Source organism: Barbus barbus (assembly GCF_936440315.1).
Source record: "Barbus barbus genome assembly, chromosome: 42".
Classification (NCBI taxonomy): domain Eukaryota; kingdom Metazoa; phylum Chordata; class Actinopteri; order Cypriniformes; family Cyprinidae; genus Barbus; species Barbus barbus.
Window position 1 is genome coordinate 25,706,040 of NC_136720.1, and position 115,387 is coordinate 25,821,426.

At 36.5% G+C, this 115,387-nt stretch overlaps 4 protein-coding genes across 6 annotated transcripts; 1 reads left to right on the top strand and 3 right to left on the bottom strand.

Moving 5' to 3' along the window:
- Positions 1-393: 393 nt before the first annotated feature.
- On the bottom strand, positions 394-11,230 carry LOC306861536 (sodium-coupled neutral amino acid symporter 2-like). Its single transcript, XM_079403853.1, has 16 exons — positions 10,952-11,230; positions 8,858-8,980; positions 8,682-8,766; positions 8,491-8,606; positions 7,374-7,447; positions 7,200-7,292; positions 6,043-6,118; positions 5,555-5,637; positions 4,822-4,880; positions 4,554-4,691; positions 4,391-4,470; positions 4,179-4,279; positions 3,242-3,366; positions 3,010-3,154; positions 2,324-2,421; positions 394-2,241 (listed from the first exon to the last, which is right to left on the bottom strand). The coding sequence occupies exons 2-16, from the start codon at positions 8,977-8,979 to the stop codon at positions 2,128-2,130; spliced, it is 1,509 nt and encodes a 502-aa protein (XP_079259979.1). The 5' UTR covers position 8,980; positions 10,952-11,230; the 3' UTR covers positions 394-2,127.
- Positions 11,231-27,734: 16,504 nt separating this feature from the next.
- LOC306861561 (sodium-coupled neutral amino acid transporter 4-like) lies at positions 27,735-63,611 on the bottom strand. Of its 2 annotated transcripts, none has more exons than XM_079403910.1 (16): positions 63,482-63,611; positions 49,078-49,216; positions 48,810-48,897; positions 48,614-48,729; positions 45,492-45,565; positions 45,312-45,404; positions 45,153-45,234; positions 43,949-44,031; positions 41,801-41,859; positions 40,514-40,771; positions 40,333-40,412; positions 39,290-39,390; positions 39,080-39,204; positions 30,763-30,907; positions 30,567-30,664; positions 27,735-29,533 (listed from the first exon to the last, which is right to left on the bottom strand). In XM_079403910.1, the coding sequence occupies exons 2-16, from the start codon at positions 49,179-49,181 to the stop codon at positions 29,429-29,431; spliced, it is 1,611 nt and encodes a 536-aa protein (XP_079260036.1). In that variant the 5' UTR covers positions 49,182-49,216; positions 63,482-63,611; the 3' UTR covers positions 27,735-29,428. The 2 variants fall into 2 exon arrangements, with proteins under 2 accessions (XP_079260036.1, XP_079260035.1); XM_079403909.1 differs by lacking the exon at positions 63,482-63,611 and adding an exon at positions 53,969-54,023.
- Positions 63,612-81,901: 18,290 nt separating this feature from the next.
- Positions 81,902-105,519, top strand: LOC306861088 (tubby-related protein 3-like). 2 transcript variants are annotated; one of them, XM_079403165.1, is made up of 12 exons: positions 81,902-81,997; positions 88,020-88,061; positions 88,523-88,574; positions 94,180-94,342; positions 96,629-96,814; positions 98,087-98,220; positions 99,232-99,423; positions 99,507-99,619; positions 100,667-100,784; positions 100,867-100,965; positions 101,085-101,256; positions 104,307-105,519. In XM_079403165.1, exons 1-12 carry the CDS (start codon positions 81,981-81,983, stop codon positions 104,438-104,440), a joined length of 1,422 nt encoding a protein of 473 aa, XP_079259291.1. In that variant the 5' UTR covers positions 81,902-81,980; the 3' UTR covers positions 104,441-105,519. The 2 variants fall into 2 exon arrangements, with proteins under 2 accessions (XP_079259291.1, XP_079259292.1); XM_079403166.1 differs by lacking the exons at positions 81,902-81,997; positions 88,020-88,061; positions 88,523-88,574 and adding an exon at positions 92,675-92,841.
- A 1,017-nt stretch (positions 105,520-106,536) lies between these two features.
- Positions 106,537-108,698, bottom strand: LOC306861895 (zinc-binding protein A33-like; the record flags this gene model as incomplete). The annotated part of the gene is made up of 6 exons (XM_079404378.1): positions 106,537-107,060; positions 107,386-107,501; positions 107,587-107,609; positions 107,760-107,990; positions 108,127-108,222; positions 108,303-108,698. The coding sequence occupies 6 exons, from the start codon at positions 108,696-108,698 to the stop codon at positions 106,537-106,539; spliced, it is 1,386 nt and encodes a 461-aa protein (XP_079260504.1).
- Between the last annotated feature and the right edge of the window lie 6,689 nt (positions 108,699-115,387).

Below are 115,387 nucleotides of genomic sequence, written 5' to 3' on the forward strand. Positions count from 1 at the left end.
GGTTATCATGAACCTTTAATAGACATTAATTACATGATATACATAGTGTTTCATTGAAACAAGAGCGTATCATTCGCAGGAATGGCCTCTTGTACATGAGGAGCGCTTCACCCCTCTCGAGTTTGAGTACAGCATTTTAGTAGTAATGTAAAAGGTGTGTGTGTGTGTGTGTCGGGGCGATCACAAGACGATAGGAACCTTGTGCTTAGTTTGACATTCACAGCCAGATGAAGAGGGGCCGATCAGGGGCCCCGACACACAGAGGAACATCTAAAGCTATTTTCATATTTCAAACATGTTGAGCAAAATTGAGAAAAAAAAATAAGAATGACAGCATATATACACTTCATTTAGTGGTATGTACACATATATACAATATATACATAAATATAGTAAAATAGATTAAATTACACTGATGTTTCTCCATAAATAACGGCTGGAGAGTAACAGGTTGGATGACACATGAGGTTTAACTGTTGGAAGCACAGTGAGGTGTGTGTGTGTGTGTGTGAGACGGTGGTCATGTGACCTCTCCATTCACCACACTCATAACGGCTGATTAGTGGACGACACACACTCCTCTGTCTATCAGTCTCTCGTTCAGGGAATAACTTCAAGCTGCCGATGGAAAACACTGAATGGTAAGTCAAGTTGAACACTAACAGTCTCATTTCCCCTCGGTAACAACGATCCGCCATTCGATTCTGCGGTTTACAAAGCAAAACAAATGACAATCATACTGTGAAGCTTTAAAGTCGACATGAAACGACAACCAGCAACTCGTTTACTTTATTAATGTGACGTATTTTCCAGAGTGAAACAGAATCATTATTCACCATTATTATTGCATTTTTCTTAATGTTTTAGCAGGCTGAATAACCTACGATAGTCTAAAACAATGATTAAATAGTTATTTGACTATTGGTAAACATCTTGATGTGATGTCAGATGAATAGTTATTTCAGATATTGTGCAATTGCAAAATGTTTATAATTAGACCAAGAGTAGTTTTGATTATAATGTTCAAAACATCTATTTTTATAAACGTTTAAAAAGCTTTTTTTGTTGGTTATGCGAACGTCAAGGGAACATTCGAATTAGAATTTTTCAAACATTATAGGAAAGTTACTTTTGAATGTTCTCTGAACATTCTAAAACAAGTAGCAACATTTAAAAAATGTTACAGTAACGTCCAACTTTGAACGAACGTTCTATTAATGTTACTAGAAGAACGTTTGTTTAAAATTCAGAAAGAATGTTGCATTTTAGTGTTTAAAAAATGCTAGATAAATGTCCAACTGAAGTGTTTATGAACAATGTATAAATAATGTTTTTACGCTAATATTTTGAGAGACCAGAGAACCTTGAACAAATGTTCTGTTAACGTTACTGGAAGGTTCTTATAACGTTACTAGAATAAGTGTGCTTGAGAAAACATTGCCAGGATGTTCTGCACACATTTGCTTCATCTCATGTTGACTTTAAAGCACCTATCGCTGTCGTCCAGGTTTAAATAAGTTACAGTAAATTCACTCAGCCGTTCCTGTGTGAAATCAACAACTACAAATCAGTTTGTTCATTAGTAGATCTACACGACAGGTAAAGGTGACTCAAGTAGTACAGTATAAATGGCATCGAAAACGAATGCGTTTAAAGCACAGCCAAAATTACAGTTTTTTCACATTTGCTGAAAAAGAGTAAGTGCTTTTCTACATACAAACACCGATATTTTTGGCAAACGTACAAACGAATCGAACACGCATCTGCAGGCGACGCTCCGCTCAGTGTTGATCGTGAAATCAGTTTTGGTTGTGAGTACGAAACGCCTAACCTGAATACGGAGAATAATGCACGTGTTCCTGTGCGACGCACCACTGAAAACTCAGCTGTACCGGAAGAACAACATAAAAGAAAAGCAAATCAACAAAAAAGAAGCACAACAATACGAGTGGATCACCATCTGTGTGGCCTAACAGCATACTGTACAAAGTTCAGGACATTCTCTCAGAATGGGATGTTTGTCTTTGCTCTGCGCTGAAAATAGAGCAGCTTCTTCTAGTTCTCAGTTGCAGCGTAAGCGAATCGGCTCCGCCCATCTGCCTGTCAATCAGTTGTAAGACACGCCCACTAGTGGCCGTCGGCATGCTCGTCTGAAGATCCTGCGTTGTGGATCCAGTCCGCGATGATCAAAGCCATGCTGCTGATCATCACCATGATTCCCATGATGAGGAACAAAGTGGCCTGAGAAGAAGGAGAGTGTGATGAGACATACGGAGTCGATCGCAGGTCAAGAACACACATGTTCGGTCAGATCGTGTCTTACCCCGATCTTCTGGATTGACTTCATGGACTCCTTCTTCACCAGTTTAATATAGAAGGCCGAGGGAAGGATGAAGATCAGCATAGCAGCAGCGGACGCACCTGCACAGAGACGAAAAAACATTTGAATTAAAAAAAATGAACTGAAATAAATTTGAAAAAATATTGTTAAAAATGTTTTTATTAAAAACTTAAATATAAATATAAAAAAAAAAAATGTAAGCTTATTTTATTTCAGTTTGTGGACAAGGTAACATTTCTAATTTATTACTACTAAAATAACTAAAACTAAAATAATAATTAATAAAACTATAAATACATTATTAAATGAAATCAAATCAAATATTTAAAACTTGAATCTAAAATAATAATTTTATTTCACTTTGTTGACAAGGCAACATTTCTCATTTTTGTTTACTAAAAAGTATATGACAAAAACACAACAAAATTACTTAAACTCAACTGAAAATAAAATAAAATCAGAAGATATAAAAATATAAACATTCAAAATATTAATAAAATCTATAATAGTATATTAATGATGCTAAACGTGTATAATGCAGTTCAGAGGTTACATATTAATGTTTTAAATTAAAATTGAGAATATTGAAATATGAAATTACTACAAAAAAAAACTAAGTATGAAATTACAATAATACTGCCACACATCACTTCCTGTGTCACACCCACCGATGAATCCGAAAATGTCTCTGATGGTGGGAACGAAGATGACGAGGATGTTGACGCAGACGAGCAGAGCGACGGTGATGCAGATGTGACGCGGCCAGCTGAAGTCTTTAGAGGCGCCTAGCAGCTGGTTGACTGAGGTGCGGATCTGAAACGTTAAAAAACAAACGTTTGGTCAACACTCCTGCAACGTTTACGTACGTTTCCAGGCCTGTAAATGTGCTGGAATACTCACTGGGAAGAGAACCACGGGCACCGTCAGAGTCACGGCGGTCAGGACGGCAAAACGCACGATCAGAAGCACCACGTCAAAGCTGTAGACCTTGGAGTAAGTGTGCAGCAGCTCAGGTTCAACGGCCTCTGCGGAATAAAAAACACAGTCTTTAGACTTACTATAGAATTTAAGTGCTATTTCAGTCCATTGAGATAATATCCCAGCTAATAAAACATTCGTCCAAGTTATCTGGTCTTTATAATGTTCTCAATACATTGTGTACGGAACTTTTTTTTCTCGTTCGCCTGACATTTTTTAAATGTTAAATGTCGTTTTAGAATGTTCAGAGAACATTTAAAAGTAACATGATCAAAATGATCAAATGGAATGTTCCCTTAACTTGTGCATAATCAAGGATAAACGTTCAGAGAACATTCAGAAATAACATTTTCATAACTTATTAGTAAATTAGCAAAATGTTCTTTTTGTTTTTTCAAGTAACAAACATGTTTTTAAGGTTTAGTTTTAGTTGGTGAAAAACACATTTTATTGTCCACAGATTCGCTGTAACTTTGTCCTGCACATCAAACAAACCATCCCACAAAAATGTTTATTTTCCCTTCGCTGAGTCTGACAAATCCCTGCGTTGCATAATTTTTTCCTGTCGTAACATTATGTAACGTAAAAACATCAAACATGATGTTCTATTCCTGCTGCGGCAAACAGCTGAACACCTCTGACTCTTTCCCAAAACTTGTGAAACCGTCCGGAGCCATGAAGAGATTCAACGCTGGCTTTCTGCCGGCTCAATCCGGTGCGCTCTAACAAACACACCTCCGTTTAAAACAAACACTGCCTCGCTGTATATTTCAACCTGGCATTGGACTATAACATGTGTCGTAACGTGTTTGGAAGACTTTCAGGCTCTGATGTGGTTGTGCGTCTGCATTTTGCTCACCGTTGAAGGTCAGATATCCGAACAGAGCAGCCAACAGATACATGATAAACATTCCCAGGAACGAGACATTTGCAACGTTCTGCATCTTTCTTCTGGAACGACTGCAGATAGAAAGTCAGAGAAAGAGTTAGTTAGTATAGCAAGGTTGAACTCACAAAATGCAACTTCTAGCGATGAAGCATTTTATATTAAAGCATTAAAGTCGCACTCACTCTTTGAGCTCCTCGTACATGGGCAGAATAGCCGGGTGGCACACAAACGCAAAGGTCAGAATGGGCACGGCATACACAGTCTAAGATAAAACAATAAAGTTAGACCACCACACACTCCTTTCTCTCGAATGTAAATATCCTAATGCAAATAACCATCTCGCACCTGTGAGTTGAAGATGAAGTACTTGGGTTTGCAGCACTCTTCATCTGTAGTGTTGACCTGTGGCCGAGAGACGTTCACTGTGATGTTAATGAAGTTCTCCGGTAACGGACAGGGGATCTGGAACTTCTTGTAGATCACCTGAAGAACAACAGCAGGAGGAATCGTCTCATCAGAATAACAATAGCAGCTGGAATGACACTCTAGATTTCATTTGCATATTTATTTCTATGTTAAACGAGCAATTTAAGGCGAATATGTCAGTACTCACCACAATAACGAAGAACACCATGCACAACAAGGAGAACCCACTAGTGTACCCCAGATAACCTGAAACACAAATCTTGAGGATCAGCACAAAAGTCATTCTATATTTCATTTTTCAAAAAATTTTATTATATTTATTTATAGATTTTTTTTTTTTTTTACAGACGATTTCATAATAATAATGTATTAATAATGATTGTATTTATTATTTTACTCATAACTTCCACAAACTCATTGTTTCTTATTTTATATATTTAAAAAAATGAATACTTTAATAGCAATAATAGTAATAAATAATTATAATAATAATATTTGCATTGAATATTTTATTAATAATTGTATTTATTTTTTATTAACATGAACGCTGTCACATTTCTTTGCTTTCTTTAATTTTATTACAGTCATTTGTATAACAATTTAATTTATTTATAATTTTATAATATTAGAATAACAAAAATAATTAGAAAAATGTTAATTGTAATACTACTTTTATGTAATAATCTATTATTTATTATGATTGAGCCTCATATATTACATAAATAATTTTTCTAAAACTGTATTACTTCTATTTTTATCATTTTATTTATTAATCTAAAAAATATTATAAAGAATATGAAGCATATATTACTGTATTTTATGCTTTTACAGAGAATGGGCTCAATTGTCTGTGTGCAAAATATAGTTTATTATTTTGGGGTATACTTTTATTATTTTGCCCTTCATTTGGGAACACTTACCCAGGTTTTTAAGCAGCGAGAGCGGCAGTATGATAGTTAAAGTGACGATCAGCACCAGATAATCTCCGTTAGTGTACCACGCACTGGAAAAAACACCACAGACATCGATATTAGCATGCTGAGGAAATAACACGCAGCTGTTCTGCAACATCCTGTTTTACAAACACAAAACTCTAGAGCGTGTTTCAGTTTTGTCATGTAGCTTTGTGTGCAGGGGCTCCATGTAGGGGCCTGAATCTTTGATGTCAGTGTTTGTTGCATTAGGTCACTGTCACAAAGCTCTCAATCGACGTCTTTGAACAGACGTTCAGACCCCCACTGAACGGACAGCTGTACAATGAAGCGCTCACACTGTTCTACACAGAGCTGGAAAACATTCCAGTACAACACAACAACATCGGCCTGTGCTGTCAGTCCTCGCACAGCTCCAGACATCATCTAAGAGCCGGACCGATGCACATACGTGATGGCAATCAATGAAATCTTACTTGTCGTTAATGTCCAAGAAGGCTTTAATGACGATGGGCAGCTCGTACTTCACAATGTAGAGGTAGCTTGCCATAGCTGGGATTGAAAGAGAGTTTGAAAACACTTTAGCGCCTTAAAACAAACCAAAGTATCACACATTCACAAGTAACAAGTTTAGGTTATAAAAACGTTGTGGAACATGGTTTTGAAATGTTTCTAAAATGTTGAAATGCCTGATTATAACGTTATTTAAGGCTGACAAAGCGTTTCTTACAATGCTCTATTAACTCTATTTTCGCTGAAAATAAAATGTTATTTAAATGTTTATTTTTAAAGTTCTAAAACATTAGAAAATCCAGTTTTCTTGTCGTAAATATAAAGTCATTTAAAGGTTACAAAAACGTTTCTTGCACCATTCTACTAACTTTATTTTCACAGGAAAAATAACATTATTTGAACGTTTATTTTTCATATTCTAAGAATGTTTTAATGTCCAGTTTTTCTGATGCAATTATAATGTTATCTAAAGGTTCAACATTCTACTAACTTTATTTTCACCTGAAATATAACATGATCTCTTATTTTTAATATTCTAAACTGTTTTAATGTCCAGTTTTCTTGATGCAATTACAGTGTTATTTAAAGGTTACAGGTTTGTTTCTTGCAGCATTTTACCAACTTCATTTTTACCCAAAATATAACATTATTTCAATGTTTATTTTTAATATTCTAAAATGTCAAAACACTGAGTTTTCTTGTCATGATTATAACATTATTTAAAGTTTACAAAAACGTTTCTTGCAACATTCTACTATTTTTTTCACCCAAAATATATCATTATTTGAACATTTATGTTTAATGTTTGAAGACCGTTAAAATGCAAATGTTTTCTTGTTTTGATTATATTGTTATTTAAAGGTTCTAAAAATTCTTTATCTTTATCAATTACATTTTTTTTAAATGTTTCTATATTCTAAAACTTCTAAAAATGTCTAGTTTTCATGTTGTGATTAAAGGTTACAAAAACATTTCTCAGAATGTTCAGCAACTACAAAAGTACTCTCAGCATTACGAGATTATTAATAAAGTTACAAGAACGTTCCATAAACATTCCTTTAAGAACACTTTGTCCTCACATTGATGAAAAACGTTCCCTGATTCACATTACTAGTCGTACCTCCAAAGTTTTGCATGGTGATAGAGCAGGACGCTGCCAGTTTGCCGGGAATCCCGAAGGCCTTGTACCCCAGCTGTTCGTACACCAGAGAACCTGGACGGAGGGGGCAGAGCATTAAAACTTATACTTATCACGGTTAAAAATAGAAACATAGTCACACAGAGAGAATCTAACCTCCTTCGTTGGCCGTTTTGAGCAGCAAATGGACTGAGTAGAGGGAGAAAATGGCCACGGCGACCAGCAGGATCCTGCAGAAATGAACAATACACAGTCTGAATTATTAAAATCGCTTTCAAACTCTCTCATGGGTTGCAGTGCTCTCTTTAACCACCAAACGTTAAAGTCAACATGAAGCATTTACATATGAAAAACTGCGCTTTCATTGGAGATTACGATGGACAAACTGTGCACAGAAAGTCCAGGAATATGCATTAAGAAAAACAGAAAGCTCTTGTTGACTTTCAGTGTTAGACAAGATGACCTCAAGCATTTTCTCGCCTGACAACTGGACATAATTGACTATCTGTAATGAGTCACGGTACGAACACGCACACAAACACACACGTGTTCATAATAGAGGGAGGTGACTATGGATTAGACGTGATTATATTCTCACACACTCATTCATTCCACTGTCTGGAGCTGGCTTGATCCCGTTATAACCTGCCTGACCTTCAGTAGATTTCCACTTCACATGCCTGGAGTTTACGGTCACATCTTTGCTATTTAACCCATTCCTCGACCGCACAGTAAAGGTTTTCTGACTCAAAGCAATGCACTGACTCAAATTCTGGTTTCAAATCATTAGGATTTTACTGTGCACACTGGAAATCCCGTTTCAGTTGCGTAAGAAGTCATACTTTGATGGACTCCTGGAGATTTGGCATCCGGACAGACTTGATTTTAAAAATGCAGCACTGCTCCACCTGCAAAACCTTTACATAACCGGCAGAAACTCCTCTATCACCAGATTAACACGTACGACTTTGTTTGTTAACACTAAGAAGAAGCACGACTTGCATTTACTTCCTTCACCAGAGACTGACTGCAGCAGATTTACACCGAACAGAATCTGGGGCATATTGCTGTACTCATTAACTCATCCTAATCAGGTAATTAGCAGTCGTGTAAATCGGGGACGCTTGTGTACATTGTGTTCATAGATTACAAAAGCCCTAAATTCACTGCTAACTCTTTTAAAACTGGAAAAGTTGGGTGGTATCAGCTCATGCAAATGTGCATGTAAAGTTTTTGGCAGCACGGATATATAAAGAAGCACCTCGATACTCACACAAACATGGCGATGCCAGTGTTGGCCATGGCATAGGCAAGTCCCAGGATTCCACTTCCCATGATGGCATTGCCCAAGTTAAACACCGACATACCAAACGACGCCGAACCAGAGCTCTGAAAAACAGGAACAATGAGATTTATACGTGTAAAACGGCTGATGAAACCTCTCACACCAGATCAACCACTTACATATTCAGCTTCATATTTCTTCTTCCCCAGTTGGTGGTCAGTGAGGAAGTTCTGGCTTTCCGCATCCACGTCGGTATATTGCATTCTGTAACCACACCATCAGTGCATTAGATCAACATAAGAGAAGATTTACTAACTAATAGTGACTCGTCTAGGTCAAATGAAGCAGGTTTTACCCGTTGAGGGGGGCTTTGGAGTCCTGATAACTTGTGTACTCGTTGCTGTTGGAACTGCAGCTGTCTATGTCTGGAGCGATGTTCAAACGACTCATCTTTGTATTTGCTTGGGCTTTGCTCATTCTGTAATGTAAAACAAGTTTATTAGTTTAATATAACCTAAAGAAAGAGTTGCAAGCATTCTACCTCCTTTACTGAAACATCTTGATTGTAGTCTAATTATAATTTGGGTGTTCTTGTCTCAAAACCAGAAATACCCAAACTGGTTATTTGACAGTCGATCGCGTGTCCCCAGAAATCTTTGAAGGACTGTCAATGTGCACACCATCGTTTTAAAAAGTGCATGTTCACACATTGCTCAGCAGAGCCGTGCATCAGCTCCACAAACAGGCATCGGGTCATGTGACCCAAAATATGACGTTATTTTTAATAGTCTAATAATGTTAAAATGTCCTTAAGGATAGGTTTGTCAAACTATTTTACTCAACGTTCCTCAAGCGAGAAACACGTCGCACTTTAAGTTTATTAGTTAAATATTACGTAAACGAAGATTTGAAAGCATTTTACCTCAAATTAATTATTATTATTAAATATTCTAAATGTTAAAATGACTAAATGGTTATTCTAGCATTGTTATAGGCCTCCTGCATTCTGTAAACACACCAGTGCATTAGATCTAGATCTAGAAGGGATGATTTAGTCACTACTAGTGACTCGTCTAGATCAAATGAAAGTGTTATCCATTGAGGGAGACTCTGGTGAGATAGTCCTGAGAGCTTCTGAACTCATTTCTGTTGTGACTGCTGCTGTCCATGTCTGGAGCGTATTCAAAACGACTCATCTTTTTATTTGCAGGGGCTTTGTTTATTCTGTAATGTAAAACAATTAAATAGTCTCCTTATTATGCAAGGATTTAGGTTTTGCATAACCATTATAGTGAAAAATTGGGTATTTTGGGGGGGACATACACACCTATGAGGCTTTAATTTGGTGTTTTGTGAAAGAGATATGACTGATAGGCTACTGTTTACCAACATTCACTCTTTTCTATGTAGCTGATAAACTGGTGAGTCTCTAAAGACCAACAACAGCATTGCAGAAACATCTTTACATAAGAGGAAACAATGGCGTTCATTGGAAAATATTTGAATGAGTTACTGGAAGTTCCTCAAGATTGAAACACTTTTGCATGTTAAGATGATTAGTTAAATATAGCCTAAACAAAGATTTGCACGCATTTGACCTTAACTATGCTATGCAAACATTTTTTTTTTCATAAAGCAGAAAATGTAAAGCAATCTCCATAATGGTTATTTGACAATCGATAGCGTCTCCAGAAATCTGTGAAGGTTTGTCGATGCGCGCTCCTGCGGTTTAGCAAACGCGCGGAGCCGCGCCTCAGCAAATCGGGGATCAGGTCACGTGACCCAGAGAGGGCTGAGTGGAAAATTACAAACCGGCACCGACAACAGACCTGCATCCGCCGCATCGTCATCAAGTATTAATACAGGCATCTCTTCAGTCTATATTTATATATTCGGAACAAAACTGAGCTGAACATAACCAATTAAGGTATTTATTCCTGTTGGGTGACTCGTTTAATGTATTTAATCAGATTCTGATGACCATTTTAGACCGTGACAAGGAAACTTACGTATTAAATGTCCGTTTCAAACCACGTGAACAATTGTATAACCTAAAATAATAATAATAACACTGATAAAATAAAAACATATGCATATGCTCAGTGTGTGAAGGATACGCCCCCGCTTTTATCAACAAGCACCGGAAAAAAATCAAACAACGCCAATAAAACCCGTTAAATCACCTCATTTAATATATCCAGCCTTTTCTAAAATATCAGTATTTCAGATCATTAGATGAGTGTGTTTGATTAACGAATGTATCCTTTTGAACGGATTTATGGAAATATGATGAAACACGAATGAGTCACGCCGAGACAAACCGACTCTAAATGAATCAAATAAAGCAATGAAATAAACGCCAAGAACAGTGCAACCAGCTTAAAACCAGGTCAGGGAATCATAACTGTTCTGAAACATTAAATAACGTCAAACCGGGATGAAATCTTACCTCAAGAATAATAAAAAAAAGACAAATCCGTTTCTTCAGCTGTTAATGGAAAAAATGAGCAAAGGCTCCCAAAACCAATAACGATTGATCCTTCAAAAATATACCGTGGTAGACAATAAATAAATATCCTACAATTATTAAATTATGTTAAACATAAATAGAAACACTGTAATACTAAAACCCTATAATCTGTAAGATTAATATTAATGTTAGAGATGTCCTCTGGGCGCGTCCGGTATCACAGTCGTGCTCTGATGCTGCTGAGGTTGGTTTATATTCGCATTGCATCAGCCGCGGACACTCGTGGGCGGAGCCTCTGACGCGACTGTATACAAACAGACCTGCCTTGACCCAGACGAGAGAGACTCTCCCAGCCTCATGAAGGCGTCCACAGCCTGCTTCCTGCTCACAAGAAATACAGATGAAACCTTTAATATCACAGCTGTGTCTCCCAAACAGCACTGAGAGCAAATGGAGACTGTTTCCTGAGCTAAAGACCAGAGTAATCTCGCATTACAGGTACATTAATCTCCAATGTCTCATCAGAAGTTCTCAAAAATAAAGGTTCCAAAGAACATTTCAGCGATCAGTTCTTAAAGTTCTTTTTTTTGCATCAATGGTTCCATGAAGAACATGTTTTCCATGTCACAAAAGGTTCTTTTCTGTCCACTGAAAGGTTCTTTGAGAAACAAAAATGGTTCTTCTATGCATCACTGTGAAAATTTCTAATTTTTTCACTTTATTTTTAAGATTTTAGGGATGTTAAAGGCTCTTCCCCTTAAAATTAACCATGGTTTTACTACAAATAAAACAAAAAAAATATGGTTAAGTCATGGTTTTACTACACAAACCATGGTAATGGTTATCAATACCCCCAAAAAACAACTAAGTTTACTTAAGATCAGCATCTAAACAATAACATATTCCTCTGTGGTAAATCTCGGTTTTGTGTCGAACAATTTGACTTCAGAAGAACCACAGATATAGACCACAACCCACCCTGTGCCCTATTTTAAGCGAGGAAATATTATAGAAGTTGCCTTATATTGCTCAGGAGAGGTAACAAAGTTCTCGGGTATGAATTAGCAATCACTTTTGTCTCAGAAGTTCCTCCTAAATAATGTAGATTGTGAGATTATTTGGAGGAAAACACTTTATTTGTGTCTGCTGAGATGTCAAAGACAATGACTTCTCCATGACAGTGAATAAGATCATGGGACCACATGACTATGAGAGAAGCTGTGAGGAACAAAAGGATGAATTTTACAAAAAGAGGAATTTCTGAGATGACGTTAGACACAAGTGACAGATTAAACGAGTCGGGAATGAGTGCGGCCCCACACTGGGAGAGCATGCTTGGTTTTGAGTCACAGCAGACAAGGGCAGCGAATCGAGTTTGTTGTTTCTTTCGCTCCCAGCATAACTTAAACGAATCACTCGCCTGACCACCTTCGCACAGAAGTTATTCGTCACCCCCCGATCGGCCAAATCCCCCAGTGGAAGTGGAGCAGGGCCGTACGGGACTCTGGTCTACGGTGCTTTACCCTCGGATTAAAGGCCACTGCAGCCTCTGAGCTGGAGTTCACAAAAGAACACGGATGCTGGAATGTCTGACCTATTGAAACAGGCCGTGGGGCCCCAGGCGACGCCCCGATTCCATAGGTAAGACTGGATCAACAAAAGCATTTTTCTGTCTCCACACTGTGTGAAAAACGGATGGAAGAAATCCCAGCTCTGCCTTTGAAAGTAGTAGCATCCATGGAGAAATGACACTCTTTAAATGGGGGAAACCATCAGATGCATTATCTGAAGATACAGATTTTCAGTTCATTCATTCAAATAACACCATTGGAATATTTCTGAAGGAATGGTTTCTGATTCTATAATGATCTTCTGTGCCATATTTTAGTGAATAAATGCTTTCACCCGCCAATCCATTGGAAACATATGGATTTCTGAAGGAATTGTTTCTTAAATATGGTCTCAAAATGTTCTGCAGTGCCATATTTTAGTGAATAAATGCATTCACCTACCAATTCAATGGAAATATCGTAATCACTAAAATAATTGTTTCTGAAGATATGCTTTAAAATAGTTTTTCAGGCCATATTTTATTGAAAAAAGCTTTTACCTTCCAATCCATTGGAAATATCTTGATTTCTGAAGGAATGGTTTCTGAAAATGTGCTCTCAAAATGTTCTTTAGTGCCATACTTTATTGAACAAATGCTTTCACCTACAAATTCATTGGAATTAGCTTGATTTCTGAAGGAATGGTTTCTGAAATGTAGTTTCATAATGTTCTTCTGTACCATATTTTAGTGAATAAATGCTTTCAACTGTCAATCCATTGGAAATATATTGATTTCTGAAGGAATTGTTTCATAAATATGGTCTCAAAATCTTAATTGAACAAATGCTTTTACCTTCCTAGATCATTAATAATGCAGAACAAAAGTATGTGAACCTTCTTTGGAAAACAAAACCTTTTGAAAAAATAAGTGTCGATGACATGAATTTTAAGTTTAAGGGGAAAATACCAATGTAAGAGAAATTGAATGTTACCAAAATGTTCTTTTGGATCTCATCTGTCCAAAGAATATTTTTCCAGTACAGTTTCAGAACATCCTGGAAAGTCTCCTGCAAACTTGAGATGGGCAACAATGTTTTGTTTCTGGAAACCAGTGCTTTTTTTCTGTGATAGCCCCCCATGAACACAGATTTGTCAGTGTTTTTCTTACGCTAGACTGGTGTTATCATGTGTTTGGATATCTTAATCTTTCGCTGTCATCCTATGGTTCTATGTCACTTGTTTGAGGTTTTTACAGTTTACCCTCACATCGATCTTTGTAGGGCGTCTTGTCCCAGAGAGAGGTGTACTGGTGCTGAATTTCTTCCTTTAGTAAACTATCTGCCTGAAAGTGGACTAAAGGAGGCCCAATTATATCTGCAAACCCTTACAGCCTTCTGAACTGGTTCACCTCTTCTTCTAAATACTTGGATCACAGTGAATTTAGCTGAAAAAAGCAGGTAACCGAAATGTTTAGTGTGTGAAAGGGCAAACTAAACCCATGGCTTTCTTCTGAGCTGCAGCTGGTCTTGACAGTAAATTAAACGTTGCTCTGTAAATACTCAAGGGAGCTTCTGTTTACTCAATCGTTTACACAGGTTCGTGGCTGATTTCTTTAATTAGACCGGTCCAAATTAACCTTTTTACAATCTTTTCAAATCATCAGTTAAATTAAAGAGTTTATTTCATTCTGTAAACGCTACACTTAAAAATAAAGGTTCTTTACGGGCACTGATGGTTCCTAAAATAATTTTTAACATCTATGGAATCTTTTCATTCCACAAAAGGTTCTTTAGATTTTTTAAATGTTCTTTACAGTAAGAATTTTTTTTCTTTTGAGAAAAGGGGAACAAAAAAAAGAACAAAAAAAAACATTTTTGGAACCTTTATTATTATTATTATTATTAAAATGACATTTATAACTCTTATTTTTAGTTCTTTTGTTGTTTAGGAATAATAGCAACTACTTCACTTCACCACAACTGGGTGAACCAGACTTTGGTACACCTAATAGGTATCATTGATATGTAAATGTCAGTGGGCAGATGTAAATTTCATAGCCAGATGTTCTTGCAGATAGTTACAATACAATAGGCCTTTAAGACTTAAAGCTACAGTATATTTTAGTAGTTATATATATATATAGGTGCAAAAGCCTCTAAGTTGGTCTGACTTTTTTAGTTTTTTTTTGTTTAAATGACCATTTCTTTCTGGCTACTATGTATAGTAAGTACTGGTACTTCTGAATGGGTTGAGGCTGGGATTTAACGCATGTGTGGAGAGCATTCACTCAGTATCGTTATCTCATTTTTGACCAAGATGGCTTTTAGAGGCTTTTGCATTGGAACTCTTCATATATATATATATATATATATAATTTCAGAAGTACCTCAATGATCTAAAATCAAGCCACTGTAAACAATAATGTTGTTTCCACTTTAAAAGTAAACATTCATACTGCCTTAAAATTAATAAAAAATCTAAATTAAGTTTAGTCAACTTGAAATGTGAAGGTGTAACCACTTGGAAAATCCGGGAAAGTTATTGTAAACTATAAAAAAGTGTTAACCTGCAATTGTTACCTTAAAAATCTGTTGATTTAACCCATAAAAAATAGTTTTGTTACATAATTTTAATATAATAACATTTTTACTGTAAGAAAAACAAGTTTATTTAGAGTTATTGTTTTTAGTTTTTTTTTTTTTTCAGTGTAACACCAAATTTTAAGTTGTAAAAGCTAATTGCAACAATCATATGTTATGTTGTGCTGTACAAGCCTAATTCCATTTTCAACATCTTCTTTACTAGTCTGCATGGCAAATGACTTGGAATATCTCCCAGGTAAACTTCAGAACCTGACTACATAGTTGAAATGAAAGGAAAATTAAAATGTAAAGGAAAACAGACAAGAAGAATGTCAGAGGATTTCTTGATGTTCGGATCGCGGGGGTCCGTGAGAGAGAAGACATCTCGCCTGTCTCCCGCAGAGCGGGGCAGAGGTCGGCTCATCTTCCCCCGGCTCCTGGCTCATTCTTATATAATCATTTTATCCCCTCGCATTAAACAAACAGCCGCCCACTGTCCGCACTCATGGGAACCTGCCGAGAGAGTCTGACACGGAGATCACGCTATGCACTTCAACTTCATAATGCCCACCTGCCATTGCTCATAACAGGCCCTGCTGAGGCCATTTGGGTACTTTATGAAATAAAATAAAATGTATGATGTGTGACTATGCTAATTGATGCAATACTGACACATAAAATCCTTGAGAAATTAAATAAAAAGTAGGGCATGGGGGCATTGTACCAGGAAGATGATGGCACACATGTCCTCTTTCTCATGGATTATCATCACTTGTGTCTGTGTTATCATGCTTGCAATGTGTTCAGCTGTGGCAGGAAGCTTCGGTGTGTTTATAACAGAGTTATCAGACCGGAAAACAAACGCTCTTGACACAGACAGTAAGTGAAACGCACATATGCTCATCTGCGTATGAAACCGTGCAGAGGAGCTCAATGCATTTGACACTGATTGCTCTAGATGTGTCTGCATGTGTGTTTCTGAACAACTGCAAGCCAAGTTCTACAGAGCAAGATGAGACTGATATATTTAGGTCATTAGGTTATAAGAGGTTAGCAGAGATACAGTTTAGCATGTGCGATGCTCACAATCGCATCATCAGCATCTGTGACAGTATACATTTCAATGTGTGAAGGTTTGAATCCCTATCGGACAGCGTGCTGGTTCAGGCTGGCTGATGCTGGTTTAACTGGTGGACTCAAATATACAGCAGAGTCATAGCAGCAACACCAAGGTAATGGGGTCGAGTCCCAGGGAATGCACGGACTGTGTATCTTGAATGCAATACAAGTCACTTTGGATAAAAGCGTCTGCTGAATGAAATGGTTTAGGCTAAGACGCTTGTGAGAGAGAGTATTTGGTGAAGGGATCGTTCAGATTGTGTATACAGTGATTCTAGTCAGGATTATAATCATCAATTGAATAATTTTTGTTAACTGAAATAAAGCAGAATCGATATCAAATTTAAATATTGGATTAACAATATTAAACCTTAAAAGTAATATTTAAAAAGAACAAAAACTATTCAAAGTGACAATTAAGCATATTACAAAATCACTACAATTAAAAATAAGAGCTCATTAAAAAATATACATGAGTATATTTATTATATATTATTTGATGTATGTATATGTAAATATTGGATGAAAAACATAAACTACATGAAAACTGAACTAAATTTAAGTCGAAGCACTGGAGATAAATAAAATAAAAATAAATAAATAAATTAGACCTAAATTGTAATATTTAAAAACAACAAAAACTTATCAAAATGACAAAAGGAAGTTTTTTTTTAATTAAAATTAAAACAGTAAATATTAAAGTAAATGCAATATATACATATATATACTGTATAACACTGGTGCTATTGAAGTACATCACCATCACCACGGCCAGGTTGTAACCACTATGAACCATGACATAAATCAAGGGAATTTTCCAGATGAACAGCAGAAATTAGGCGGTGTGAGCGGGGAGGAATAAGGGCATCTTTTGATATGAAGCTTTGGGCCTGTAATCTGCTTACAGATGAAAAAGCTCTGAATTCCTGGACCTGCAGGAGAAGCTGAGATGACCCTCTAAACGGCATCAAAACTTTCCACTAATATTGTAAAAGACAACCCGGATCCGAAGCACATGAACCTGCTGACTTCTAGCGAGAGGTGGGGGACCGGGATTACAGCGGGTCTCCTGGATAAACTGTTCTCACCGGCCCTGCACACTGCACATGAGACCCATAAAACCACAGAGAGCAGAGATGTCCTCTGCATGGATGGACAGGGATGGAGCGTGATTTAATCTCCATGCCAAGCATATTCCCTTAATTCCCACAGGAAATACAGTCTGAATGTCCTTAGAAAACTACAGCTCCGCAGTGTCTCATATACTTCTGTAGGTACGCTTCACAAAGGCGAATAACTCAGATAACAATGCTCTTACCGTTTCCTGCTGAAACATCAGGAAGGAAGTGATGCCCACAGACAGGAAGAACAACACATGCCAGAGCTCTGTGTCACTCTGTTGACATTACATCATATTATTGAAAAAACGAGATGGTCATTAATGTTGTGCAGGCCATTCCATTCTCGCTCTGTTCATCGAAACTGTTGAGTTTGTACAGTAAAGTGGAGCGAGAAGTTCATTCTGAGGAGACTGAACTGTTTCTGACTTTTCATTTGGTTTAGTTCAGTAAAAATCACTAATTAGATCAATTGTTAAACAGTACTGAAGGAGAACAAAGCTATTTATTTTCATGTCAAGACTCATTTATAGAGAGTGAAAAAAATATTAAAGAGAATATTGTATGTTGTTTCCAGCATAAAATATATTAGTCATTATTCACTATTGTACTAATATTTTCTGACACGTTAGAAAATAAGAAATATTTTTTTGATTAAGATAGAAATTATACAAGAAAACAAAAACAGTAATATTAGTACAAAATTGTCATTCATTCCTGGAAACCAAATTCTTATATTTTTCAAATATCTTGTATTTTTAACAGCAACTGTCAATATAACATATAGGGAGGTAATCCCTTCTATATAATTTTAGAATATAAGAGACATTTTTTCTTTTTTTACAATGACCAAGATAAGAATGATAAAACAAAAATATTAATATTAATATGGTTACAAAATTGTTACAATATATGCCATTAATCCTGGAAATGAAATTCTTAAATCTTGTAAATCAAATGTTTTGTATTCTCCTCATTTTTGACAGTGACTATATACAAAATAAAAAATAAATTTAAACTTAAATGTATTTGTATGGAACATTTCATAATAAACAGTGTTCCAAAACAGCTTTAACAAGTTATTGAACAAGCTAAAGGTGTCATTGGCAAGATAAAACTGCCTAAAAAGATGTAAACAGTAACACAAACCTGTTTTACATTTGGAAATGAGATGAGATGAGCACGAAGGACTAGAATATTAAGACATGAGGGTGAAAAACCATCCAAAACATCCTTATGAATGCATAACATTGTCCTAAAATTTTGACTTTGCATTGAACTCAACTATTTTCTTCAAAATATTTTCACTTTCGCCTGAGAGAAACATCTGAGAACACACTGTGTGCAGTTCAGTGTGATTTCTCAAAGTATAGCAACCATGTATTTTCCAATAGCTACTTTTATCAGAGACTGTTTCTGAGCCGTGTCATTTATCTCTGTGTTTGCGAGAGAAATCAGGAAGGTCACAACAAGACGGGCGTCATCGGCTAATAAACGTGGCATCCTACTGACCCAGGTGCTGCACACACAGATAAAAAAGGGCTGTGTTTCATTTTCATCCGAATCACATGACAGCGCAGCTCAGCCCATCCCATCCTTCCCTGTGCATTTGGGAAATTTCCATTCCCTGCTTTGCTTTTCTCAAGGTTACGTTCACAGCCATCCACCAAGCGTCATTCTGCCTCTTTATGTTTTTAAAATTCAATGATCACCCACGGTCCAAAAGCAGACACGATGTTACTATCCCATTACCTACGCAAATGTAAGAAAAGCACCACACTGGGTCACACTTAAGCCTATTATACAGGACTGTGGATTAACTGTCTCTCTCTTCCTGTTAAATGAGGCTAAAGACATGAATGCCTTGATCAGATGCTTACTGTGACATTAAGTGACGGCTTGATCAGGCAGGATTCATCTCGCCTGTATCTCACAATCACATTCTGGGAATCTGAGCACAGGCTGCTGGTTTAAAGGAACAGTTCACCTAAAAATGAACATCATGTCATCGTTTACTCAACCTCAAAACCAGAACTGCTCTTCTCCTTTCAGTGAACGAATAAACAAAAGAACAAATTAAGCTTTCACAGATAAAAAAAAAAATGTTTTCAGTAGCCTATTTCAAGTCTTCTGAAGATAATTCACATACTACCTTTGAGAAACAGAGCCAAATTTAATCTAAATTTCATGTGCGTTTTTGCTTATGAAATCCAGTGTGTTGATATTAGTCACAGATTAGTCAAATGGGTGTAATGTGTCTTGACAATGCTTGTTCAAACATGCAGAACTTGATTGATTGTCCATTTTGGAACTTGTCAGTCCTTTCATTGCAAGGAATGAGTAACATGAACATTCAGCTAACCTGCATCTCCTATGGTTTTCTTTAAAAAATAAATAAATAAAGTCAAAGGTACAGCATTTTTAATTTTTCAAAATTGAGCACTCAAGCAGAGGTTTGCACAGTGAAACACCACTCTTATTGTCTTCATAGAATTTAAGTCATTCGCTCATCTACGAATGTCTTTCTTGACTGAGTTTATGCTTTTTCATGCTTCATTTTTAGTGAGAGGCATGTGCAAAATGATGGTTTTTGTAGTGGCAAAATTCAGCAGAAGCTAAAAAATGTAGGTACGTTGCAAAACGAAGGTGAAACCGCTACGTGAACAACTCCTCGACGATGCAAAATGCATCCAATATACAAGAGAAAGCGTTGATTTGCCGTTTGCCACGTCCCAAAGATAAAAGTTTGTGACTATGACTATAAATGTGACATTGGGTGTTGATCTCATGCGTCACACTTGATCTAAATGATGGGCTGGTGGCCATCTTCAATGCATATGTGCTTGCATTCATAATATTTGTTTGCGTTTGTGGTAATTATGGAGGAACACAATGTACTTTTACACTGGGAAAATGAAAGACTATGGACGGACACGTCTGCAGGTGTTGGTTTCCACTAGAAAGACAACATACATCATACTTGATCGTTTAAAAGTACATTGTGCTGCTCCACGTTAAGCCCAAACACAGATAAATATTACACTGAGTACAGACGCATTTATTATGGCCAGTCTCAGAATGTCAAGAAAATTGGCAACAAAAAACAAATCACTCTAAAAAAGTAATTCAGGGAACCTTTTACCACAACTTAAATAAATGCATGCTTGCAAGTTTAATAAATTATAATTTTAAGATGCAACATTATTTTGTTAAGTTAAGCTGACATAAAATAATGCTGAGTATTACATGATACGGTGTGTAATTTAAACTCTAATTTCTGTGTCAGTTGAATTTCTTTAAAAATTAAGTTGTGGTAACTCAATGAAATTGTCTTGTTAACTTTGGAAATTGGGCAGTGGATTTATTGTTCCCAGCATGCTTTGCATAGGACTGGATAATGAGTTAAAATGAACTGTTATTTTTTAGTGAAGGGAAAGACCAGCTAGTATTTAATTCTGTTATGTTAGACATTTAAAAGAGTTTGAAGAGTTAAAAGAGTAATGTTGCAGTTTTTCTGTTTACCATTGTGCTGAAGAGACCACATCAATGTAAACACTACATTGATTCTATCAGCAATGACTGCTAACTTACAATTAACATTGTACACATTCATGTGGTTTGCAGGTAAACTGTGATGCGAGCACTGCCTCAAATGTTCAAAACACTTTCAGTATCCACTGACTCCACCATTTGCCACGTCATTGGCTTCTTTCCACTGTCAATAGGCAATTAATTTGAAAATCAAAGACAATAGTTTGCTGTTCTGGGACACTATGAACTATGACATTGTGTTGGTCGTCATACTTGATCTAAATGATGGACTGGTGGCCATCTTCAATGCATCTGTACTTGATTTAATACTTGTTTGAGTTTGGGGTTATTATTTAGGAACACAACATCCTTTTACAACGGGAACACGTAGGCAGATCCACTACCAGAAAGACAACGTGCAACATATTTGATCATTTAGTGTAAAAATACATTGTGTTCCTCCACGTTAACCACAAAAACAAATACATTTACACTTGCATTTATAACAGCCATCAGCCCAGGAATGCATGAAATTGATGGAAATTCCTACTGGAGATCAAAAGTACACTAAATCAAATTGTGACATGGACTAAAATCTGTAAATATTAAAGCTCAACTATTTAAATATGAAGTCTGTATGTTGTGCATAAGCAGTGTTTCACCAACTACACAAACTCAAAGACGCCTGTCGCTTCTCTGAGAGTCACTTCACATGCATACAAAAACTCAAAAGACTTCAAAGTATAACTGGAATAAATTATGACAGAAATATACTACTACTGTACAATAGAATGTGCTTAATAAATAATAACAATAATACTTATGCAATATTAAAATATTGTACTGTAAAATGATCTGATTACATTTTAAAAGATGAATTAAATTATAGGTTAAATACATTTTATGAATGTATTAGATTACCACTGTTTTTGATTTTTAAAAATGTTAAATTATTAGTTTCATTGATTTAATTGATCCTTTTTGATTATTCAGGTTTATTAAAACCATTAACATTCATGTTAAAATGTAAAAATTAAACAGTAAACATGGAATTTGTGAAGAAATAAAGCAGGTTTCACCTTATAACATGCTGTGTAGCGTTATTTATATGATAACATTAGACTTCAACTTAAGCTATACTTCTAGTTTGAATCATTTAAACATGCCTTTGTGGATTTTGCAACAAAAATAGACTCAAAAATCATGCTCTTACATGATAACATAGGCACCGGAACAAAATATGTGCTGCTTATGTATCTAGACTAGTGTGCAATGGGCCTTACAGAGTTGTGATTTACCTCTTTATGAGTATTTGTGACTATTTCAGAATGATGAAGTAATTTTACACTTGACTGTCAGAGGTTTGATTGATGTGTTTCATGCACGGGTGCCAAGTGAGGCTTTAACCCTCTAGCACAGGTGTGAGTTATTAACATGGTTACCTAAACGGAGTTTCCAAAAAGAGCTGAGAAACGCAGAGAAGTCACAGGTCACCGTCATGGGGAGTATTACTGTTGCTCATCACGCAGCGTTTGTGCTCCAGATGTGAATGAGTCCTCGAACCACGGGTCTTGCTGAGGAGAGGTGTGCTGTTACTTTACTAAGTGATCAGATGCACAATAAAATACATTAAATATTGCATTACACCAGGGTTTGCCAAATTGATCTTAATGTAAGAACTGCAGTAGGTTGTGAGTTGATAAAAGCTAATAATTAATCAAATCATAAAAATGTACAATAAAAATCATTTAAACCCTTGAACACTAAAAATATTAATATTTTGTTTATCTGCATGTCAATGTGACCATTAACAGACATCAGAGAACTGTAAACATGAGAATGTGTTATTAAATTATTTGAAATATTAACTTCCTCAGAGACATTTCAAGTATAGCCTATTTTTTTAAGGGGTTCAGCTGACAAAACGTTTGCAAATCCTTCCATTATATGAAGAACCATTAATAAACATGAAAACAACAATGACAGGCCAAAGTCTTGAATGTTTTTGTCCAGACTTCCATTATGAATAATTTACTGCCATTGTGTGAATAATATGGACTCTGCGTGATCCATAAAAAAAGTAACTAATCAGATTATGAGCATTTTTAAATGTAATATCTAATTACAAGATAATATCTAATCCAGATTACATGTAATCAGTTGCTACCCGTGAGTGAAATGAAGATTTACTGTTTTCTGAAAGCATGCTATAGATCTCATTTTGAATGATTTATCCATATGCATGTTTAATTTTTTTAAACAATTTCTATACCCAGTCCAAAACACTGACAAAACAAAACAGAAATATTAAATACCAAGAAATGAATGCTCTGCAGCAATGCTGACGCTCAAAGACAGACTGATGCATGTTAAAATGACATTCAGCTTCATTCAAAAGCTCCTGAATCAAGCTGACACAGCCTTCTGCTGCTCACGTGGCCTGCTGTTACTCTGATGCATTGTTTATGTGGGCTTGAAAGCATGTGTTACCCAGATCATAGTTAAACCTGAGGGTGTGTCTGAGAGAGAGAGAGAGAGAGAGAGAGAGAGAGAGAGAGAGAGCATGAGAGTGCAAGCTTTCCTCATGCATGAAGTTGCTGTGGAGTCAAATCACCTTAGTCATCATGATCAAAGCTGGATTTAGCTTATTTTATGTGGCGTCTCCTGATTCAATTAATCACAATTCATAATTGTTGATTGATTCTCTTTTGCTCCAGGACACAAGTTTCACATTGGTGACACAAAACAGTACCACTATCTTGAAAAACTAAATAAAATTGCCCTACAAGTTCAACATTGAAGTTTATTATTATCATCATCATTAACCACATAGACCAAACAACATGCACAATTATAAACATGATATTGGCCGAACAGTTTTGTTTTTAAAACATCTCCTGAATCTCCTCACTGTCAGTGTTTGTTTAATGTAGTCCAGGTCATTTTAGCTGGCTTGTGTACACATGTTCCACTGACGTGCCCTGTTATATGAGGAAACACATCCTTAAATGACCTCACTCTGGATGTTTAACTCTACATCGACAGCAGGTGGTTGCTAAGGTAATCTAACAGCATCTTTACATGGCCAAGTTAAGGCTGTTCTGTGCCTACTCCGAATTCAGTGTAAAGATGAAATGCTGTATAAAAACCAGACTAAATGTTGGCAAATTTACACTGCAAAGCTGGCACAGAGGTGCTTCTGAAGTGGCATTTAGGTGTCTTTAGACAGACAGTTGTGTTGTGGTTGCCAAGTCAAAAGAGCTCTAGATTTGGCTCGTATATGGGATTTTTTCACCATGGTGAAAATGGTGCAGATCAGTTAGTAAAGTACCAGCACACTCCTCTCAAAATGATTCATGTCTGGAGCACAAACACTGCAGGACATGTTATGTACCAAACCCTGAGTATGAGCAACACTAATTGAGCAAATGAGCTACTGCTATTTGATTCCACTTGAGAAAAACGTTGTCTAATAAAAATGCCAACAGACAGGTGTGGTTATATTTTTATCAAGTGCCACTTCAAGGCACCTGATGTTCTTTACAGGCCTCAGGGCTCTGTTTATGATCATTATTGCATGAATAAAGGTATTGAGTGAACATAATACAGGTGAAGGATATCTATTTCATGTCATAGTAGTGAGGGATTTCTCAGGGCTGTACCACAGTTTTTAAAGGATTTAGCAAAGAAAGCACTCTTAATTGCTACTTCCAGACACGAATCTGCCTTAAATGCAGTTTTCTTTCTTGTGTTGACATCACTTTGAAAGGACATTGGTTATGTCCATTGCTGATGCTTGTTTAGACACGTTCCTAGAGGAATGACCCTGAGATTTCCCTGTTTTCGCTCGAGAGAGTGTTTAATTGAATGTAATGCATGTGTGTGCATTATGAGTCAGCACAATCTCAAAACTTGTTTCTGTGGGCTCTATAATGCTGACGTACTGTTTTGATGCTGAGACATCAGAAATGCACAGAGAACTGCCGGTCAGTTCATATTTGTGCAGTTTTTGCTTTAACAGAGCATCTTTTCTCTGATGAAGTGTTGTCTTATTTCTCTGTACATCGACTGATGCTTTTGACTTTAATAAACATGATCATCTTTAGGATGGCCTTATAAGACATAAAGCGGATTACAAAACATTATTAGAACTTTCTTGCTCACATTCTCTACCATCTGGCTAATGCTTAGCTTTCATTTCCTCATGCCAACACACATACCAACAAACCAAAGCAGACACTACTTCACATTCTTAACTCAATATTCTGCATTTTTGCCTCAGATCTGACGGGTTTATTGTATAATGAGTGCTGAATGTGTTTATTGTGTGCCGTGTGCCTAGATTAACCCAGTCGAATTCTCAAATGAACATGAGGAAAGACTCTGAAATGTAGTTTCACATGAGGCTTGGGTTTTGTTTTAGCGTGTTTCTTCTGCAAGAAAATTGCCATGACTTGCTTGTTTGGTAAATCAATTGTAGGCCTATATTTATTCTATTATATATGCATGTAAAAAAATTGTGAAATTATAAAAAAAAATGTAGTTTTCCACAATTTCAATAGAAAATATACATGTATATTATTTACATAATTTATATATATTTTTTAATTTTCAATTAGTTTAATTTGTACTAAAAGAGCTAAAACAAAAACTATATATATATATATAACTATTAAAACAATAAAATTGATAAATACATAAAATATTGATACATTATAATTGTATTTCAAATATACTAAAATAACACAGATTTAATCTGATAATACTATTAAATGTTATGAATCAATTCTATTTTCACATTTGCTTGAAACATGAACACTGCATCAAATGTTCACACAGACTGAAATGAGCATCATCCTGAGAGTGTAATGCTGTAAAAGCATCTGTCAGTACAGCAGCAGCACAGAGACTCAGACACGCTGGTGACCGGCGGCCAGATGTGCTTGTATGGTGGTCTTATGTAAGCAGATGTTGACATGATTCATGCTGAGCCTGTGACCTGCAATCTGACTGAGAGCTCTCTCTCTCTCACACACACACACACACACACACACACACACACACACACACTGCATTAAACATGAGGTCTGGATCATGTGTGTGTGTTTGCAGCCTGTCAGATCATGTGTTGGTGTGTTTGAGGATCATGACACACTGGTGTTTTATTGCCCTGCAGTTTAAAGGTGTGTATCCATGAAATTACAACGGAAATGACTCATCATAATAAAAAATAAACAGGTTATATCATCTATTAAAAAAATCTAATATTGCATGTTTTAAAATATTCTTGTGCGGTTTCAAAATACACAAATATTTTAAATGAAATTATATATTTGAATAAAATTATATTTCTATAATATACATTGTCTTTATTATTTATTTATCTTTATAAATGATTTTCTTTTTAGAAAACAAAAATAATCATGTTGATGAAACTCAAAATCAAGAAACAAGACACTATTTAGCTTAAAGAAAATTAATCTTATTTTTAGGACGAAGACTTTAGCGCTAAATTGACTCTTTTAATCCAAAGTACGTAACTTACATTATAAATATTAATTTTAATGAAATAATTTTCACGATGTTATGTATTGTTGCAATTGTAAAAATGAATCTTTAAGTAAGATTGGTCACATTTCTGATCTCATTATCATAATTTAAATATCTCAGATATTTTCTTTCATATTCACATCACCATGGCAACTGAAGAATTTCTCCATCAGTGAAAACACAAAGGAGGACGTCGTTTCACATTTCTTTATTTTTCATGTTACATATGGAAACAGCTTCAGTGATACAAAAATCCCCCAGTGACGTGGCAGATACGTGGCTCGTGATTGGTCGAGCCACAGGAGGTTTTATACGATATGGTGGCAGTTTGTGAGCAGACAAGGTTTCACCTCGTTTCTCACGACTGTTCCTCTACAGTCAGAAAAATACTGGGATTCTGTGTTCATTTCACATTACCAAAATACATGTAAACTGTTACAGTTTGTACATTCAAAGACGTAATTCCTGCATGTTTTCCCTGAAGGGAGCGACAGGCATGAGGCTATGGATGTCTGCAGCGATCGGAGCATGTAAACACGTTTAAAGTCGACAAGAAAACACATTCACAACCCATTTTACTCGGAATCACGCATGAAAATATGACAACTGAGTGGATGTCAGAAATGAGAAAAAATAAAGTGATTTTTACATTTTGATAAATTCTGTAAACAGACATTGCTTTTCTTTGGAACGTGTATAAAGACAATGTTAATAAGCTTCTCCTGTTAACATTAGTCCAGTAACGTGAACTAACAATGAAAAATACTTCTAAAGAGTCTTTCAACTTTTACTAATACATTATCAATGCTAATACATGAACTTACAGTCGTATTTTTATTAACTACCCAAATGGCAAAAGAAAAAAGTGTGTGTGTGTGTATATATATATATATATATATATAACTAAATATGTTTTTAATTTGAAAAAATATACTTCTTTTAATATCACCGTTTACAACATATATGTGAGCCTGGACCACAAAACTAATCATAAGTGTCAATTTTTCAAAACTGAGATTAATGCATGATCTGAAAGCTGAATAATCTTTCCATTGATGTATGGTTTGTTAGGATCGGACAATATTTGTCTGAGATACAACTATTAGAAAATCTGGAATCTGAGGGAGCAAAAAAATCTAAATATTGAGAAAATCTCCTTTAAAGTTGTTCAAATGAAGTTCTTAGCAATGCATATTACTAATCAAAAATTAAGTTTTGATATATTTACAGTGGGACATTTACAAAATATATTCATGGAACATGATCTTTACTTAATATCCTAATGATTTTTGGCATACATTTTTTTTTTTTAATAATTTTGTATATACAATGTATTTTTGGCTATTGCTCAGCGACTTGAGACTGGTTTTGTGCTCCAGGGTCACATATTTAAAATACATTTTGGCCAGAAAAAAAATAAAAAAAATAAAATTGCCGTATGACTAACATTAACAAAAAAAAACAAAAAGCACTAATAAATGTATTGCTTATTGTTAGTTAATACATTATCTAACAGGACTTTAAGTGTTATTAAGAAAGCAAATAGGGTCTGTTTTAATGTCACGTTGACTTTAAAATACATAAATCGCACTTACGAACACGTCTGGTACGTAAACGGTGGAAGACAAATACTGCTCAAAATCTGATGTTTTCAAGCATTTTCTCGATGTCAAACGTGAGCAAACGCTGGTCTGCGAGTCTCTCTGTACCATTTCAGCTGCTAACTAATGAAGTAACACACAAAAGAAAGAAAAAAACCCACGCAACTCCATAATTCAGTTCATCGTAAAAACCGTCAAGGAGGCACAATAGAAATATAATGGCTTTTCTACAAATTTACAAAAGAAAACATGATGGCACCAACATCTAAAATATAATACTAAACTCTAGCATGTGTCCGTCCCTTCCAGCGTCCATCAGTGAGTAAAACAACAAATTAGACTATTTACAAACCATATACAACGTCCAAAAAGACCATGTTTGTGATTTAAAACATGCAAAAATATCATAACCATTTCATTTGAAATATTCACTTGCTTTATGAGTAAATAGATCACCAAAGGATCTTTAAATATCGTCCACTTTGGCTGGACCGGCGCATGCATAAACCTGTTTGAGAGACCGTCTGGCTTCTGTAAACCTCGATGTTACTTCTTCAGCGAGGCAGTGGAAGAAAAGAAAGAAGGCACGGATCTCGACAGTAAACGCTGATTTGAACAGACCGCGTTCTTCTAACGTAAAGCCAAGCCGAGTGGTCAGGCCAGGACATGTGTGCGATGACTAAACGGTGATTAATGAGTCAGAAACGGATGTTTCTGCCCGTTTGGTGTGGTTAAAAATCATCTGAATTGCTTTAGAAAGCTGAATGCAGTTGTCAAGACATCTTGCGATGAACTGAGCCACTCAAAATCCTCTTATCGAGTCGATGCTTATGGATCAGTTTGAGAGGAAAAAGCTGAGCTTTTGTGGACCAACTGTACTTCATTTTGGTACAAAAATACAATAATTGGACCTTTTTCCCCCTCTCATAGAGGAAATCTGATTCAAGTGATAGCATTAAACACAGAGTTCACTCAGAAATGGAAATCCAGCACCGTTTAGTTGCCTTCATTTTCTACGTTAAAGATCTTCCTCAGCATACGTGAGAAGGAAACAACTGAAATGGCATCTTTGAGTGAACTAATAACAACTAACTAACTAACTAACTATGACCAGCTAGTGAAGTCAAACAGGAAGAAAACATGATTGTTGGCATGTCTTGATTAAAATCCTCAAGTGCCTATTTGATGAACCCTTCTGCCCAACTCTCTCTCTTTCCATCTTTTGTAATGAGCGAGTCTCGTGAACACAGTGATCTGAGAGCTGGGATAACACACGGGAGAAGTTAAAACAAGAGCTCATAAACGAGAGCTTATGAGAGGAGAGAGAGGTAGAGGCACAGGGTTCGTCCGTGTCGAGAGATGATCTCTGGGATGAAACGGCTTCAGCAGCCGACCGGCGCCGCTTTAATGAGCACCTTTCGAGCCCGGCGGGTTGTGAATCCAGTCCATGACGATCAGAGACAAGCTGCCGATCATGAAGAAGATGCCGACCACCAGGAAAATAGTTGCCTGCAGATAAAATGTTATTAAATTAAGAATATATAATATAATAATTATGAAAAAATAAATAAATGAATAAATATATATATATATATATATATATAAAAAATTATAATTTAATTACAATAAAATAATGATGAAAAAAATATAATGGGAAAATAAATAAATAAATAATTTTAATTTAATTTAATTACAATAAAATTATTATGAAAAATATATATAATAATCACATAATATAATGTAATATAATATGATAATTGCTGGGTAGTAATTTATTATATGTAATCTGGATTAAATAATCAGATTCCAAAAATGAAATACCTGTAATTACATTATATTACAATTAAATTATATTTAAAATGCTTAAAATAATCAGATTACTGTTAAATTTAATGGATTACATATTATTCACACATTATTTTAAAAAGAAACTTGACATCCCCCTGAGATTTTAAGTTAATATTTAATATATATGATATTATAATAATACGAAATAATAAAATGAAATACTTGTATTTCGAAACTATAACATTTTAAAATGTTTATAATCAGATTACAGTTACTTTCTTTATAGATTACATTTTATTTACACATCCTTTTAATGTTTACTTGAAGTCTCCCTGAGATTTTAAATTAATATTTTAATTATTATCATTAATTATTAGCTTTCATTTTTACTTTAAATTTAAATTTTTAGGATTTAATTAATTAGCGTTTTATCAATTCACGAACCCCCTTGAAGTTGCCCCAGTTTAGGAAACCCTGTTGTTTAATGCACTTCATGTTGTTGATAATAAAGAATAAAATACATGTTCTCTCTTTGTATTTTTGTATTAATGAATGTAGTACATCATAATTCTATTCAAAACAATATGATAAATGAGTCAGGTCAAAAGTAATAAAAAAGTAGTCAGATTATATTACCTACAATGTGTAATGCAACAGATTACGTTACAAATTACAGTTTTCAATATTCAGTAAAGGACCACAATTTGAAAGTAATCTACCCAGCACTGAATAATAGAATAGAGTCTACACTTACAGATATTTTCTGAGGCGATCTGAAGGGTAAACTCTTGACCAGCCGCAGGTAAAACGCCGCCGGTAAGATGAAGATGAGCATGGTGGCTGCAGACGAACCTACAGGAGGAAGAAGAGGAATGAATGTGTGTGAGATCACGTTTATTTCTCCTCTCAAGAGCCACATCTACTATGAAGCGCTGTATGAAAGCACTGACCGATGAAGCCAAAGATGTCTCTGATGGTGGGGACAAAGATCACCAGGAGGTTGTTGAAGGCCAGTATGGCAGCGGCGATGAGGAAGTGTCGGATCCAGCTGAACTCTTTTCCTGCGAAACACAGCGTGATGACTGACGAACGGATCTGAAAACACAAATAAACACGCATAGAATTTAGAAAAAGACCACTATATCATTTACACTTTTTTAACAAAAGCACAGTTTATTTTACAATATTGTGAGTGAAATGAGAAATACAAAAACTATTTTTGTTTATATAGTGTTTGTATGCATATATAAATTTCCACTTTTCAATTTATATTAGTTTTAACAATAAATGTTAATAAATGTTCACACACACAGTGGTGTGAAAAAGTGTTGGCCCCCTTCCTGATTTTCTGTTTTATTGCACGTTTGTCACTTTAATGTTTCAGATCAAACTAATTTAAATATTAATAACACAAGTAAACACAACATGCAGGGTTTTTTTATGAAGGGAAAACAAAATCCTAACCCACATGGCCCTGTGTGAAAAAGTGCTTTTCAGTTTTGCCAGAAAACATCTTGATGATCCCCAAGACTTTTGGGAAAATACTCTGTGGACTGACGAGACAAAAGTTGAACTTTTTGGAAGGTGTGTGTCCCATTACATCTAAAAGTAACACAGCATTTCAGAAAAAGAAGCTCATACCAACAGTAAAATATGGTGGTGGTAGTGTGATGGTCTGGGGCTGTTTTGCTGCTTCAGGACCTGGAAGACTTGCTGTGATAAATGAACCGTGTATTCAGCTGTCTACCAAAAAATCCTGATGGACAATGTCCGGCCATCTGTTCGTGACCTCAAGCTGAAGCGAACTTGGGTTCTGCAGCAGGACAATGATCCAAAACACACCAGCAAATCCACCTCTGAATGGCTGAAGAACAACAAAATGAAGACTTTGGAGTGGCCTAGTCAAAGTCCTGACCTGAATCCTATTGAGATGCTGTGGCATGACCTTAAAAAGGCGGTTCATGCTCAAACCCTCCAATGTGGCTGAATTACAACAATTCTGCCAAGATGAGTGGGCCAAAACTCCTCCACAGCGCTGTAACAGACTCATTGCAAGTTATGGCAAACGCTTGATTGCAGTTGTTGCTGCTAAAGGTGGCCCAACCAGTTATTAGGTTTAGGGGCAAGCACTTTTTCACACAGAGCCATGTGGGTTTGGATTGTGTTTTCCCTTCATTTAAAAACTGCATGTTGTGTTTACTTGTGTTATCTTTGATTAATATTTAAATTTGTTTGATGATCTGAAACATTAAAGTAAAAATAAAATCACTTTACATCACACATTTGTTAAAAATAAAGTGTTATATATAAATAAATCTACATCGAAATCATAATTATAAAAAAAACTAGGAACTAGGAAATGTGGGTGGTTGTTGTTATAAACACGGTTCTCTGCAGGGATAATACACATCATTTTTTATATGCACTGTGTTCCAAAAATCTAAGACCACATTAAATATCTGTAATTGAAAGCCTTTGCACCATGAAGTGCTGAATCTGCATCAGAAATACAGCTCCAGTCTGTTCCAGAACAACCTTCCTGCGGCTTTACGGATGATTCGAAACAAATGAAAAACAAACAACTTCATATATGAACACAAATTTCTGTTTAGATTTAATCAAATGCCTTTGAGAACTAATATTATGTTATAAAGTTATTCTAGCACTGCAAACACACACACACACACACAGAAGTCTGAATGGAGCAGAACTGTACGACCCAGAGCAGGTGAATGAATTATCTGAGTGCAGGTCACAGGACCCGGACTGATCCGCTCAGAGCATGAGAACCAGCTCACACTGGGCCAAAGTTCACTCACACACACACACACACACACACACACACAGAGTGGGCGGAGCCAGAGACAGGATTACTAGTGTAAGTGTGAGGTAGAGTTGCATCAGCCAGCAGCAGCAGCAGGATAACCGTCTTACTGACAGCGTTTGACAGGGATCACTCGAGCAGAGATCGCTTTAAACCAGCCTGGACTTTCAACTTCTAAACATACACTTTCAGAGAACACAGATCAGATGTTCCTCAAATGATAGACAGAGCCTTTTTTAAGAGCCTGTGAAACCAACTGCTTTCAGTTCACGTTGAGCACATCTATACACTAGTAGCCTACTCTTGACAAATGGACTAAATAAACTTTCAAATTCAGTTTTCCACAATTTCACACGGCAAAGAAATATTTTCTCATGTAAGATTTTTGACTTGTTTTACAGCACAAATACATTTAGTTAAGCAGCAAATAATAAATGTTTGTAAAAATTAAAAAAAAAATGTAAAAAAACATGTAATTTAAATAACAAATTAGGAAATATATTATTTTTAATAAATATTCTTACAATTTATTAACAATAAATTGTTAAAATAATTAATTTAATATATAATTAATACAAATCTTATATTAAAATAATTATTTATACATTTTATATTATAAGATCACATTAAAAATTATAAATATTAAATTATATAATATTTTTTAAATCAAGAAATGGGAAAGTTTTATTTTTTAATTTGGGATGAATTTTTCAGAAAACAAGACTTGATATCTTATTTTGCTTCCCTAGAAAAAATATCTTGATTTAAGATCGTTCAGATATTGTACTTAAAAATAAGACTTTTCTTCATACATCAGTCAATCATATCTGTGAGTAAAAAACATCTATTTCCATTATAAACTGTAGTCCAGTAAAATATGGAGGTTCTTTTGCGTGTACTCATTTGAGTGCATTTTTATTTCATCAGAAGAGCTTTAGCAGACAAAGTTGATTAATCGATTTCTCGGACATGGTTTAAAAAGTACAGGTTGGTTCATCTGTAGCCTCTCAAAACTCCTCGGGTTCATAACACATCATTAGAGAAGTGCAGAGCAGACAGAGTCCATTAAAGAGCGATTGTGTTGCAGAAGCACCTCTTTAACAGAGAGACGCTGCTCTGTGACTCTAACATAAAGCCGAGCTTTCTAGCCTTCACCTGGGTGCCACATTTCAGTCCGGCCTCAAAGCATTCGCATCTGGAGCCCTGCGCCGACCGCAGACATTTTCCCAGTGACTCGTCTGAGGCTTACGGTCACGTCTCTCCTGTTTACCTCTAAACTTAACTAGTGACACACTTAAAAATAAAGGTGCTTAGAAGGTTCTTCACAGCGATGCCATAAAAGAACCATTTTTGGTTCCACAAAGAACCATCTCTTTCTTAATCTGAAGAACATTCTTTCGCCACAAAGAAGCTTTTATGAGTTTCTTCAGATGTCAAAGAACCATTTAGACAGAAAGCTTCTTCTGTGGCATCGTCAAGCACCTTTAGTTTTAAGATTTCATTATTTTTAACTCATTTCAGTTTGTTTAGATGGTTAATCTCAAGCAAACTGATAGAAATTAACACTTTCATTCAACAAGGATGCATTAAATTGATCAAAAGTGACGGCAAAGGCATTTATAATGTTACAGATTTCGGTTTCAAATAAATCCTGTTTTTTATACTTTTTATTCAAAGAATCTTAAAAATATGGTTTCCATAAACATATGAACTGTTTTCAACATTGATAATAATCAGAAATGTTTCTTGAGCAGCAAATTAGTATATAATTATGATTTCTGAATGATCATGTGACACTGAAGACTGGAGTAATGATGCTGAAAATACAGCTTTGATCAAAGGAATAAAATACATTTTAATAGATATATTCACAACAAAAACAGTCGTTTTAAATTAAATTATTATTTCTCATTTTTTACAGTATTTTTGATCAAATAAATGCAGCCTTGGTGAGCAGAAGACTTTCAAAACATTACAAATCTTACTAATCTGAACCTTTTGCGTATTAGTAAATGCTGCTGTTATTCAGTGCAGTTTTAAATGCAGTATTGTACAGTGTGTTGCTTGCTACAATAGTGTATATAGTAATATAATACAGTAGTATGTTGTGTTCATTTACACGTTGCATGAAAACAGACCGCTTTTTTACAAATACTGTAATCTAAGACATGTCTGTAAGATATTGTTGCCCTAAATAGCTTCAGTGTAATTATCTGCCTGTTGATTGTAGTGTAGATAACTACATTTTCAGCCTCGGTGTTGTTTAATTACTTGGAATAAGTAGCTTAACGTGCTAGTTTCAAAGAAACTGCTCCAAAAATAGTTGCTGAGATCACAAAGACAGAAGTAGAGAGATCAGTCATCAACCACAAACCCAGATGAAGACGAGCACCACTGCAGAGCAACAACACAAAGCGCTTTCAGAGAAACCCACGTGGTTCTGGTGGAGGAACAGCGCAGCCGCTTTCTCACTCAAATAAAGGCCCGTATAGAGCTGCAGTGTTAATCTCAGCCGCGTGTAAACTATCATACGTGATCATGTGACTGAAGCTCACCGACCCTCATAGGCTCTGATGTGACCTTTGACCCCGGGCTGCACTGACCTCACATGAATCACAGGGTCAGAGCACAAACTAACATAATAAATGTACAATAACTAGATAAGAAAGTTTGTCGAGACAAACTTTAAATTGGTTTGAGAAAGCCGGACCAGACAAAAATATATATTTAAAAAGTTAATTAAAAAAGGTACTAAAAATAATTAAACAATAACATTATATATAATTATATTATATTTTTATTTACATTTTATATTCTCTTTTTATATTTCATTTTTTAGAAAATACATATAGAATTTTTTATCTTTACACATAGAATTTATAATGACATTTTTAAAGTTTTTTTCCTGAATTATGTAATTGATTATACATTTTCATATATAAATATATTAATAAATACATATTATTAAAAATATGTTTTAATGTAATAATATATTTACAATCCAACCGTATTATTTAAATTATTTTAATATACATTATATATATATTTTTTTATCATTTTAATATTTTATTTTATTATTTACATATCAAGCAATAGTAAAAATTGTATCATAATTTAACAGAATGTATGTTAAAATGTATTTAAAAATTATATATGTATTTTTAATAATATTAAAATATTAATATATTGTTTTAATTTTTCTGAATAATTAATACATTAAAATAATAAGTAGATAATAACAAAAAGAGAATCTTTATACTTTCATATTTAAAAAAATACATAATAATTTGTAACAAAAATGTGTATGTTAAAAATGTTTATTAAAAAATTATTTTCCTTGAACCCATTTATAACTGCAGATTGTTGAAAGTGTAATAAATCCAACTGTCCATCTACAGATACGTTCATCAGGAGAAGCAAGAACGTGGCCTCATTGAATCAAGCATCTGATACAAGTGAAACCGGAGCTGAAGGGCCCCGGGGTCCTTTATAAGGGCACAGAAGCAGCGCACCTGTCGCTGCTCGTGTAGCAGATGCGCTGCTGATGAAGAGCCTTAATTCAGTTTTGGGAACGGCATGCATCGGATATCAATCCAAGATGTGTCCTGAGAAAACTGCAACAGTCCTGAATTCAGAACGGAGCTTTTAAGAGCGACCCACCCTGTCTCAGCCAATCAGAAACACCCTGGGCCTGTCAATCATATCACACATTTGCTAATATGACTATAAAGGGAGTTTTTGGGAAAAGGGAGCAAAAAACATGGCGGACAAAGATATTATGAAAAATGCTTTTAACTATTTTAATGTGTCTATGTTACACGTTACATGTACTTACTATAGTAATAACAGTAAATTATGCATAATTACATGCAACTAAACCCTAACCTTACAGTAATTACACACTGATAATTAATATTACTCAATATTAAAGTGAATTACACTGCAGCATGAACCAGGATTATATTAGTATTTTTATATACTATTATAGTTTTATTATTACCTTGAATTAGCTATTTTTACATTTCCAGTTTTCCTTTTTAGTAAATTCGATATACATTTTTCAAATAAAAAATTTAAATATTTATTTTTAGGTCCAATTTATTTTATTTCAGCTTTAATGCAGATTTACTGATTGATTTATTTCAGTAATTTTAATACTTTTTTATATTTTCAGTAGTCGATTGAATTCTTAGTGATTTTGTTGTGTTTTTGTCTTTTATATTTGTATTATTACTTTTAAATACTTCTGTTCATTTTAATTAAGTTTTTTTATATTTTCCATTTTTATTTTTATTTGTATAAATTTTGTTTCATTGTATTATTATGTTTGAATATTTACATTAAAATATTTAGATTTTAATACTTAGATTACATCTATTATATTATTATTATTAACATTTCCAGTTAGACATTTTAATGCTTAAATAGATTTTTGCTAGTTGCAACATTACATTTAATTTAATATATATTTTAATGATATTAATATTAGTTAATGATAAGAACCCTGAAAAGGACATCATAAAATAACCATGTTTATTATGCACACAAGTCCCCAATGACTTTCATTGTGCAGACAAGAAAAAAAAGATGAGTGAATAGCGCTAATTTTCAAATTTAAACTGATTATTCACACACAAATCCAGAATTCAGCAAGCCTGAATGACTTCATTAGTGCATGAGTCATATGATCTCAGTGATTCTACAGTTCGAAGGTGTTCCTCGCCTGGTTTAGCCTCATTCAGAAGGACAAACTCACTCGTATCGCCCCCCGTCTTGTTTCTGTTGGCAAGTGTTGTCTGCGAATCTGACTCAAGGTCTCCATTGGCCCTCAGACAAAACAAAAGAAATCTCGCCCACAAAGGCCGTGACATTTAATAGCAACTTGAAGGCCAAGAACTCCTTGGAAACACGAAATGTCACACCGCCCAAACTCTGTGACCCCTGAACAGGCTTCAGCTCAAGTGTGCTCTTTACACAACTGCCTGATGCAAAGCGGTTTGACTGGTCCAGATGAAGTGACTTGCGACAAACTAATTAAATAACACCAGCACATGTCAGTCTCCAGTGAAAAGCTGATCTGCCTCTGGGAGCTGCAGGAGTGGTGTGTTTCTAGCGCCTCCGGTGGACACATGCGGTAACTGCAGACAGCTCACTGCACTGCATCAGGTAATATTCCACTGGCTCTGATCGCCCCTCCCTCGTGTGTGTGTGTGTGTGTGTGTGTGTGTGAGAGAGAGGGGGGGGGGGGGGGGGGGGGGGGCTGAACAAAAGCAGCTCTCCATCGCCCTCTCCCTGTCATATGACATTCTTCATTTAACAAATCAGTGTTATTTTAGTGTCACTGATATACTATTGTAGTTTAACATTTTGAATTAGATTTTATTTTCTGTTTTCACTCATTTTAAGGTTTTAATTTTGTGTGTTTGTCATTTTTTATTTATTTATCTCCCTAAATGTCCCTAAATTATTTTTTTCTTATTTAATACATTAAGTTAGATTAAAAATGAGAAATGTTGCCTTAGCTGTTCAGTTACAGTTAAGTGTAAGTATTCATATAATTTCAGTTAACATTTATTTTATTTCAAGTAACGTTATGGTTTTAGTGTCACTGATATACTATAATTTGCTAATATTTTGAATTAGATTTTATTTTTCTAGTTTTTGCCATTTTTACAAGGTTTTGTGTTTTTTAAAAGTTTATATATTTTAATAATACGTTTTTTATACGTTGTTTAAATTTGTTTTATTTTAGTAGATAAAGTTAAATAAAAAATGAGAAATGTTGCATTAGAAACTAGCTGAAATAAAATAAGTTTAGGTGTTTTTATATTTTATTTCAGTTAACGTTCATTTTATTTTTTATGTATTTTTTGAATGGTTTTAGTTTCATTAATATTTATAGTTTTTATTAATATTTTGAATTATATTTAGTTTTTCTGTTTTCACTTAAATTTTATTAAAGTTTAAATAATTAGTTTTTTGTCATTATTAGTTTTTTTTAAAAATTAGTTTGTTATTTTAGTACATAAAGTTACACTAAACAAAAACAAGAAATGCTGTATTATCAACTAACTGCAGATTTATTTTTATTTTTTTCCCAGATAACATTTTTATTCAAGTAAAGAGTTGAAAGTACTAGCAGTTACCCGATATTTCAGTAGTTGTTGATATCTAATGATGAACAGGGTGACCGATGGCCAGTATGATGCTGATTAATATGGTGGCATTAATTAATGATAGCAAAAGAAACATGCACTAAAATTGTGGAAATGAACTAACCACTAAGAGAAGGCTGCCAAAACTAATAATCTCAATAGAGCAGCGCCCTCTGGTGGACATTTACAACCTCAATAAGAGGACATGAATACAATAACATAATGCATCAGACACGCTTCAAAGTGTATCAAAATGAAGGACAGCATGTTGTGTGTTTAGTTACTCACAGGGAACAGCACGATGGGAACGGTCAGCGTCACCGCCGTCAGCACAGCCAAACGCACCAGCAGAAGCATCGTGTCAAACTTGTAGACCTTTGTGAAGGTGTGAAGCAGCTCTGCCTCGACATGATCTGACACACAGACAGACAGAGAGTGTATAATGTGTGATGGAGGAGCGCTGAAGGTGTGTATGGGAAGAGTGTGTTTGCAACATACCATAAAACGTCAGATAGCCGAACAGAGCGGAGAACAGGTACATCACCAGCATGGCCAGGATGGACAGGTTTGATACCGTCTGCATCTTCCTCTGAGAGCGGCTGAGGAACACGAGGAAACAGCTTTAGAAAATATATGAGAACAACTGGGTAGGAAAACACTAAATAATTCAAAATGTCTAAATATTGGACAGATATGACAGATTGGACAACAGAGCACTGTAACTCTTTACACGTGTATTTTATTTTGATAATTATCTGGCTGCAATGTCGCAAAAATATGCGTCTTTATGCGCGTGAGGCGCCAGCGCGATATGGCCATACCAACGCTGGTTGGTTATACAGATGCAAGACATCATTCAAAACTGTCAAGCTATTGCAAAATAAAGAAAACTACTTTCTGCCGTCTCGTTTTCCTTAAGGAGAACGTTGGAAAGCGTCACAATGAACCGTAGGCCTAACTCAGCATATTTATTTTTCTTTTGTTTTGTTAATCTGTCAATGATTTACATTAAATATATTTAGTGTATAGGCATATATAGTCCTTTTTATGTAAGCCTATAGTTTTATCTCCGTTCACAGAAGCGCCGCAGGTGCGTAAGATCTGTTGAATCCATCTTACACTGTCGTCGGATAAACTCTAACGCCGGTGATCTGATGATTTGTGCTGTCCTGTCAGATTTTGCTACCTTCCATTAAAACAGATGGCAGCAGAATTCATTGGCATTGCGACTAGGGTTCACAGCTGAGCACGGGCGGGCGTTTCACTCGCTGGATGCGTCAGCATCACATTTGCATAGTCTGTACTACTTGAATTCCTGATTGGTTGACAGCAAATTTCAAATATTAAATGGAACGATAAAATAACGTTATTAACCGGTTAATGGCCATTTCAAATTTTCGATTCTATTCGGAACTATAAAATTTAATTTTGTTCCAGTGAAAATTGTTTGTTTCCATTCCTTGAACTGGTTCAGAGACCTGGTCTTTAATTTACTGTACATATGCAAAATAAAAATAAGAAAGCATCAAAGTTTTTCTCACTCTTTGAGTTCGCTGTAGATGGGCAGAACTTCAGGATGACAGACGAAGGCGAAGGCGAGGATGGGAACGGTGTATACGGTCTGAAACACACAAACACAGCCAACGCCATGAGGCTCTTTCCACACACAGCGACTCGTCTGATAGGCTCAGTCACATGTTTGTTTAATATGGTCTGCATCACCTGTGAGTTGAACACGAAGTATTTGGGTGTGCACATGTCCTGGTGGTCGTCGGGGTGAGGCGTGAACTGGACGGTGCTGTGGAGCGGGTCGTGCACCGTAGCGTGAGGATCCAGCTGAGCTTCAGAGATATACGCCAGCGCCGAGGCGTTCTGCAGCGCGTACAGACCCAGAGCCTCCGAGCCGTTCATGCTCATGTTTGACTCGTGCTGGTAGAAGAACGGCAGAGGACACGGCAGGATCGTCTTCTTATAGATCAGCTGAGAATGACACCAATGCACGAGAGAGAGAGTCATCAAACAATGCAATAAGAAATAGATCAACCAAAGAGAAAGTCCTGTCATCGTTTATATCAGCCTCAGGTCATTTTGTGGTCCAGAGAATAAAGGTTACACAAACAGGGTTATTATCGTTGACTAAAAGCAAAAAAAAACATTTTTGTTACTTGAAATAAAATAAACGTTAAATGAAATAAAATATAATACTTTTTTTTTTTCAATTTAGTTTCGTTTGACCTTCTTAAAATAAAAAGTAATAACTATTCAGACATTAAAAACATTTGTTATAAAAGGTTTGGAACAGTTATTATAGTTTACTAAAACTAAAAACATAATTTGTTGCTTGAAATAAAATATAAAAATTTTACTTAAAATTTAGTTTAGCTTGAAAAACTTACTTAGAAAAACTTCTACAATGAAAAAACCACAACAAAAATACTCCAATGTTAACTAAAATTAGTGATTGATGGTTTTCAACAGGGTTATTATAGTTAAAGCATAAAAAAGATCTTCATTACTAGAAATAAAATACAACATTTATTTTCATTTAGTTTAACTTGATATACTAAAATAACTAAAATAAAAATAAAATCCAACATATACATTTAAAAAACTACTAAAAATGGCAACTAAAATGAAAACGAAAATAAAAATGACAATAGAAATTCAATAGTGATGTTTAATAGTGAAGTCTGTTCTGCCATGCTTTGCACTAAAAAGTTCAATAAATATACAGTTGGGGAAAAAAACTAAAATAGTATCTCAATAATACTAAATGTAAAATGTAGAAACTAACTTGAATGCAATGTAAGTCGCTTTGGATAAAAGCGTCTGCTAAATGCATAAATGTAAATGAACACTGCTTTGGGACAGATTGAGGACGAGTGATTTTAATTTTTTACTGAACTATTCTTACTGACACAGACATGTTGTATAAACCTCATAAAACACAATGGCATGTAAAGCTGCTATGAAACATTCACAGTAAAGATAGATGAAGAGTAAACGTACCACTCCCAGGAAGAACACCATGCATGAGAGAGAGAAGCCGCTGGTGTACCCGAGATACCCTGATGAGACAAGAATCAGCGTTAGGGTGTGTTCACACTTGTAGTTCGGTTCGTTTGGTCCAGATCAAAAAGGAAAATGATACATTTGGTCCTGGTCCGCTTAGCATTCACATTGGCATTTTTGACAGCAAACCAAAAGATACCAAATCTAAAGGCGTAATGATACATTCACGTAGGCTATTCGTGACGGAACTTACCGAACACTCCAAACAATTGACCTATCGGTAAGCTCCGCCCCCCTTAGTTACTGTTGCTCCCTCGGACAAACAAAGGGAATTACTCACTGTCTTACAATGACAGCTGCAGGGTGAAAAACTTGTCCCACGATGTTTTTGCACAATTTTGGACACAGAAGGCCACCAAATGGGAATTAAATATTCCATGGAGGGATTTATAAAATATTTCAAAATAAATACGGTGGGTAACTCGAAAGCAAGGGTTTACGGATCCTTACGGATCATAGACCTTCGTTTATGTGTTTTTGCCCTACACTGTGCAAGACACGAGAACAGTCCGCTATTTAGGTTTGTACGTTAGCATGGACTCACTAACTTTAACTAGTTTTAGCCAGAGATACCTTGCTAAAGCACAAGATAGCATTACCGTTCTGCTTGAGCAGATGAGAATTGTAACTTAATGGGTGTATAACAACCAGAAAATTAACGTTTTTGTCTTCGTTTGTATTGGGGTTGAATACTTAGGGACATTTTGCTCTGTTTTGTTTGGATTCAGGAAATGTAATAAAATAAATTATATTGCCTATCCTCTCAGGATACCTGGAATCAGTGTTACAAGTACCCCAGGCACATCGTTTTTACATTTTTGGAGCTTAAACCCCATAAAACCGGTGCGAGCTTCGGATCTTCCAATGTTTCTCTAAACCGATCGGTTTGGTCAGCGCCGCTTTAAGTCGAACAAACTTAATGCCATCTGCTGGACTAAGCACGCTTCTTGTTGCATGTACATATAATTTTATTTTCACCACCTGCAAACTCACAAGGAGCTCATAAAAGGCACTTTACCTCATCGTTGCTATAGATAGAATAAATTGTACCAAACAATGATGTGGTGTGATCAAATATATGCACGCACTCATGCAGCAAACATTTCTGCAGTGTGAAAGCATTTAAAACTGTCAGAGAAAGAAGCAAAAACAATTACATGCACCGACAGCGAGAGACCGTGTAGTACTGCATTGATTCGCATGTCTTCGATGAGAAGAGGAAGGGTGGTTGTTGCTGGTTAATGTATGATCAGAATCAGAATGAGCTTTATTGCCAGGTATGTTTGCACATACGAGGTATTTGTTTTAGTGACAGTAGCTCCACAGTGCGACAGAATGATGACTGAAATCGCAAAATGGCCTTTGTTGCATGAATTGCATGTTTTCAAACAGCGCTGCACGAGCTCACAACGTATCTGCTTGTTAGCCAGGGTTCAAAGTCCAAAGAGCAAGGAAAATCTGCGCTGAAACTGCGTTACTCACCAGCTGCTCATTAACATCGTTATGCATTTTTTACATAAAATAAGACAATAATAATAATAATAATAATTACAACAGTTCTAGTAATACAATTATTATAACATTCACACAGAGTTCAAACTGGGATCTGTAGCCTAATATTTTCTGTTTTAAAAGAAATCTCTTCTGCTCAACAAGGCTGCATTTATTTGTACAGTAAAAAATACGTAACTGATTCAAGAAGGGGGTCTCAAAAATGGCCAAACAAATATTTTACTAACTTAAATTGTGCTTTTGTTGGTATAGTGTCTGCTAAAAGAGTCCAGTGTTAAGTATATAATTTTAAATTGTTGTTTTGTAAAGGATTTGTTCTTTGAAAAGCTAGACAGAACAGTGAAAAGCATATTTTGGCTATTCAATTTATGGGATGGTAAAAAAAAAAAAAAGAAGAAACTGCGAAAACATATGGGGAAAAAAATGCGAAAAACTGTTCGGTATTCGGCCCAGTGTTTTATTTTGTTCGGCTCTGGCCAAGAATTTTCATTTCAGTGCATCCCTATTAAACACACACTTCACAACATCACAAACACAAACTCCACCGCTCTCACACTCAGAGCAAAGTCTTACCGAGGTTTTTCAGCATAGATAGAGGCAGAATGATTCCGATGGACACAAACACCACCAGGTAATTCCCGTTCAGATACCATTCACTGCACAGAGAACCAGAACAGCACATTTCATCATGATGCAAAACCAGTCATAACTTAAGGGTCAATTTAGTTTAATCTGAATAAATAATCTTTCCATTGATGTATGGTTTGTTATGATAGGACAATATTTGGCTGAGATACAACTATTTGAAAATCTGGAATCTGAGGGTGCAAAAACATCAAAATACTGAGAAAATCACCTTTAAAGTTGTCCAAATGAAGTTCTTAGCAATGCATATTACTAATCAAAAATGAAGTTTTGATATATTTACAGTAGGAAACTTTCAAAATATCTTCATGGAACATGATCTTTACTTAATATCCTAATGATTTTTGGCATAAAAGAAAAATCTATAATTTTGACCCATACAATATATTGTTGGCTATTGCTACAAATATACCCCAGCGACTTAATATTTGTGACCCTGGAGCACAAAAGCAGTCTTAAGTCTTGTTTTCTGAGAAATGCATCAGAATTAAGCGAGTTAATGATTAAAACAAGACAAAATATCTGCCAATGGGGTTAGAAAAATATTGAAGCATAAATTCACTTAATTTTGATAAATTTTTCAGAAAACAAGTCATAATATGATATTTAAATTGAATATATTTCTTTAAAATGCATTATAAAGTATAAAAATTATACATATAAAAATAAACTTATTTTAGTCTATTTAAAATAAATATCAAATAATAAATATTAATTTAATTAACATAAAAAAATTGGATTCTTAAAAAGTAACCTGACCTTAAAAAAAAAAAACCACTTCATTTTGATACACTTTTCAGAAATCAAGACTTCAAGATGATTGATTTAAGGATATTTGGATATTTGTATTGGTAAACAATACTGAGGAATATATCAATTTTGCAATGTAGTTATAAGCAACACACAAATTATTAAACATTTAATTGAAAAGTGCAAATCATGTATCCCCAAACAACACATTTTAGTTTTTGTTAAATATACAAATAATAAAAAAAATATATATCTTAAATATATGTATCGTTATTTACACGTTTGATTGATGCTTCGATCCAAATTTCCATCATAAATCAGTTCTTATGCTTTTATCTACTGTTATGCAGACACAAACACATTAATCATCACTGAGTCTTACCCAGAGATCTCCTCCAGCCCCAGAAAAGCTCGAATCACCTCCGGCAGCTCGTATTTGACTATGAACAGGTAGCTGGACATGGCTGAAGACGAGCCAAACACATTAATATCACATCACTCACGCTAAAGACTCAAGCTATTTTAAATGCAGCATCATTACCTCCTATATTCTGCAGAGTTATTGATCCAAAAGCTGCCATTTTTCCCGGCCATCCAAACGCTTTTTCCCCGAGCGTCTCATAGATCAGCGAGCCTGTAGCCAGAGGATATTATAGCATCAAATGCAATTAATGTGCGTTTCATATATTAATGTGTGTTTATGATCTCTCGACAAGCTCACCTCCTTCTTTGGCCGTCACTAGTAACAGATGAACGGAGTACAGCGACAGGATAGCGACTCCAAGCAGCAGAATGCTGGAAAAACAGAAGGAAACATCAGAAACTCTTCCTGAAACGTAAAATTCGTAAAAAAAAAACGGTTATATTAATGTTACAACTAAACATTCTTAATGTTTATGGAAAATTCTTGTAACTTTAATAATATCTGATATGTTCTCATAACATTGAGAGAAAACGTTTTGAGATCAACATTCTCGGAATATTCGTGTGATGTTATTTATATTAGATGAACATTCTAAGAAACATTTTTTGTAACATTTTAAATAACGTTCTAATAAAAACTGAACATTAACATTTTAAAATATAAAAAAAAACATTAAAATAACATTTTGTTTTTGGGTAAAAATAAAGTTGTAAAAAACTTTCTTATAACCTTTAAATAATGTTATAATCACATGAAAACTGGACATTATTACGTTTGTAGAATATTGAAAATAAATGTTTAAATAATATTATATTTTGGGTAAAAATAAAGTGAGTAGAACGTTGTACGTAACGTACAATTACGACAAGAAAACTGGACATTTTAACATTCTTAGAAAATGTTAAATATTTGGTATTTATCATACAATCTCATTTATATGTTTTTATAAAAAAAAAATAGCGGTAGTTACTATTTTCCATTTTGGTGATTTGTATTAAAACCAGTTAGGGTCAGCTTTGAACCACAAAGATCATAACAATTATTGATTTTGATAGTAGTACAAGTCAGATTTCAATAATATTTCAACAACTGATGGTTTCCATTTCAGAAATCTGTTGACCTGATTTTGAGAGGATCGTTAGCATCAGCGTGTTAGCATTAGCGCTGTGTGTGTGGTCAATGCACAGACACATATGTGCAGTCTGCATTTAGAAAGCGCTTCAAAAATAAACCGCAGCTAATGTCACAGCATGTTACAGATGATATGAGGCGATGTCAGACATGCTGAAGAACATCTGACTCTCAGACGAGACTCGAAATATTGCGCAACAACAGTGGATGTTAAAGTCAAAGATATGCATTGATAACATTTCCAGCTTTTCTAAAGCAAGATTTAATTATCAGCAAATCTAGTCCACAATTCAGTTTATTTTAGCCAAGAACCACCAACTTGGACAGGAAGAGACCATCTGAATGACATATAAAGCGGCCCATAATGCACTGTCACGTCTAATTCACGCTCAGCTGCAGCGAGACACAAACTGAGCGACATAAAGATGGATCTCTAGAATCGGTTAATGATGGTTCGGTCACTTGACACTGGCCTCCCGCGGCTCACCGAACAGAAATAACCGTCTGACATGAGCACCAGAGAATGAATGAGCGATGCGAGGTTTAGCTCTGAATGCTCAGGTGACCGTTAGCACTGAAGGTGTGCGTCCACTGCTTCCTCCTGCTGGCCGTTCACTGCTGACTGCTGTCCGTCACACACACACACACACACACACACACACACACACACAGAGTCTGGTTTGCTATCCTTGTGGGGACTCTCCATAGGCGTAATGCTTTTTCTACTGTACAGACAGTGTTTTCTATTGTCCTACACCAACCCCTTACAGGAAACTTTCTGCATTTTTAGATAAAAAAAAAATTACATTCTGTGTGATTTATTAGCTTGTTTACCCGTGGGGACCTCAGATTAGGTCCCCACCATGACACAAGTCCCCATGAGTCTGTGTGTATTCACATTTAAGTCCCCACCAGGATATATAAACCTGAATACACACACACAGACGCGCACACACTCTCCCACACGCGCACAGACACAAACACACTCACACACACTCTCACTCACTCACTTTTGGTTCCTTGCCGTTGTCGCCTCTGGTTTGCTCAGTTGGGGACACTTAATTTCTAGTGATTATCGTCAATTTGATTTAGCAGATACTATTTAAACTAAACTGATCTAGACAATGACATCTCTGAACTCAATAATGAAATGCCTTTAACTGAAAATTGAGTGTTTAATCTTATTATTATACATTACTGACACTCTATCCTCCAATTTCATCCTGTTCAGTGCTTTGACACAATCTGTATTGTTAAAAGTGCTATATAAAGGTGACTTGACTCACAAACACACACACACACACTCTAACTCACACACACGCGCAGTCGCGCACACACTCTCACAAACACACACACGATCACACACACAGACACTCACACTTTAACCCCTCACTGAACATCAGACGTTGAGCTAAATATAGCCATATAGTTTACTAGTGATATGTGAGGTGTAGCGTGTCACACAAATCCTGCCGTCCCGACAGAGCGATCGCCAGCACATTCTTTGATAAGAACCTCTCCGGGGGTTTCTGGAAGTACCAGTTTGGCTACAAATAGGGCTGTAGGGCTGCAGTGTTTATTCTTTTTATTTTATTTTTATTTCAGTTTTGGGTAATTTAAAAATGTCTAAATTATATAAAAAAAATTGCTACGTCCTGACAGTAACAATAATTATCATACCATTAACTAATATATATATATATATATATATATATATATATATATATATATATATTTTTTTTTTTTATGTTTCAGGTTTTAATGCTTGCTGCAGACCAATTGTAAAAATAAATACTAAATTTACATTCAAATATATACACAGACACAGACATTTTATATAAACTGCTATTTATTTTTACAATCAGGCTAGAGCAAGCATCAAAATTTCTGAAATCAATATATATTATTTTATTTTTTTAAATATGTATTTTTTATTTACTGCTTTAAATTAAAACTTTTGAACTATTGTAGTATGCATAAATAAATAAATAAATACATTTTTAGGCCATAGCAAGTTTATTAAAACTTTTGAAATCATTATACATTTTTATTATTATATGCATTTAAAAAAAATTATGTATATATTAAGTATTATATTTATTTTATTACAGTAAATTACACTAAATATTTAGTGAAGAAAGTAGTAATGACACTATCCTAATACAACCAGTGCCTTTCACAACTAGGATTAGGATTGGCTGAAAATACTGGCACGTCATTTATATTCATGAGCCAAATTGATACATGCCCCTCCCACTTTCCACATCATTCTGAGCACAGATACTCACACAAACAGTATGATGCCAGTGTTGGCCATGGCGAAGGACAGTCCCAGAATACCACTGCCCATGATGGCGTTACTGAGGTTAAAGACGGACATCCCAAACGACGCGTGACCCGGGTGCTGCAACACAGAGACAGAGTTAACCAACAGCTCTAGAGAGAGTATGAATATGCTAATGAGCTTCAGAACAAGGATCTCACATATTCTTCTTCCTCATATTTCTTCTTCTTCATGATGCCATTGGTGAGAAACTTCTGACTCTCTGTGTCGTCCTCATCCAGAAGTGAGCTGCAATCGACGACACAAACACGTGATTTCAGACACCATGTTAAGATATTTCACAGGTTCTGTTTGTTTGCTGTTACATGATGAATCAATGCATAAATATGTCAGCATATGTTGTCATTTTCCATCAAACTATGTCACAATGTTCTAGATGTGGACATCGAACACACAAGTGACTCTGACCTGTTAATGGTGGCCTTCTCTGAATCGATGGGCGTGAAGCGTTCGTCCACACTGCTTTCATCGTCCGCCTCCATGCTCACTTTCTTCAGCTCCATACGCTCCATGTTTACAGCTAAGGATTTCGTCTTTGGGAAAACAACTGGAAGAAGTACCAGAGAAGTTCGGTTAGAGCTAGAATTAGGGCCAAAACCTTACGTCACGATATGAGCAATTTTATATAACGATATATATCACGATATAGTTATATTTGCTTTTAATAAGGTTTTTATGATAAAGTTTTTGATACCATAGAATTTTCATTATTCTTGTCACCACTGTCAGCATCACAGAAAAACTAATACAGGCTTATAAAAAGGAAAACAGAGAAAAACTCACTGCTAAAAAAAACAAAAAAAAAACTCAAGCTCATCCGATATACTGTTACACATGCTTTTCTTTCTCAGCTGTTTACATTCAATTAAGACTTAAATGACTGTGTTTATGAGGATACTTACAAAGATGGCATTTTGATACATGTGTGACCCAGGACTGCAAAACCAGTCATAGCGTACATTTTTTCTAAATTGAGATTTATACTGAAAGCTGAATAAATAAGCCGCTTTGAGGACGCCTTCAGCGTAACCGGCTCTGAATACAAGTGAAATCTGTCCAAAGGATGGGCGTGACGTCACGGCCGAGGTGATGTAATGACCAGCTGGAAGCATGTGCGGTGAAACCGGCGTCAGCTTTTTGTCATTCAGCAACTGCTACTCTGTGTGTGTCTGTCGATCTATGAGGTAAGTCGTATTTAGTGTTGTTTGTTTTACAGTCACTTGAAATAAGCTCCACAATGTCTTTAAGTGCAGGGAACTAGCACTTGGGCAAGAGCAGATCGCATTACAGGCTGTGTGTTCTTCACTGCTGGGGATGCACACAGTCCGTGTGTGGTCTGCTTGAGAGCAAAGCACACAGAATCAGCTCTTGAGGGAACTGACTGCCCGCTTTGTGAGCGTTTGTCACTGCGTATGCTTGCTCTCAGAGGGCTCTCTTTGAGGAGGGAGCTTTCACCAGCGTTCTTCGTGGTACCGGCCCTGCTTTCGCCAAAAAGGGCGGGGCGGCGGCTGCGCTCGTGGGGATCGCAGATGGATCAGGTGGAGGGAATGAAGACAGGCTATCTTCGTCCTTTCCATCAGATCCAACGCCCGCTCTCTGGGTTCGGAAGCCCGCACCGTGGTTTCTTCCCCCCAGAGAGAGAGGGCTTATTGTGAACGAGGATCTCGCGGTTCTGGTCCCGCCGCTGCTGAGGCATGGCGGTGAGTGAGATTGCGGGGATCTCACTTAGATCTGGCGGACGGGTTTGCCCTATCTCCACCGGCATTCCCCAGAGCTAGCGCTCTCGCTCGGGGCTGGAAGCCCGCGGTGCGGTTCTTTCCCCGCTTTGAGTGAAAAATTCATCCAATTTCTTTAGTTTGGAACTTTTTAAGTTTTCATCTTTTTGTTGTTGCAATATTAACAGTCTTTATTAGCTAAAGTCATATTACTTTTCATATAAGATACTTGTTTAGACAATATATAGTAGTTTACTACAGCACAACAACACAATAACAGTAATAAATTGGTCTTTCCGTGGGCTATTATGATTATAACTCTGTTTTTGCTTCTTGAAATGAAACTTTAACTGAAATAAAATACAACGTAAAATTCTATTTCAGCTAGTTCTCAATCTCAGTTGATAATAAAATTATACTAAAATAAACAAATCCTGAATACAGACATATCAAAAATAACAATCACCAAACCTTTAACTAAAAACAGAAAATACAGTAGTCAACATTTGAAGTGGACCAAAAAAGTTCAAAGTTGTCGAAAGACAAGAACACATTTTGGTTTTAAGTTTTGGAACAACTTTGATCCACTTCAAATGCTGAGTATTTTATATGAATAAAAACTATAACAGTTTTTTAATGATACTAAAACTCAGCTCAGATCTTTAACAGACTGCGGCAGTGATATTTTATAATTACAATCACACACATGTCACTATCGCTGGATTCAGCATTTATTCTCTGTTGAGTGCTGCTGCAGGACTCAGTGTTTTGCTCCAGCTCCACATAAAGGCTGCGTTTGTTCAGTGTTTGGGTTGAGGACTCTTGTATCTGTGTCTGATCCGCTCCATGACGCACTAGCTCTGGAATCAGCTGCGTTTAGCTGCGCCCTGGCACACACCTGTTACGAGCGCACACCGCACACTGGCCTCAGGTCAGCTATTTCCAGCCCATGCAAGGCACAACCCACCCTGAAAACCATTTCCTGAGCGTCCAGCAGGACGAAGAATATTACATAAGACTCCGATGAGCCAGTTAATAAGCCAAAACACCGCCAAACCATTCTTACACCCAATTACCCACAATGCTCCTCTTCACCGACACAAAGCCTTTATTGATAGGATTCATAAACGCGGCCAGAGAAACTGCTGAACTATAGACTCATGGAAATATTCCACAGGACTGGGAATAAACGCAGATGTGGGACATTTACTGGATTTACAGATGAGAACAGTTTTTACTGTGCATTCATACTACGGCTGGACTGTTAGACAGAGACACTTACTGCTTCTAGAGAACAACAGCAATAATGTAGAAACACACCAATGTTTCATTTAATAATAATAATTAATTTATCTGGCTGCTCATGATTGACAAGCAACGTTGCAAATCAATGCATAAATATAGAATGATTTCACAGCAATTAATCTAATCAAGTCAGACATTTGTGTTGTATAATCTTTGAGTTCTTTAATGGGAAACTAAATTCATTTCTAAATGAATAATCTGAAGCTGGTCTGTGTCCACCAAAGTCCAAATAACCGGATCGAATTACTGAAGCACTTCTAAAAACTGAACTTTCGAAGTTGTTAAAAAAAAAAGCAAAGATAATTCCCAACTAACAGGGAACATTCTCACAACATTTTTTAAAAGTTATATTTTGGGACAAATTGTTCTTGAAGTAATGTTTATGGAATGTTCTTATAACTTCATTAATATTTGATACGTTCTCAGAACGTTGAGAGAAAACACTCCCAAAACATCCTTATGATGTTATTGTACTTGATGAATGCTGTAAGTAATGTTTTTGTAACCTTTAAATAATTATAGCCACAACAAGAAAACTTGTTCTTAAAATATTTTAAAAATCAATGTTTAAATAACTATATTTTGAGTGAAAATAAAATTAGTAGAACACAGTAAGAAAGTTTTTGTAACCTTTAAAAAGTATTATAATCATGACATTATTATAAACTGGACATTTTAGAAATGTCAAAATACTCCAAAAACAATATTTTTGTTATTGTTGCTGCTGCAATATTAACAACCTTTATTAACTAAAATCATAGAAAACAACCGTTAGAATAATTTCAGATACAAGATACTTTTAGACAATTTATAGTATGGTTTACTACATCACAACAACTCTGAAAAATACATAATAATAGTAGTAAACTGGCCTTTCCGCAGGCTATTCTGATTATAATTTTTTTTTACAATTTATTTTTAATTAACTTTAACTGAAATAAAATACAATATACAATAAACAACCATTTTATTTCAGTTAGTAGAAAGCTTTTATGACCTATTTTATTTAACCTGAGTTGGAGTATGTTTTACAAGAAAATACTATTTCAGACTTCAAAATGTCATGCAATTCAGCGTACTTGCCATTTCTTGGCAATGAATTATGAAATGTTTTTTTTTCAGTGCACCATTTATTTGTACCAAGTTTTTCAATTACTGGATTATCAAAAATAGGCATTTTTGATGATAATTTTCTTTTAATGTGCAATTGAATGAAATGAAAACTAAAACTATTTATTACAACATTAATTAATATTCCTCAATTGCAGGTATAGCTTTAGATCTTATCCTTATATAACAGAGAATGCAGCATAGCATGATAGTAGATTCTGAACTAAGCATTTAAACACCTGTAACTTCAGCTGTAAAACATCAAGTTTAAGAACAAACTCCAGCCTTGTAAAATCAGTCTAACCAGCGGAGAGCAGATCAAGCTGATGCAACAAACCCAAACAGACCCTGTTAATGAAACACGACCACACCTTTAACTTCAGTACACATTGAGATTTGACAGTCTCATAACACACATGACTAATGCAGCTTGATTTGCAGCAGCTCTCAACACAAAACTCTTTTAGATTTACAACCGAAAGCAGAAGTAGAAAAACGGTAGACAAAATACCTCAATCGGTTGTCCTTGACAGCAAAGACATTAAACAGAGAACCACTGCATCTCAGAGATTTCTCCGGTAATCTCATGCATCTCTCCTATAGAGCTTCAGCAGCATTTTGGAGTAACAACAAAATAAACCATCTAAACCATTGGTCTCAAACTCAGTTCCTGGAGGGCCGCAGCTCTGCACAGTTTAGCTCCAACCAGCTCCAAATCACACCTGCTTGGAAGTTTCTAGTGATCCTGAAGAGCTTGATTAGCTGGATCAGGTGTGTTTGATTAGGGTTGGAGCTAAACTGTGCAGAGCTGTGGCCCTCCAGGAATTGAGTTTGAGACCAATGATCTAAACCAAACTATTCGGATGCAATTTGGGTGAAACCTGTGCTGACTGGCTTTAAATCGGTCCAAGTTAGTTGTGCTGTTGGCCTGAATGCCTCCAAGCAGCTGGAGCTGAGCTGAGTGTTTTACGACGAGAAACACTCGCTCTTCAAAGGGAATGTCTGTGTTTGTGCTTGAACCAGTATTCTTCAAGCTGCCGGCTGGATGCAGACCACACACACACACACACACACAAAAGCACCAACACCGAGCAACCAAATGCAAAACCCACAGATCTCTTCTAGCTTTAACCCAATTAAAATGTATTAATGGTGGTTTGGTTACTCACAATGAGAGCCGGTCAGATGCAGGACACTAGATGTGCTCACAGATCAAGGATGAGCTTCGTTTTTTAGTCCTGAAGGTGAGTGGAAGCTTTAAAGAGCGTTGGGAGGGCCCAACTCAGCCAATCAGGATGCTTCTATATCAACCACTCAGCTCGAAGCTCCACACCCTCTCCCCTCCACCTGCGTCACTGAGGACACACGGGCTTCCAGAAATTAGTTTGAGATAAGGCGGCGCATTGCGTCAACTTCTGTTTGCACTGGGGCAAGAATCTGGGGTTGCTCGGCCTCACGGACGCAAATATTGAAGTCCCGCTCTGGGACGCCAACCAGCAGCCGCCAATCTTCGTATGCGACTGAGGTGTGTGCAAACACACATGCAGACACACACTCCGGGGTCACTGATCAAAAACCCAGAGATGAACAGAAATTTAACTCAACTCCGATCAGAAATCCTATTGGCCGATATCAGCCAACAACCACGTCCGCTTGACATAAAAAGACATGCTACTTTCACAATTATTGGGATATTTTGTAAAATATTAAAGTAAAATACATGTTTTTATTATTATTATTATTATTATTATTAAGTAGTAACATCAAATACCTGCACTCCAGATCTCCAGATATCAATATCGGCCATTGAAATGCCACTTGAAATACTGGAAAAATTTACCAACAAATGAAATTATTGGTGAATTTTGTAAGATATTTAAGCAAAATATGTATTCAGTAATTTTTTTGAATTATGTAGTTATACATCAACATTATATCCAATATCATCACTCCAGACTTCTAGATATCAATATGATCAACCACTGAAAAATCCATCAACGCAGACTAAAATACTGACCTCAATACTACCGTCATATACTCCCAATTAATCTGGTAAATATTGCATAAAATACATGTTCAGCTAATCTTTTTGTATTACAGTATGTAGTTATAGATCTACATTATCTACCAGCTCTTCAGATCTGTAGATATTTAAATTTCAGCGCCAAATGAAATAGGCTACTGACCACCAATATACCAGTGAACTGCATTCCCAATTATTGGTGAAGTTTTTATAATAATTATGGTAATAACCATGCTTATTATGTCTACAGCATCAATATTTGTTTCAATACCAGCACTCCAGATCTCTAGAAAGCAATATCGGCCCTTGAAAAATCCATCAGCGCCAACTGAAATACTGGCCACCAATAGTGCTGTATTCCCAATTATTGGTGAATTTTGGTAAATACTCAAGTAAATGTTGTGTAAAATATGTGTTCAGAAAATGTTTTTGTATGTTATATAGTTATAAATCAACATTATATCCAATAACAACACTCCAAATCTTTAGATATCAATATTGACCAAAAAAATCCACCTGTCCCAATTGAAATACTGACCACCAATATAATTGTGTGCTACATTCCCAATAATTGGTTAATTCTTAATAATGTTATGGTAATATTTGTGTATAAAATATGTAGGGATGCACAATATTGGATTTTGCCGATATCCGATATTTTTCCATCTAATTTTGGCCGATACCGATATATTTCCTTTTGTTTGGAAACAACACCAAGTCAGTACAGAATATATAAGAAAAATATTTTTAATTTTGGTTAGTTTTTAACAAGAACTTATTTATTAGAATTAAATAAAAAATAATGAAGGTTTTTTGACAGTACATTGAAGCTTTGAAAATAACTATAAATAAACTGTCAATATATGCATGCATGCATGTATAAGATTTTAATTGCTGCATTTTCCCCCAGAAAGATGCAGTGTTAACCCTAAGATTTTATTTTAGGATTTAACATTTGTAGATGGTCTAAAACAAAAGAGTTGTGATGATTGGTTTAAAAAAATAAAACACATTACACATTAATGAATACATCAGTATATATAAAATTATTTAATCTACAAGTGTCATGTTTGTGATTTTTTTTTTCATTTACGCTAAAGCCGATTCCGATATCAGTCCGATAATATCGTGCATCCCTAAAAATGAGTTTAGCATCAACATTATATCCAATACCAGCACTCCAGATGTCTATCCATGTTGGCCATTAAAAAATCCATTAGTGCCAACTGAAATACTGGCCACCAATAGTGCTACATTGCCAATTATTGGTGAATTTTGGTAAATATGCAAGCTAATTTTGTATAAAATGTGTTCAGCCAATTTCTTGTATAATGTAGTTATCTACTAACATTAACAGCTGCTTTATCCAAAGTGGCAAACCAGCTAAACCACCCTGAAGCTGGGTTTGTGATAGTTTGCATCTTGGGAAGTACTCCACATCTTCCCAAACACATAATCCCAGTAAAACCAATCCAGCCATTCAAGATGAGGCATTTTACAAAAAAAAATGCTACCCACAAATAAAGACAAATTACAGACTTTTTCATTGCAAGTATGAGTCCAATAAATCAATCAGCTCCTACATCATGACTGCGTCTGAATGTCCTCACATGTTATTGACTGTAAAATGCTAGTCATAGTAAAAAGCCAATCTTACTGTCTTGATGCAGGTGCTCCAATCTCAAGGAGAAAGAGTCTTCCTGTGCCAAGAGGCCTTTCCTTATACGGAGACACTCAACACTCTCAACAACACGAGCCAATCAGCAGCTCCGGCTCAAGGGTCAAACACACAACGCTCCACAGAAACACAACACCTCTACCTCACACTCACAGAGAACTGTATGATAAATTAAATGACTAATTTGCTAAAAATACAGCTAAACATTCTAATTTTATAGAACCTTAAAATAAATCCAAATATCTCAAACAAACCAACAGTTCAGACAGACTTTAAAATAAGCACTCAACTAGTGTCCCAAAAAATAACCCATCATTTTGTTATTTAGACGCTATTTCTTATAAGGAGGAGAGCCAACAACAACAAATATGTACTCTAACCAGTATTTTCAAGCCTTTTTCTGGATGTGGACCAACAGTACACTCTTCAATCTCTTCATAATGGATTCTTTGCTAGATTTAACATTCATTTTTAAAGTGCAGCAAAGTTTTTTTTTAATTTCCATTTAAAATAAAATGAATATAGATTTATAGCACCATACTTTGTGTTATATTTCCTTAGCATTCAGTTTAAAAAAAAAACTAGTTAACACTGTTTCTAATTTTGAAATGTGAAAAGTTTGAAAATGTTAAAGTTTTCAAAATTTGAAAAAAAAAAATTATTTTCAAATTTGACATTTTTCTCTCCTCTGACCAATATAATCAATCTCTTGATATATTTTCTTCAAGACCTGAAATAGACTCATGGTATTATCGTGGCATCTAGGACAGGGTATTTTGGAGCAAAAGATCACCGTCTGCACTGTCGTCGATGTGGGAGTGGTTGCCATAGAAACAGAAGAATGATGAGAGAGATGCCACACTGGGAAGCAACATTCCACACATTCCCGAGACCAGCAACCCAAAAACTGGACAAATCGTCCCAAACAACACACGATTTACATTCGTGTGACATTCAGATCTCAACCTGCACGCTCTCAGTGCTATTATTTCTCTGAGCGCTCGTAGCAGGACTCATGTTCTCCTTCAGCTCTAAGATTATCCAGCCCGACCCTCCGTACGGCTCTAGATTACATTACACAAATATATCAAGAAGCAGGAAGACAGACACCAGGAACCTCCACCATCTCATAACGCAGCTTCACCTTTGCTCCATAAAATCTGAAATCAGACTCTTATACTTCTTTATATTTGTTTATATCATTTCATAATTATATATATATATATATATATATATATATATATATATATATATATATATATATATATATATATTTATTTATTGGCGCTGTTGGCCATGATAACATCTAAGTTTAGTTTCGATGCAAGTGTTACAAATATAAATTTGTTAATGCATCACATGCAAATGGATTGAGTATCAAAAACCACTGAGTAACTTTTGATGGATTTGATAAATTCTTGAAAAATCCAATAGGAAATGTTTAAAATAATGTTTTTGACTTTAAAATGATGAAAAATCTAGTTGGCTTAGAAGTTAAGCCATCGTTAAGACTGAACTCAGAATCAGATGAAAAAGCATTATGTTCCTAGATTCAGGCATTGTTAACAGAAATGTTAATGCAATTTGAGCTGATGGTGGCACTACACAGTTTGAAATAAAAACCCCAAATTTGGCATAAGGGTAGCTGAAATGCTGCTCGATCAACGTGCCAAATTTCACAACTTTTAATCGTAAAATCTTTGGGCTTCCACAGATTTACCGCCAGCAGAAATGGTAGAAACAAATAAGAAAATATGCTGCTACACACCGCTACAAAAACTGCTTGACTGAATTAAAAAATGGATTGCAAATACAAAAGCCTGACAAAGAGTTTCTGATGTTTATTTTTTGGTTGTCGTGTCCTTGGTTTCATCTCTCTGTCCAACATCTTATCAGTCTATTGATTTGCTCATTGCAGAACACATAATGGACTGACCTGAGCTGCTTGCATTGAATATAACAAAAGATGAGGATGAACGACGACAAAGCCATATCTATAGACGTGAAGATGGACTATTTTCACACGAGGCACTCAGAAACCACCCAGACAACACTAGTGTCGTGCTAAAAACCAATAAGTAACCATATATCAACGTTCTGGCATTCAGCCATTCAGAACACTGTAGCATTGCGGTGGGTTTTCCATGGGCACTCATGTTCTTAAAAAAAATCTAGTTTCATAAAGATACCTCCTGATAATTCTGATCATAATCATAAACATCATGTCCAATTTGAAGCTGCTGATGAAGGCGATACTGGAAAAGTGACATTCTGCTCTGGCTCAGGAACATTGTGGCTTCATCTGTGTTTGTTCTTTGAGGTTATTTCAGTCTTTGAGTTTGCGCCAAAATTACAGTTGGGTCCAAGAATCAGTTCTTTTTCTGAAGCGCTTTCATTATTGGGAAAAAAACTGAACCCAATGATTCTCATGATATTAAACCATTCATTCTTTGAATTGCCATCAAAAACAACTACACTGTGATATACACAGTTATTGTGAGAAAAATGACCATATTTTCTGGAATAAAGGTTGCTTTTCTATCATCTAAAACAGAGGTGGGGATCGTTTATCCTGGAGGGCCACTCTCCTGCAGAGTTTAGCTCCAACCCTGAAAAACCCTGGAAAAAATATAGCTGCAAGCAACGATTCCGGGGCCAAGCCCACGAATGGGCTGTAGCGTGGCGCAGAGCGGGAAGAGCATAAGAAGCTGAAATAGAACGTACATGGAAAAAATCAATAGGTTCAGAAGCACACAAGTTCAAAATTGAACAGAAGTTGGGATGAGAACGAACAAACACACGTTTCTGATTCAAGACGAACATGCCCGGAAGATCCAACGTCTGGAACAAAAGCAATGTTTGCACTGCTTCTGGCCACAGGACCTCTCACTGTCTGGGCTTGAGCCAACCGGGATTCGAACCCTCGACCTGTAAGGTTCAGGGCCAGTGGCATAGCAGAGTGCACCACTCAGCCGCTGAATGCTAAGATTACTAGTATAAGTCAACAAATTTAAAAATGGCGGACACGTGGTTCAGCCAATCCTGGCAAAATTGATCTGATTTGGCATTACCCAAGGAATCCAAACACACCAAGATCATAATTTTCTGACTAACTGTTCAAAAGTTATAAGCGAAAATGTGAATGTTTGGTATCTCACGACGCATAGGTGGCGTTGTTCCCAACTTTGGCATGGACCCCCAGACCATGGTGTTGATGAAGCATACCAAGTTTCGATTGATCAAAGTTTGGCCAACATACAGCCTCTGAACCAATTTTGGGTCGACTTCGTTAAGTTCACAACATCATAACTTTTGAACAAAGATGAATAAAAAAAAAATCTGTTCAGTTATTTCTGTGCGGCTCAGTCCAAAGATCATCCTGTGCTTTTACTGTACTTTTCAAAATTTACTGTAATGGGTGGAGTCTTAATGTAAGCTATTGAATGTGATCAGCACGAAGAGAGTAATCAATTGTACTAATCATTTTCCTATGTTCCGTTCATAGGGCTGCCATAGACTCCCATGGGAAGAAAATAATAATAATAATAATAATAATAAAGCATACGATTACAATAGGGGCTACAGCCCACTCTGGGCTTGGCCAGATACCGAACTGCATCCTGAAGACCTTGATTAGCTGGTTCAGGTGTGTTTGATTAGGGTTGGAGCTAAACTCTGCAGGGACACCGGCCCTCCAGGATCAACGTTCCCCACCCCTGATCTAAAATGTGCTGCGACTTCTATTCCAAAGCAACATATATATATTGCAATTTACATCAAGCACACAAAATATTAAGACCCATGCAGAATGACAGAAGTTTATGAGCCCAAGTTTATTTGAGCGGCACATTTCACACACAGCTAGCTTCAGTTTCACTTTAAATAAAATGAAGCTACATTTCTGAATGTAAAAATAATGCAGCTAATCGGGAATGTTCTCAAAGTGATGAACAAATGTTCTTTCAGTAACATTCATAGAACATTTGCTCAAAGTTTTGATAACTTTGATAATTTTTTAGAACTTTGATAATGTTCTCAAAGTGTTAGCATAAAAACATTATCTATACATCATTCATGGAATATTGATTTTCTGAAACGTTTTAGTTGGAAGTTCACATTTTAAATGTTGCTACTTGCTTTAAAATGTTCTCTTAACATCAATAATTTTTTTTAAATATTTTTTTAAATATTCAAATACTCAGAGAACATCAGAATAGCATTTAATGTAACGCTAACAAAATGTTCTATTTTGTTAAGGAGGGAAAATGTGACTTATACACAGTCAAATCATTTTGAACAATAAGATTTTTAATGTTTTTTTTTTTTTTTTAAGAATTCTCTTCTGCTCATTAAACCTGCATTTATTTGTAGAAAGTACAGCAAAAGCAGTAATATTGTGAAATATTTTTACTATTTGAATACATTTTAAAATGTAATTGATTGCTGTGATCAAAGCTGAATTGTCAGCATCATTGCAGTCTTCAGTGTCACATGATCTTCAGAAATCATTCTAATATACTGATTTACTGATCAAGAAACATGTATTATTATTATTATTATTATTATTATCGATACTTAAAACTGTTGAGCATATGAATAGATAAATCCAAAGATCAGCATTTATCTGAAATAAAAAGCTGTTGTAACATTATTCACGATACCATTTAAAAGCTTGGAGTCAGTATAATTTTATTTTATTTTTTTGGGGGGAAAAGAAATTATAGAAATTAATACTTTTATTTAGCAAGGATTATTTAAGATGATCTAAAGTGACGATGAAGACATTTATCATTTTACAAAAGATTTCTATTTCAGATAAATCCTGTTCTTTTGAACTTTCTATTCATCAAAGAAACCTGAAAAAAGCTGTTTTCAACATAATAAAAATAAATGCTTTTTAGAGCAGCAAATCAGAATATTAGAATGATTTTTGATATTCTGAACAACAGAGTGTGACGGCAATCATTCATCTCTGGCTGAAACCTGGCAAGCAGGTTATTACAGTTCAGAATCATGACATTGCAGAGGCACTGTTTAAATTGTGTAAGTGAACAAGGGAAAGTTTACTTTTATCAGTTTTACTATGCTGGGCTTCAAACAACCTGGAGCGAACGAACAAGAAGTTAGACATGAATATGGAGGACAGCCGCGGCGCCATGATGTGTTAGAATAAACATAATATGTCATAAACATTAAATTCAAGGCATTAATGTTTGCCTACAGAACCACCACTGGCTCTGCATCCCTTTACCTAAATTCATTACTTCAGTGCCTCTAGAAGCTTGCGTTCTTCAAGTGAACGACGCATTATTGCACCATCCCAAAGACACTTTCAAGGACTTTTTCATGAACTGTTCCCATCTGGTGCAACGACCTGCCCAACTCAATCCGAGCAGCCGAATCCTTACCCATCTTCAAGAAACGGCTAAAAACTCATCTGTTCCATCTTTACTTGACCCTCTAACTCTAGCACTCTCTATTATAATTCTATTTTATATATATGTCTTTTTATTTAAAACAAAAATAATAATAATAATTATCTGTACTGCGTTAGGCTAACCATGATTGTAATAGCACTTAGTTGCACGTGCTGCTCTTTTGTTGGTTTTGATTGTTCTTATGTCCTCATTTGTAAGTCGCTTAGGATAAAAGCGTCTGCTAAATGATTTAATAAATAAATAAGAATAATAGTGAGCTTGATCATACAGTTGTTGCCATCTAGAACATCCAAAAAAGCAATTATGCCAACACGCAAACACTTCTCTGTTAGTCATGCCGGTTCATAATGTTCTGTTCTTTTAAATGATGTTTTGATGGACATAAATAAATGTCGTCTTCACATTGAAAGACAGTCAAAAGAACACAATGAACCTACTAACATACGTAACTGAAAATCTTTATAGCTCAGACTCTAAATTAATAAGAGCTAAAAGCATGCATGCAATACCAATAATTAATGGTAGTTCTCATGAATTATTAAAGCTCCATCCAGTGTAGTGTGTGTGTGTGTGAGAGAGAGAAAATGAGTTGAGCATTGGTGGGCGGTTCACACATTATAGAATGTTCTGGATTAGCATACACAATACAACTGCAGCACATGGAGTCACTCATTCTCATTCTCATGCATTGCTACTTTGCCAGTTTAGTGTTTAAATGTAGTTTGGAATGACTAAAACTTCTCCGAAATACTCAATGAATAGTTGGATTTTCTTCCTGTTTTGAAAAGGCTCTGCTAAATGCATAAAGAATATGAGTGTCTGCTAAATGCATAAAGAATAAGAGTGTCTGCTAAATGGAAATGGAACAGGAATAATATTTCCCTCTGAAAACAATGGTAAAGTTCACGTGCTCTCTGTATAAAGCTCGTTTGTTAGTATACACAAACTACGACATGCATCACCTTTCTTCCAGCCTCAGACCTCGTAAAATGATACAAATGTTGTTAAACACTTGATGCGAGAGTAAATGCGCATTGTGAGTGTTTAAAGCCCTTAAAGCTGCAGGTTTGGTCGACTGATGCACGAGCGCTGGCGCGCGCCAAACACAAACGCTTTGTTTGCGTGAAACCGACACAATACTGTTCACCAAAATATTACAAATGCACGTTTCAAAAGCCGTTTTTAATACATATATCGTTCAAATGCGCACGATAATGTTTCAAACATGTTGCTTTCAGGTTTGTACGCGCGTGCATGATAAAGTAACTCAGTTTGTGATTTGCGAAAAAAATACATGCAAAAGTTACTACGTTTTGTCGTTTAGCAGCCTTGAAATAATTAATATGTTTAAATTGCATTTATATATATAGTTTAAAGCAATCATTCTGTGATTATAATAGCAATTCAGAGCGGTTTAGAGATGCTTTCAAATGTATCATTTGTATCTCGCGCCAGCGCCACACTGTGATGCTGCAGAGGCGCAACATCAATGTTTCACTTCCATTCTGGTAATAAATGTGTGTCTGTGTGTGTTTGAACCCACCTGGATCCTCCAAGGAATCAGCGCAAAGCTCGCAGGATGCAGAGAAACTGGCGTCGCTCCTCGAGATCAAACCCGTTTGACTAGGGAGGAGCGCGTGGAAATTTCCACCATGTGATGATGGCAGACCCTCCACGAGCATCAAATTACAGCAACAACACTCTCACACACACACACACACACACACACGGTAATGTCGTGGGTCTCTTCCAGAGAAGGTCATCATGAGGGGCTTCGTGAGTGAGTGCGTGGTCCACAAGGGTGTTTGGGCAGTTTGTGTTCTTGCTTTTATTTTATTTTATTTTATTTAGGGTGTTTTTGTTTTGTCACAGCTTTTGTTAACAATGACTTCATTTTATAACTTTTCTTTATTGGATTTATCTTAAATTGCTTCAATTTATTTTATTTGACCTCACTTGTTATTTTACTTTGATTTATTTTTTTACACAGCCTTTTTATTTCTTAATTATTTTATTTCATACAACTATAATGTTGTTTTTTTATTTTTATTACCTTCATTGGAAAAAAAGCATAGAAACAATATTTACTCAGAAATTGCTAGAAAATTTCACAAATAATTACAATGTTTTTTTTTTACAGTATTGGAATGCTTTAGCAATATTTTTTCCAACATAAAAATGTAATTCCAATAAGTAAGAAATTAAAAAATTCATTGATTGCTACTTTATTAGTTTTTTTTTTGGACTCCTGCACTATTATTATTATTATCTCTGATCACAACTTATCTGATTATAAATTCTAACTAAATTCTGTTCTGTTCTTTCATCGACCAGCTGTAGATCAGCATCAGGCCAGAACTAACTGATCCAATTTATCAATCTCAACATCAATGTGTCATATTCATAAATCACAAGGTTTTTGTAATCTTTTTTGAATTGCTGAGTGATAATCATGTTTAGTTTGTTAACAGAAGGACATTTGCCAAATGGATTCAGATGACTTTGCGTTTTCTGATCTCTCTGCCAGTTTGACTCATGTGAATACGTGTGTGTGTCCTTGAGCGAAATCAAACACACTCCTCCTGACTGAAGTGCATGCAAAGCTTCTGCACCCGAAGTGAGATGGAATGCAAAACTTGCACAATTCAAATCATGCTAATTAATAGATTTGGAAATGCAGTGTGAGGTTGAGTGCATTGTGGGATGCAGTATGCACATTTTGGCAAATCAACATCAAGCACGTTTTCGATGCAAGAATACATACTGAATAAATAGCAGTACATTAGTATGCTGTTCCAAACGTATGCAGACGTGTGTTTCCGTATCTGTTGAGATGAGCGTAAGGTCAGCGGACAGTGACTTCAGGTATTTTTGGATGGATGTTACATTAGTGAGTGACCCACATAGCAGAAATAGATCTTTGTTCGGCGTTAAGCACTGACACTGACATTGAGTGTTCACCATCTATGGTATGATCCCAAATCACCAAAATGTGTTCTGAGAACATTTTGTTAACGTTCCCATTAAGTTCTTTAAAATGAATGTTCTCTGAACTTCCAAAATGTCCAGTTTTTTAAATTTATGCATTTAGCAGACACTTTTATCCAAAGCAACTTACATTGCATTCAAGTTACAGTTTTTACATTTTATCAGCTCTTGCTTTCCCTGGGAATCGAACCCATGACCTTGGCGTTGCTAGCGCCATGCTCTACTATTTGAGCTACATGAAGGTTTTTTAAATGAATTTTTTCTTGGTTTTGCAAAGAACATTCCATTTGATCAGTTTAAAAACATTATTGGAATGTTACATTTAAATGTTCTCTGAACGTTCTGAAACAAGTAGCAACATTTAAAAAAAAATCCAATGTTTTGAAGACCAGATAACTAGATAAAGTTCAGATATACTAATTCAATATACTAATTGCATATTTAAAATCAACATTTGACCTGCTTCTTGGATGAATTTGGACGAAGAACAAAAGTTCTTCCAGTAACATTAATGGAACATTTGTTCAAAGTATCTGGTCTTTAATAATGTTCTCAAAATGTTAGCACAAAAACATTATTTATACATCATTCATGGAATGTTTGTTTTCTAAAACGGTTTAGATTAAAGTTCGTCTAAATGTTACTGCTTGGTTCAGAATGTTTAGAAAACATTCAAAAGTAACATGTTTACAAAATGATAAAATGGAATGTTCTCGTAACATTCGCATAACCAAGAAAAATGTTTATAAAACATATAAGAATCTGGATCTTGTGAACGTTCAGAGAACCTTCATAAATAATGTTTTCAAACTTAAGGGGAAGATTAGTCTTCTTTTTTGCAGCTATGAGTTGTCTTAAACATTAAGTATAGTTCCAGTGCTCCCTGAAAAGACATCTCTCTAGGGAGGCAGCACTCTTGACCTTACTCTCTCTAGAAGGGATTTACATTTAATGCTGGATATAATGACACAATATCATCATCAGTCTCAGCTGTAATGAATTCTCCCGGAGCCTGTTTGAGGTACGTTCTGTTCTTACGCTGCCGTGGAGCCATCAATCAGGCGGCTGACAGGCATTATATGAGTGTACGAGTGTGAGTGTGAACGTGTTGATCTCACCACACAGGTATGCGCTCGCCAGCCGTCTCAACACACTGGATTCTGCCGTTTTCTTCAGTTCTTACAGAAAATGGGGTCAGAGTTTTGTGCTCATTTTGTAATGCCTCTCTTATATAATGAGATCAACCTTCAACTCCTCACATTGTTTACTAAAACAAACAGCAGACAAATGATTTACCCTTTAGATGCTTGCATATGTCAGGCTGAGAGCAGCAGGATTGGAGTAAAACATTCAGTGCTGTTGATCGAAAAGCTTTTTATTGTTATATAATAGCCTTGAACAAACATCCTTTCAGTAATGTTAATAGAACACTCAAAGTTCAATGTTATCTGGTCTTTAATAACGTTCTCAAAATGTTAGCACAAAAATTGTTTATGGAAAGTTTTTCTAAAACATTTTAGTTGGACGTTCACATTCAAAAGTAACAGTCCCAAAGTGTTTGAAAAATAATAAAATGGAATGTTCTGTTAACGTTCATATAAATGAGTAAATGTTTTGAATGTAACATTCAGAAATGGAATATATTTAATTTGCTGGAATGGTGCAAGTCATTGATTTTATTTAACATACATAAGGACAGTTGATTGATTTAATAATATCTTTATCTTCATCTTCCAGGAGGAAAACTGTTATAAATGCACCATATATATTTTTTGTGTTGGTCTGGTTTTTGTGCTCATCGCCCAGACATGTTGAGTTGCGGTGCTCATGTTTGAACTGGTCTTTGATTTGTTTTGATCTCATTCCTACTTTCTCTTCTCTTCCAAATAATTTTCTATCAAAATATGTTAGAAAATGACTCATCACAGCCATATCAGTTGTGCAAACACACTTCAGCAACATGCACTTCATAGGTTTGATTGAAGAAAAGGGCTCAAATCAAGCTGTCCATAAATATTAATCTGATCTGTCGTTGTTGTTTAAGAGATTAATTGTGGTTAATTATTTTTAAGGCATGACACTACACTCTTAAAAATAAAGGTGCTTTAAAGGTTTTTCACAGCGATGCCATAGAAGAACCATTTTTGGTTCCACAAAGAACCATCTCTTTCTTACCTTTTTAAAATCTGAAGAACCTTCTTTCGCCACAAAGAACCTTTTGTGAAACAGAAAGGTTCTTCAGATGTTAAAGGTTCTTTATGGAACCATTTAGACAAAAAAGTTCTATGGCATCGTGAAGCACCTTTATTTGTAAGAGTGTACGGGTGAATAGGGTCAAAGTTTTAACTAAAAGTAATCACTTGATTAATTGCAATGCATTAAGGATTTTTTATGCATTACACGTTTTCTGAAATGTTGTGTCTAAATATGCAAATGAGACATTATACAATTAAATATGCATTGTTCTTGCAAAAAAAATTCTCATACAAATGTGGAAAGCAGATTCTGTCCCTACTTTTAAGATGTGGGCAAGGGAACTGGGAAATATGTTACATTTGGAAGAACTTAGATTTATATTAAAAGATAAGTTATCCACTTTCATCAAGATCTGGAAACCAATAAGACTGTTCTTACAGGCAGACTGAATATATTGGATTCATCCCTTTTAATCAAACTGTCTGAATATATACTATTTGGATAGCTGTTGTTGCCGTCCATTAGGGTAAAGGGTTGTATATTTACACTGTTGCTCATTTACAACATTCCTGATTGTAAAGCACACTTTGCCATGGTGCAGACACAAAGAGGATACAGGAATATGCAGACGAACTCAAATAACAGTCTTTAATGACTCCAAACAAGGCAGGGCAAGACAAGGTAGCCGGGGAGTAACGAGTAGAGCAGACGAGGGGAGGTGGGCGCTCTGGAGGCCTCTCAGGACACACACGGACAGGCTTACAGGACGCGGAACAGACAGATCGGAGGCCATGGCGGTGCAGGGAGCTCAGGAGGCCATGGCAGGTGTACTTGTGGCCGTGGCCTCATTCCCCTCAGCCCGGCCACTACAGCCGGAACCCTTCTACCCCCCACCCCCAAAATAAAATCCATGGGGCAGCTACGAGGTATTAGGAGCCCTCCGAGGCTAGATGAACAGCCCACAGGAACAGGAAGCAATCCTGGGCTAGGCTTGGAAGCTGAGGCTACTTCTGGGCATGACAAAGAGTCAGGGGCCCTCCGAGGGTCCCTCAGCAAGCGCCTCCACTTCAGCGACGAGTCTCCGTGGACAAGACCGACATGACAAGGTGATTAAAATGTTCCTGTGGGCACAACAAGACTTAAAAACCATGACTCCGGGGACATGGCACGGCACTCCTAGCTGTGATGTGGACTGGATCCATGGGACCTGGGCTGGAGTCAGCGGCGGGCTTGGGTGAGCTGTGAACGGTGGCGGACTTGAGGGACTCGCGGCGATCCCGCTGAACTCCCACGCTGTGATGTCGCGGGCTAGTGCGGAAGGACGAGCGGCGACTTCCATGCCGCCGGGGACAAAACAAACAGGAACAAAATAAAACAAGGTGAAGGGGCGCCACTTACTGTTATGGCCTGGGGCCTGTTCCATAAAAGACGCTAAGAAAAGCGGGGATTAAAGTCCAAAACCTGACTTGAAATAACCTAACAAATCAATCGGGACTAAAGCGGTTCCATAAACGACAATTCAAGTTCACGCAATCTGACTAATGCTATCCAGGTTCAGTGAGTCAGGATAATGTGACGTACACGCTTATTCTGAAGCAGCCCTTAATGTCGATCATGGATCAAATCGATCCACCATAGCAAACAGCGAATATTTGTGCTGTTTCACGCATTTGAAACATTGTGTTTTCCTCAGTGCATAACTGATACGTCACAGGTATATTTTTTACATCTGTAAATGTCAGAAAGCCATGCAAATATATCCATTTAGCTGTCAGGAGTGGGCGGGGCTTATGCGACAGAACGAGCGCTGCGGCGCGCATGCGCGCTACACAGACAGAACAGAATAGAATAGCGCAAGAATTCTGAATAAAATATACATTCTGCTAAAATATTTGTTGTTGGACATTAAATGTGACACATAGAATTTTAATTTCCTACATATAAGTGTATTTTTATGATAGCAGCAACTGTTAATCCCTAGCTCAAATGAGTTAAATGTATGTTCCTCTTATCAGTTAAAATGTAATCTGATTTCTATTATAAATTTACATTTTTAATTCAGTGATTTTAACTTTTGATTGTGTTTTTATGCTTTAAAGAGCCATTTTAGATTGTAATGTTTTAATGTTCTAATAACCATAAAAGGTACAGCTGTCATTTTCAGAGAGAAAGGCTGCATGGCTAGAAACTTCTGATCAACTGAATGCACAAGTAGCAACTATGTTAAAATGTCCTTCGCCTACATTTTGGGCACAATACATTAAATACAGTTGGTTGTAGCCTATTTTTTATTTATTTGATTATTTAAGGTGTATTTTCTGTATACTTTTATTTTTGGACCGATAATAAATTAAACTGACTGTATGTGAGAGAGTCAGTGGTAATATCGATGCGTTCCTATTGGTCAGAGTTAGAGGAGCTCAGCTTAGCCTGACAGTTAGCCTGCTCCGGACCAGAGGCCTGTTCCATAAAACAAGTTTACAAAAATAAGCCAGGTTTATTTCAGTAATTCTGACTTATTTTCACTTGATTTGGTTTCTGAAAGCAAAATTACCATAGCTCAAACTCAGTCACTGTGGCAACTTATGCTGGCAAACTAACCTGGTCCGGAGCAGGCTAACTGTCAGGCTAAGCTGAGCTCCTCTAACTCTGACCAATAGGAACGCATCCATATTACCACTGACTCTCTCACATACAGTCAGTTTAATTTATTATCGGTCCAAAAATAAAAGTATACAGAAAATACACCTTAAATAATAATCAAATAAATAAAAAATAGGCTACAACCAACTGTATTTAATGTATTGTGCCCAAAATGTAGGCGAAGGACATTTTAACTCATTTACTTTACTTTTACTTTACTTTTGTCATTTAGCAGACGCTTTTGTCCAAAGCGACTTACAAATAAGAAAAAGTAACTAAAACTAAAAAGTTACAACTCTATAAATACTATCTACCCACATATTTAAGAAAATAAAGAAATTAAATAAAATTAACACATGCATATAACAACAACATAATAAATTAAACTGACTGTATGTGAGAGAGTCAGTGGTAATATCGATGCGTTCCTATTGGTCAGAGTTAGAGGAGCTCAGAGATTAACAGTTGCTGCTATCATAAAAATACATTTATATGTAGTAAAATTCTATGTGTCACATTTAATGTCCAACAACAAATATTTTAGCAGAATGTATATTTTATTCAGAATTCTTGCGCTATTCTATTCTGTTCTGTCTGTGTAGCGCGCATGCGCGCCGCAGCGCTCGTTCTCTCGCATAAGCCCCGCCCACTCCTGACAGCTAAATGGATATATTTGCATGGCTTTCTGACATTTACAGATGTAAAAAATATACCTGTGACGTATCAGTTATGCACTGAGGAAAACACAATGTTTCAAATGCGTTAAACAGCACAAATATTCGCTGTTTGCTATGGTGGACCGATTTGATCCATGATCGACATTAAGGGCTGCTTCAGAATAAGCGTGTACGTCACATTATCCTGACTCACTGAACCTGGATAGCATTAGTCAGATTGCGTGAACTTGAATTGTCGTTTATGAAACCGCTTTAGTCCCGATTGATTTGTTAGGTTATTTCAAATCAGGTTTTGGACTTTAATCCCCGCTTTTCTTAGCGTCTTTTATGGAACAGCCCTCAGGGCTGCCCAACCTTTTTCCTGGAGATCTACCATCCTGCAGACGTCAGTTCCAGCCCTGCTCCAACACAGCTGTCTGTAATTATCAAGTGCTGCCTAAGAGACTAATTAACCGGTTCAGGTGTGTTTGATCAGGATTGGAGCTGAACTTTGCAGGATGGTAGATCTCCCGGAAAAGGGTTGGGCAGCCCTGTTCTACACCCTTTTTTTTTTTTTTTTGGAGGGGGATATGTTTTAATATAAAGCTTTAATATTCTTGGCTCCACAGTTGTGTACAGTGTTACAGCTAAAGGTGTTTGATGTTGTATTTTCCTGTATAGTACCTGTTTTTGTGACACTGTGTGTGTGTATTGTTTCAAGAAAATTAAAATAAAGAGATTTTTTTTTTTTAAAAATGCATTGTTTTGCATATACACTCTTAAAAATAAAGTTTCCAAAAGGGTGTTTTCACAGCAATGCCATAGAAGAACCAGTTTTGCTTCCCCAAAGAACCTTTCAGTGAAAAAGTTCTTAAAAGAACCATTTTTTTTCTTAGTGTGAAGAACATTTTGTGGAATGAAAAGGTTCCATGGATGGTAAAGGTTCTTTGTGGAACCATTGATGCCAATAAAGAAGCTTTATTTTTAAGAGTGTATTTCAGAATAGAAATCTGAACCCTGGATGAAGGCACATTCATGGACGGATGAAGCGCTGTATCTGCGCTGAACGTGTTTTCATCAGGTCCAGAGGTGATGCTCCAGCTGTAAGGTTTGCAGCTGCATGTATTTTCCTGCTCCTTGTTTCATTAGGACACTGGAGCAGAATAACAAGTGTGTAGAGACATCTGCCCTGTCCCAGTCACGGGAGGGTGTTGACACAGATGTTCTGTAGCACAACATAAAGACAATCACAGATCCTGGAGCAAAACACACAGACGGACCACGTCCTCTTCACCTGAGGAAGCTATATTGAGAATATCATTTATTAGCAAATCTCTGCTAAATCCACTAACAAAAATTATATTTTCGAATTTGTAAATAAAACAATGTATGAGAGTATGTTTTACAAGAAAATACTATTACAAAAACTATTTCATAGTTCATTCAAGGTGTTACTTGCTGTTTCTTTTGTAATTATTTGTTAAATTTGTTAAAGCAAAATCCCTACATATTTTTTTCAGTGTCCCTGATATCAGCTATTTAACTAAAACTGTTATAAATTGTTTTAATTCAAATTAACTTAAAAAAAAATAGTTGGAGGCAAATAGGCAAAACTACAACTGAAAATAAAATTAATAAAAACTATAGAAATATAAAATAATGAATTAAAAAGGACAAAAACAAAATTAATAAAACTTTAAGTAAAATTAAAATTTAAACAGAAAATGTAACAATAAAAACTAATTTAAAATATTATTAAAAACTATAGCATCTAAAATAATAGCAATAACTATTTTGATATAGGCTATATTATTATAAATATAACCCACTTTCTATCAAACTTGTCAATAATTCATACGGAAACAGTAAAGGAGAAATGCTGATGATGAAATAATGTATGTCATGTAAATGGCTGTGAAAAAAATGGACTGAAGTTCCCATGCATCAGGACTTGTTTGTCTAGTTGTGAAATATCTCTCAAATAGCGTGTTTGTGCACATTTTCATGTATAATGAGACCGCATATGTTTTTGAGTTTGCAATGAAAATACATTCCAATTTTAATCAGATAATTAGATTGTTTTTAATTACCAGCAGCAGGAATCAGTGTAATGCAGGTCCTGAATCAGATATTTGGGTATTTATGGATCATCTTTTTGTCTCATGTAATTGTCAGATTCTTCTGCTCCACTGATGTCTTTATAGTCGTTACGTAACTGCTTATGTAACATGTTTAGGGCGTTTGTGGGTGTCTTCTGAGGGTTTTGGTCTGATGGCCACAGACGGATGCTCCTCGCTTGCCGTTAACAAAGCCTCATTAACTGCCTGTGTGATGGAGCGCCACTCTCACACTGGCATGTGAAGCTCATTAGAGTCATCAAGAGCACAGATAAAGCAGAAGTCCACAAGTCCAGAACATCAACTCAACTCTGGACACACTTCCAGAAAGCTGCAAAAAAATCAAAGATTATTGGAGTATGTTTTACAAGAGAGTACTATTTCAGTCTGTCTGCTTCAAAAAGTCATGTTTAATTCAATGTTACTTGCCATTTCTTTGTATTTGTGAAATTAACCAGCAATTTATACATAAGCCATGGAATGGTTTCCTGAAACGTTTTAGTTGGACGTTCAAATATTTTAAATGTTTCGGAATGTTCAGAGAACATTCAAAAGTAACGTTTCCATAACATTTGTAAAATGATCAAATGGAATGTTTCCTTAACATTTGCATAACCAAGAAACAACTGTTTTACAGTTTCTCAATTGTTTACACGCAATTTTGAAAACCAGGCTCATTTTTTCAAAATATAATCACAATTATCCAAACACCACACTCAATTTGCATAATTCCTACATTGTTTGCAAAATGACACACTTCAGTCAAAACACATATTTGTGAAAATGCTATTAGTTTTCATTTAACAAACACGGTCCTCAATGATCAGACACTATTGCAGCCAGTTTCACACTGCGGTGATAAATAAAAAACACTTTTGTAAAAAAACTAATTTTAGGAAATAGCATGTGCTAGATGTTTGGCCAGATATTGTTATGTAAGGGATAATTTAGATGAAAAAATAGTGACAAACCCACAACATTCTTCATGATTAGTTTGAGATATAGGGAGAATGTACACAAATAGGCCTACTATAAACTTACCAAGCACTGCACAACACTTATGCTGCAGACTGAATATTTCAAGTATTTCAATACTTACAGTATTTCTTACCATAATCAGTTACAGTAATCAACCAACAATGAAACAAATAAAATTACTGCATGAAGTACATACACTGACTCTGAAGAAAAACTACTGTAAAAGCAACAAGAATACTGTAACTTTTCATCATCTCTCCGTCTGGCTGGATCAGGCCATAAGATTTCATCCACATCACAGGCTATGTCTTCATTGGCAAGGTACTGTTGGAAGAATCGCCTCGTGTGATGAATCCACCCCTGCACAGAAGCTGCTTCGATATGATCACAGGCCTGCTCCATGGCCTGAATGAGGGGCAAACGGTCATATGGCCTCAGGTCATATACCGTCCACCACCATGCTGAAAAAAAAACCTCTTCTATTGGATTCAGGAAGGGGGGGGGGGTATGGGGGAAGGAAAGACTTCAAATTCAGGGTGCTCATGGAACCAATAATGGACCAGAGCAGCCCGATGGAATGAGACATTGTCCCAAACGACAATGTACCGCATCTGGTCTACTTGGTTTAATGCTGTGACAATCTCGTGCAATCGGTCAAGAAATTAAAGTATTAGATTTGCATTATAGGGTCCCAGATTTGCATGGTGGTGGAGGACCCCGTTTTGTGTAATAGCAGCGCAAAGGGTGATGTTACCCCCTCGCTACCCTGGCACATTGGTGATTGCCCTGTGTCCAATTACATTTCTCCCTCTTCTTGTTTTCGCAAGGTTAAATCCAGCCTCATCCACATATAAATTCATGTTGAATTTCTGCAGCATCCATTTGCAAGACTCTGAAACACAGTAAAAGACAATAAGATGCTATTCAAGATCTATTGCACAGTATTTTTTGTGCCAGAACATTATGAGCAGTGCACAATACCACACCATAGTAAGATGAACAATACATACCTCCACATACTCATTGCGCAGATGTTTCACTCTCTCTGAATTTCTGTCAAATGGTACCCGATACAGTTGCTTCATGTATATTTGATTTTTCTTGAGGATTCGACCTAATGTTGACAGAGAGACTCGTTGGATGTTATTGAAAATATCATCATTGATGACATTGGCTTGGATTTCTCACAGCCTGATACGATTATTGGTCAAAACCATGTTCACAATGGTGACCACTTGTGCACGAGTGAACATGGGCCCCTTCCACCTTGGTGTCCTCGACCAAAAAAAACAAAAAAACACATGCAGCCTACTATCAAATGTCACAGTAAACAATATTGATAAGTACAGACAGCTTCAGATTCAATGTACTGTGTGGTTAGCTACAATAAACAATCAAATAACATTAAGTTTTGGGTAAGAAATAAACCTAGTAGAATGTTTTAAGAAACATTTTTGGAACCTTTCAATAATGTTCTAATCACAACAAAACTGGACATTTGAACATTTTAGAAACATTGTTCCCACAACGTCTTAATAAGCTAAATTTGTTGGCTGGGTTGATATCAGTGAATGGTTTGAATGAGAGATCTTTGCTGCTGGATGTTTGGATGACTGAATGTCCAGTAATAATTACACCGGACAGTAAAAACAGCCGTCCCATCAGGCCCTGCACAGCGGGAATGTTGCTGTTCACATTCCATACTGTCCTGCAAACACACACACACAAACACACACACATACACACACACTCACACACACACACACACACACACACACACACACACACACACACACACACACACACACACACTGATTCAATCATGCATTACATCCAAAACAGAGCCCACCTGACAGTGTGATGGGCACAAATGAGGACATGAATGCACTCATGAAAGCACACTGCAGAGCTGGAACTGATCATGTGATCCCCAAACAACAGACACTGAAGTGGCACTTAAAAATGTCTGAATGTCAATGATGCTAAATATCAAAGAGCGTGCCATATACTGCAAAGAAAACATAAACATTGCCCTTTACTCAACAAATGCATTTTAAATACACTGAGAAGCTCTGATTAGAAACTTCCTCAATGTGGCTTCTGGTCGCCAAACATTATATATTATATGCAGTACAGCATGCCACTGTGTAACTGTTCATATCATTGCAAAATGTAAACTACATTGTCGCCCAGCTCTGATCTGCTAAATGCAACTAAAAGGCATGAAGATAATAATATAAACATTAAAATCATGATTGTGAAATGCACAAATACACTTGACTTGTCTTGAACTGACTATGGCTTAAAAAGAAGGGCAAAGCTTTTTTAAAGTTATTCTCATAACGCTGAAACGTTTTTAACCTTACATTATAATCACTGCAAGAAAACTTGATATTTTAAAATGTGAGAATATTAAACATTCCAAAACAATGTTCCCACAACGTTTTTATAACCTAAATGTGTGATGGTGCTATAGCAACCTATAGAGGCCTTGGGTTCGATTTCCAGGGAATGTAACTGCCCATATACATTAAATGTGATGTAATTTGCTTTGCATGAAAGAATCTGCAAAATGCATGACTGAATATTTAAGTAGCTAACGGCTGATAATGAAAGCAGCCTAAGAGGTGGAAAACATATTTTGTTTTGATGAAAGTTTATGAAGACAAACATGTAATTTAGAATAACTGTTGAATCAATCACACAGCATGTATTGGGTCAGTTTTAATGTCATGTTGAGATCCACAAACCTCTGTAAATGAAGTGATGGGAATTTAAGCACGGCAGGATCTGAAGCAGTGGACGGGCTCGAGTGATTCACATGGAGGCCGTCATGTGCCAGTCATTTTCCATGCGGCTCCTGATGCACAAACACTCATTTGCTGTTGTTTGTGTTCCCTGTATTTTTCCACAGAGCAGCGGAGACTTCATGCACCGTCCACCCACAGTGGTTTCAAAAAAACAACTTTCTGGCACTCAGGCCAAGAAATTCACAGCTTTATTTCCAGCGTATCAATCCACACCACTCTGAATCAACAGTAGCGAGAAACAGAGCCCGAGGCAACCCCACAGATCAGATGTGCAGCTTCTCGTCTGATGGGATTCAAACTCATGCAATAGTTTGATGAGCACAATTCTTTCTTCTTTTTTTATGCATTTTCTATTAAAATATGCAGTTAATGAGACACTTGACAAAAATCTACTGTAAAAAAATTCTAACTACTGTATAGTTTGAAAGTTCAGTTAGTGCCTTATTTTGAATAGTTAGAGTAATGGAAATACAGTATGATTTATTAATCATATAATTTTTACAGTGTGTTTAGAGCAAAACACATCTCCTAATTGTCTAGCCATAAGACACTTAGTCTATATTTGTTGCTTTCTGTCAGAGTTGCTCTGTCAAAACTATTTTTATACTAATTATGTTTATGCATCTAAAAAATGTGCAATGCAAGCATCATGATGTTCCCAAAGGTTTCATTTGCCTCGTTTTATCACGTGCTTCCTGTTCACAGTCAGATTGTGTTTGTTTGTGGAGGCAGGAGGCAGGTTTCATTCAGATGATCTGTATAAATAATCTCATGTATGTCCACGTAGCGGTCAGATGGATGAGCAGCTGTGTTTTTCTCAGCGTAACCTCGTCCACCTTCATGTCTTCTCTCATGTTCTTGTGGTTGATGGAGAATGAAAGGTTCAGAAAATGCCATAGACCCCCCGTGTGCCACTATTTTGGGGCTATTTTGCAAGCAATACGTGTACACAGGTGCTGCTCAGAAAATATATATGTATTGAAGAGCTTTTTTTCTGGACTGCTAATCAAAGTACTTAAAGTACATTAAAGGCAGTTTCAACAGTTGTTGAGTGGTGATGACCAAAAATATCATTTTCTCTCACATTCACTCTTTCCCCTACTCATATGTTAAAGATCCAAAACCATCACTGTTAGAACTTTGTTACAAATAACAGATGAGAGCAAGTGTAGGTTAATGACAGCTGAGGTGAACAGGAAAAATCACTCTATACTGCCATCTAGTAGAGATTTGACATTTGAAATATCCTGGGGCTGTCTGTTCTTTACATTGGCACCGACTGTGGATCCAAAAAGTATGTTTCACCTGTTCACACTTGAACATAATATGTCATTCATTTATTAAAGTGTACATACTTATTTTAACATAATCAGTAAAACTTAAGTCAACCAGCTCTACACTCTTAAAAATACAGAGCGATGCCATAGAAGAACCATTCAGTCAAAGCTGAAGAACCTTCTTTCGCCACAAATAACACAGAAAGATTCTTCAGATGTTAAAGGTTCTTTATGGAACCATTTAGACAGAAAGGTTCTTCTATGGCATCGTGAAGCACCTTTATTCTTAAGAGTGTACCAAGATTTAACTGGAGACCAGCATGTTTTGCTAACGTTCCCATTAAGTTACAAAAATAATATTTCTAAATGTTCTCTGAAGTCCATAGACCTAATGAATGTTTGTTAAGGGAACATTCCATTTTAGAATTTAGCAACAAATGGGAATGTTATTTTTAAACGTTCTCTGAATATTCTGAAACAAGCATAACTAGCTAAATTAAAAAACAAAAAAATGTTCCATGATAAATCACGTTTTTTTTGCTAACATTTTGAGAACCTTATTAAAAACCAGATTGCTTTGAACTAATTCTCTATTAACTCTAATGGAATAACTTTTTTTCTCAATTTTGTTGAGAGGGTTAGTTCTGAGTTAGCTGGGAGACCAGTAACCAGCCAAAGCAGTTGTATTTAAAGTAAGTCACCAGAACAGGTCAGATTTTATTTTATAATGTTCATTGAAGGTACGTGTGACATCTGTCACATCTAGCTTGCTTTATATCTGTGTGTGTGTGAGACAGACAGAACGACACTAAATCAGGGATTTTATTTGACTTTGGCAACACTTTTTTTTAATTAATTTTTTTCGTTTATTTAGATACGGACAGTACAATAAACATTCCAGTCAAAGACTGCAAAAAATGCACTGCACATAGAGATTATAGCAGGTGCTAATTTGCATCTCATGTCCCTAGAAAGGCTTCTCTAAAAAACAAACAAACAAAAAAAATTAATGTAACAAACTCTTCATATAAAACCCTCAACAGAATACAAAACAAACACATGCACCTAGTTTTACAGATTCTTCCAATCTTAATAATTAACTAGTACAGAACCAAATATAAATTTAAATATATTAGTTTGAGCCAACGCTTAACCTTCAGTGTAAAAGACTTTATATCATGTATCACTTTAAATTCATTTGGCAACATATTCCAAAGTTGAGATCCCTTTACAGAGAAAGCTCTTTGCCCGTGTGATGTTCTGCAAAACCCAATCCTGCAGTTTCCAACCTCTGGTCCTGGTTCGGCCTGTGCCATCATGTCTCAAATTACGTAAAACAGAAGGTGCCTTATTACGCAAACATTTAAAAATCAATTTCACATATGATAAATTGTTAAAATTCGTCAAATTAAGCATGCCATTTCTTTAAAATGATGCCACTGATTTTGCCCATTATTTTTAATGCCTGATTATATACAGCATCTCAATTTTTCTAATTAAAGAATCACTAGTTTGAGACCAAACTGTAATACAATATGAGATACGAGAAAAAATCATTGAATGCAAGAACAGATGAGCTGCCTCAGTTTCAATATAATGCCCAATGAGTTTAAATTCATTTGAACAATTTTTGAAAGTCCTTTTATATGTTTGTCAAATTTAAGTTGTGAACCTTAACTATACTCCTAAAAAACAAACTTCATTTACTTCCTCTATTTCTTCGTTAAATACCCTCATTTTTACTTTTCTTTCTATTAGAAAAACACATAAAAACAGTTTTCTTAACATTTAATAGATTATTATCCTGGAGCCATTTGGATATCTTTTCCATTTGCTCATTTAATAGTGCAATAACCTTAGCTGATGATTTAGCAGATGTATGATTAACATAAAGCTGGACAACTAGATGGCAAATCATTTATAAACAAAGCATTGGACCTAAAATTGGACCCATTTTGTTTCTCATAAACACTCAGTTATTACACACTGCTCCCTTTGCTTTAAATAAGAAATAAACCATTCAATTGATTGTTTACTAAAATTAAATGTGCTTAATTTAGATAGCAAAATAGCATGGTTAATTGTGACAAAGGCTTTTTAAAATCAATAAACACAGCACATGCCCCTGATCCAAAGATGATCGAGCCTTTTCTAGAAAATACCAAACGAGCCGTTTCTGTGGAATGCTGTGGTCTAAAACCAAATTGATGTTGATGGAGGAGATTATTACTTTCTAAATCATTTATTAGTTGTTCAGCCACTGCTTTCTCTAAAAACGTAGACATAACCGGTAAAGTTGATATTGGATGATAGTTTGAAATCATGTTGAGATCTCCTGATTTATAAAATGATGTAGCTACAGCCTTTTTCTAAATTTCTGGAAAAGTACATACCCTAATTGATAAATTTACCAAATGGGTTAACGGAGGTATCATCAAGGAGCTATATTTTTAATAAAATTCATATCTAAATTAAAAATATCCTTTGCCGTTGAATTTGGCTATTTTATTTTCATCAATCTGAAGTTAATGAATTGAATGCCTCCACCCTATTTTCTAATGCGGGTAATTTAAAACTAATTCAGCTACTGGTTGAATAAAATATGTATATGTAACTTTATCATTTATTACTTTACTGTTTAAATATAACTCTTTAACTACATGTTGATTTTGAGTCTTATTTATTTGTTTCCATAAAACTGTACTTTGTCCTCTAGCACTCTCTATTAGTTGTGTATAATATGATAATTTTGACTTCCATATAATACATAAATTCAGTCTCATGCCGTCCCAAACCTGTATGCTTTTCTTGTATTCCAGGTTTTCTGCAGGTGAAGAAGGTCTTAAATCATTGTTTAGTTCATTTCCTTGCTGTTAAAACCAAATTATGATCGGATAGACATGTCAGTAGATTATACGTTTTTTACAGTTCTACTATTCTTCTAGTTGTTTTTTAAATTTATTGTTGATAATTGAATTTAGTCAGGATTTCCTTTAATTTTTGTCTTCCATTTTTATAGGCCCAATTATTAAAATCCCCATAAAATATTGTTTCGACTGAACTATCAAATATGTGATGGTGGATGATATTAAATAGCATACATCACGTTTATGGCTAGATATTTAAGTTATCTCAATTTCAGTGCACTTACAAGTTTCTCTAATATACTCCACCACCCTTACTAAACAATCTGTCTTTCCTAAAACATTTATAACCAGGAATATTTATCATATTTGTAGGGATGTTGTCATGTTTCACTTAATCCAATATAATCTAAATTTGACCAATAATACAACGAGACGTGAGAAAGTTGGAAAGAAAATTAACTTTATCATAAAATTAATCAATTCTCCCACTTTAACGATTTATTTAATATCTGAAATTTGATTAGTGCCATTACTCCAGTGTAATCTTGTTCAGAGAGAATAAACGGTGCTGCCACATGTGTGACTTTTCACAGCGCATTTAAAAGATGGACCAATCACAGTCGTTTATGGTGAGTGGATTTATTTATTTATTTTTTGTTGATTTTATAGAGATTTCAGAGGGGGATTTACATTTGTATGAAATTAAATACCAATCGATTTTATTTTTATTTTTAAAAAATAATATTATATATATTGTCAGGTAATAAATCACTTTTTTTCATTGACTGGGTGAATTAAAATATATTTTTTGTTTCTGATTTATTCAGTGCTCAGGCAGATCTTTTCCTGATTTTGTGTCTTTAAAATCTCACTAAGAGATTATAATAAAGTGATTAAAAGTATCCCTGTCAGTTTAAAATCTTTGTTTAAAGCACATTTATGTTATGGCTGTGCATGTAAACAACCATTTTCCTACACTTGAGTTTATGTATTAGATAAAAAATGCAATAAGGTCTTTATCAGAAATGCCCTATCTTCGAGGATGCCCCTCTAAAGCAAGGATTTAATAATTTATGGACTTCTCCTCACAGATTTTTTATTCCAAGTACAATTAAAGAACTCATGTTTTCATAAAATCTCTTTTTACTTCTTTTAAGAATGTGTCCAAACCTTTGAATTCAAAGGCTTCTAAAACATTTAATATTCTTGAATCTGAAAGGTATCTGTAATTTATTTTTATTTTTTTCTGTGATGATATATCATGCTGATTTATGTTGCCCTTATATCTACATGTGATGTTGTTCGTTTCCCCTTATTATTTTTCAAGTATTGTAATGTTTTTGATTTGCAATAAAAAAAAAAGAATTTTTCTGAGCCGTCACGCGCCCCCTTGAGGAAGGATCGTCATTTGACGCGTAACCGTGTGCGCATGCGCCTGCTGCGGGTTTTGCGCTCGGGGACGCACGCGACGCGGCAGCAGCGGAGGAATCCATAGCAACGGCGGATAAACATGAGTTACTACAGCAGGTAAGACACCGATGGAAACACAATTATTAAAAATGATCCAAAAGCGACGTCCGTTTGGGGAGCACTGCGTGCTCGTGCGTGTGTGCTTACATTCGTGTCTTTCGTAACTTTGCTGTGTTTTTTCGGTGGGTCTTGTTGCGTTTCACGCGTGCTGTAACATCAGCCCAAGCTAAAAACACAAAACAACACACGCAGACTCTGAACAAACACACAAATCCCCATCAAACAGCTGAATTATGACCAGAAATGAGGTGAAAATGAAGCAGGAGAGTGCGTGTAACGGTGGAGCAGCGGTTAGCTGGAGGATAATAGAGGAAAAATCGCTGTATGATCGACATTACAGTGCTAAATCAATAAATATGATGATCAGCTGCTCAACTGTAAATCACAGCTTATCTTTATAATTGGAAAAATCTTTGATCAATCAGTGCAACAGGCTGTAATTCATTAACAATCACTCAGATGAGCGACTACTAATGCTACTCACGCTTCTGATGTGGTCACGTGATGCAATTTGCACCTAATTATTATATGGATATTACTATATCAGTTTACACAGAGTTTATACTCGCATCTTTAAGGTTTCTGGCATTGTTTTCATAACAATTAAGCCCCCTTTCTAATTGTTGCAATGTCAAAATAATTGTTTATTATTTTAATTGTGAAGTATGTATGCACTAATCAGGTATTTGTTGCAATTGCTTTACATCTTCACTGATGTAATAATAATAATAATAATAATATGTAGTGTGTCCAAATTTTACATCATAATTTAGAATCATTAGAATTTGAGGGGAAAATTGCTTAAATGTTATACAAATAATTTCACATCACAAATTTGTTTGGGTTTGGATAACCATATAGTAAACAACGTGATATTGATGTTAGCAAAGTATTAATATAGTGAATTATTATTAAAGGTGTTAATTTAAATATTTTCACTTATAACATAAATGCAAACTACTCACCTTATTTTCTTTTGATTATATAGATGAAAATACAAATTCACATGTTTATGAATTTCTATAAATAAAAATGAAATATGTTAGCATGAACTGATATATCTATTTATTTTAATTTATTTAATTGTAAGTTATTTTAATTGCATTTTTAAAATGTGTTAGTAATATATTGATTATATACTCAAGATTCAAGATTTTTATTTGTCACATACACAATTATACAGGGTATAACCAGCAGTGAAATGTAGGTAAAAAAAATAAAAATACTTATTATTTTGAAGATGATTTATTTTTTCTAAGAGTGCCTTAATTTTGTTCTATTAGACAAATTCAATGCACTGCCAAAAATACTTTTCTTTTTATATTTTCTAGATTGTGAAATTTACTAGCAATTTTTAAATGAAAGTTGTTTTTTATTTACTGTTCTGCTGTTAATGCTGCTCATATGGAGTGATTAATTAGACAGTCTCTCGTTATAATCGTTTAGCAGAGTGCTGTTGATGAATCTGACCGCTGTGAGGATGCGATGCAGCTGGGATCTCTGGCTGTCCTTGACTCTGTCCTGAGTCGAGAGTGTTGGCAGGACTAAGATCATGTTCAACATCTGCTCTCAGTTTCTTTGTGTAAGTTTTGTCCTCCAGACATGACCGGCTCTTTCCTATCAGAACCGCACTCCTTCCCTCCCACGATGCCTGAGCTGGAATTCAGTGTGTGATGCTCAAGGACAGGAAGTGGTTTGGATTTATCTGCAGCTTTTGTTTAACTTTCAGCCGCCTTCTGAGAAGAGTTGACGCAGTTTTCTTAAAGTCACATCTCTGATAATGATGAACCAGCTTCTATTTTGGTTTCTGCCTTGTGGTTGACTCCTAATTTCATCTCTCGGTTTGGATGGATGGGATTCTGGATTGTTTCTTGTGTCGTGCTGTGATCTGATGAGGTTGTTTTATCTGATCTGGTCCTCTTGTTTGCTATTTTCTTGTGTCCTTTGAGTTCCTGAGCAGTAGAGTGCAACAGTAGCTTTTTAAATGTTTGCATTTTCTTGCTTTGAGATAAGCCACAAAATTGATTCAAAGCAAAAACTATTCTAGAGATAAAGGTAAAATATTTTTTAGAGGTAATGAACTGCTCATCTGCATATTATATAATCAGAAATGACAGTACGATATGAAACTATAACTTATAGATTGTAAGCACAAAAATGAAAAGCATTCAAAGATATAAGCTGTTTGAGAGTGTAGGGAGACTGAATTTATTACATCATTTGCATTGCTTCATTGGAGTGGGCGGTCATTGCACAACGTTTCTGCTGTGATTCCTGTTTCTACGGTTACTATGACTTCTGTAATTGGTGGATTTGCTTCAAGATTAAGGGAATAGTTGATCCAAAAATGGAAATTTGCTAAAAATGTAGATGAGTTTGTTTCTTCATCAGATTTGGAGAAATGTAGCATTGCATCAGTGTCTCAGCAATGGATGCTCTGCAGTGAATGGGTGCCGTCAGAATGAGAGTCCAAACAGCTGATAAAAACATCACAATAATCCACACCACTCCAGTCCATCAGTTAATCTTGTGAATCTTTAGTCTTGTGAAGCCAAATGAAATTTTATGACATCAAATAACATTTTTAACTTTAAACTGTCGCTTCTGGCTAAAATATGAATCCATAATTCATAACAACGCTTCCTCCAGTGTAAAAAAAAAGTCTGTCTCCTGCTGTCCTCTCATATCAAAATCCAGCCCACATATTTGTTTAGAGCTATTTTGGCTTGTAAACGGTACTTAATCTGTGCAGACTTCTCTCCTGATTCAGACCAGACCACTTTTTCACTGGAAGAAGCGTTATTATGGATTATGGACTCGTATATTAGCCAGAAACAACAGTTTGAAATTAAATGACAGATTTGTTTCTTACAAACACGCAGCTTTTGTCTTCTTGAGAGGTTAACTGATGGACTGGAGTGGTGTGGATTATTGTGATGTTTTTATCATTTTTTTTTTTTTTATCATTCTGACGGCACCCATTCACTGTATATTGTCACTTACTCAAAGCTCATGTTGGATCTGTCTTGAAAGCTTTAATTTTGGGGATAATTGGTAAAATAAATGGCTTTTACTTCTGTTGTGGTCTTTTATAACCAACAGCACTGAGACGCAGAATGCATTGCGCTTGCTGTGGGTTTGCATGCATGTTGCCTTGTTTATTTGTCTATTTGCATGTGTGTCTCCTAGATCTCTTTTGATGAGTGCAGCTGGCCTGGATTCATATATCGCAGCGTGCATTTTCAAGGAGTTCATTCACAAAGCCAGAAAATGGTCCATCCACTCGCAGACCTGATGAATAAGTCTGAGAGTGTCATTATGGCGCAATTACGGTCTGTTCGGTAGCCATTAGATGAACATGGAAGTACAGCACAGCCTGAGATTGGCATCATTATCAGAGCCGTGAGAGGAACTGACACGCTGCAGATGAGACGATGGCAGTTTGCGTTTACATTCATAATAATTTACATAACAGACGTTTGCTTGCCAAAGCGACTTACACAGCAGTCTGGGTTTTAGAGCATATTTTCACTACTTGTTCATAGCATTAAAGTAACAAATTTTCTTCTTTTTAAAATAAGAGTTTCAGAACTTCCTCCTCAGTCCAAAAAAACATTGATTGAAATTAAACAGCAGAAGCATCTTGTTTGCACTAACACGGCGACATTTACATGTCAATGATGTCTACATGATAATCAGACACTTCCATCCAGACACAATGAGATTAAAAAGGAAGTAAAATGGAGACCATTATTTTGTCTGATAGTTTTATGACAATTATGTACAATTTGATGCATAAAGTGGACATACAGATTTTATTTTATAAAATTAATATTTCAGAGAGAGGGTGCAAAATGATTGTTTAAGAGTTGAATATTTTTTCTATTCACCTCAATGTTTTTCTCAAAACAGTGTTCACATCTCTAAACAATTAGTTTGTTGTTCAAACCAAATTTGAAATTCTTATTAAAGCAAATTGCACATTTTGGCCCATTTGTGCAAAAGGGCAAGTACATCTTTCTACAATTTGCACAATTCTGAAGCATAAATTCTAGTTTTTCTTAAAAAATTTATTTTATGAAACTGTTTCAACAAACTTTAAGTTCAATTGTCAGATGTTTTATGGGACATCACAACTTTATGGCATGTCTGCAAAATGTAGTAACAAATGTTCAAAATGTTTTGATGTTTGTTTCAGCATGGCAGTCAATTCTGGAAATGTTTGTTGTATAACAATATCTATTTTGTTCTTCTCTTTTGTTTGCTGCTAATGATATGCTTAGTCTATAATTATATAAGTTGTCTGGCCGTTTCAACTTTTTAGATCCGGATTTCAACAGTAGGTAAAAGTTTACTGGGAAAAGCAGTAACAGATTTTGATCATTTGCATTTGATGGCTCCCATGATGAAAAAATGTGAAATTTTGCACTCAGTTTTGATGCCATGTGCATTTATGTAAATTGTAGACAAATGTACTTTTGTGCCAAAACACATGCAATTTGCTTAAATGCATTAGAAATATCAAGCTAGCTGGAAAAATAAACAAATTATTCAGAAATCTCAGTGTATTGTTTTGTGAAACAAAATTCTTATTTGAGCCAAAGCGAGGTAAACCGAGAAAAACTGTAGATATTTTAGGTGAGTTTACTATGCATACATGCAATAAAGATGTGATGTCCCATAAAACAGCCAACTCGATTGAGGAAAACAATAAAACCCACATTAGAGTTAAATAGTTGTAAATGCTATATCGCAAATGTCAAATATGCATTTCTGCAGTCGTGTGTGTAGTTTTCGGCTGGTGGGTTTCACGTGGAGAAGAGTTCACACTTCAGAGTGACACCAAACGCTCAGCAGCGTCACGCTTTTCAAAGGGCATCTGTGGGATGTTGTTGCCATAGTAACAGCAGCTGCCTTGAGGGCTCACCTGCGGCTGTCATGCGTGTGTTCCCTCATGACCTGAACAGGTAGAGACGCCCAAATCCCAGACACACACACAAACACACTCTCGACATGGAGACGGTGAAGAGCTCTTCGCAGCCCGCTTACAGCCGCTGGTCATACAGGTACGAGAGACAGAACACACACACGAGAGACAGAACAGAGGTTTAGTGTTGAAAGTTTGTGTTTCGTATAAAGGAGTGTGTGGTTTGGACTCACATGAGAACCGTCGCTCTGTTGTGTGTTTGCACTCATTAAGTTCACAGTGTTTTAGTTCTTGAATGACGCTGCTGTTGTTTCCAAATATGGATATTGATTCCTCTATAATGAAAGCATGTTAAGTAAATGAGTATAGATGGATGGATGGATGGATGGATAGATATATAGAATGGATGGATGGATTTAATTCATTTGAGCTTTCTAATTTGTTTGAATTGCGTGGTGAAAAATTTTCAGCACATACTTTTATTTTTGGTGTTAAATATTGGAGGAGAGGACAGAGAGAGTTTCAGTTGTTAAATTTAGTTTTGGCTAAAAGAAAAATGGCAATATGCATGAAATTGAACAGAATCAGGAATGTAATCTTGTATCAACTTTTAATGCCATTGTAAAGTCAAGACTGTTGACTGATTTAATTTTTTATAAAGCTGTGTCCTGTACTGAAATGTCTGTGAATGGAGCGGTGCTGTGCTCTGTTGTAGATAATGAACTTTATTTTACTCAATTCATGTAAGAAGTAGGTGTGTTTTTATTGTTTTCTTTCTTTCTTTCTTTCTTTCTTTCTTTCTTTCTTTCTTTCTTTCTTTCTTTCTTTCTTTCTTTCTTTCTTTCTTTCTTACTGGAGAGCATCTGTTAGTGTTTGTGTTTGTGTGTGTGTGGGGTGTTACCTCAAGTTGTCATGTTGACCCTGGTAGCCATGGCGACACAGGTGTCACATCAGACAGCTTGTGTGTCACCTTACCTCCGTAAGCATGAAACATTCATTCAGGTGTGTGTTCGTTCGTCATCTTCATCACTGACTCTTCCTCTCATGTGTTTCTTTCCTCTTGCTCCGTCTGTCATCGCCATGGAAACAAAGAGCCTCCAGTTCTTCCAGCTTCGCATCCGCCGCCATGACCAGGTACAACAAACTCACTACTGTATGCGGTGATGCTTTAAACAAAACAATAAAACAAGCTTTATACTTATTCTTTTAATGGAGATCTGAAATGTTTTTTTCCGGTCTCTGTGGTGTGAGTGTTTGTGTGTGTGTGTGTGTGTGTGTGTGTGTGTGTGTGTGTGTATTTTTTGACACAGTCATGTATAGATGTGTGTATGTGAGGATGTTTGCGAGAAATTGATTTTCTTTCGTTTGGATGACTATCGGTCTACCTAGCAACGCAATGACTGACAGATGACTGATGGTGGTTAAAACACTCACACTGCAGCATTCAGTCTCTAGTCTCAACATGTCAAAAGATCTGTTTTAGATTCAGATTCAGCCGCTGGTGAATATAATGAACTTATATCTACTGAATGGGATGGTATAAGTGTGTGTTTGTGTGTGTTTATGGGTTTTTAATGTTGTTTGTTGTGTTTCAGTACGCTGGAGGACGACAGTCTGAACCTCAGACAGCAGAAACTGGAGAAACAGGTGAGACACATTTACACAAGACATAACACAACATAAAAACACATCAAAACAATAGCATGCTAATACACAATAGTACACAATAACATGCATCAAAATACAATAAAACACAAAAACACATTTCAGAACAACAATACACAAGAATATGCATTAAAACAATAAAACACAATACACAGTGACACATTTGAAAACACAGTAATACACAATAACATGCATCTAAACACAAAAAGACATCAAAACACAATAAAACAATAATACCAATAATGTCAAAACACAAAAAATACAATACACAATATCACATTTCAAAACAAAACAATACACAATAATATGAATTACAAGTCAAGTCAAGTCAGCTTTATTGTCAATTCTTCCACATGTACAGCACATACATACAGAGAATTGAAATTGCATTACTCTCAGACCCTTGGTGCATACAGTTAACATTAAACACGTTCAGATACAGATAATACAGTTTAAACATATGTACATACAACTATACAAATATACAAATGAGGATATTGTAGAAAAAAATAAGAATTAGATCGATAAAGTGGCATAAGGCGCATGGCAGATAGAGTGCAAAACCAGTTAAATAGAAACAACACTGTGTAGATATATTTGTAGTGCAAAAGAGCTTATCAGTCTGAGGACATTGTAGAAAATAAAAACAAGAGAGATAGATAAAGTGCATAAGGCACAAGGCAGAATAGATGGAGTGCAAACCAGTTGAATGTACAAAAACAAAACTGTGCAGATTTGTTTTGTTTTGTTATGAGTGTAGTGCAAGAAGAGCTTATCAGTCTGTTAAAGTGACAAGTCGAAGTGACTGTTCGGATAGATTTTTGTCAGACTATCCGAAGAGGTAATTTGCAGTCAATGTTGGATGTGATCAGCCAATGCTGCACAAGTGACAGGTGCCGGTCACAGTTTGTTGGTCGGTGGGGGGGGGGGGGGGGGGGTGTCACAGAGTCAGAGTTCCTAGTGTGTTGCTGTGTTAAATGGGGGTGAAAGAGGGGAGGGGGGGGCAAGGACGGGAGGGAGTTCAGCTTCCTGACAGCCTGATGTATGAAGCTGTCCTTCAGTTCAGTGCTGGTCCTCGCCTGGAGACTCCGCAGTCTCCTCCCTGATGGCAGCAGACTGAAGAAGCTGTGTGTCGGGTGGGTGGGATCTCCTGCAATGCGGAGGGCTTTGCGGGTGAGATGGGTGCTGTAGATGTCCTGGAGGGAGGGGAGAGAGACACCAACGATCTTCTCAGCTGCTCTCACTATGCGTTGAAGTGACTTGCGGCAGGATGCGTTGCAAGCGCCATACCACACAGTGATGCAGCTAGTTAGGATGCTCTCGATGGTGCCTCTGTAGAAGGTGCACATGATGGGGGCCGGGGCTCTGGCTCTTCTGAGTTTGCGGAGGAAGTAGAGACGCTGCTGTGCTTTCTTGGCCAGTGCTACAGTGTTGTTAGTCCAGGAGAGGTCCTCAGTGATGTGCACACCCAGGAACTTGGTGCTGCTCACTCTCTCCACAGTCGCACCGTTGATGGTCAGAGGGGCATGCTGAGTGTGTACTCTCCTGAAGTCAACAACAATCAATTATAACACAATAATGCACAATAACACGTCAAAAATACAATAATACACATAACACAAAAAAAAAAATAAAAAATACAATACAATACACCATAACACAGAAAATGCACAATAATATGCATGAAAACACAATCAAACATAACATTTCATACTTGTCAAAACACAATAACATGCCTCAAAAACACAATAATACACAATAACACATGCCAAAGAACAATAATATACATCAAAATACAATAAAACTTAAAATACATATTTCAGAAAACAACAATACACAATAATATGCATTAAACAGTGAAAAGCAATACACAGTAACTCGTGAAAACAGAATAATATACAATAACATGCATCGAAGCACAAAAACACATCAAACCACAATAAAACAATAATACGCAATAATGTGTCAAATCACAAAAAATACAATACACAATAACACATTTCAAAACATAAAAATACACAATAATATGCATAAAAACACAATACAACATAACATGCTTCAAAACACAAAGTACAAAACCCACATCAAACCATAGTAATACACAATAACAAGTATCAAAACAAAATAATACACGGTAACACATCAAAGCATTATAAAACACACAATAAAACAAAATACAGTGTTTCCCCTGCCATTATCTTAGGAGGGCGGCTCGCCCTCCCAACGGCACCCCCCGCCCCCCTTGAAGGATAAGTTCATTTTATTTAATTTAATTTTCTCTATAGCGCCAGATCACAACAGAAGTCAATTAAAGTTACCTTTCCAATAGAGCAGGTCTATACACACAAGTGAGCCCACTCCCACTAGTATTTGTAAATATTAAGATGCAAAACATCATATTTAAATATGACTTCTGCGTGTATGAATGAATGAATGAATGATGCATTTATATAGCGCTTTATTGTGTATTGCTGTACACCCAAAGAGCTTTACAATCATGTGGGGGGTCTCTCCTCAACCACCACCAGTGTGCAGCATCCACTTGGATGATGCGACGGCAGCCACAGGACAACGGCGCCAGTGCGCTCACCACACACCAGCTACAGGTGGAGAGGAGAGAGTGATAGAGCCAATCAAGTGTATAGGGATTATTAGGAGGCCATGATAGACAAGGGTTAGTAGAGGGAATTTGGCCAGGACACCGGGGTTACACCCCTACTCTTCACGAGAAGTGCCATGGGATTTTTAATGACCACAGAGAGTCAGGACCTCGGTTTAACGTCTCATCCGAAAGAAGGTGCTTTTTGACAGTATAGTGTCCCCGTCACTATACTGGGGTGTTAGGACCCACACAGACCACAGGGTGAGCACCCCCTGCTGGCCTCACTAACACCTCCAACAGCAACCTAGTTTTCACCGGAGGTCTCCCATCCAGGTACTGACCAGCTCAACCCTGCTTAGCTTCAGTGGGCAACCGGTCTTGGGCTACAGGGTGATATGGCTGTGGCATATACACTTTACACACACTGCTGCGTGCACACAATCCCACAAAAGACTCAGCAATATATGTATGTTTACATGCTCATGCACTACAAATCATCCTGCACTGTTCCCCAACCAGCTGCTTGACTGTTTCTCTTTGCACATTTACAGTATTTATGTGAAGCATTCGTATAGTTTGTATTTTTTATCTTTTATTTTTTTTAGTTTGTATAGGGTAAATATTTATATATAGTATACTTATAGTTAAAATCTGTCAGTAGGTTAGTTTTGTTTAGGTTTATAGTGTATAGGTTTATAGTGTTGTTTATAGGTTTAAAGTGTTTTTTTTACTTCATTGTTGTATGTCTGTATTTATGTAGCACCGTGGTCCTGCGAGGCACGACATTTCGTTCCACTGTATGTCCCCACATGTAGCGGAACGACAATAAAGCTCAACTTGAACTTGAACTTAATGTATGTAATGTATGGAGTACTACAGAAGCACGAGTGACGTCTGCCGCCTCACTAAATGAGGACATAAATACATGAACAACATCTCCAGAACTGCTCTGAGAGTCACTTCATGAGCATATACATACAGAAATGTAAAGGTATTCACGGCAACCCGTCAAAATAAAAGTTTGGGTTTCAATTGTAGACATTGTGGCAGAAAGATATTCAGTAGACTGTACGTATTAGCCTACTAAAATGATTAAAACCTTATTTTTAAGGAATAATCATAAAATATGTCTTTAATGTTTTAATTGTAATATTAAATCCCCTTTATTTTCCCAAAAAAATGAGATTTGTTTAACTTTCATTAATGAAAAGATAAATTAAATGAATGTTTTTATGCTGGGAAAAAACTGAACACCCGCCCCCCAAAGCCATAAACCTAGGGGAAACACTGAAATAATACACAAAAACACGTATCAAAACAAATAATAGCTACATGGTAACACATCAAAGCATCAAAAACACAATAAAATGCAATAACACACAATAATACACAGTATGGATTTTACTTTGCATTCTGATGCAATTGATTGCTTCCTGTGTTTCCGCCCCTCAGCGTGAGCTTATCGGCACCATTTGACTTTAAGTGAAACTCTCATTGTGTTAGCAGCCCTCATTTCTCTTCCTGTCTGTCGTCTACTGTCATTTCATCCAACTTCTCTCTATCTCTCTCTCACACACACACACACTGTTCGGTTCTGCTGTTGAAAGGATGATTCTAGCGAGTATGCGTCAACTTCTTCATCTTTCTGTGAGTGCTTTGTTTCTGGGAAGGATTGTGTGTGTTTTCTGCTCATCCTCCTGATCCTTGACTGTTATCGTTAACTTCCTGTGCCGTACAGAGCTCTTGCTGATTTTATCTCAGCTCTAGTAGATTATCTTTGTATAACAATAGCGGTCACATGCTTGGATACTCCTACTTACTTTCATATGTTTTTCACATTTTATAATCATTAAAACTATGAATACTATTAATGTACTGTTATTTATTAATAATTTGAATTAGCTTTTTTGTAATATTGTCAGTTTTCATTTTAATGTTACTTTTTTTTTGCATTTCGATTTGAATAATTTTGCTTTCAGTTTCAGTAATTTTAGTACTTCAAACTGAACTTTATGGGACGGTTTCCTGGATAGTGATTAGATTAAGCCAGGACTAGGCCTTTGTTAAATTAGGACATTCAAGTAGTTTTTACAAAAAAGCATTACTTGTGTGCTTTTTAAGACCAAACAATGGCACTGATGCATTTTAAGATATGTTAGAGTTAGATGCCATATCAGTTAGATGCCAGAACATTATTTCAAGTTTTCATTCAAGTTTTATAAGTTAAATTTTTCTATGTAATATTTTATTTCAGCTTCATTTCAACTGCCATAAATAACTTTTAGTAGTTTTATTTTTTTTATATTTTATTTTATATTTTAATAGTTTTAGTTGACAATAAAAACACTGAATATAAGCAACATTTTAAGTTTATGTTCATGTTTTTATAAGTTTTATGTAATATTTACATTAAATTTTTTTCAGCTTCATTTCAATTAACGACAAATCATTTTTAATAGTTAAAGTTTAGAATAACAATACTGGAATAGAAACAACATTTCAAGTTTCATACGTTTTTATATTTAATATTTATATATATTATTTTTTATATTATTTTATTTAAATTACCCAAAAATTTAACAATAGTAACACTGGAATAAAAAGTTCCCATTAATTTTTTAAAGTTAACATTTTTTTAACATTATATCTAATATATATATTTATTTTAACAATATTTTTTAACAATATCTATATTTTAATTTCATCTTCATTTAAATGACTGAAAATGATTTATTAGTAGTTTTAGTTAACAAGAACAACACTGGAAAAGAAACACAACAGCAGAATGAGGATTCCTGTACAGTAAGTCGCTCCATGTGTCTCATGATCTGGTTGCATATTCTCTTAAAAGCCACATTAACAGACAACACCCTCGTTTTACACTTGCTCTAGTGGTTTGACCCTCTACTAAATGCACTGTATGCATCTAGTAAGTGATGCATAATGAATGATCTGAGTGTGTTAGTGGTGTTATTGTGTCTGCAGAGGGCGCTGCTGGAGCAGAAGCAGCGGCGGAAGCGTCAGGAGCCGCTGATGGTCCAGCCGAACTCAGAGGGACGTCCGCGCCGCTCTCGGCCGCGCCGCAGTGAAGAACAAGCCCTGCTCGTGGAGCCGCACCTCAGCACTGCCAGTGACATCATCCTAGACGGTGAGGCTTTAAACGGACAGTTCACCCAAAAATGAAGATTTGCTGTAGGGCTGGACGATTTTTCAGATTTTAGCGATTCATTCAAATTTGATCTTTTGCCACAATTTTGTTTTTTAGAAATCGAGGAATCAGGATTTTGAATCGAAATATTACCAAACGTTAGAATTAGACACTTTGACAATATGCCAATGATGATAGTAAAGAGAAAAGATCGATCCAAGTGCATGTCGGTGCACGGGATTAACCTCTCACGTGTGACGCGCTCATATCACGCAGAATGCGCTTATGTGTTGACAAAGATACGATACGGGCAGTGGAATAGGAAAAACATGCTAGAAGTTGGGAGTGAACTTCTTTCAACTCGAGCACCGCGTTTTTAGGATGCATGATGTGTGCAATAGTCAAACGCGTCCATGTTTACATAGAAAATACAATGGAAAAGCAGCTCAATCGAATAAAAAAATCTGTGAAGAACTACTAGTGTATGTCTGATATTTCATGTTTGGATCATGGCTACAGGCTGAAAGCTGCTGTTGTTTTTAAAGAACATTTATAGTTAATAATAGTCTACTGGTGTTATACCTTCAGTCATTTTGAATTTGAATTACCTTGACTTTTGAGATTTTTTTTTTTTTTTTTTCAAATAATTTTCAACATGCCTATAAGACAAGTTTGTACAAGATGTAGTTGTAGTTCATGCATCTTTTCTGCAAAAATATTTAACAAGTATTTTGTTTAACATTTACGTCATGTTGACAACTTCATGTTTGCTGCGCTTGGAATAGAATTTTGGGTTAATAAAGAAGTTACTTGAGTCAAGTTGTAGTTACATTTTCAAATTGACTAGTTTAAAATCGTAAAAAATCGGGAATCGGTCAAACGTTTTGAAAAATCGGGATTTAATTTTTTGCCATATCGCCCAGGGCTAATTTAGGCCACCCGAGATGGAGGTGACTTTTTTTCTTCAGTAGAACAGTAAAGAAGATTTTTAGCTGATACCCTGGTCCTTGGTGATTCATAAAATGTAAGTCATTGGCTACCGGCGCTTTGAGAGTCATAAAAAGCAACACAAAATTGATCTCTGTTGCTCCTGATGAATATTAAGGTCTTATGAAGCTAAACGAACGGTCTGTGCAAGAAACTGAACATTATTTACAGCATCATTACCTGTAATCCAGAGCTTCCTGAGTAATGTCTGGTTTACAAATGAATCATTCTTTTGAACCGATTCTTTTTAGTGAACTAGTTGAAGCAGTTAATCAAATCAGAATCGTCTTAATTAGTTCACAGCTCAAGCAGCACAGATCTACTCAATTAAAACTTATTTTCAGACGCCTGACAGTCACTCCGACTTGAAATGAGCCAAAATAGTGGCGTATCTGATCCTATGATGAATGAACTCATTCAGCGCTCCAATGAAATGAACATTTTTATGGTTTAACATAAAAGGTGAGCTGATGAAGACTAGTTTATTCACTTTATGTGCCTTAGACATGTAAAACATCCACTTTTCAAATCATTATTGGGTGCTTTAATAATATAATTGCATATATTGCATGATCAAACTAGTGAATTGAACCAGTTGATTAAAACGAATCAAGCAGTGAAACAAGCAGTTCACAGAAAAGAATCATACTTCCCATTTGCCCTGAGGCTCTGGTTTACAGGTAATAATGTTGTAAATGATGTTCAGTGTCTTGCACATGATCGCTTTGCTTCATACGACCTTAATATATCATCAGGAGCCACAGGGATCAATTTTGTGTTGCCTGTATTTGCTTTTTTTGACTCTCAAAGTGCCGGTACCCATTGACTTGCATTGTATGATTCACCAAGGAGCACAGTTTCTACTAAAAATCGTCTTTATTGTTCTACTGAAGAAAAAAAGTCAGCTACATCTTGGATGGCCTAAAGGTGAGTAAATTAACAGCAATTTTTTTTATTTCTAGGTGAACTATGCCTTTAAATCATGACACGCCTCACTATGCTTTTTATTATTCATCCCACTGTTTTGCTTCAGTGTCGTTTGTGTAATAGTTTTACCTTCTCTTATCTGTTTCTCAGGACTCATATCTGCTGTTCGTCCTTCACTCTTTCTGAGAAGGTTTTTCGTTCATTTGCAGTCAGACTTTTTTAGTTTCCTCTATCAAACAAAAATGATCACTCCGCCTGCTGAATAGATCTAGAATTGAATATTGTGCTTTGATTGGCATTCAGTATCTCGCCCTGCGGCTGTATGTGTGTTTTGTGTGTGAATGATTGAATGTGTGTGTGTTTGTCCGTCAGGCATCGATGGCCCTGCGGCTCTGCTGGGTTCAGAAGCTCCAGATCTGGGCAGTAAGATCCAGGTTCTGTCGGTCAGTCCGCCGCAGCAGCCCTCGCCGCCCGCCGCAGAAGAGCCGGAGACAGACGCCGACACCGACACACTGCTGGAGCCCAAAACTGACATACACACACTACTGCAGAGACGCGGTAATACACACACATGCAGGGGAGCGCTGTTTATAATGCACCTTTTTTCTGTGGTAGCGGTAACTTAAAGTAAAACCATAAAAACATTTTCATTACTTGAAATAAAAAAAATAAAAGAACTAAAATAAAACTAAAAAAGTAATGAATAATTATAAATGAGATTAAAATAAATAAATACTTAAAAATTATATTAAAATACATAAAAACTATTAAAATAAATAAATAATACTTGAAAAGGGGTCTATAAAAAATTCAATTAAAATAAATACATAAACAAAAGGAAAGGCAATTTGACATTTTTAGATATATATATTTTTTTCATTTGCATAGACTTCAGGAAATTCTTTCAAGTTCTGTGATTTTTCTTTCTTTTCTGGGGACTATAAAACTAACGTTAACTGAAACTAAAACCATAAAAACATTAATGTTTAAAAATGTTACTTGAAAGAAACTGAAAAAATAAATAAATAATTGATTAAAATAAATGAATAATAAAAAAGATGAAAAGAGACTATATTTGATTTAAAATAAATAAATTAATAACTAAATAATAATTTGATTCAAATACATAAATAATAAAAATATAAAAGTATAAAAAAAATAATTTCAGCTAGTTGCCAAGACAACATTTCTAATGTTTGTTAAAATCTGAAACTTCATAAACTACAATAAAAAAAATATTCTTATTTTAATAATAATAAAAATGCTTAATAATAAAATAATAATAATAAAAAAATTAAAACGTACAACAAATTAACCAAAACTTTAATGAAAATTAAAGTGAAACCAGAAACCAGAATAATTAAACCTAATTAAAAATTAACAAAACCTATAATATTATATTGATGATACTAAAACAACACTGCTAGAGACTTTTCATATCACGATAATTGCTAAAGCTTTTATTATGGAAGTTACTGAAACTTACATGTTGTCCTCTTAATAAGATGTTTAAGAACTTTGTTATATAACAAAAAGGACTTTGGACACTTATATGCTGAACAGTACACAAAGTATAAATTTAACTGTGTAAAAAGATCAAAACTATAAAGAACAATAATAGAGTTCAGTACTATAAATCATATTACTGAATGTCTACTGGGGGCATTTTTAAAAATGTCAAGAACAGCACACACAGTCTAGTGTGTGTGTGTGTGTGTGTGTGTGTGTGTGTGTGTGTCTCTCAGGAGATTGCGTGTAAATGGCAGTCCTGGTCTCGGTGCAGCAGCTGTTGTTTCTCATCTCCAGCTCTTTAAACTCTGTTTCTCTCAGGACTGTCTGGCAGCATGAACTACGACGAGGCCAGTGAGGAAGATGATGATGAAGCTGAAGAGCGAAGCCGATCACTGTCACCGAACACAGAGAGCACTCGTCCTGCGTCGGCCTCCAGCACCAAATCCACCACGGTCAGACAGACACAACAACCTCCTCCACACAAACACAGAGCCACAGTTTGAGGAAAATGGACTCTATGCACACTGACTGTCTGTGCATTTCTGCTGAAGTCTCCGTGCTCCACGAGCATTGGTATAAACTGTTGCAAACTCTCTCTATCTTATCATATAACTGTTGATTCATAAATAATTACATTACAATATACTATAGTATATTAGATATATTGTTATATAACTATAGTAAACATAACATTATTGTATATTAAACCATAAACATTTCAGAAATTAGTTTCAGAAGCTTTAAATAAAAAATAAATAAATACCATTTTGTTAAAAAAAAACAACAACAAAAATAAAATAAATAAATAAATAATGGGAATATATACTAAAATAAATGTATTTAATTTTTTTTATTAAGATATAAATATTACAGTTAAAATAAATAATTAAATGATACAAATAGATTAAAAAAAGTAATGAAAAAGATTAAAATAAATATAAAAAATATAAATATAAAAAATATTTTTAAAAGATATATAAATAAATAAATAAATACATAATGGGAAAATAGATAAAGAAACAAATAAATAATAATAACAAAAAATTTAAACGTAACTATTACAATAAATAAAAAAAATGCTTAAAATAATAAATAAATAATGGAAAAATATTAAAATAAATGAATAAAATATTAGATTAAAATATAAATAAAGATGTAATACAAATAAATTAATAATAAAAAAAATAAAAAAAATAACCACATGTAACTAGTACAATTTAATACAAAAATAAATCAAATAATGTCAATTTAAACTAATTTTAAATAAAACAAATAAATAATCCTGAATGGAGAAGTGATTGTGCATAGAGTCCATTAAACTCAGGATATTAAACTGGGATACGGGAAAGTGTTTCATTCAGTTTGTGAACTTTCCTCATTTGAGAATAATAATGATCTATTTTCATCATTGATTCATGTCTGTTTGAGGACTAATTGTGTGAGTTTTGTCTCTGTCCCATCAGGAGTGTCTCCCGGTGGGTTCTCCGTCAGCTGAGGGCTCCTCCGTTGAGGTGGATAATCTGGAGGAGTTTGTTCTCCGTCCGGCTCCGCGGGGGGTCACCGTCAAGTGCCGCATCTCGCGGGATAAGAAGGGCATGGACCGCGGACTCTATCCTACGTACTTCATGCACCTGGAGAGAGAAGACGGCAAGAAGGTCTGGTCTGATCTGATCCTTCACAATCACTTCTGCTCACTTTAGTGCTCTCTCGCTCATCTCTATCTCTGTCTCTCTCTCAGGTGTTCTTATTGGCCGGACGCAAGAGGAAAAAGAGCAAAACATCCAACTATCTGATCTCTGTAGACGCCACAGATCTGTCCCGTGAGGGCGAGAGCTTCATAGGAAAGCTGAGGTGCCTCTCTGGTGTTTTTTTTTAATCCGGTATTAACTCATCTCGTCTCAGGAAATTCAGTCACAAGTGACCTTCAAATGATCGGATCATATTTGACACTGTGAACTTACGATCGATGGGATGTTTCCGGTTCAATATGAAATCAAGACAGCATTTGTGACATCCAGTCAGTTACCACAGAAAACAATTTCCCACCTTTTTTAAAAGCACAATTGTACTTACTGTATTTACAATAGAAGCACATATAATAAATTAATAAATAAATGAAATGATTATAAATGAATCAAAATGTAAAAATTTGATTAAAATATATAAAAATAAAATAAAATACATAAATAATAAATAAATTTACATCATAAAAATATAGTAAAATAAATTATGAAAATAAATAAATGAATAATGAAAATTAATAAATAATACTAAAATAAATAAATCTATTAAAAAACAAGAAATTGTATTAAAATGAATAAACATTAAAAGTTATATTTAAATAAATAAAACTAAAATGTATATAAATAAATAACAATTAGATTAAAAAAGATAAATAATAAAAGCTAATAAATAAATAAATACAACATTCATAAAATGTATTAAATAAATAGTAACAAATAGATTAAAATAAATGAATAAATGTAATAAAATATTAAACTGAATTCATAATAAAGAATGGAAAAAAATATAAATATAAATAATACAGCCAACTGTACAGTATTATAGTAAGTAGAAAGAAAGCATAAATATTTTCTAAATAATATTTTACATATTTCCAATATGAATGTTTCACAATATAAATTGGGGCTTTATACATGAAAATATATAGCAGCCTTTTGAATTTTAGGATAGTGTCTAAAAGATTGAAAACTCTTAAGTTAGTTAATAAAGATTTTTTACTGAATAATTAATGTGCTGTATTAAAAACACAAGCTTTTAGCCTTTGCTGCCCCACTCCGTGACTGAAATCACATGTGGCTTTTTTTGGAGTGTGTGTGAGTTGATGTTCTGCCGTTCGTCAGATCATGAGTTGATGATGTTCACTGTTCACCGCAGGTCTAATCTGATGGGAACCAAGTTTACTGTGTACGATAACGGCACGAACCCCTCGAAAACCCCCGGAGCGCTGCTGGAGGAAACCGACACTCGACAGGAGCTCGCTGCCATCTGCTACGTCAGTGTGTCTCTGTTTCTCTCTGTTTCTGAGTGCTTTTGCCCACTTCTTATTGTGTGTGTGTGTGTGTGTGTGTGTTTAGGAGACCAATGTTCTGGGCTTCAAAGGGCCGCGGAAGATGACCGTGATCATTCCCGGCATGAACATGAACTTCGAGCGGGTTCCGGTTCGGCCCGCGTGCGTGAGTGTCTCCTCTGGCAGCTGTCAGTCAGATCATCACTGTGAGCGCAGCAGCTGATGTGTGTGTGTGTGTGTGTGTGTGTGTGTGTGTGTGTGTGTGTGTGTGTGTGTGTATTTCAGGAGCAGGAGTCTCTTCTGAGTAAATGGCAGAATCACTCGCTGGAGAATCTGATCGAGCTGCACAATAAAGCGCCGGTGTGGAACGATGACACGCAGTCCTACGTGCTCAACTTCCACGGCAGAGTCACGCAGGCCTCCGTCAAGAACTTCCAGATCGTCCACGACAACGACCGTAAGTCACCTCAGATCCGTCACACGTCCACCAGTCTGAGGTATATGTGTGTGTGTGTATATATATATATATATATATATATATATATATATATATATATATATATATATATATATATATATATATAAAACTTTAGATATTTATTCTGGATATATTCGTGGACATCTTGTTCAGACACATGGCATCATGGATTCTATCAAATACCAACAGATTAAAAAAATCAATAAGTGACTGACTCTGTTAGAAATCTTATAATGGGCCATGTTTGGATCTTCCAACCGGATAATAATCCAAACACAAACCTCAAAAACAACACAAAAATGGGTCACTGAGCACAAAACCAAGCTTCTGCTGGCCATTCCAGTCCTCTGACCTGAACCCTGTAGAAAATGAGTGAGGTGAACTGAAGAGAAGAAGCACCGTCATGGAGCTGGGAATCTCAGTTTGAGATTCACAGCTCTGATCTCGTCAGGTGTTCTCTAACCTCATCAGGCATTATAGGAGAAAGTTTAGAGCTGTTAAACTGGCAAATGGAGGTTTCAAAAAGTATTGAATAAAAGGGTGCCGTTAATTGTGGCCAATGTATATTAGAGAAAAACATTTATTTCATGATGATATTAACCCCATTTTAAATTTTTATCCAATGAAAGGTTAGATTTTTGTGAAAAGGATTAACAATGCAGATTAATTTTCACAGCCTTCTTTGATCATATTTACCAAGGGTTAGAGCCCTGCACGGGCCTCAAATTTAGAGACGCTCAGGCCCTAGCTCGGGTTTTGCAGCAAACAGATTTTTTATCTGTTGGTATTTGATAGAATCCATGATGCCATGTGTCTAAACAAGATGTCCAGGACCTCCAGCAGAAATATAAACCCACAACATAAAAAATACAGCAGTATATTTCATTGTACACATGGGGTACTTTTTATCCCTGTGTTCACCTAACCCATCTTGAGTGTTTGCTGCTAAAAAGCACATTTTTTAGTTTCATCTGACCATAGAAGCCAGTCTCATTTGAAGTGCCAGTCCTGTCTGATAACTGAATATGCTGGAGTTTGTTTTTGGATGAGCTTGGAGAATTTTTCTTGAAACCCTCCCAAACAACGTGTAGTGATGTAGGTGCTGTTTGACAAATTTGTTTTAAAGGTTTTCTGACCCCGAGACTCAACTATTTTCTGCAATTCTCCAGCTGTGGTCCTTGGAGAGTCTTTAGCCTCTCAAACTCTCCTTCTCACCGTGCATCAGGACGATATATATACATGTCCTCTTCCTGGCAGTTTCGTAACATTTTATATTGATTAGAAATTCTTAATTATTTCCCTGATGGTGGAAATGGGGATTTTCACTGCTCTAGCTCTTTTCTTAAAGCCACTTCACTAATTTGTGACACTCAATTATCTTTTGCTGCGCATCAGAAATATTACTTGGTTTTTCTCATTGTGATGGATGATTAAGGGAATTTGGGAATTTGCTTTGTTTTCTCTCTTATTTATATTTCTGTGAAACAGGAAGCCATAGCTGGATAATTTCATGTTCATAATCACCCTGGAGTGCTCAAAATTGTGAATATGAATGGTAATATACTTCAGAGATATTTTACTCTTAAGAATTTCTAGGGGTGTAAATAATTGTGTCCAACGTGTGTTTGAGAAAAACATTTATTTCATGATGCTATTTCCCCCCATTTTAAATTCTTATTATCCAATGAAAGGTTAGATTTTTCTGAATTTTTTTAATAAAAGATCAAAAGGATTAATAATGCAGATTCATTTTCACAGCCTTCTTTGATCGAATTTACCCAGGGTGCCGATATTTTTGGCCTTATATATATTATTTATTTATTTTTATTTTTTTTTAGGTAAAGAATTAGTCATTTGGAAGTTTTCATTTTTATTTTTAAATATGTATACAGTTTGTATTAGTTATTTATTAAGTTTTAGTTATTGGAGTACATCAAGATGAAATGAAAATGTTGCCGTTTTATATTGTCTGTTTTCATTTTCAGTTTAGTTGAAGTATTTGTAATTTTAAAGTTGTTTTAATCATTTTTATTATATTATTTTATTGTCTATATATTTGTTTATTAATTTTTATTTCGGTTTTAATTTTAGTATAGTACATCACATTAAAGGGGGCATAACACACACAGTTTCACCCAATCTCATGTTAATCTTGAGTACCTATAGAGTAGTACTGCATCCTTCATATCAAGGCTTGAAAAGGCCTATAGTTTTATCATATTTATAAAAGAAAGATACAGCTTTACGATTCTCTCCGAAAAGCCGAGCTCCTGGAGGCGCGCCGATCGCCAACAAAACAGAGACAGTTGATGCCGTTTCACTTACCGTCTGCAGTTCTGAATCATGACCGGGATCTTTTATAGCTGGGACTGCTCCATCTTTCAGTATCAAACGATGTGCAAATCCAGCGTCGAACTTGGCCTCGTTTATAAAATGTTCGTCAACAAACACACTTGAGAAACTCCGTTGCTGCCCTGAAAAAACAAACTGCATCCACTGTACATGTAAACGCTGGGTTCTTCGGGAAGCTGAACAAGGTTATCATTCCCTCACAACCACAAACACACTTCTCTAGAGACATTCTTCCCGAGCGAGTCCGTGCAGCGCTGCCGGATGAAGCGCGTTGATGGGAGATCCGGGAGAAATGCCCATATAAGGAGTTCCACCCTTGTTTACGTCAGCAGGAGCCATGATCGAAAAAAGTTCTCTGAAACTTGTATGAACCTGGAAGCAAGATTTTTGATACAGAAATACTGTTATACCTTTAACTTGCTACCAAATTACAATTCAAAAGAGGAAGAAGTTTAAATAGTTTTTTTTAAGCACTTAGGTATCAAAGTACAATTAAAAAGAAACAGAAGAAATCTACTATATATAGTGTGGGATGATTGTCTTCTTGTACATTTGTTTTTAATAATGAATCAAATCCAAATCATACCATATATAGCTCTATTCATATAATGGACTTTACATTTAAGGTTTGTCTTTGTTTTTTCTGTTGTTGTGATTGTGTGTTGGTGTGTTTTCAGCTGACTACATCGTGATGCAGTTTGGCCGAGTGGCGGAGGACATCTTCACTCTGGACTTTAACTACCCCATGTGTGCTCTGCAGGCCTTTGCTATCGGCCTGTCCAGCTTCGATAGCAAACTGGCCTGCGAGTGACCATGTGACTCACCCCTACACACACACACACACACACACCGCTCGTCACTCAGGACACTAAAGCACAGTCGTCCTCAGGAAGAGGATTTGTGCTATATCACAATAATTAGAAACAAAAGGACCAAATTAATCATTTTGTAAAGGAAACACATTGAATCATTTAACCTTTTAGTACCTGGAATAACTGACAAGATGATCCTGCAACTTTTTTTTTTCTTAAAAGAGAAGATTCGCCGGATTTATGCTTTAATGGACCAATAGAAAAGAGACTGAGGAATATTGTGAAATGAGAGAGATTTTATTTAGGCTTTTTATGATGTTTTCTGTGATGTTCTTTAAGTGTCTGATGGATTTGAAGAGTGTGTTGTTATTAAGGAGAATCTCACTCAAACTGTTAAGAACATTTTCTGCTCAGAATTTTATTGAAGCTTGTTCCTGCCATGGGATAAAAAAATAAAAAAGGTCACTGTGACTCACAATTCTGACTTTTTTAAACAGGTGTGATATTATATTTGACAATTTGGACATTTCTTCTCAAAATTTTGAGTTTATAACTCACAATTCAGCATTAATGTCTCACAAAAGTTTATATCATGCAATTTTGTATTTATATTGTGCAATTCTGTGCTTATATCTCACATTCTGTTTATATCTCGCTATTCTGCGTTTATATCACAATATCTGTTTATATCACACAATTCTGATTATTTTGCACAATTCTGAGTTTACACAATTACAGCACAATTACTTTTTTTTTATCCCAAGGAAACAAGCTTCCAAAGACTTCACCACTGAAATTAAAAGAAAAACTGATATTGTGCATTAAGAAAATTAAACAAAAAAAATCATGTAATAGAGCAATTGGGAATTACAGTTATTTATCCAGATGCATTATGGTAGTGAAAGTTTTCATATCTAAAAATGTGCTTCATTTTTTTTTTTTTTGTTATCAAGGTGATATGTGTCCTAGATGTATCTTAATGAGATTTACATTTTTTTTTTTTTTTTTTTTTTGGATGATGTTGATGTATTTTTTGCATTCTGCATGTTCAAATATGACATTTTTAACACCTGTTTTTAAACGTGGTCCGTTATTTGTCTTTTCACTAGTCTTTGCTCACCGAAAGTCGCTGAGGAAACACATTGCATGTTAATAAATGAGGAGAAGCGCTGGACTCTTTGTTAACTTTAAAAACTGACGCACACTTCCTGTTCTTACCGCTTACTGCTGCATGGATGGTGAACATTGCCTTAACACGTTGCTGTAGTGTAAATAGCGTCTGAATGCTGGGTCACAGAAGAGTGCAACTACTATTCATTGAGCAACTACAGGAAAAGGGAAGCTCAAGCACATTTGTTCCTGTTTAGTGTGTTTCCTATTGATATGATTGATGTGTGTGTTGATATTCATCATATGTTGTGTATCTGTCAGCCAAGAGTATACTATATATATATATATATATATTAAAAAAGCAAAACATTTTTGTTTTTATTTTAAACCAATAACCTGTTTGCACAAACTGTATTTTATGACACTGTTGGTAGAAATACAGTAATTAAAATTCATAAATATGAAAAAACAAATGCATTACTGTGGATCCTGATCATGTGACACATGGGCTTGAAACTACAGAAGGCCTATAGCTTGTATTGACAAACTTACTTTTCTAGTTAAATACAAAAGCGTTTTTCTAAATTTTCATGTCTATATGATCTTAACTTTCATAAACACAGTACAACCAGTGGAGTGTATTAAATAATTTAATAAGATAAATGTCAATTTATTTTTGGGAAGATGTTATATTTTGCGCAGTACAGTAGCGATTGCGCATGCGTACTGCGCAGCAGCGGCGCGCGGCGTTACTTGATAGGAGTCTGGCGCGCTTTTTGAGGTGAGTCTCTTGTAACGTTACCTTTGCCATATTTTTAATGCTTCACCCTATACACTCAAACATTACATGATAAAATAATAATAATAGGTTTATATACAGTGTGCCCTAAAAGTATTCAGACACTCACTGCATTTGATTATTATCTTGGCACATGCACAAAACACAATGTATATATATATATAAAAAAGTCTAATTAGTTGTGGGTTACAATTTTTGATTTTCTGATGAGTAAATTTTAAGTGGTGTGACCACATCTCCAGTGCAAAAATATGGGAACACCCTCTCTGGAAATCCATTCGTGTAGGTGCACAAACTTTTGTTTCTGAGGGGATCCATGAATCTTAGCTCTCCTTCATCAAAGTCCAACTGCAGTCTGATGATTTTTGGCCTCTCATTGTATTTAATATCGCTGACAGGATTATTTCCTTGCTTGTATGTAGAATTCATGTAATGAAAACACCAAAAATGTCTCTTCGGATACCATTTGTAATGTTTTTTACGGTTCACCGTTTCCCCCACCACTCCCAGCGTCCAGTTGCTGTTCTCTCCCACCTCTACGTCCCAGCAGTGCACACCTGAGCTAAAGCCCTGTGAGGCCAGCACTCCCACATACATTCTCTCTGGGTTATCAAACACGTCCATTTTCTTTTCTACATACTGAACACTGGTGCAATGCTCTGACACCTGCAGTGTACTAGATGCTGTGTCTGGGTCCAGAGTCACAGGAGCTGAAACACAGATGACCGTAAACTACAGAGCCTTTCACCAGTCTACCTTACTTTGGCTAAAAGTCACATTTATTATCAGTAATTGCTGGGATCAGTTCATATAAATGATGCTGAATAGAAGATTCCAGAATCACATATCATTTGTTAATAATATCAAATGACATACACCGCTATATATAAACTCCTTATATAGGTTTTCAACTTTTAACATGTCATGAAAATAGCCAACCAACCAATCATCAGTCAATATCAGTGTACTACTACCAATGAAAAACATTTGTGTAAATGAATTACGTACACAATCTAAGCAGGGATTGTTACTTACGCTGTTGCACAAGGTTCTGCATTCTGGCCCCGGTGGTGAAGATCACTGTTTGAATGGGATAGTGCTGATATTCCTGTAGCTCAGGGGTTGTGTTTGGTACTGATGGGTGCTGGAGTCTGTAGATAAACAGTAAGATATTTGGTGTTCACAGGGTAAAATGGGGTTGCAGCTGTAACCAAATGCTAATTGGGAAGGACTCACCTTTTTAATGTATTACTGTAATTCTGAAAGAAATAAAAAGCAATTAGTTCTCAGTCATGTGGATATGCAAACATCGTGAACATTGATTATCAGACTCGTTTGCACCAGATTACAGCTCTCTGATTGACTTATGTCCATGGCGTTGCGTGTATCGTTGAGTATTTGATCTGCACCTGGAGAAATGTGATGTTTTCAGCTTCTATATCCTGCCAGACGGCTGCCATATTCTCAGACAGATCTGATATCTGTGTGGACAGCTCCTCCATTCTGGTCTTGAGTTTGTCATCTTGAAGTTTCATTTCTTTATGCAAGGATCTGATGTGTTTCTCCTCCTCATCTCTGAGAAACTGATGGAGCTTCTCAAATTCCTCCTTTATCTGGTTTTCATCCATACTGGTGCGTTCCTGAAATGGTTCAAGCCTTTCTGTTAACAGTGTAAAAGTTCACTATTGATAACAACACTAATAGTGCATTCAAGTCATGTTCCTAATTTGTAATTATGAACTTCCCAGGAGGACTAGAACATGCCATAACCTCTACCTTAATGAGCTCAACCTGTTTCACACAGCTTTCTTGGGCTTTCTTGAGGTCAGCGAGTGTCGCCTGAAGTCTGTCCATTTGAGTCTTGAGATCCTCCTAGAATCACATAATAAACTCTTAATAATGAGCTTAAAGATACCAGAAGTCAGTCAGATCAGATTCCAATCTCCTCGTACCTTTAAATTCCCAGCAGCCTCGTCGAGAGGAGAACACTTGTGATTTTCATGCTTCTTTGATGTGTAACAGACCACACAGATGGGCTGCTGGTCCACAAAGCAGAAGAGTTTGAACTTTTCTTTATGTTCTGGACAAACATCTCCTGAAACAGCAGTGGGTTTTCTCTTCTTGAAGGACTCACAGAGCGCTTTGAACGCCAGGCTCATGATGGGCTCATCTTGTGAGCATTCCTTGCGACAGACCGGACACTGCGGCACATCCTGAGTTCTCCAGAAACGCTGGAGACATTCCTCACACAAACTGTGGCCACATTTCAGAGTGACCGGATCAGTGAAGATATCACAACAGATGAGGCATGTCAAGTCCTCTTCCAGAAAGGACAAAGCGTCTGCCATGACTGAAGTCAGTTCTCAGCCAATAAAAGATTCAGCTGCTTTACTTATAAAACTCAGTACTTTCACTTACTTACTGGAGGTATGGTTAAACCTGCTTTACCTTTCCCCACAACACCCAACCCTTTCATTTCTTTTAGTTATCTTTCATTTACGTAGAAGATTTAGCAACTCCTCCCTCAAGGATGTCATATCACAAAGAAGAATGAGGAGATGATCTCATAGTGTGGCTGCACCTGCTCAGCATGAAACCTTACTTAAACCTGCTCCGAATGAAACCTTATTTTACATTTAGGGATTAGCAACTAGTTTTTTTGTAACTGACTTGTTTACTTAATGTGGTTGCCAGTGTTTGGTTGAATGCACATTCTCTTAATCAATTTTTTTTAACCAATAAACTTATAATATCATAAATAAGTTTAATATTGGAATGCACCAGTTTTTTTAAAAAAAGTTTTCATCTCTTAACTGTTATTTTTAATGTCACCAGGGTAGCAGTGACCACAGAGTAGGTGGAAAATATCTTAAATTGTCACTAGATGGTAGGTGTCACTGGTAGGTTTGTCAGTAGGGCTGTCGCGATGACCGCAATATCGCAATACGCTATTCATAGCTTTCAGTCATGTGACCGGCTCGAAGACTTGGAGGGTAAGACATCCATAGAACCAGTTTCACAGCTGCAAATATTTAGATCACCTGCCAAAATAATAATAATAATAATAAAAAAGTATGAGAACAATGCAAGTTTCATTTCTTTTAGTTAACTTTCGTTTCCGTAGAAGATTTAACAACTCCTCCCTCAAGGATGTCAGTAGTGATAGGCGGCGGCATATGACAAAATGATTAATGGCTTTGACCTTTGTGACCTCATAATAATATTAATAATTTCCATATGTGACCTTTGATCTCATAACGAGTTTCAGATGCGGAAATCGGTCGAGCGTGAAACTCCGAGTCATCCGGGGATGAGGCATGTCGATCCGGTAGGAGGAAAAAACATAAATGAGTTGTCAAGTAATGTTTTTGAAGATTTTATGGAGCAAAACATCCTGATACTTCCTGAAACTTCCTCATCATCTGCGGCGCGCGCGCGTGGTGTCCGGTTGCGCGTTCCGAGGAGCGCGCTGTCTCTTTCCTCCTCTCTCTGTCTCTGTATAGGAGAGCTGTGAGAAAAAACATTAATGAACAAGCAATATTAAGAAAGTGTCTGTTATCTGTGTCCTGTCCTGTTACTGTCATTCTGTTGCACTGTGGAGCTTCTGTCACTAAAACTAATTCCTCGTATGTGTAAAAATACCTGGCAATAAAGCTCAATCTGATTCTGATTCTAAACCTGCCCATGACAGCAAACTTTCTACATTTTATTTTATTTTATTGATTTATTTTTATATATATTTTCATGAACATCATTTAGCATAATTCAAAAAGCTGTTATGCTCAGGTCAAACAATTGAAGTATTATATGCATTTGGTTTGTGGGGACACTCCATGACATAATGATTTATTTATTTATTTTTTACTGTACAAACTGTACGCCTACCATTACACAAGAATGTCTGCCTATACATCCATTTTTGATAAAATATTGATTGTAAGCTATCATAATTATGAAAACTCAAGAAATTTCATCATAAATCACAAAACACAAGCATGTATATCCATTGTGCGAACATATTATCGTAACTCCGTTTGTACAGAATACACTATAATCAGACTTTAAGTGATGTTTTATTAACAAATTTCGGGAGGAGCACGCGCGGATAATTAACACGGCCAATTCACCATCAGCAATCACTCAGTCTATCCCATCAGCCGAGAGAGAACTTCTATAAATAGACCAAGCCATCTTACCTTCATTCTCTCTACAGTTTTCAGCATTCGGTTTTGCTCCTTTGCTATCATATCACAGACGCATCTTTTTCTGGAGAATGAAAAACCTGGACCGGAGATTTTCGTATCACATTGCAATCTGCAAGCTCTAGGCTCACTCCCCTTCCGTCAGTCACCATCGCCGAGCACCAGGCTTCATCGCAGCAGGTGCTCTGCTAGACCAGCCACACGCTCTCCACAATGCCGAGGTTTAACCTCGCCTCAACCGACATCCTCGTCTCATTCGGCCATTCCAATATATCCTCCAATCGGAGTCTGTATTTAAGCCCGAAGCAAACGCTGATTTATTCTGACGAATCATTCTCGCAGAGGGCAAACAAAGCGGATACGTGCGATCCGTTCGTTACACTGCAAATCAGCCAACCTCACTCCTTAATCCACTCCAGGCGCAAAGGCGGCCAAAAGATCGAGCAAAGCCACGATCTTGCCTCACTCTCCACCATCATCGTCCCGTACAAGACCCGGCTCTCCTAGAACATTGGGTCGCAGTGGCAGGCCTCAAACGAGCAAAACCTCACTCGGCTCTTCTTTTCTCCGCAGTTCAGCGCGAGGCTGCCTCCGGTAGCGGCGCAGGCCACGTTGCAAACAAACTTTTGTGTGAAGGCAAGTCTTTTGTTGCTAAAAAATCGTCAAACAATGTGATAACATTATGGACGTGATGTCATTTCAGTAACCATGACGCAACTGCGCAGATCACGTAAGGAAATGATTCATTTTCTGTATTAATTTTCACCAGCACTTTACATGCATTTTAAATTGCACATTACTCCGATAGACGGATAAGGTGTAAAAGATTGTCTGAACTTAATTCTAAGGAAATCATTGTGCCTAAATGAACAATTACAGGTGCAAACTAACAGCTAAGGTGTATCATAAAGAACCATTCATGCCATTATTGAACAATGCAACCCACCTTGCATGTGTCGTGCATACGACTAGGCACCTCTCTTCAAGTCTCTACCAACCGATGTACGGCCTGCCTGGCCAGCTGCTCCAATACTTTCTTCTTCTCATGTGGTTAAGAGGAAAAACGTACTTTCATCATTTTAAAACTTTTTAAAAGTTGTTAAAAGCCGCCATATTTTCTCCTGCTACATCTAACCCCTCTTTCTTTTGCACAGGCTCTCCAGCTATTTTTCTCCGAATATCACAAGCCTCCACGGCCTACAGCTGCAGAAGCTGAAACGAGCACAAAGTTGCTCATGCTGGCAACACATGCCCTCACATCTCAGTCCTTTTCTCCCGTTACTCCAAATCCTTTTCCTTTTCAGTGGTCTCCAGCTCCCACAGCACACGCTAGCTTGAGTCTGCCTCCACAGGCCGCGCAGGCTTTTCAGGACGTCAAAAAAAAAAAAAAAAAAAAAAAAAAAAAATTGACACGCTGTCAGAGGCTATCTGCTGGATCCTCTCCAACAATTACGAAATCCCATACCTCATCCACCTTTTAGACGATTTTTTGTTCATCTCGCCTCCCGGCTCCATCCCAGCCGCACACCTCTCAACAGTCCAGGAAGTCTTTTCCAAACTCGGGATTCCGCTCGCCCAGGACAAAACCACGGGCCCAACCACTTCCATCGAATTTTTAGGCATCAAACTAGACTCGAAAAAATTCCAGGCTTCCCTGCCCAAAGAGAAAATCGATAGAACGATCCTGGTCGCCTCCGCCCTCTTAGACAACCCAAACTGTTCCAAGCGCGAGCTGTTGTCTATCCTCGGTCACCTAAACTTTGCAATGCGCATCATCCCGCAGGGCCGCCCCTTCATTTCTCACCTACTATCCCTCGCGTCCTCCGTGCACGCGCTGGAGGATCACCTATCCCTATCCAGCTCGTGTTGCAACGAGCTCAGGCTATGGATAAACTTCCTCAAACAATGGAACGGCTTATCCTTCTTCTATAACAGCATGGTTTCCCACCCCGACGACATCCAACTATTTACGGATGCCGCCCCCTCCTGCGGTTTCGGGGGATTCTACAGAGGCCGCTGGTTTGCATCCACGTGGCCCCCCCAGCTGTCAGATTTACCGCTGTCCCTGTCATCCTCAGCATTGTTTGAGTTATATCCTCTTGTCGCCGCAGCGGTTCTATGGGGGAAAGAATGGTCCACCGCAAGCATCGTAGTGCATTGCGATAACGAAGCGGTCGTGCATTGCATAAATAAAGGCCGGTCTCATTCCCCTGCATTAATGCCCTTTCTAAGACGTCTCATCTGGATCTCGACATGCGGCCAGTTCATTCTAAATGCAAAACATGTCCCCGGGTCCAAAAATCAAATAGCTGACTCTCTCTCTCGGTTTGCTTTTCAGAAATTCAGGCTGCTGGTGCCAGATGCCGACAAACTCCCAACGCCAGTACCTCCATATTCAGAGCTGATATTCCCGTAAATCACCCTCTAAGAACCCTCCTAGATGCCTCCCTCAGTTCCATCCTCCATGCCGTCTCCCCCAGGACCCTCCAATCGTACTTAACTGCTTGGAATAGTTTCAAAAGTTTCCACCGCACCTACAACCTGCCTTTCCCCGATTTTTCCCTACTCACCATCACCTCGTTCATCTCCCATCTCAACATCACCAAAAACCTCCAGGCCAGCTCCATCAAAGGCTACCTCAGCGGAATCCATTTCTTCCACAAGCTCATGCTCGGCTCACCCTCCCCAGGAATAACCAGCCCGCAGACATCCATGCTCATTAAGGGCATCCAAAGAGCCCAACCCACCCGCCCAGACGCTAGACAGCCAATAACACTAGAAACCTTAACTAAATGCATTTCCACCCTCCGCAGAGGCTACCACTCCACGCACACCGCCCGCACGCTCGGCGCCATGTTCATCTTGGCCTTCTTCGGTTTTCTCAGATGCTCGGAACTCACCATCACATCCAACTTCAATCCAAAAATCCATCCAACCCTTTCAGACCTATCAGCACCAGACACCGAAGCAATCTCCTATCTCATCAAGCAAAGCAAGACAGACCAAGCGAGAAGAGGCCACGTCATTTATATCTTCAATCTCCAGTCACCAATCCAACCATACCAAACCCTCTTAGCTTACCTACAGTACAGGAGCCCGCAGGCCAAACTCCCATCCGACCCGCTTTTCGTCGACGACTCAAATCGCCCTGCCACACGCTTCTGGTTCCAAAAACACCTCAAGTCCGTCCTACTACTATCCGGCATCCCAGCAGATCACTACTCCAGCCACTCCTTTCGCATAGGCGCAGCTACCACAGCCGCCAAAAAAGGCCTCTCCCAGCCTCAGATCCAGACACTCGGCCGTTGGACATCAGAGGCATTCAAGACCTACATTCGGTCAGAACGCTTCCTCATCAGAGAAGCGCAACAAACCCTCATCAGCTGATCCCCTTATCCACCCATAGCTGCTCACCTCCACTCCAAACCATCCCAGCAGCACCCCGCTCCCACAGGAGCCTTCGCGTATTCCCGCTCCGCCGCAGTAACCGCTCCCGCAGAAGCCTCCTTCCCTTTCCACATACCGCAGCAGTGGCCGCTTCCGCAGAAGCCACTTTCTGTCCCAAAATGCTGCAGCAGTGCCCCGCTCATCCGATACCACCGCAGCAGTGCCCGCTTCCGCAGAAGCCACATTCTCTTTTCAGACGCCGCAGCAGCGCCCTGCTCATTCGATACCGCCGCAGCAGTGCCCACTTCCGCAGAAGCCACATTCCTTTTCAGACGCCACAGCAGTGCCTGCTTCCGCAGAAGCCACACTCTTTTTCCGATGCCGCAGCAGTGCCCGCGTCCGCAGACGCCATATTCTTCCAAAGGCCGCAGCAGTGCCCCACTCGTCCGATACTGCTGCAGCAGTGCCCGCTTCCGCAGAAGCCGCATTCCCTTTCAGACGCCGCAGCAGTGCCTGCTTCCGCAGAAGCCACATTCTCTTCAAATGCAGCAAGGAGCGCCCTATTCATTCGATACCGCCACAGCAGTGCCCGTTTCAGCAGAAGACACATTCCCTTTCAGATGCCACAGCAGTGCCCGCTTTCGCAGAAGCCACATTCCCTTTTCAGATGCCGCAGCAGTGCCGGCTTCCGCAGAAGCCACATTCCTTTTCAGAGGCCACAGCAGTGCCCGCTTCCGCAGAAGCCACATTCTCTTTTCAAATGCCGCAGCAGTGCCCGCTTCCGCAGAAGCCACATCCTCTTTCAAATACTACAAGTAGCGCCCTATTCATTCGATACCGCCACAGCAGTGCCCGTTTCAGCAAAAGACACATTCCCTTTCAGATGCCACAGCAGTGCCCGCTTCCGCAGAAGCCACATTCCCTTTTCAGACGCCGCAGCAGTGCCCGCTTCCGCAGAAGCCACATTCTCTTCCAGTTGCATTTTCCTTTCAGATGCCACAGCAGCGCCCGCTTCCGCAAAAGCCACATTCCCTTCCAGATGCCACAGCAGTGCCCGCTTCCGCAGAAGCCGCATTCCTTTTCAGACGCCGCAGCAATGCCCGTTTCCGCAGAAGCCACATTCCCTTTCAGTTGCATTCTCTTTCCAGATGCGGCAGCAGAGCCGCTTCCTCAGAAGCCACATTCTCTTTCAGATGCCACCGCAACATTTCCACTCCAAGCGACGTCCAGCGCCTCTCCATCCTGAAGCCTTGCAAATTTTGGGGGTTATCAACGCCCCACTCCGGCTGCTGTCCCGCGCTAATCGCATCTTGGGGGGAGCGCTCTGGGTCCGGGCTAAATGCCGAGCTCGGACCCCTCTCCCCGGACAGGAGGAGTGCCCCGGGTTCGGGAGTAATTCACAGAGCTCGGAGCCCTCTCCCCGGACAGCACGCCAAATACGCATAAAC

Excerpts from the sequence above, each read along its gene's own strand:
- LOC306861088 (XM_079403165.1), top strand. Across the intron at positions 96,815-98,086 it reads CACACTACTGCAGAGACGCG|GACTGTCTGGCAGCATGAAC; the intron begins GTAATACACACA and ends TGTTTCTCTCAG. Across the intron at positions 99,424-99,506 it reads AGAGAGAAGACGGCAAGAAG|GTGTTCTTATTGGCCGGACG; the intron begins GTCTGGTCTGAT and ends TCTCTCTCTCAG.
- LOC306861536 (XM_079403853.1), bottom strand. The coding sequence starts at position 8,979 with ATGAGCAAAGCCCAAGCAAATACAAAGATGAGTCGTTTGAACATCGCT. Across the intron at positions 4,280-4,390 it reads ATGTACGAGGAGCTCAAAGA|TCGTTCCAGAAGAAAGATGC; the intron begins GTGAGTGCGACT and ends TTCTATCTGCAG. Across the intron at positions 2,422-3,009 it reads AGACATTTTCGGATTCATCG|GTGCGTCCGCTGCTGCTATG; the intron begins GTGGGTGTGACA and ends GTCTCTGTGCAG.
- LOC306861561 (XM_079403910.1), bottom strand. The coding sequence starts at position 49,181 with ATGGAGCGTATGGAGCTGAAGAAAGTGAGCATGGAGGCGGACGATGAA. Across the intron at positions 48,730-48,809 it reads AATATGAGGAAGAAGAATAT|CACCCGGGTCACGCGTCGTT; the intron begins GTGAGATCCTTG and ends TCTGTGTTGCAG. Across the intron at positions 39,205-39,289 it reads CGGCTATCTGACGTTTTATG|ATCATGTCGAGGCAGAGCTG; the intron begins GTATGTTGCAAA and ends TCTGTGTGTCAG.